At 43.0% G+C, this 110,428-nt stretch overlaps 2 protein-coding genes and 1 long non-coding RNA gene across 9 annotated transcripts; 1 reads left to right on the forward strand and 2 right to left on the reverse strand.

Moving 5' to 3' along the window:
- Window positions 1-5,694: 5,694 nt before the first annotated feature.
- LOC119863090 lies at window positions 5,695-30,224 on the reverse strand. Of its 3 annotated transcripts, XR_006274702.1 has the most exons (9): window positions 30,074-30,224; window positions 24,520-24,873; window positions 21,591-22,013; window positions 13,739-13,843; window positions 13,628-13,652; window positions 13,486-13,520; window positions 12,180-12,366; window positions 9,527-11,378; window positions 5,695-7,521 (listed from the first exon to the last, which is right to left on the reverse strand). XR_006274702.1 is itself a non-coding variant. In XM_043493689.1 (7 exons), exons 1-7 carry the CDS (start codon window positions 30,114-30,116, stop codon window positions 12,188-12,190), a joined length of 1,164 nt encoding a protein of 387 aa, XP_043349624.1. In that variant the 5' UTR covers window positions 30,117-30,224; the 3' UTR covers window positions 11,899-12,187. The 3 variants fall into 3 exon arrangements, 2 of the variants coding, with proteins under 2 accessions (XP_043349624.1, XP_043349625.1); XM_043493689.1 differs by lacking the exons at window positions 5,695-7,521; window positions 9,527-11,378 and having other exon boundaries at window positions 11,899-12,366; XM_043493690.1 differs by lacking the exons at window positions 5,695-7,521; window positions 9,527-11,378; window positions 24,520-24,873 and having other exon boundaries at window positions 11,899-12,366; window positions 30,074-30,223.
- A 109-nt stretch (window positions 30,225-30,333) lies between these two features.
- Window positions 30,334-38,391, forward strand: LOC119862856. Of its 2 annotated transcripts, XR_005295407.2 has the most exons (6): window positions 30,334-30,774; window positions 30,961-31,445; window positions 33,963-34,119; window positions 34,365-34,599; window positions 35,250-35,337; window positions 38,212-38,391. It is a non-coding gene; the product is annotated as an uncharacterized LOC119862856 (long non-coding RNA). The 2 variants fall into 2 exon arrangements; XR_006274704.1 differs by having other exon boundaries at window positions 30,334-31,445.
- Window positions 35,008-83,618, reverse strand: FAM81A (family with sequence similarity 81 member A). 4 transcript variants are annotated; one of them, XM_043493691.1, is made up of 10 exons: window positions 83,604-83,618; window positions 83,118-83,436; window positions 69,518-69,585; window positions 67,047-67,320; window positions 66,176-66,294; window positions 41,451-41,580; window positions 39,388-39,494; window positions 38,220-38,355; window positions 37,571-37,766; window positions 35,008-36,991 (listed from the first exon to the last, which is right to left on the reverse strand). In XM_043493691.1, exons 3-10 carry the CDS (start codon window positions 69,562-69,564, stop codon window positions 36,870-36,872), a joined length of 1,131 nt encoding a protein of 376 aa, XP_043349626.1. In that variant the 5' UTR covers window positions 69,565-69,585; window positions 83,118-83,436; window positions 83,604-83,618; the 3' UTR covers window positions 35,008-36,869. The 4 variants fall into 4 exon arrangements, with proteins under 4 accessions (XP_043349626.1, XP_038275353.1, XP_043349627.1 ...); XM_038419425.2 differs by lacking the exon at window positions 83,604-83,618 and having other exon boundaries at window positions 83,118-83,537; XM_043493692.1 differs by lacking the exons at window positions 83,118-83,436; window positions 83,604-83,618 and adding an exon at window positions 79,566-79,590.
- Between the last annotated feature and the right edge of the window lie 26,810 nt (window positions 83,619-110,428).

The following is a 110,428-nucleotide window of genomic DNA, read 5'->3' on the forward strand; positions in this document are numbered from 1 at the left end:
CCCAGGAACCTATCCTTGCAACAAAGCCCGTTGCCAATTCTGTTCACATATCTATGCAGCGGACACCATCATAGGGCCTAATCACATCAGCCACACTATCAGAGGCTCGTTCACCTGCGCATCTACCAAAGTGATATATGCCATCATGTGCTAGCAATGCCCCTCTGCCATGTACATTGGACAGTCTCTATGTAAAAGAATAAATGGACACAAATCAGATGTCAAGAATTATAACATTCAAAAACCAGTTGGAGAACACTTCAATCTCTCCGGTCACACAATTACAGACCTGAGAGTGGCTATCCTTCACCAAAAAACTTCAAAAATAAACTCCAAGGAGAGACTGCTGAATTGGAATTAATTTGCAAACTGGATACAATTAACTTAGGCTTGAATAGAGACTGGGAGTGGATGGGTCATTACACAAAGTAAAACTATTTCCCCATGTTATTTCTCCCTCCACCCCACCCCCCACTGTTCCTCAGACATTCTTGTCAACTGCTGGAAATGGCCCACCTTGATTATCACCACAAAAGGTTTTCCTCCTCCCCCTCTCCTGCTGGTAATAGCTCATCTTAAGTGATCACTCTCCTTACAGTGTATATGATAAAACCCACTGTTTCATGTTCTCTGTGTGTATATAAATTTCCCCACTGTATTTTGCACCGAATGCATCCAATGAAGTGAACTGTAGCTCACGAAAGCTTATGCTCATATAAATTCGTTAGTCTCTAAGGTGCCACAAGTACTCCTTTTCTTTTTTGCAAATACAGACTAACACGGCTGCTACTCTGCAACCCAGGCAGATACCCTTTTGCAAAACAGCTGTCCTGACCTCTTGCCCTCAATGGAGTCTGAGTCCAGCAACAGGGAACCTACTGAGCATGCTCAAAACTACCACACCCAATGCCAGAAATTTCTGGGTGTGGAGTGCTAAATCTGTATCTGCTTAGCAACAATGATCCAGACAACTCATTCCTCCCCTCTCTCTCTAGATGTCTTAAAGAGAAATCTCCCTGTTACAAATCTGGTTACATTTATAGATGATATTCAGGGACTTACAACATGAACTGAGAATGAATCCCTGAACAGGCCTTCAACACCTTTCAGGCACTAATTATTTGGTCAGTGACTTACACTCTCATTCAATCAAACCCATTACACATAAAAAAGGAGTGTCACATACAGGTTTAAGCATCAAACCCAAATACAAGAAGAATATATGGAAGTTTCAAGGCTTACCATTGCCACCACTGGGAGTCTGGCCACAAAGACCCCTGCAAACCAGGACTTTTGCATTGATTCTTTGGAACATTTTCAGTAGCTGCTCTGAGGATCACTACAGCAACGGAAATTGGCATAATTGTTTGTGGTTCTCCCTGGTAATATTATTCATCGGCCAGTCAATGAACACTATCATGCCATTTTATATCTTCCTTCTTATAACTCAACTCCTAAAACACCTTTTTTGAAGTAAATCCTGCAATTTCATCTTTGACATCTTAATACTCCATCATTCTTGGCAGATTTGTATAAAAGCATACTATCTTAATATAATATAGATTAATTCACATGTTCTCTGTTTATATTCTGCCTTTAATTCCTCAGTGGATACTTATCAGCTTGCTAAGGACTTTTTCTATGCCATATGTCCAGTAGTTAAGTCTTACAGCATGTGCTGAGAGGCTCTCCAGTATGTGACATTTATCTTGCCTTTTCAGTCTAGTTATTTCTTTTATTTCTCATTTGCAAAGCCAGAGCTCAGCATTAGCTCAGTTCTGTGTTCATCAATGGGCAGAGGCCAAAGAATTTTAGAGCTGTAGAAAGTATGTATGTTTTGGCTTCTATGGCTCTGTATATATATTTTCATGTGTCCAGTCACTCCCAATGGATCAGCGTCTGACTTTGGTTCTCACAGCCTAGTCAAATCCACAGTCTTCAGCATTTTTGGCATAGCCAAAAATTTATCCCTTACTTCTGTAATCAAACATACATCCTAATCCATATCTTTTTCTTTGTTACCTCTGCTTCCTAGATATTAATAGAAGAAATGTAAATAGCAATCTTTGCAACTAATATAAAAGATTCAGGGCAAGCTTCTCACCTAGTGTAAATCAGCATAGTTCTATTGAAGTTAATGGAGCTTCACTGATTTACATCATCTGAGGATTACACTTGCTCCTACTGTCTACATTCCAGTGTTTTATGCCATTCCACTATAATGTTTCACCTAATCAGTGCTCTATATGGCCTGAGAGCAGCCTTTCCTTCTAAAACTAGGGATACAGTTGACATATTAGAGGGTAAACATTTTGGGTTTTGCTGGGACTTTATTGGGATGTGATGGTGGGGAGGGAAAGGTCTGTACATCATCAGCACCTCCTGGAAGCATTTAAAGACATTAGCAATCAGCTGTATGTTATTCCTTTACACCTTTGCTTTGTTTTAGAACTTGTCATTTAGGAAGCTGCTTTGCTAACTTTACTATTTCTACTGTTTTTACCTTGTTTTGTTATATTTTATAGTGACCCTGTCTCCACTGGTGGTGAGGGCAAAGGAAGGTTTGGTGCCAATTCAGTGAGTCAGGCATACACATAATTCCCATTTACTTCAGTGGCAGTTCTATGCACATACGTCATGCAGGAGTAAGCCAAACCCAGCAGGCCTTATGCAGATACAAGAAGAATTTTCCTTGAGTGAGAATCTCCAAGTTTGACTCTTGTTGATTTAATAACTGGTGTCTCTGGAGCATCATCATTTGATTTTGTAAGATAACTTCCATGATTTGCCTGAGCATGTGTTACCAGCCTAAACAATTTCCAGAGTTGTATCAGCTCTGTCTTAGCAAAGATGTCATATATGTAATTTAACTTTCTTTCATTTGTCTAGGGCAGCAGTGACATCTGGTGGTCACTTTCATTCAGCAGGACTAGTACAGTATTTCTCTATCTCTCCTCTTTCAAACTCTAGTCCAGGGGTGGGCAAACTTTTTGGCCCAAGGGCCATATCAGGGTTGCAAAACGGTACAGAGGGCTGGGGAGGGAAGGCTGTGCCTCCGCAAACAGCCTGGCCTCTGCCCCTCCCACTTCCCGCCCCCGACTGCCCCCCTTAGAACAGCTGACCCATCCAACCCCACCACTCCCTGTCCCCCCCTCCCGGAACCCACCCCCTATCCAACCGCTCCGTCTCCTGACCGCCTCCCCCCAACCTCCGCCACATCCAACCACTCCCTGTCCCCTGATTGCCCCCCGGGATCTCCTGCTCCTTATCCAACCCCCCCCCCCGCTATCCCCTCTCCCTTACCAGGCCGCTCAGAGTGGCAGGACAGGCTTATTAGAAATCCTGGGAGGTGGGCAGGCACAAGCTGCGATGCCTGCATGGCAGCATAACTGTGGGGGAGGGGGACAGCAGAGGAAGGGGAGGGGGCTAGCCTCCCCGGCTGGGAGCTCAGGGACCGGGCAGGACGGTCGTGTGGGCCGGGTGTGGCCCATGGGCCGTAGTTTGCCCACCTCTGCTCTAGTCATTTGAATTTAAGCCACCTTTCAATCATATGTCTATCACAAAGTATCCATTGCTGACAGAACATTCTGCCCTTTCTACCCTGGAGAGAGAGGGAGATGCTGCCCCAACAACAAAGAGAGGTGAATAATGAATGATTCCTAATATGATGCCTGCATAATTGAACTCTGTAAAGGGAATGGCCTCCCTTATGCCAATTGTCCTGCAACACTCCCCCCTATTCTCATCCATGGAGGGGGAAAGGGGTCTGTGCAGTGCAACCTCCTTGCCTGAAGAGGTTGTGAAGCCTCGGACTATAACAGGGTTTAAAAGAGAACTGGATAAATTCATGGAGGTTAAGTCCATTAATGGCTATTAGCCAGGATGGGTATGGAATGGTGTCCCTAGCCTCTGTTTGTCAGAGGGTGGAGATGGATGGCAGGCGAGAGATCACAAAATTATTACCTGTTAGGTTAACTCCCTCTAGGGGAACCTGGCATTAGCCACTGTCGGTAGACAGGATACTGGGCTGGATGGACGTTTGGTCTGACCCAGTATGGCAATTCTTATGTTCTTAATATTGCATTTTTGCATGGCAAAGTCTATCACTGCACATCTGTGGAAGGGATATGGCTGTCATGAGGGTTTTACCATGGATTGTGATGGAGCCAGAATGGAGTCATCTGGGGAGGGAATGGTATTTTGATGAGGAATACCGAAGGGCCCCCACCTACAGAGAAAATGACCGTATTCTGAATTAATTTCCAGCAATGGATCTTAAAAAGTAGCTTCAAAGGAAGGGCAAAGGAAGGTTTGGGCCCAATTCAGTGAGTCACCCATACACATAATTCCTGCTGGACCAGCCAGATAAGGTGCAGTTCAATGCAAAATGTCTTCAAATTCTGTTGAAAAGAAGTTTCATCCTATTCTCGTCTCTGTGGAGTGAGTCAGACCCCAGATGAGTCATTGAAAAAAATGAGAACTGTTTCAAAACCAGCAGGAAGCAGCCAGTTACTAACACTTCAGCATGTTCTAGAACCTCAGCCCGTCACTAGAGCTCAAAACAGTTTAATACAGGGAGCCAAGCATTAGCTTCATGTTCAGACAGGAAAACCAAGACATGGAGGGAATTGATTTATAAAACCAAACTGTGCATTAGCAGCAAAGCCACAAGGAGAACCCAGTTGTTCTAACTCACAGGCCTCTGCACAACCACATTGCTTTTGATTCTTCCATTTCTCTGAATCCATTAATCTGTGAGGTGACCTGGGATTTCAGAGGGGGCTGGTTGGGCAGCCCATCCAGACATACTCATCACAGGAGAAGTTGCAACAGGGCTGTCACATCACCAACTCATGGCCAGTTGCTGCTAGCAGACCCCATAATATATTGGCCCCAGAAAACAGCAGAGCAAGATGATGCTGGGGAAGCCAGTGTTTATTCAAGAACCAGACAGACCATGGAGTATCATGCAATGTGGACTGTCCAAGGGGGATTGAACAGGGAGAAAGACATGAGCATAGGGGTCATGCACTGAGGAGAACTTGTGGATAGTCAATTTCACTGTTTCTCTGGCATAGCCAGTATCATCCTGTTTGTGTGGGTCTGTCCACCAGCCAAAGGAAAGAAACGTAAAAATAAGAAAGTAATTGTAACACCAGGACAGGGGAAGTTAATTTCACTTTTTAAGGTGAAGAGTGAAAGTGCCTCACAATGGTTTGTCAGAATGCTTCTTAAGAGCCTATGAACTCGTCGGTTTGCTAGCACCATACTGCAGAGCATTGTGACCTTACCTAATGACATGAGAGTTTGCTCATATACTTCAAGAGAACTTCAGGGTACGCAGTACTTTATAGGATTAGGATCAGAATTATGGGCAACACATTTCTTCTTGTTTGTATGTCATTTAATTCAGGTATAATTTTTCATTTTCACAGAGCTATGACCATATTTCTTGTAAAATGCCAAGATTTACTTTAGAGAGACAAGGTGAGTAAGTAAGGTAATATCTATCATTGGACCAACTTCTGGTCCAATGAAAGACATTACTTCACCCATCTTGTCTCTCTAATATCCTAGGACCAACCCAGCTACAACACCACTGCATACAAGATTTACTTTATAGGCCAAATTAAACATTTGATTTTTCTTTTGTGTTTTTATGCTTTTTCCTTTTATAAATATAGGACATTTTCATTGGCATTAAATCAAATTTGCTTTAATTTTCTGAACAGATAATATTCCTTACAATTACTATATGATTTTAAAATTCTGTACACCATGTATAACATACTTTGTATAACATATTTATTGCCTACCTTGCCATAACCTCTAGCCACCGGTAAACATGATACATATTTTCTGGTGATGAGATAAATCTACTTCAGGCTTTCAAAGAAATACGAGCTGTTAAAAATATTTAACAAAAAAATTCTTAATCTCTTCCAGGTGGCACATCATTATTAAGAGCTTGGAGTAAAGAGAAAGAAATAGGACCAGATACCCAGTTCTGATATCTGGCCTATTATAACCACAACAATTTGCCTACAGCTAATAATTATTTGACTGTTCCAATAGTTAGATATTTTTACTACGTACTCTGGAAATCCTCCTATCTTTGTTCAATTCTACTACATACATAGATGATATCAATTTTGTTTGTTGAATATGTTCATAATGTAGTTTTAGTCTAGGCATTTCAGATTACTTGATGTTGCTTTCGCTTTAGGACTTTGTCAGAAGATCACCACAAATTATTTGGAAATGCAAAATGAAATTCTGTTACCCAGAAGAGTTCATCCAGATTATTGGACTTAAACACTTCAATCAATGTAGAATATGTCCTCTACTGTAAGCACAGTGTGTTTTTATTAGTGAGGTTATAAAATTGATCTTGTGCCATTAGGCCAGGGTACATAGTTATTTTAGTAACTAAGTACAAAAATTGTTACATTGCCTTAATGTTGTAACCAAAAACAGCAAGGACATTTGACTAGAATATGTCAATTTGCCCTTCACTTATTATGCCAAAGTATGCAAAGGTCTGAAGTACCAGTGGGCGATTTTACAAAAGCTGTAGGTGAAATCCTAGCTCCACTGATGGCAAAACTTCTTTGGCAAAACAAGTAAATTCAGTTGACCCAAGAATTCACTCTCTGGCAGCTGCACAATATGTGAGCACAGAGAAGTTCAAGGATGATGCTTCAGTCTTAACTTTGAATTTTCATTCATATGAAAATCATAATTCTAAAAAATATTTGAGAGTGAAGAATTGGTTCCTTTGGTCTATTGAGAAATTCCACCTCATAACACTGTAGCAGCAGGAATAGCTGAAAGAATGAAGCAGGACCATGCTTTCTAAAACTCCAAACAAACTTTAACGCAGCTAGAGCCCTCACATTGCATCTACTGCCTGCCTGGAGCTGACAAGAGGCAGCCCCTCCCCCCCCCAAAACCACTTTGTTTAAATTACCAATCTACCAGCTTTTCTCAAACCACACCCACCTGCCACCCAGCCAGCCAGAGAGAGGAAGTCCATTACAATATATGACTGAAATAAGCACATTTGGAAATTCTCTCCCACTCTTCCATGGACATGGACAGCCCAGGATGCCATGTAACTGGTGGGGCTATGCTTCTTGTGAGGTCTTGTAGGGCCCTACATTCCCTTTTATTTTACATTATAATAACCTTGCACCTACATAAGCCCCGATCCTGTGAACACTTAAGAATATGCTGAATTTCACACCTTATAAATAGTCCCTTTCCCTTGAATGAAGCTAACTTGCTTAAAGTTAAGCATGTGCTTAAGTATAAGCAGGATTGGGGCTATAGACCTGGGGTCTCAAAGTCCCGGCCCATGGATCATCTGTAGCCCGAGAACCTCCCCACTGCGGCCCGGGGAAACTTTTAAAAAGTTCTTTCAGCTGGCCCTTGTGGCTGCCAGGGGAGGGAGGAGAGCGGGCATGAGAGATTCACATGCCCCTCCCCCCAACATTGCTCCATCCTGCTGCTCCCAGGATCCTCCCAGGGGTTGCACTCTGCAAAATGTCATTCACCTTGGGCAGCTCGGCTCCCTGCAGGCGGTTCCCTATCCCTGCTGTTGCTGGTGGAGCCATGGAGGAGAGGCCCATGCTGCCAGCTGTCTGCTACAGGTGCCGCCCACCACAGCTCCCATTGGCTGGGGGAGAGGGACAGAGATAAATTTGTTAGTCTCTAAAGTGCCACAAGTACTCCTTTTCTTTTTGCGAATACAGACTAACAGCTGCTACTCTGAAACCATCACTAGTTGCTGGGCAGACTCATGCATGTGGGTAGCATCATTAGTTGCCAGGCAGAGTCAGCCAGGGCAGCATGAGGCCAAGGGAATAAGGGAAAGGGGTGGGAAACAGTCTAGGAGGTGGTGTGACCACCATCTTCAATAACATTATTGGCCTTCTGGGAGGACTGGCACTGGCCCTAAGGTAAATTGAGTTTGAGACCCTGCTATAGACTTTACATATCCAAAGCCCAGTAAGATGATGAATTGATTAACTCTCACAGGCCCTTTGTGAAGTGAATGAATATTAATATTGTCCACAATAACATGTACCTGGATTCACTTAACATTTACTTGCCAGCAACTTGAAACACATTAACATCAATACTTTTAAGCTAGTTTATTTGCAATTTTTTCAAAGCTTTATCTGTAATATTACATATTACCATCGTTCCATGGCTTTTATAAGCCCACTTGCAATTCGCTGATATCGCATATACGAAGGCTAAAATAAACAAGAAAAAAAATGGTACAATATGGAAATTAAAATCAGAGGCATAAAAATGCGTATCATGTTCTATTCTACTTAACGTATTGAGTCTATTGTATTATTCCTAATGGATGTAGCAAAAATCCCAATGCCAGCCAGCAAAATGAATGCCTATCTTGTAGCTATGATACCATCAGAAAGCTTTATTGCAAGACTGTGACATCAAATCAATACAATCCGTCTTCATTTAGGGTCTGATCCAGTTCTCATTACAGTCAAAGGAGGTCTTTTACTGACTTCAGTGACAGTTGGATATGATTCTTTGAACACAAGAAAAATGCCAGTCACCTTTTATGGCAGTGGTGGGCAACCTGCGGTCCATCAGGGCAATCTACTGGAGGGCCATTAGTGTTTACATTGACTGTCTGCAGGCATGGCCGCCCGCAGCTCCGAGTGGCCGTGGTTCGCTGTTCCTGGCTAATGGGAGCTGCGGAAAGCAGCAAACAGCAAGTCCCTGCGGCCCACACCCCTTCCTGAAGCTCTCATTGGCCAGAAACGACAAACTGCAGCCACTGGGAGTTGCAGGCGGCCATGCCCGAGGATGGTCAATGTAAACACTGTCTCTCAGCCCACCAGCAGATTATACTGATGGACCACAGGTTTCCCACCACTGTTTTATAGTATTAACCATTTGGATTTGGACTAATTTCAGTCTATGATGTTTGACCAATTTACCGTGTCACCAAATACAAACTATTAACAGTTGTTTCAAAAGCAAACTGGAAGTTAGAAAAACCACGTAAAGTTTTCCTCTGGTTTACTTTTCTTTCTTTCAGAATTTTTTTTATAAAATTGCAGAAGGGAAGATATTTTATATATGATTTTTTTAGAAAAAGCCATGATATTCATGTTAATATCCTTCATCTAGGTAAGAAGCACAAGACAGGAAGTTGGTGAATAAAGCTAAAAATTACATACACACTTCTGGGTTCTTATCACAGCATAAGCTACTCAGCCTTCCCTCATGTGGTTAGCACAATATCATTAGAGTCCCTTGGTGTGTATAGCTTTTATAGCTCAGTAGCCTGTGTAGTGCCCTTTATGTAAAGGAAAACAAAGGTAAGATACAAAGAAATACTAGTTTTCACAAACATGGTATGTAGAATAATCCAGCTCACATTGGTAGTGACAAAATCATTACAAATCCAAAGCCTGTTTAAAGTCTAACATGAGACTTGTGAGTCACAGCCTATTTTATTCCAGAATGCACCATCAAAGACATCTGGGTGAGCTTGTAGCCATGCAATGCACCATGTCCAAGTTCAGGCCCCAAGTTCTCTATACCTAGGGTGACCAGACATCCTGATATTCGGGGATTTTTCTTATACAGGCAACTATACGCCCCCCTTCCCAAAAAAGTGTCCCAATTTTTCCCACTTGCTATCAGGTCACCCTACCTGGACCTGGAACACTGGAACTAGGGGTATGCCACACCAACTGGCTTGAAGTAGTTTCCGTTATATACAGGGTTTACAGTTTGGTTAAATGGCTCTCAGCCCCTCTACTATATAAGTTGTTCCAGCACCCCTGCAAAGACATCATACTCAACCCCTTGGAGTGATCCCATTTGAGCATCCAGAATGGAGCCAACAGACTCTTGAAAGAGGATCACTTCACTCAGTGTCAAGCTTGTAAGGTGGGCGGGGAAAGTAAATGGAGAATATGGAAATTCCAGTGGACTGAATATTTAAATTTGCACAGAGATATAACTATTCTCACATCCTAGCAGAGGTTCCTCTTATCTTTGTGATGGCTAAAAAGGCTTACGTGAGGATACTGGCACTGCCATGGTGTCAGTGGCCAGGACATGGGCAATCACGCCAAGTGGTTGATCCAGGCACCAGAGCCCAGGGTCAGAGCCACAGTCAGAGGCTAGGTGCCAGAACTGAAATTAGGAATCAGATCCGAGGGTCAGAAACAGGTTACCTGAAGTGGGGCAAGGCTAGAACAAGCACACATAGGAGCTAGCTCAGCCATGAGTAAATGCTTTGAAGAGACACTGAACTGCTGCTGGGCTTAAGTGCTGGGCTGCTGACTCTTCAAACCAATTAGGCAGTACAGTCAATCAGGCAGCCAACTACAAGCCAGCTGTTTTTGTTAGGTTACTAGGAGAGTGGCTCTGCTGCAGGTCCTGATTCCTGGAACATGGTTTGTGCTGTACCTTTTCTGGGAATACATAAAGGGCCCCATTATATCCAATGTGGCTGTTTTAAAGAAGAAAAACTTATGTAGGGGCTAACAGTGTCCTTAATTGATTCTGCCTGCTCTAGTAATCACACCTGAGTGTCTCAGGGCTTGGCTACATTTACATTTTATAGCGCTCTAACTTGCTGGCTCAGGGGTGTACACAGAAAGTCAGAGCGCTTTAAAGCACTAGTGTAAACAGGCTGCTCCCAGTGCTCGGAGCTAGTCCCCTCGTGGAGTTGGATTACCAGTAGAGCTCCCGCGACAGCGCTTTGAAGTTTCCAGTGTAGCCATGCCCTAAGCTTCTGATCCTCTGCTCACTTACACCAATGTAAAGCAGGAGTATCTCCAGTGGAGCCAACAGAATTACACCAATGTAAAACTGGAGGAAAATAAAGATCTTTGTTCCTAAAGCAATCATTCATTTATAAAGGTTTTCATACACAAAGGATAACGTTACATTAGATAGGATAAGATGTATGAGGGCTATAAAACACTCTTACTTCAGAGCATAGCCAACCTCTAGCTGATAGGTGTTGAGAAGAAACTTCCCCTGTGAGCAAGTTGTGCCACAACTGTCCATTATGGGGATTCATGCATCTACTTCTGACACATCTGGTGAAGGCCACTGCTGGAGACAGGATTCTGAATTAAATGAACCAATGGTCTGAGTGTGACAATTCCTATGTTCGTCTGGTGCAAACTGTCATAGCTTCGTAATGGAGCTATGAGAATTTATATCAGCAGAGGATCTGCCCCATTATATTTTGTAAGATAGCTCACTGAATAGTCAAAATTGGGTAGTCAAGGCTAAAATGCTGGATTTTTTCCCCAAAAATCAGCCAAAAGTTGATAGTCATTTTCAAACCAACTTCCGTTCTCCAGCTCCTTTAAAAGAAAAACAATTTCATGGTCAGTAGAGAACTTTTAAATATGGTTTTAGAGAAAGTCATATTTCAGCATTTATTATACCTTCTGAATAACAATCTCTCACTAATTTTCCTCTCAGGTGTCAGTTACACACAACAAGTCTCAGGACGGAGGGAGCTTGCAGACAGCAGCTACTGTCTCAACTTGCTGATCGACTTAAAAAGGCAGTGTACTTAGAGTGGGGTCAGCATACTTAAAGGGGCAGTGCGCATCTCTCTCTCTCTCCCTCACACACACACACACACACACGGTGTCTGTCTCTGTATCTCTCTTCCATGCTGCGTCTCCTCCCTCCATTCGTGCTGCCTTGTAGAGTGTGAGGGCTCAGCCGAGTGCTAGTTCATCATTTAGCAGTAAGGCATTCCTTAGGAAATATCCCACCCTCTTCTACCCTCTGACTCCACCACCTCAACCAAGCTTCACAATCATCATTGCTGTGTTCAGTATTAAATTGTTTGTTTAAAACTTATACGGGGGGGGAAGAGAGTGAGTGAGTGAGTGAGTGTCTCTTGTCTGGTGAAAAAAGATTCCCTGGAACTTAACCCCACCCCCATTTACATTAATTCTTCTGGGGAAATTGGATTCGCTTAACATTTTTTCACTTAAAGTAACATGTTTCAGGAACATAACTACAATGTTAAGTGAGGAGTTACTGTACTCATATAGCCTCCTATTAGTTATACTAGTATGACTAATCTGGGTGGTAGTATTTGCAATGTCATTTGTCAAAAACAACACTTCCTCTTACAAGTCACTTACAGGAACAGCTATTGTTGCACCACTGCATAAACTGTATGTATTTCATCTCCTGACCCCTTGCCAGATGCTGCAGTGTTATCCACCGTACAATTGGCTGCATTTGGGTCCTTATATGGGCTTGTTGCAAGTGAATACAACACTTCATTTCTTTGCGAGTCTTTGCTGCTGCTCATTGCATATGGGGAACCTGTAAAACAAGTACTCTGCATCAAAGAGTTTATGAATCTCACAGAATTAAAATACATCAACTAAAATAAATCAACTAAATTAAGTAATAATTATCTCCCTTTGAAAATGATGTTAAATAAATTCTTCTCTCTTACCTCCAAATAATGGAATTTGACTCCATTCTATTCAGCCCAGAATTAAGACCTGTGTTGTTTACTGTCTACTGTACCCCACCTCAAGTAGCTAGGAAAATGATTCCGAATCACTTAGCTGCTAGATTCTTCTATGGACCCAGCACTATTTTGTCACAACATACAAACACTGAGAACACATGACTCCATCTTTGCACCCCAGAAAGAGCAAGAAGAATTGTTATATTCATTTTACTGAGGAGAAACTGAAGCATTGAGAGATTCTGTAACTTGCCCAAGGTCATAGGGACAGGATGTATGTGAGAGATCCAAGAATTTAACTCAGATGACCCATATCCTATTCCAGTGCCTTAACTGCAAGACCATCCTCCCTAAAGAACAACTGTCTACTTAACCAAAACTAATTTGATTAACAAAAAGTTACTTGTCAAAAAAAGCATTGGCATTATTTGAAGTTTAAAAATGTAAAACTGTGCCCAGATAGTCTAAGACAGGGGTGGCCAAACTTTGGCTCCGGAGCCACGTGTGGCTCTTCGGAAGTTAATATGTGGCGCCTTGTATAGGCACTGACTCCGTGGCTGGAGCTACAGGCGCCAACTTTCCAATGTGCCGGGGGGTGCTCACTGCTCAACCCCTGGCTCTGCCACAGGCCCTGCCTCCACTCCACCCCTGAGCCTGCCATGCCCTCGCTCCTCCCCCTTTCCCCCGAACCTCCTGCACACCACGAAACAGCTGATCGGGGTGTGGGGAGAGAGTGGGAGGCACTGATCAGCAGGGCTGCTGGTGGGTGGGAGGCGCTGGGAGCGGGGGTTGGGGGGCTGCTGACATATTACTGTGGCTCTTTGGCAATGTACATTGGTAAATTCTGGCTCCTTCTCAGGTTCAGGTTGGCCACCCCTGCTCTAAGAAATCTATAGTACACAATTCTCAAAATGTGCTAAGTAGACAATCACTTCAAAAAGGTTTATCAAAAACTTAATGCTCACATTCATCTCCTGGAATTTCAAGAGGAGCCTGAGCTCTAAAATAAGAAGATAAGGGAAGAATCTATTTAGTCATTATCGTTTGGAAAAAACACTTAACTAATGAAATATTAGTATCATTTTTAATGTCCATTCAAGGCCGTACCTGGGAAGTTGTGCAGATGGCTTTCCTGTAACAGATAAATAAAACACACTGTAAAGTTTCAATGGTTAAAATATTCCTGCAGATCTTACTTACTAATTTTACTTTTCCTACCTTTTGATTTGGTTTTCTTTTTATAGATCAACCATGCTATCCCACTGATGATGATAATCCCTACGATCAATCCAGTGGTGGCATACAACAGCACGGAAGCAAAGGCTAAAGAGAGGACCAGGGTTAATCTTGAAAAATTTAACTAGATAGTAGGAAAAACACTTTACCATCACCTCCATTATACGGATAGTGCTTTTCAAGTGATCAAAAAACGTTTAACTACTATGTGGATAATACACATTCAGCAACCCATTAATGTGGATGGTTCCACAATACAGTATGCTAGGATTGGTAATAAAAACAGCAGATAAATTAGTTTACAGAAATCAAGTTTTCTTATGAGAAACTATTGCAATATACTACTGTAATGATGCAACACAATATGTTACAGTAGCAATACTGCAGTGTCTTGTGACATTACTGAAGAATACTGTAGTATTTTAATGGGTTAATGCAGCACAACTGTAAAGCACAAATATTGAGGTTCACATTTTTAAAGGGGCTTAAAACTGTCCTCCATTTTTGTGTCCACAGGCATTTGCAGGTACAAATGTTGGACTCAACTGTGTTTTGCCATGAGCCCTGAAAAAGCCACAGTCTGCCTCCAGGTCTTCCCCCACCCCTGCACTTAGTGTACACCTGGTGCAGTGTATTTCTTACAGTTCAATGTCTAATATAGCTAGCCAATGTATTGGGGAGGCAAAGCCAAGAATCTGTCCATTCTCTGCCCATTTTCATTCACCTGCTTATGGAGAGGCAACCAGGGGCAGGGGCGGGGTGAGTATAGATGCTCCACAGAGCCTTCTGTCGTCCCCACACTGCAATCCATGGTATTCCTTACATCTCTTTACTGCTGTGCAAACCTGACCTTGATTTTGCCCTATAGCAATTAGGGGTGACATCCTATCTCCATTGAAGTCAATGGGATGTTTACCGTTAACTTAACGGGGCTAAGATTTCATGATCTCTGGCTATGTGTTATGCTGGCACAAGCCGGTGGTAAGACCTTGAAATACTGTCATTTGTTCCTACAGTTAATCAGATTAATCCCTCAAACCAAGTTATTTATAACTTTTATAGCGGCACAGGAGCTAGCAAACAGAGCTCTAAACAGGGGAGTTTGAGTGGGAGTTTGCAAGGGGAGTTTGGATTGTGGTGCTTGTTTGGGGTTTGCTTTTGCTGGGGCGGGGTGTGGTCTTTTTGGTGTGGCTTGTGTTTCCCAGATTAACAGGATTTAGGTGGGAAGGAGATGACAGATACAGAGGCAGCTGTGGGAGTGACTCCGGTAGTGAAAGACACATTGAGGATGACTGGATGTGGAAGCTGTGGTATGTACATGATCCTGGAGGGGGGAACCGGTAAGAGTTTTTTCTGCATGAAATGTCGTCTGATAGAGCTGATGGAGGAAAAGATCCGAGGTTTGGAGATGCAGGTGGAAAGTCTGGTTGAGTTTAGGAAGGGGTTTGAGCAGATGATGGAGCAAAGATATGAGGTATCTGAAGGGAAAAGCACAGACTCACAGATGGAAGCAGGGCTGGGGAATTTTGAGGAGAGACTGGATGAGGAAAGTGGTCAGTGGAAACATGAGACTCAAAGAACCAGGCAGAGAAAAAGACGGGCTAGTGAAGGAGAAATAGAGCTTAGGAACAGGTTTGCAGAGTTGGAAAATGAAGAAGGGGCTCAGCAGGTACTTGTTGAAGGTGGAAGGGTAAGGAAGAAGAGAAGAGAGGCTAGTCCTATAGAAAAAGGGGAAGAGTCAAGGGAGACTACACCAAATATGAGCCCCAGGAGGATACAGGATGGGTTGAAGAAGATTGTAAGGGAAAATAGGAATGGAAAGAACTTGCAGCCAGAGGGAACAGGGGAGAGACTGGAGAATAGCACTGTCACCAGGAAAAGGCAGGTCTATGTGATCGGGGACTCTTTATTGAGAAGAATAGACAGGCCTGTAACTAGAGCTGATCCTGAGAATAGAAGGGTGTGCTGTCTTCCGGGTGCTAAGGTATGGGATGTAGACCTGAGGTTGAAAAGGATCCTAAAGGGAGCGGGAAAGAATCCCCTAATTATCCTTCATGTGGGAACAAATGATACGGCTAGATTCTCGCTGGAAAGTATTAAGGGAGACTATGCTAGGCTGGGGAAGACGCTTAAGGAAATTGAGGCTCAGGTGATCTTTAGCGGGATCCTTCCTGTTCCTAGAGAAGGGCAACAAAGGTCTGACAAGATTATGACTGTCAACAGATGGCTTAGGCAGTGGTGCTATAAGGAGGGCTTTGGGATGTATGGCCACTGGGAGGCATTCACGGACAGAGGTCAGTTCTCTCGGGATGGACTTCATCTGAATAGGGAAGGAAATAGACTTCTAGGATCGAGGCTGGCACAACTGATAAAGAGAGCTTTAAACTAGGAATTGGGGGGAGATGGATGGGAGATGTCCAGAAAATCTCCACGCCAGATTTTAGCATTGAGAGGGAAGAAGATGAAGTAAGAAAGGATACAGCCGTGGGTAGGAGAATGTATATAAGGAGCGAGGGCGGTGTGGATACTAGTCTAATAGGTTATACTGGCTGTAGAATGACTGTGCCTAATAGGGTACAAAATGTGAGTGAGTCCAAACAGCAAAAATTAAGATGTTTGTACACCAATGCGAGGAGTCTAGGTAACAAAATGGAGGAACTAGAGCTACTGGTGCAGGAAGTGAAACCAGATATTATAGGGATAACAGAAACATGGTGGAATAGTAGTCATGACTGGACTACAGGTATTGAAGGGTATGTGCTCTTTAGGAAAGACAGAAACAAAGGTAAAGGGGGTGGAGTAGCATTGTATATCAATGATGAGGTAGAATGTAAAGAAATAAGAAGCGATGCAATGGATAAGACAGAGTCCGTCTGGGCAAAAATTACATTGGGGAAGAAAACTAGTAAAGCCTCTCCTACGATAGTGCTTGGGGTGTGCTATAGACCTCCGGGATCTAATTTGGATATGGATAGATCCCTTTTTAATGTCTTTAATAAAGTAAATACTAATGGAAACTGCATGATCATGGGAGACTTTAACTTCCCAGATATAGACTGGAGGACCAGTGCTAGTAATAATAATAGGGCTCAGATTTTCCTAGATGCGATAGCTGATGGATTCCTTCATCAAGTAGTTGCTGAACCGACTAGAGGGGATGCCATTTTAGATTTAATTTTGGTGAGTAGCGAGGACCTCATAGAAGAAATGGTTGTAGGGGACAATCTTGGCTCAAGTGATCATGAGCTAATTCAGTTCAAACTAAATGGAAGGATTAACAAAAATAAATCTGCAACTAGGGATTTTGATTTCAAAAGGGCTGACTTTCAAAAATTAAGGAAATTAATTAGGGAAGTGGATTGGACTGAAGAATTTATGGATCTAAAGGTAGAGGAGGCCTGGGATTACTTTAAATCAAAACTGCAGAAGCTATCGGAAGCCTGTATCCCAAGAAAGGGGAAAAAATTCATAGGAAGGAGTTGTAGACCAAGCTGGATGAGCAAGCATCTTAGAGAGGTGATTAAGAAGAAGCAGAAAGAATACAGGGAGTGGAAGATGGGAGGGATCAGGAAGGAAAGCTAACTAATTGAGGTCAGAACATGTAGGGATAAAGTGAGACGGGCTAAAAGTCGAGTCAAGTTGGACCTTGCAAAGGGAATTAAAACCAATAGTAAAAGGTTCTATAGCCATATAAATAAGAAGAAAACTAAGAAGGAAGAAGTGGGGCCGCTTAACACTGAGGATGGAGTGGAGGTTAAAGATAATCTAGGCATGGCCCAATATCTAAACAAATACTTTGCCTCAGTCTTTAATAAGGCTAAAGAGGATCTTGGGGATAATGGTAACATGACAAATGGGAAGGAGGATATAGAGGTAGATATTACCATATCAGAGGTAGAAGCGAAACTGAAACAGCTTAATGGGACTAAATCGGGGGGCCCAGATAATCTTCATCCAAGAATATTAAAGGAATTGGCACCTGAAATTGCAAGCCCATTAGCAAGAATTTTTAATGAATCTGTAAACTCAGGAATAGTACCGAATGATTGGAGAATTGCTAATATAGTTCCTATTTTTAAGAAAGGAAAAAAAAGTGATCCGGGTAACTACAGGCCAGTTAGTTTGACATCTGTAGTATGCAAGGTCCTGGAAAAAATTTTGAAGGAAAAATTAGTTAAGGACATTGAAGTCAATGGTAAATGGGACAAAATACAACATGGTTTTACAAAAGGTAGATCGTTCCAAACCAACCTAATCTCCTTTTTTGAAAAAGTAACAGACTTTTTAGATAAAGGAAATGCAGTGGATCTAATTTACCTAGATTTCAGTAAGGCATTTGATACCGTGCCACATGGGGAATTATTAGTTAAATTGGAGAAGATGGGGATCAATATGAACATCAAAAGGTGGATAAGGAATTGGTTAAAGGGGAGACTGCAACGGGTCCTACTGAAAGGCGAACTGTCAGGTTGGAGGGAGGTTACCAGTGGAGTTCCTCAGGGATCGGTTTTGGGACCAATCTTATTTAATCTTTTTATTACTGACCTTGGCACAAAAAGTGGGAGTGTGCTAATAAAGTTTGCAGATGATACAAAGCTGGGAAGTATTGCCAATTCGGAGAAGGATCGGGATATTATACAGGAGGATCTGGATTACCTTGTAAACTGGAGTAATAGTAATAGGATGAAATTTAATAGTGAGAAGTGTAAGGTTATGCATTTAGGGATTAATAACAAGAATTTTAGCTATAAGTTGGGGACGCATCAATTAGAAGTAACGGAAGAGGAGAAGGACCTTGGAGTATTGGTTGATCATAGGATGACTATGAGCTGCCAATGTGATATGGCTGTGAAAAAAGCTAATGCGGTTTTGGGATGCATCAGGAGAGGCATTTCCAGTAGGGATAAGGAGGTTTTAGTACCGTTATACAAGGCACTGGTGAGACCTCCCCTAGAATACTGTGTGCAGTTCTGGTCTCCCATGTTTAAAAAGGATGAATTCAAACTGGAGCAGGTACAGAGAAGGGCTACTAGGATGATCCGAGGAATGGAAAACTTGTCTTATGAAAGGAGACTTAAGGAGCTTGGCTTGTTTAGCCTAACTAAAAGAAGGTTGAGGGGAGATATGATTGCTCTCTATAAATATATCAGCGGGATAAATATAGGAGAGGGAGAGGAATTATTTAAGATCAGCACCAATGTGGACACAAGAACAAATGGGTATAAACTGGCCACCAGGAAGTTTAGACTTGAAATCAGACGAAGGTTTTTAATCATCAGAGGAGTGAAGTTTTGGAATAACCTTCCAAGGGAAGCAGTGGGGGCAAAAGATCTATCTGGTTTTAAGATTCTACTCGATAAGTTTAGGGAGGAGATGGTATGATGGGATCATGGGATTTTGGTAAGTAATTGATCTTTAAATATTCAGGGTAAATAGGCCAAATCCCCTGAGATGGGATATTAGATGGATGGGATCTGAGTTACTATAGAAAATTCTTTCCTGGGTATCTGGCTGGTGAATCTTGCCCATATGCTCAGGGTTTAGCTGATTGCCATATTTGGGGTCGGGAAGGAATTTTCCTCCAGGGCAGATTGGAGAGGCCCTGGAGGTTTTTTGCCTTCCTCTGTAGCATGGGGCATGGTTGACTTGAGGGAGGCTTCTCTGCTCCTTGAAGTCTTTGAACCATGATTTAAGGACTTCAATAGCTCAGACATGGGTGAGGTTTTTCATAGGAGTGCGTGGGTGAGATTCTGTGGCCTGCGCTGTGCAGGAGGTCGGACTAGATGATCAGAATGGTCCCTTCTGACCTTAGTATCTATGAATCTATGAATCTATTTAAAAAAATGAAACCTAGACTGTAAACTCCTTTGGACAAATGGGGAACTGAGGTCAGAGAGATTAGGGTCTAAAAATCCACTAATTTTCCATCTCCCATTTGAGATGCCTAGGACCTGCTATTTCATAGAATTTAGCCTTCTATAGCATTTTATATATTCACTCTCACTGACTGAAGCTGCAGCTGCTAGTGCTCAGCACTTCTGCAAATCAGATCCCAGGGTCTCAAGTCAGCAACCTTAGTACTGGCATCTCCCAACTTTGGAGTGCTTGGTTTGCAACCTTAATGCTCTTTTAATGTGTGTGGGGTCAGGGGGTAATTTACTGCTTTCTTAAGAAAGCAAACTGAAAAAACAGAAATTCTATTATTTGACATAATATTGATACCCACTGGGTCATCGACAGGTTGGGACATTTAGATCCACCACAAAGACCTATGCCATGTAAGCTAACTTTGTCACCGATAACAGTAGGTAGTAGTAGTAGTAGTAGGTTGTCATGTGGATCAGCGCTAGAGGGGGACATGACACTTTCCCTGTGAATTTCACAGATATTTGCTAACAGCAGAGGAATGGTGAGACTCGGGAATCTTGATTTCCATGCCAGGCTCTGTAGGGGATGGCTCTAGAAGGCATGGACTCTTCTGACCAGTTCCCTCCCAGCATGACCCCTTTTGCCCCATCCTCTCAAACCTGTCCTTGTCCCAGTCCTGTCTCTTCCCCATCCCAGCCCTGTTCTCCTTGCCTCCCCTAATTGCAGTCACCACTCCCCAGACTTCTCATCCCCATCCCAATCTCCTTGTCTCACCCCCTCCAAACTTCCAATCCCAGCCCCAATCTCCCCTTCACTCCCAGGTCCAGCCTTTTTGCCAAGCAATTCCCTTTTCTTCCCTCTTCCAGCTTCTCATCCAACCTGTCTCTCTTCCCAATGCTTCCCTCCAGTCTCCCCCTCCCGCACTCATCTTCTCCGTCCCCACTGGTTCCCAGTCCCATTCTCCCTCTCTGGGCTCCTTGTCTAATCGCAGCACTTTCCCCACCCCATCCGAGCTCCTTAACCCACTATTTTTTGCTCAGCCATTCCCACTTCTCCCCCACACACACACACACATCCTGGCTCATCAGATCTCTGCCCCTCCCCTTTCCTCCTCCTCCATCTCACTGCTTCTCAGTCCAGGCACTTTGCCCAGCCAATCCCAGTCTCTTCCCAGTTCCTCATCTGATCTCAGTCTCCCCTCACCTACTGGCTTCTAGTGTCCTTCTCCCCCAACCACACACACACACACATTTCTGTCTCCAGCTCTCAGTCCCAGTCTCCCACACCCCAGCTCCTAGTCCCAGTTTCCCTCTTCTGCTGCCCCATCCACTAGTCTCCTGCATTCAGTCTCCCCCACCAAACTCCTTCTCACACTCTGATCTTTCCACCCTCCCGCAACTGGCTGTCTAGCTTCTATCTTCTCTTCATTCCTTCTACTCCATTGAAGCCTGGGCCCAGCAGGGATGTCACTGACAGCACAGAAGTTCAGTCTCAGTTCAATTGCTTGGAACTGGATACAGCATGGCTCACAGCAGCCCAGACCTGCAATTGCAGGGAAAGTCCCACTCAGCACTGGGCTGGAGCATTGGGGAATTTAGTGGCTGAAATCTAAGAAGTCTTTACTGAGTATCTGTGCACTGTGATTTTTAGAGGCTTATAACTTGGCCAAATTTGGGCAGACTTTCATGAGGATGGTAAAAGGTACACTGCTAACATGAAGGCTGCTCTCCTGCCAAATGTCAAGTCCCTATTCCAAAGCATGGGGCACTAGATCTTTCAAAGAAAATGTCACCAGAATTTTAAACTTGGGCAAAACAGCACATTTTTCCATGGGTTGTTCTCAAAAATGGCTGAACCATTTTCGCTGAATTTTCCCAGCATGGAAAATTTTATCCCAAATAGCAAAAGTTTGGCAAAATTATAAGCAACTCTGGTACCAACCCCAACTATAAAACTTATAACTTACATGGAATGGCTTGAGTCCTCACTTCTATAGAAAGGTTATTTGCAATCTTCCACACATGTTTACCATTTGACCAGGCATTTACAACACATAAATAAGTTCCACTGTCAGAGTAAACAACATTCAAGATGGTAATATTATGGACTACACGTATCTTGTTTGTATCTAAGCTTGTATAGTTCAATAGTCGTCCTTTGATCATCTCATCAATACAGCAAAGTGTATTATACGAGAAATTAGAAGTAACTTGCTCTCTCTGAACAGAAGACAGGCATTTGCTTGTTTCTGTATATTTGATCCAATATATAACAAATGGTTGTCCTGAGCGCTTCATTTTAAATTCACAAGACAGAGTGATGTTACTTTCTTCTTCTGCTAAACGATTATCGTGTGATTTTGCATGAATGTTCTCAAAAGTCTCATTATCTGCAATACAGAATGAAACAAACACAAAAGATGTGACAAACATGCACTGCAACCTGTTATAACATGCTTTGCCTTTGAAAAGGAGGTGGGGGAGGGTGTTTTATTTTAATGAACACTTTACAGGGAATTTTTACATTAACAGGCGCAAATACCTACTGTACTATGGCTAGAAGTCAGCTATTTTAAATAGCTACTTGGGGCCCGATCCTGTGAGGTCTGACTACCTTCTGCAAAGTTGCCAGTACCTGCACATTCCACTGAAGATGAAGGTGCTCAGCTTTGCACAGAAGGTTATCAGCATGTTCAGTCCATCGGTGGTTATCAAAATAATAATTCATCGGCTGGACCAGTTGTCTACTGGCACCAAAAAAGTGGGGCATGTTCTTAGAGGTACTAACTATGCTACTCCTCCTACAGATATATGTCCAGTTTCACTGAGAAAACCTCTGAGACTTAGGAACACATGAAGTTATTCTTCCACTCTATTCTGCACTGATAAGGCATCAACTGAAATATTGTGTCCAGTTCTGGGTGCCACATTTCAGGAAAGATATGGACAAATTGGAGAAAGTCCAGAGAAGAGTAACAAAATGATTAAAGGTCTAGAAAACATGATCTATGAGGGAAGATTGAAAAAATTGGGTTTGTTTATTCTGAAGAAGAGAAGACTAAGAGGGGACATAACTGTTTTCAAGTACATAAAAGGTTATTACAAGGAGGAGGCTGAAAAGTTTTTCTCCTTAACCTCTGAGGATAACACAAGAAGCAAGGGTGGTTTAGGTTGGACATTAGGAAAAACTTCTTAATTGTCTGGATAGTTAAGCACTGGAACAAATTGTCAAGGGAGGCTGTGGTATCTCCATCTTTGGAGGTTTTTAAGAACAGGCTAGACGAACACCTGTCAGGAATGGTCTAGTTATTCTTAGTTGTGTCTTGAGAGCAGAGGACTGAACTAGATGATCTATTGAGGGCCCTTCAGTCCAACACATCTATAATTTTATGATAACATCTGGGAAAACACATTCTCATGCTGCAATAAACATATGTTGTCACTTCTGCTGCCTGGTTCAGGGTCTTCCCTGGCCTAAGTGCTGATAGTATCACAAGATATATTATTAGACAAATGGCTGAAAAAATGTGAAACTGTGAAACAGCTAATAAAGATTAAATATTAAACAGGACATTCAGAGAACAGTGGTTTTTAATATGAACATATTTAAAAACAACAATGGGCTGTAGAGTGAGATTCTGCAGCATTTACAAGGTCAAATTTTCAACTACCCTTAAACCAGATTCCAAATTGCAGACACAACATTTAGCATATACCTGTTATGGGTGCTCGACAAATATTTGCATACACAAATTTGGTTCTTAGGTGCCTTCTCTGCATAAATAGTTGTTTGTATGTGCAAAATAGGAACAAAACCAATTTTGTGAGTACGATCAATTGAAAGCTTAAAACACTAGAGGTAAGATTCTGTGCTGTGTCTCTAGACACCCAGAACAAAATTCACAACCCAGGCAGAGGGGGGCTAAGTTGGCTTTAAGCAGCACCCAGTACAATTTAGGCAGTCCTGTGGAACAAATGCCCTGAATTTAATCAGTGCTGCATTCTGCAGCCTGCCCCCAAGCCCATACCTGCTATGTCAGGATTTGCAAGAGTGTTGCTGAAAGGACAGTCTGCTGCTGTCTTCCTTAGTTTCTGTGCCAAGGGGGAATTCTACCCAGACCAGATGCTCATTTTAGAGACTGTTAGCCACTTTACCCAGCCAGAGCATGGTTGAGAATCTCACTCTAGGGGCAGAAATTCAAAGAGCAAGGCAGAAACCTGGGCATTAATGTTTTATAATTTGTGAGCCAGATCCTCAGCTTGCATGAATCAGTGTAGTCCCACAACCTTCCATGTACAAGGATCCCTTCCCCTACCAACTTTAAAGTAGAAAGGTGGCAGGTAAACTATACCAGATACACTACGAAAAGTGTGTTTCTAAGGGGAAGTGAAGAGCAACTTATTCTGCTAAAATCAGTAGGGATTTACCCAAAAAAGGGATGAGCAAAAACTGAATAAAGACATCATGAGTAGGCCTTTGAATTGGAATGCATCTAAACAACAGGGTAAGTAGACTTAGTATGGCAAAAAGTGCGGATTTTCAATGATCACTCGCCAGATATTTGTTTTAATTTATTTTCTTTTTTAACAATCTCCACTTTTGTTCACCACTTTACTCAGCCTAGTTCAGCTGCCTAATTCATTCAAAGCCAAATTCAGTCACCCTCACTCATAACACCTCCTCCATAAGTATTCCTTATTTAAGTCAAGAGAACACTGGTGGGGAATTGTATTATTCACTCTAAGTAAAAGGGGCAGAATCTGGTTCTCAGTCCTGAATTCTCTAAATAAGCTCCTTTTAAACTCATTAACTCTCTTTTTGACCTCTCAGCTCTAGAATGTATTGATAAAAATAAACCCTTCCCTCCTCCCTCCTCCCCAAAGAAATGCACTCACCTGCAGTCATGTTTATTATCACCACAATAAAAAAGTTATAATGTCTGCAGTGAGTCACATTGGTAAAAAGTGGGTAAGTCTGTGATGTGCCAGTATTTGTAAATTGTTCACATGCAAATACCCCACCACCTTTGGAAGCAGAATTTGGTAATTGGTTTATACACTTTGTGTTACCACAGCCTTTTCTTGGCATGTTCATTACTTCTGCCCATTGATTACTGCAGTTGATTTCTTTGAATTGTTCCAGAGTTTCTCCAGTATTGTACCAAACTGTTTCCTTCTTCCCATTAGCCACTGTTTCATTGCATATGAGTGTGAAATTTCCGTTTTCATAATGATGAAAGAAAGTCTCACCTGTTAAAAATGATGCAAAATGATTCAGAAATTATTTTACAAATAACCTGCAGCACTTTCTTTACAGTATTATATGCATCATTAAGAGCCCAATCCTGCGAGCTTGTGTGCTTCTGGGATGCTGCTGTGTTCCTCGTGGGTCATGCTGAATGTTAGGATATAGATATTCTGACCTGTCTGTAAAGGCCTATACTCTAAGAATTTCGGTGTATTCTTATCACTTGGCTAGTTAGAGGTATAAAAGAAAGAATCAAAATCACTGTCTGCCAGTGTAAGGTCCTTCTCTTACTGTGACAGTCTGATGCCCTGTTCTTAGGCTAAGGCTTTTGGCTAAGCAACAGAGGCAGCCATAAGCTGGGAAGCAACCGGTCACCTCCTCACATTCCAAACTAGTCACATTGAAATAAGGTGCTATTGGGCTGTTAGGAATACAATCCTGCCCTGATAGTGCCTCCAGAGAAAGGGAAGTGCCTAGAAGATGTAAAAGGAAACTTAATTTGATAGCATCCTATCTGGCAAGAACTCACTTATCAATAGCTGGGATGTGAAATCCTCACTTCTGTATTGTTTTGTAATTATAGTTCCCATTTTGCCATTGTTTGTCTGTATAATCTCTGTCTGGTTCTGTGATTGTTTCTGTCTGCTGTATAATTAATTTTGTTGGGTGTAAACTAATTAAGGTGGTGGGATATAATTGGTTAAATAATCATGTTATGATATGTTAGGATTGGTTAGTTAAATTTCAGTAAAATGATTGGTTAAGGTATAGCTAAGCAGAACTCAAGTTTTACTATGACAGGTTTCAGAGTAGCAGCCATGTTAGTCTGTATTCGCAAAAAGAAAAGGAGTACTTGTGGCACCTTAGAGAATAACAAATTTATTAGAGCATAAGCTTTCGTGAGAATGAATGGACACAAATCAGATGTCAAGAATTATAACTTTCAAAAACCAGTTGGAGAACACTTTAATCTCTCTGGTCACTCGATTACAGACCTAAGAGTGGCTATCCTTCAACTAAAAAGCTTCAAAAACAGACTCCAACGAGAGACTGCTGAATTGGAATTAATTTGCAAACTGGATACAATTAACTTAGGCTTGAATAGAGACTGGGAATGGATGAGTCATTACACAAAGTAAAACTAAAATGCATCCGATGAAGTGAGCTGTAGCTCACGAAAGCTTATGCTCTAATAAATTTGTTAGTCTCTAAGGTGCCACAAGTACTCCTTTTCTATTTCCCCATGTTATTTCTCCCCCCCCCCACCCCACCCCCCACTGTTCCTCAGATATTCTTGTTAACTGCTGGAAATAGCCTACCTTGTTTGTCACCATGAAAGGTTTTCCTCCTTTCCCCCCCCTGCTGCTGGTGATGGCTTATCTTAAGTGATCACTCTCCTTACAGTGTGTATGATAAACCCATTGTTTCATGTTCTCTGTGTGTGTATATCAATCTCCCCTCTGTTTTTTCCACCAAATGCATCCGATGAAGTGAGCTGTAGCTCACGGAAAGCTTATGCTCTAATAAATTTGTTAGTCTCTAAGGTGCCACAAGTACTCCTTTTCTTTTTGCAAGTTTTACTATATAGTCTGCAGTCAATCAGGAAGTGGGTGGGTGTGTCGGTAAGGGGAAATGGGAACAGGGAATGGGGGTGGGGAAATTGGAATCATGTTTGGCTAAGGACAGGAATGGGAACAGGGACAGAGGTGTAAGGCTCTGTGGTGTCAGAGCTGGGAAGGGGGACACTAAGGAAGGAAACTGGAATCATGCTTGCTGGAAGTTCACCCCAATAAACATCCAATTGTTTGCACCTTTGGACTTCGGGTATTGTTGCTCTCTGTTCATGTGAGAAAGACCGGGGAAGTAACTGGGTGAAGGAATAAGGCCCCGACACTGAACATCCTCCCTTTGCCATTAGCAGAAGCTCAGTGCTCTGAGTACTTCCTATGACACCCACAGAACTTTGTAGGATCTAGCACTAAGAACACAGATCTGGAATTTTATACTTGGACCTTGGGGAATGAGCAGAATATTGCACAGATCATAGTAAATGCAGATCAAATTACATAGCTTAAGACTTGACATTGGCTTTGTTTTAAAGGGTGTTTTTGTGGCCATTTCTAACCATGAGAATGACACCAAAGAGAGTTCAAAAGAAGAAAAAAGAGGATACAAATATGTATTTTTGTACTAATGATTGCCATATTTATTTATTCCCTTGGCCAATGGCCAATCACAAGCAGCCATGGCACAAAACTGCAGTTTTCACTTGGAAAATCTGGCCCTTGTTAGTTAATTTTTACTAAACTACATAAAGATTAAGTCCCTGATCCTGAGAACGTTTGTGCACATGAACAGTTCCAAAATTCAATGGGACTATTCACATGCATAAAGTTACTCACATGCCATTACTGATTACAGAATTGGGACCTACATGTGAATTACAAAGGCTTTATGAGGCATGTGTCTAAGAGACATTGTCATCACGATTATGCCTCCAATCCTCTTTCCTAAATTTTAGAGTTATTATAAAATATAGCTATTTTGGTGAAATGCAACAAAAAACAGTGTATGAGCTCCTCCAGCTGGTCTGCTGCAAAAAAATTAAACATACTTAGAACTATTAAAATAAGCATAGATGATGGTAAGTAAATAGACAAAACATTTTAGCTTTTTTATTTTCACAGCTTTTTAAATACAGTACTGAATAAATTGGGGTTAATACCAGAGCTGGTTGAAAGATAGGGAAATATATTCCACTTTTTTTCATTGAAATTTCATGTTTTGATTAGAATGTTGTGAAAATATTCATAACATTTTATTTCCAGTTTATCCATTGAAATTCAAAATTTTGATGTAAAATTTTATCAGATTTTGAATTTTATCAAATTTTGACCAGCGAAGTTGAGGACGTTTTGCCAGCCATGGAATCTAGAAGTATCAATACTTGTCCAAACTACAAAAGCTGCAACAGGCCCTGCATCCCTCTGTCTCCCCAGAATCCTTCAGCCATGAGCAGACTCTGTGACAGACTCTGCCTTCAATAGACCATGAGCCTTCCAACCTGTTCTATTGTGCTCTTTCTGAACAGAGTGAAGGGCAGATGGACTTTTCAGGGTCTATTCTCTGCCTCCCACAACAGGATGGTGCCCCAATGGGACTTTTCCCCCCTTATAAAGCAGTTCCCTTTCATAGGAGAGTCCTTGCCACAAAGATCTAAGAAAATTACTTAAAATAGCTTCTGTTGGATCTTCTGGGGTAGATTTAGCCAATCGGGGTATGATTGATTTGATCCTGCCCTATGATATTTTATTGATGCTGTATCTTGAACTGGTTATTGGGGTGTTTATTGTATGAAAGTATTCATTTAGCTTAATAAGGGCGCAGTTAGGAAACATACTCAATAAGAAGAGAACAATGGCTCAAGACAGCCACGTGCATGCAATCGCTTGAGAACTGTTAAGGGACAAGACCAGAGCTGTTTGCTTTGATGATTCTACCTCCACCTTAGGACAATCTACAAAACTGGTTCTGACTAGAAACTTTTCCAACATTACACGGTTTTACTATCAGCTGTGTACACATGATATATAATATATCCCATGTATACTTTCAAAAGCAAAATTAGAGGTGGACAGTTAATATATCTTTTTTCTCCTGATCAGCTGTGTTTGAAGCTCAGTTATGCACATACAGCTGGAGGGAATTTTTTTTTTTATTTTTGGGTACAAAAAGGAACCACTAGTCACAGTCACATTCAGAACTTCTGTGTACATTTTTAAGACCCAGTCCTGCTCCCTTGGAAGTCTATGGGACTCTTTGATTTCACCAGTAGCAGGTTTGAGCCCATATTAAATTAAATTAAATAAATAAATAAATAAATAAATAAAGAGAGAGCTGAATGCAACTTCTAACTCTCTCTTTGAAAATTTCCTTAGCAAAACGGAAATTGGTGACGTGTAATATGTTAGCACTATGAGAGCTCACTGAGGGCCAGACTCAGTGACCCTTATTCCTGGGAGTAGCAAGTAAATTGCTACTCCTTCTGAGTAAGGGAGGCAAGATCTGACCCCAAATATAGAGAAAATGGCTTCCCTAACAAGTGACTCAGTTTCGCTTAGTGCAATATTCTATGAAGTACTACACCAGTAAAAATTCCCCACTCCCAGTTAACTTTGCCACCAGCTATGTGCACTTTTGAAACATTCCCATAACCCTCCCCTCTGTATTTCACACAAATGCACTTTCCAGACATCTCTAATGCCTCTCTCCACTTCCTAGTCCATTTATTGGTTGAGAAAATAACCTTTTAAAACATTTTTAAATATAGCTTGCAATCAGGAATAATTCTTGATTTATAATATTAGAAATAATTAATATTAATATGGGAGACCACCAGACACTAATTTAACCATAAATTCCTTTTCCTTCAAATCCAAAGGCCAAAGAGTATTTTAACCTGCCTCTCAACATGCCTGTCAGCCTTAAAATAAACAGTCACTACACCCAATACAGTAACAAAGTATTCATAACCATGCGACCAGTATATTTTCAAATAGGCCAGACCTAAGGAAAACCATCTAGTCCTGGTGTTCACAAGCATGAAAGAAACCTCAAATTCATAACTCTTTTTATACCCTTCAAAAAACAAATGATGCCATAGCCAGTTATCACATTAGCTAATGGCTAATTTGAGATAGTTCACCCTTATTTTCAGTTTTAATCCAGATAAGATTTATAATCTGCTTTCTCCCAAGATCTTTGCTCCTTATCTTTTCTTCTCCACCCTACTGTCCAACAGCTTTTTCATTGCACTTGAGTTCACACATACTTTACTTTTAAGATCATACTGTATGTGGGGTGGAAAGGTCCAGGCTGACTTCTTTTAAAACAGATTCTCTTTGCCTTATTTAAAATCATCCGCAGTCAACCCTGTCAGAGGCATCCTCCCTACTCCATTCCTTCAGGCCTTATTATTTCCTTATGTTCTACTTGCTAGTCAGTGATTTTCTTCATAATACAATATATTCTTAGCCAAACTTAAACCAACTCTAATTCTTAAAATTTCATATTTATGCTACACTTCAGTATGTGTTCAGATTAAACATCCCAGAAAATGAACTTGATACAAAATACTCTTAAGAATTAAGAAAGTGAGATATGCATAGAAATGAGCAATTTTTTTCTTAATAGGAAACATACCAGTAATTTGTCCTAGAAAAAACAGGATTACCAAAAAATACATTCTTCTGGGAGGAAGGGTTGCAAAGGTTTCCTCTTGGTTTTGTCTCTAATTCTAAAAAAATTTCTTGTGAAGAGAGAGGAAAGCGGAAGTTCAGTGAGCACAAGCAAAAGTAACAGGAAACTGAAAACTGCCCAGCTGCAAGATATGTTTATTTTAGAGTCTGAGACATTTCCATCACAAACAAGTCTACTGTCATTCAGTGATGACAGAGGTAATTTATATCTTGGGAAATAAAGTCCAAAGACTAGAGGCTCTTAGGCAGTAGGAGAAAGTCTTCCCTAGAAAAGACAGTCCGAGGTGCCCACAGTAATTTGCTATCCCCTGCCCATATCAGTTGTGTGACTCCTGCAGTGTAACAGGATAGTGTAGTCCTCACTCAATGGGCAAATGTCTAGTGAAATGGAAGCTATTTTAGCCTCCCACTTATCAGGGATTCTTTTGGGCCTGAGCCATCGTCTGAAAAGCAGCCCCATAAGGTATCTGGATCAAAGATGCAGCAGTCACTGAGTCACTAGCTGGTTCTTTTTCCGTGCCCCAAGGAAGACATCCAGACAGAAAACACCATTTGGGGAACAGAGACCACGTGAGGGAAGAAAGACTCCTTATTAAGCCTCCACTACTTCCACAAGGGTACTGAGTGTGAAAATCAGAAGAAGAGGTGAGTAGGGCCTGTGAACAGGTGGTCTATGCACTCCAGCTTATTTTGCACAAACTGCTGCTTTGGTCCTTTCACATTTAAGGGGCAAAGTGATACCACCAGTTTGTGAGAAGTAACATGACTTTATTCCCCTCCAATAAATGGAATGATCTTTTCTAATCAAAAATCTGTTTGTCTTGTCTTCAGAAATGCTAGCTCTTCGGGGGAGCTAGAAAAAACAGTTTGACCAAGTTGTGCTGAGGGTAGGAGGACATCACGAGTAGTTCCCTAATCCACTGTCAGTGAGTATGGCAGCTTGTCTGGGCAGTAGGGATGGCTGGGAAGTCTTGACAAGGTCCCCTGGAGTTCTGTTGGGGGTTGTCATAGACATGGGATTTTTTTTGAGATTGAAGCCTCCAGAAGCAGCCAAGAAGCAGCAGGCTGAAGCCGAAGAATGGAAGCTGCTTGAAAAGAAGACTGGAACATCCTGGAAAGCAGCTACCTGAAAAAGCAGCAGCAGCAGAATTCCGAGGTTGGCTTGGCAACGAGCAGCTTGCCAGCAGCAACAGAAGAGCAGTAACCGCCACTGCATCCACGGCAGAAGAGCAACAGTGCAGCTATAAGCCACACTCTGGGGATCAGACAGGACAGAAGGTGAACAGATGAATCGGAGGAAAATTTAAATAAGGAGTGTAAGTCTGATCTTCTTTTTTATCTATTATTTAAGAGTGTATGGGTTTGTCTGTGAATAAATCTGGATGCCTGCTTCTTCAATGAGATCTCCGCTACCCATCCCGCAACTGGCTGATCACCCCTCATGAGATGTTAAATGTCAGGTGTTAAATGTTAAAATTTCAATGTCAAGTATTAAGTATTCATGTTGATGTTAAGTAAATGTTTTAATCTGTGAATGCAATAATGGTTTCTCATATGTGTATATAGGGGCTGCGTACACTGCATTGTGTTAAGTCTGAAGTTAAATTATATCATTAAGATTAAAAGCCTTTATGGATACAGAAACTCTATATGCTGGTTACATTGAAACCACTCTATTTCTTGTATGTGTTAAGATATCTTATGTAATCTGTGTCTTTTATTTTATTGCACTGCTTTAAGTCTTTAATGTAATTCTATTGCATTTTGCTATGGTCTATGTATCCTTTCTTGCTTCATTTACTATATCGTAACCACTTATTTTCTTTAAATAAATAATTCTTCTGTTTTCGAAGAGTTACTGCTTGTGTATCCATCCTTGAGCGGAAGGCTGTATCCCTGTCCTTTCAGAAATCAGCAAGACTAGCTTGCTCTGCGGAACCCTCTGCAGGTCAGAGTCAAGCCCCCTGGTAACACTATGGAAATTCCTTTAGGGCGAGCCACAATCTTGTTTATCCCTTTTCTTAAAATTAGACAATCTTTAGGTAACTTAATTAGCGTCTAAAGTTTTGGGTAACAAAGCCTCCCCATGCTGCCGGAAGTCCTGTAGTGCTATGAAAACCTTCCCATACTGCCAGAAGCCATCGTAGTGCTATGGAAGCTTTCCCAGACCCCCACAGGCCATCACAGTGATAGGAAAACCGCCCTATGCCACCAGAAGCCATCACAGCACTGTGAAAGCCTCCCACATTCCAGAAGCCATCATAATGCTATGATAGCCTTCCCCTACTGCCACAAACCATCGTAGCACTATGAAAGCCTCACTGGACCACCACAAGCCATCGTAGTGCTATGAAAGCCTCCCCATACCACCAAAAGCCATTGTAGCACTGTGAGAACCTCCCTGTACTGCCAGAAGCCCTCTTAGGGCTACAAAAGCCTCCCTATACTGCCATAAGCCATCATAGCAGCATGAAACACAAACTCAAACATTAAAAAGGACCACTCCTAAGGGAGAACATTTGTGGTCATGGCCATCATAGGCGTTTCTGTAAATTCGTCAGGAAGGGTGAACCTGTTTGGAAAAGTTACAAAAAACTCCCACCTCCCAACCTTTGCCCATCTCTCAGCTTATTCTGGACCAAACTATTTCCAAAGTTAGAAAATATCTGGTTCCTACAGGCCGTGAGATGGTACGTATACTTCCACTTAATCTCTCCCCCCAATTCACCTGCTCTGGATGCTATTCTAAGGCCTGTGAGCTTCCTTCAGGGGACATAACGATGGGCCTACTCATACCTCAAAACCCTACACCGGTATCTGAAGTCAACATCATCAGGATTTAGTAAGTTCTCTCTCTCTGCTGCTCTCTCTCTTTATGGGTAAAAAGTATTCTTGATTTTGCAGCTCACATAGTCCTAAGAAATGCCAGTTTCCTCTTTTCCAAACTCTTCCCATTCATGCAAAATTAGTGGCCAGAAAAAAAATTCTTCTTAATAATCCCATGGGCCTTACAATTCACTAACTGTGTCACTCATCCCAGTGCAGAAGGCCTCATATATGCCCTCTGCACCCGTTAATCCTCACATTAAAAGCCAAATCCTGAAGTCCTAATTCAGGTTAACTCAGTCAAAACTGTACTGATTTCTGTAGGACCAGGATCACGGTCTATGGGGAAAACCCATTTTCCAGCCTAAGATACTCAGGCTGGTTGCTGGGGAGATCCATGGCAGAGGGAAAGCTGGGGAGGAATCTTCCTTGGAAGGTCATAGAGTTGAGCCACTGTGGAAACTATGCTCTGGAAACCCTCCAGTTCAACCCTAACCCATCCCACTGCCTGTTCCATTCCTAACTCCAAAAACCCTGAAGGGGTTTTGTGCCATACAGAAGAAATAGTCCCTGCCTCCTAAAACCTGCACTCACCAGAGAAACCACACTATTTCAACTGTCAGAACCTCTCTCCACTACAGAAAGTGATTTCCCCCCCCCATTGAGCAAAATGAAGAGACCATGGCAGCATGACACTAAAAACCAGAAGGGGGCGCTCCATTGTATAACAACTGAAGACTCTTCCTCTTGGTTTTACAGAGACTTTGTAAAGTCAATTTAGAAGCAAATTTTAGTTTTGCAAAAGCAAACTTTTAGAAAACCTAGCAACATCAATAGAAATATCCCTGTGTCTGTGTGTTTATTTCAAAGGAGACAGGTTGTTGAGATTTCAGAGACGTGGATTTCACCACACATCTGCAGTTGAAATGAAAACAAAATGTGCATCCCAAATACACTGCTTTGACAATCTCAAACATTAATTTGAAAGGATTAATATTCCCCTGCAGAGTTTTCAAACAAGCCGCCCAGCACCTGCTTGTGCAGGAGAACCAGAAAGGGAAACTGACTGGAGAAAAAGCGAAAGCAACTCCTCTACTTCTCTTGTTCAAGCAGCGTGAAATACAGAGAACAAACAAGGAGTATAAATGATGACAAGTAAACTAGGTGTGTATGTTTTTCTCTGTGTTAGCAATCCAACCCCGTAGCTCCCAGCTTTATTTTGTTCAAACCCCTGTTGTGATGCTTCAGCAGGTCCCCTTCCATGAGTCCTCCCACCATGCCCCAAAACTGTTGACATTGTATGTCCTTACTTATATCCATTGTCTCCTTCTCTGCTGTCCTTTCAGCCAGTTCCTCCCCCCCTGCTCTCAGTCTTGGTTTTTCCCCCTTTTGCTTTCTCTTTTTTGCAGGCTCTTCCTCTCCACTCCCACACTAACCATAGGCCACATCTTGGGGCTTGAAAAGGATATCCATTAGTGGTCTTGTGAGACTGAACTGCACATATTGTTATGTGAGTTGAGTATCACAGCAGCAGGCAGGAGAAACATGGATCAGTGGACTACTGTCTGAACCTGTAACCCTGTACACATCTGCTGCTCCCAGAACTGGTTGCCGTACGGGCCACTATAGAAGAAAGAAGGAAAGGTGAGAGCGAGAGAGTTTTACCTACATGTTTACAGAAAGCAATGTAGATCCAGGTCAGGTAGCTTTCCCTCTCCGCCCACAGGGCTCTTGTTCTCTCACTCACATCTGCCTGGCACCCACCCCTGCAGTTTGGAGACACTGGTGTAGTGCTGTTATTTAGTAACCTGGATATGGATATTATTTTAGAAAGAGATCATTTTGACCTGACAATGTCCCTTTATTCACCTTTAGGGAAAAAACTGTTTTCAAAAGCAAAAACCAAGTAATCAGCTAGCATTTCCTGTGTTGTTTTATATATGGGCTGGATCACACAAGGTTTTACAAGAGAAACATTTTTATTAAAATCATATATAAATTGTTTCTCGGACTTACTGTATGCTTGTTCATTTCCTGTAAGATTCACTTTGTTACAGATTTGCTATTGTAGGAGAAAAATACCTTCTGCAGGGAGGCGGGGGGGAAGAGGGTTACAAAACGCCAATGAGTTCTTCTCCACCGCACATGGCTAAATATTGACTAGATAGGTATACAGACATCAAGAAAAGGAATTTTAAAAACAACTTTTAAGAAATACCTGTAAATGTTTTAACCATCTCCTTCCAGTGAACAGGAATCTTATCTTTAGCTGCCATTTTAATTATATTTCACAGCAGGTGGCCAACTGGGTGACACAAAGTGGGACGAAAAGAGTTTTTTGCCATTAGAGAGCATTGGAAATCAAAGTTGTAAAGTTTTAAGGTAAGTTCTGTAATATGTTAAACACACTTTTGGCTATATGGGCAGCAAATGCTACTTTAGCCCTTGATCCAGCAAAGACTTGCGCATTTGTTTAATGTTACACACTGTGCATTGTCCTACTGAAATCAATGGGTTTTAAAACCTTGCAGGATTGGGGCCTTAACTGTTGCACTACTTGTTCCACATCTTTGGCCCATAGAAGTCATTGGGAGTTTGCCACTGACAGTTCAATGGCACCAGCATTTGGCAATATGGGCCTGGGCAAAAGCCTACTGAAGCCATTGCAGACTCCTATTGACTTCAATGGATTTTGGATCAGGCCATGTATTCTGAGTGACACTTGACGATAATGGGAGCAGAATTAGGCCCTTAATGTTTTCCCATCTAGATTACTACACAGTGTTGGTGCTAATTTTCATTGTGTAATCTATTATGGAAATTGAAATAAGCACCAGTGTAATATAAAGTACATTAAGAGATTAAAATATTCTTTGGAAATTTTGTAAATACAATACTAATTCAAATCTACTTATCCATGCTAAATTATTAAAACCTACTTAAATAAATTAAATTTGAAGAGTCAGTTGTCTTACATCAGCAATACAAATTTCTAGTAGATCATAAAACATTTTAAGATACATCAAAATGCATCTTATTTTTACATCATGTTCTCCAGAATTATTTGAATTATCACTTTCTCCACTCACAGCAAAACCCTCAAAGTTTACACTGACATAATGAAACAATGCACAAGAACACAACTGATATTAAAACTTACAATAAAATACTGTATACGTTATCCTTCACCCCATCTCAGCTCTACCTGGATATTAATTAGAAAGTTCACAATACCTAAGGACTTCAAACGACGACATGTTAAGTTGCTCGTGTTCCTCAGATGGATTATTCTTAGCCTACAACTACAAAATATAATACTATATAGTTAACACGCATGTGCGCACACAATATTTTTTTTAATGAAGCAAAGGCATCATTCTCTGATGGTATTTGGATTTTTAAAACTGGTCTATTAGAAGCCAGTTCTGCCCCCAGTAAAGTTAATGGGAACATTTCCAGTGACTTCAATGGGAGAAAGATCTGGCAAGGTGGTGAATTGCAAAGTGATATTAACCTGTTAAGGCTTGACTTTTAAACAGAGCAATTAACTGTGGGTACAAGTGCTAATATTTCAAAACCCACAAAAGTGGAGGCAGCACTGAGGCTCCTTTAACAAATTTGGCATCACATTCACCAGTGTGTTGCTCCACTTTTAAACAGCTATAACTCCACCGAAATCAACTGGAGTAAAACACTGGTGAGCTAGGGCTTTGCCCCCTAAAAACTATTTATCGGCTTAGCTATTAAAAGTTTGCATTTACTGCTTACAGTAAACATACACACCTGTGGAACAGAAGCATGTTATTTAGTACATGCACTTAATTACAAATTGGAATGAGGTTATAGCCTATTTAGACACATAAATGCTCTTCTCTCTGAATAAATCTTGTGATCAGTCATGATCTTGACTCTCCCTATGTCGGAACTTCCTGCTTCATTTGGTGAATCTGCTTCTGTAGCTCATCCCTGTCAAGTTTCATTTTGGCTTCTAGAACTTCCCGTAGGGACCCAATGCTCTCATAGATAGCCGCAAACCCTAATTACAGATAGAAATTGAATTAGTTTTATTATTAAAACTAAAGAACATTAGAAAGCAAAATTCAAGATTACAACATATAACAGTGCATTTTTCATTATCAGTAGAGAAAATGTCCCTAATAAACACAGACACTGGGCCAAATTCTCTGCTGGTGTAGATGTGTGAAACTCCATTGAAGTCAATGGAGCTATGCCCATATATACATTATGGCAGCCAAGAGCTGTTGGCAAGCACAAGTCCACACTCTCTTGCCTGGCTACTCCCCCAATAAACCACTGAATTCTTCTGTTTTCTAAAGACAAAGAAAATGACAACAAGAAATCTAAAGCTAATTCAGTTTCGCTCTGTGCTTTGTAAGAATCTCACCCACTGTGCAGATACCTGTGCATGCAACAGGTACATGCACAGTTTTGTAGGTACATCCATTATGCACCCAGTTGAAAAATCGGTCCTAAAGTTGGTAAAGAGCTTTGAGATCCTCAGATAAAAGATACATTAATGCAAATTAGTATTATTATCATAGTTAAATTATGGTAGCAGAATTCAGAGTACAAAGCTTGACAGTAGTGGTCCTACCAGCATTAACTTCAGCTTTCATTTCTTTTATATCTTCATTACTCTCCATCTGAAGCTTGCTGATTCGAATATTTATCTTCTCTTCAGCCTGTTTTGTTCCATGTTCTTCCATGGTTATTTTTTGAATTTCTTCTATTTTATCAAGTTTCTCTGACATCTGGCTGAATCTCATCTCTATGGCCCTTTCACTCATTTCCTGAGATCAGTGAAAATAATTATATTTGGTTATTCTTTGGGTAATAAATGACCAAATTCTTTGGGTAATAAACTGTTCATTCCCTAGATATGCAACAAGCATCAATGCTTACTTATAATTTTCTATACAAGATGTAAACGTTTAAGCAGTTATAAAATATAGTTAATAAAAATTCTCAAATTGGCTGGGTCACTGTAAGCTGCTTCTTCATTTTATTTTTAAAATAGACTATTTGTAAACTTAAAAGTAATGTTCAGATTTATCTATCATTATAAGATGGGTTTCAAAAGCTCCCAATCAATGGGAATTTTATCATTGCGTCAACAGCAGTGGACTTATGCCCATATTGAGCACTTCTGAAAATCCCACCAAATGCCAACTCAGTAACATTTGCTTGTATACATCTCTAGAAGTATTTTCAAAACAGTTTATTCTTTTATTACAGAAACCTACAGTCTTTTCTGTAAGGGCCAAGGAAATCTGATCAATTTTCTGTAAAAGCTCTTTTTCAATCCGTTCATGTTCCTGTTCCAACCAGCTGCGGGTAGACAATATCTGGCTGCTGAGTTCTTCTACTGCACCTTTTAATCTAAGAGAATAAAATAAATGAGCATGTTTGCAAATATACAAGAGCATCTCAGGTTCTTTGATCATTGGGCTGTGGAGTTTTTATGACAATCAGCATAAAAATCCCCTTTTTCCTCCATAGCATGTTTGACAGCATATTCATGCAATGTTTTGAAATTTCACACTCCTTGGCTTGGTTTATGTTAATTGTTTCAGATAATCAAGGATGAGAGAATGTAATAGAACAGCAACTAGTTGCACAAAATTTGGTTGCAGTATTTTGAGGCATATATGATGCAGACCCTTCAAGAAATAGTATGTCATAGCCTAGAAACAAGTGTGGCATCCCATTCATTTTACAGTCTTTGAAGCCCATGAGAGTTGGGACTGGAAAGAACTGAGTAAAGATTTTAGGATTTGGATCTACATGTATAAATTGAAATGTGCTGTAGTATTTGAAGTCCTATGCATTTGCCTCTCTCATTTTGGCGTGGTGCTGAGATAGTTGCAGTAACTCTGTGTGCCCATATATATTTGATGTCAGTTTGAAAATGTTACACCTATTGAATTCCGTGTCTGGCTGTCTGCACATGTATATACAGTATACATTCTTTTCCCGGTCTTAATACTCACATCTGGCACACAATGTTTTACAAATTTAGTTCAAAGTGGTTTGTGACCAGATTTACAGAAATATTTAGGTGCCTAAAAATACAGAAAGGTGCATAGTGGGGTTTACAAAAGCATCTACACAGGTTAGGAGCTGAACTCCCACTGGAAGTCAGAGTGAGATGCTGAACTTACTTAGCTGCTTTTGTAAAATCCACTAGGTGCCTCTCTGCATTTCCAGGTGCCTATTATCTCTGCAAATCTGGCTCTTACTGAGTACTATTACATCAGTGAGCAAATGTACAAATTAATGTATCTTCATTTGGATCCCAGTCCTTCAACACCTCACTCATGCAAAGATCCTTTCATAAGGATTCCTCCAGGTTTGCAAGACTAGCCCCTTGATTTATAAATAGCATGATTTTCCAATAAGGTGAGTACTCACTTAACATCCAGAAGGTGGAGCTGTTGGTTGCTCTCTTTGTAGGCAATCTTCAGTTTTGCTTCTTGTTGCATTATTGACTGCTCTACTCTGCTCAGAAGGTAAGAAATCTGAAACAGAATTCTGAATTTACTATTTTTCTCCTCAAACTCATCACACATTGTATTTGGAACATAAATACTTATATTATGAGTGAAGATTTTAAAGGGACGCTGCTCTAATTGATGGGCCCAAACTTTAACCTACTTGCAAATTTTCCTTTTAGTTTTTTAAACTGTCCTCATCATGCAAAATGTACTAACCCACACAACTGGAGTGGCAGCATTACTAAGATCACAATTTCTCAGCCAACAACAACCGGGGGGAAGCTGTGTTTCCTTGCAGTAAACGCATCTGCCTGGACCTGTTTTTCTGAGTAGGTGAGGAATATCACCTAGCCGCACCCCACCTCCAAAACCTCCCTGTGTGAGGTAGCTCTCAGGAGTACTGTCCATGGTACACACCTCTTGGGCAGGCCCTCATTCTTCCTTCCATTACCTTCTGGACTTTCCAAACCCATTGAGAGAGTATGGGGGAGGGGGGAGAATAGGATTTGTCCCAAATGCACACATCAGTTCCTATTATTGTCCATGTGCACACATCAGGTCATGTTACAACCTCATTCCAATGCTGAATTCTCATTGACAACAATGGTATTTACGCACAGAGACTGAAGGTAAAATGTGGCCCATCAAGAAAACAGGCCCTGTGCCAGCAGTCAGTGTGCTGGCAATCTCTGTAAAATTATAATTTTAAAAGTTACTGCTTAAGAACTCTATACCTCACTACCTGGGAAACCTGAGTTACTCAACACATGGGAAATTGGAGTTTATAAATTAAGGAATATTTTAATTATATAAGTGTAGAAAATGCATCTTAAACCAATGCATTTCTATAAATCAGCTTCTATATTTGAGGCATTCATTAAAACAGAACAGATTGTTTTAAAAGCTAGTAAGAAAAAAAGTGAATTATCAGACTGCTCTTGTGTGCCAAGCTTTAGATTAATGTGAAATTTTTATGGCATACAATGGAAATGCTAATGTTCAACTACAGTATCATGAAGAATGAGACTGTAGTTAGTAGGTTATGGAATATAGATTTTTTCCATGTTTTAAAAAATTGTAAATGTAACCTACTTGAATCATGGAAAATGTCTTTGTTGAGCTTTTTTCTGATCAGGGTTTAAATATAGAAGTTGGAAGTGTCATGGGATTGATTTTCCTCTCTGACTAATATACCTACAGTACCACAGGCTAACTCAATGAGATTACTTGATATATTTGACAGAATTATTACTGCACAGATATAGGTCTAGATTGTGAGTGGCCCCTGTGAGGCCATGCTAGTGCACAGGAACAAGCAAGAAGCTTGTCCCTCACCTGCATGTCTGCTGTAAAACTGATAGAGACAGGAAAAGCCCTGGCATCACCCCCTCCATACTCATCCAGGGAATCAGGCGGGTGCATCTTGGTATTCTGTATAATTGTTTTCTTATATGCAGCATTTTGTATAACCCAAATGGCTTGTGAAAAATGCACAAGGAGCAGCACTCGTGGAAACTGTGCCTGCATGGTACAAAGTGTTCCTGGTGCTCTTGCAGGGGCTCTGCATCACTCCTGGTTTGTGGCTGAATGCCACAGACTAACCCAGAGGAAACCCCTACTGAAATGCAGCCATTACTGGGGTTGCTCACAGAAGGCATTAGAACAATACGAGCAACCACTAAACAACATTTTAGGGACAGGAAATTATGAATACTTTAACCAGTTAGAGCAATTGAAGAATGTAAGTAGGTGAAATGTACGTACCAATTCAGATTTGGTCTGGATTCCAGAGCAGACAAATGTGCATTTACATTTGCACAGAGTGTCATGGGATCTTTAATGAGTAAAAATGGTCAGGACCTTGATTATGTTTCTTCTGAAAGCCAGCAACTCCAGTGGCATTAGCTTAACAATATGGTGTTTTTCTTCATGAAGTTAAACTCTCCCTCCTATGAGGATCACTTGTTTTATACAACATACCTGTATTTCTGCCTCTTTGATTTTAGATTCCAAGATCATTTTAGAAGCTTGTTGGTCTTTGCTTAGGCTTTGAAGTCTTTCATACGTAATTTTGTGCTCTGCAGACAATCTGGCTAAACCGGCATCGCACCTGTTGAGATAAATAAATACCAAAGCAATGGATGACTGTTGCTGAACATAATGTATAGGCCAAACTTTTTTAAATAGATCTATTTTAGAATGGACATTTCTATGAAGGTATCAGTCTCTCCTGCAAAACATTTCTTTTCTATGAGATTCAAAGAAATATTGATGTCTCTAACATCCACCTAATTGCCCCATAACTGGTATAAGTCTCCATACTGTAGTAGGTGCAATCCTGCGGTAGATCTCAGCTCTGAAATCATATGGACAAAAGATGTGCTTAGGAAATCACATTACAAATTCAAGGATGTACAATTTCAATACCTTACGCTATTGCTTATGATCCATCAGACATCTCTTAAGGTGTGTGTAATTGGCCATTAGTCTGCTACACAGGCAGCTACTCACACAGTTTACTTATTAGATGCAATTAGAAAGTAATTATAAAGAGCATATTTAAATTATTGCATTTAAGCTGCTTTGGGTTTTACATGCTTATTTATACTTCTATTCACAAAATAATAGCATGCAACCATATTAACTACTTCAGGGCCAAATTCTGCAGTCATTAGTTTGAGGTTTTTTTCTCTCCAGGTAAGTTCCCATTAAAAGCAATGGAAGTTTTGCCTCATGAACTGGCAGAACTGCACCATAAGATTTACCATTTATCTTCTGCACATTGGAATACTTCTGTAATTCCACCACATTTTCAAGACAAATGGTGTGTTCTAGTATATGCCTGTGTTTTTTCTCCCACTTTTCAGAAATATTTTTGACTGATATATTTTATCTATAATAATACAATAAGTGCATTAATGAGTTGTAAGAATATAGGTACTGTAGGTTCAGGAGTAAGACCTCTCAAAAGTATGAGTAATGTGTATTTTTGTTAAGTGAAATATGTAACTGTCATTGTTACATAATCTAATATACGGAACTGATTAAGATCAGATAGCAGTTAAGGTTTTGGAGGGAGCAGGCATAGAATGTGACAAGCAATAGCAAGTTAAATCATTATCCAAATTAATCTCACATTTTAACCATTTTCGATATCATTTCAATTGGAAAGCATTCGCTCTGGGATGCACTTTCATCATCTGAATTATAACAAGTATCTTTTTTACCTTTCAAGCACAAAGGGAAAGTAACAACTCAAATGGCAAACAGAAGGGAAGACACTTAGCAATATGGTAGAACTACAATATGAAAATAATAAGAGGAGCAAAGTAACAGAGAAGTGAGAACACATTAGAAAATCATCATTTAGCAATTCAGTGTACTGGAGGAAACGTGATACGGGCAGCAAGAACAACTTAAATTGGATGTTTTTCTAGAAGATATGATCTAAGAATTATTTTGCAGAAGCGCTGGCTGGTGTTATACAGGGGGTCAGACTCGATAATCACAGTGGTCCCTTCTGGCCTTGGAATCTATGAAAAAAGTCAACATAGGACTAAAGATGTACCACCAGACCTCCAGACTAGGGTATCTGTGGAGTGTTTGGAGAAAGAACAGAGGCTAAATTTCTCTATGTAGTTACCATTAGTGGAAACCAGAGACACGAAATTATCCTGTGTCTATTCAACAATAGCACATGGACTCCAAGAAGTGGTTAGTCTCGTATCTGAGTTCTCATAGAAAAGCATAAAAAGCAATTGCTTTGAAACGACTGTAGCAAATGTACACAAAAGGCATCCATAATTTTTATGGCACATTGTTATTTTTGGCTCATATGATCATAGTGGATCTTTGTTGTTTGTGAAATTGAGTACATTGGAAAGGGGGCAGCTGGTTGTATGGTATAGAACATAAGTGATTTTCAAAGTATCCCAGATTCTGATCTCAGTTACACTGATGTTTATCTGGAATAAACTGAACATATTGGTTTATATTTCTCCAGATATATTTTGGTTGGTACCATATGACAAACTGTGGAGGCATAAACTCAAAGTATTAAGACATCAGCATGCTCTTAATGTTCATTTTACTAGGATTTTCTTTAAATTTTATTCAGTACTCTGTACAGTATAGTCAAAAGAGAGACTATCTCTGTGCTGTACATTCAAGCATGTGGCTGGTATCTTCCCAGAAGAAAGTACAGATATGCTGCAGCTATGGGGCCAGATTCTGACCTCCATTACACTAGTGTAAATCTGTAGTTAAAGGTTTGTAATGATAAAAGAATGTTTAATGAATGTCTCTACTGGTTTTCAAATGGTACCAACCAAAAAATAAGATAGCATGATTTACAATTTGAACAATACCTGTTTCTTAAAATAACTCTGGTTCAGGTTTAAAGACAAACTAACAATCTCAAGAGACTTCACCTCTGTTGGGCCAAAAGCTCATTACAGTGACCACTGTAAAGAAAGTACTCCTTTTCTTTTTGCAATACAGACTAACACGGCTGCTACTCTGAAACCTTCCAAATCTCAGTAAGCAAAAGGAGTATTTAGTTTCATGAATCACTGAAAAGTGTTTTTGTTGCTAAGAAATCATTGGACAAATATGAGGAGAGTCTGCTGTTCTATTACTTCAGAGGTTATGCCTACAGTTGGAGTGGGTGTGCTACCCCGCTCGCATAGACATACTCACACTCGCTCTCATTGAGCTAGCATGCTAAAAACAGTAATGTAGCCAGGGTAACAGTTAGCAGCAACATAGAGTAGTTGTGTGGCGTATGTACTCATAAGTTTCAGTCAGGTTTGTACTTTGCTAGCTTGTTCACTCACTGCTGCCGTGGCACCCCAGCTACACTTCTATTTTTAGTGCGCTACCTCAATGAGACCTAGTGCAAGTATGTCTATGCAAGCTGGGAATCACACAAACAGCTCCAAGTGTAGACATACCCTGACTGTCGCTAGTGGCAATATGCATATGGGCACCAAACCAAGTACTATTCTGCAGGAGGTACATACAAGTACAAAAATGGTTTACTTAAGACTAAATCCTATACAACGCTCATGTGACTTGTAGTAGCATGATGTATATTCAAATGTGCAAGCAAGCTACTCAAGGTAGCAGTGGTTACACATTATGCACTGTTCTGCCTCACAAGCAAAGGGTGTATTAGCGATGGGACGGTTGTGTGTCAGGAACAGTCAGTATGTGTCAGTCCCTGCCCCTCCCCATTCTGCCTGCTCAGGGGAAAGGGGAGTAAGAAAGCACACAATGCTTGTTTACTCCCATGTGTCTGGAACCAAAAATTTAACAGTATATCAGAATCTATAAGCACAGTAACATTTCAATGAGTTTTCTTATTGCAAATGCCATAGGCATCAGCATGCTTTTATTTATTTATTTTGGTGCCTTTATGGGAACTGAGCTCTTTTAGAAATCTGGCCCCAATTCCTGGTTCTGAGCCCTTCTAAAAATTCTGTCCATAATGACATGGAAAGTTAAAAGAGACTGGTCAAGGCAGAAGCAAGAGGGAAGCTCCAACTGCATTTCCAAGTATGAGATCAAAAGAAGACTAAGATTTTTTAAAACTTCAAAATAGTTTTAAAGAATAATCTTCCACCTGCTAGATGCAAGATACAACCTCCACTCTGTAAAGCATGCTGCAGTTCTGGGCTTTTGCATTCCTTTGTGTCTTATGATACAAATCTCAAGATGTTGTTGGAATTACACCCACAATTCACCAAGGAGCAAACATTGTAGGGACAAAAGAACAATATTCAAGAGCAGCTAGTTGTAATAAGGATAAAAAGCATTCCAGTCCACCCAGGATAGCTTATCAGTTTTTTTTTAAAAAGTATTTCATGATTTTTATGCTTTTGTGAAAAAACATAATGAATATAATTCACCGAGCACAGAAGTTTGAACAGCTGTTCCATTCATAAGCAAGGAAATGCACCCCAGTGCAGAGGGGCCAATGCAAGGCAAAACTTAAACATTTATGCATTTATGCATAACTTAAAACCATTGAAGCCCATAACAGTGGGCTTCACTGGTGTGTGGGACCTTGGCTGGACCATCTGAACATGTGTGCTACAGTATATCAGTTTACCGCTAAGACACTTTGAAAAGATCATCCAGTGTTGTAATAACAAAGTGTACCTATTGGGTTCCGGGAAGTGGGCGGGTGGGAGCCCACCCACTGCTTAAGGACACCCCCCCCCAGCCTAAGGGAAGGATCTACAGGACCTGGAAACCAAATAATTCCGGGGGACAACTAATGAAATAACAGAGACAGGAGTGCAGTCAAAGGGTCAAAAGAAGGGAGCCTGATGGGGACACCAAGCAGAGAACCCCGGACAGCGCCCACTGCTCCTCAAAGGCGTCAAGAGAGCCAGTGGACGCCGCCCAGAGGAACTCTGCCCGGATACGTGAACGGATAGAGGATCGGAAACAGGCCCCACAGTCACAGGAGCCTCCATTGGCCAACCTCCTCTCCCTGGTTTTATAGATGGCTGTTTTAGCCAGGGCCAGGAGGAGGTTGACCAGGAGATCCCATAACTTTGTGGGGCCAAGGATAGGGAGTGCATAGAGAAGGAGATGAGGGGAAAAGTGCAGCCAGAAACGTAACAGGATATTTGTGAGGAGCTGGAATAGGGGCTGCAACCTGGCACACTCCAAGTAAACATGTGCCAGAGTCTCCCTCACGCCCTCATGTTCAGGTGTCTGGGATAGGGGTAAATCACGCCAAATACACGCCGTGCTCACGGCCCCATGAAAGAGCCGCCAGCTGATATCCCCAGCGGGCCTTGGGACCAGAGTGGAGTATAGGCTGGCCCACCGGGGTTTCTCACCCTCTAAAGGTGGCAGGCGGTCCTGCCACTTTGTGTCAGGGTGGGACGCGAGGGTGAGGAAGTAAGTGGAGCATGAGCGTGTAAAGATGTTTCCTTGGCGCGGTCTGGAAACTAACCGGCTGCAAGTCATGCAGCCGGCTCACAGAGAAGGGGCGGGGGGACCAGTTGGGTCCACGGAGCAGGGGCCTGATGAAAAGGTCCAGAGGGCCTGGGGTGGCGGGTGGGTGGGGCGTGCCCTCGTGCAGGACCTGGTCAAGGTAAACCCGAGCAGTGGGCGTCAAAGCGGCCCTCACCTCCTAAGTACGTGCCGGGGGGTACAAGGCCTGGAGAGCCCTATATGCTGAGCGAGCATCAGGGAATCCAGCCAGTCTCCCCGGTCGTAATCCAGGAGGTCTCCAACTCTGATGACTTCTGCCAGGACCAACCTCTGGCGCACCAAGAGGGACTCCGCCACCTGCACACGGAGCTGGGGATTGTGTAGCAGGAGCTCCACGAGGAGATCTGCCCCCTCGGTGGCCGCCACGGACCTGGTCACCGAGAATAGTTTCCAGGTCCAGAGGAGGTCCTGGTAGAAGACTGACAGCCGGGAGAGGTCTCACGGAAGATCTCTCGGCTCGAGATAAAGGAGCTGCCAGTCATATCGGAGCCCTCGGAGGCGGCGCAGGAAGGCATGCACCAGTACTCTACATGCCGGACTACCTGCACCATAAAGGAGCCTCTGCAGGGTCTGGAGGCGGAAGACATGGACCTGAGTGCATAGGTACTTCAGACCCTGCCCTCCCTCCTCCAGGGGCAGATGGAGGACTCCTGCAGAGACCCAGTGCAGTTTTGGCCAAAGGAACTCCAGAATCGCTGCCTGGAGGTTGGCCAGGAAGCCCGGGGCCGGGACCAGGGTGTTGAGCCGATACCAGAGCATGGACAGGACTAGTTGATTGAGTACTAGTGCCCTCCCTCGAAGGGAGAGGCACCTGAGTAGTCCTGTCAAGCTCCAGAGCCGCTCCGTCACCCTGCTCTGCAAACTGCGCCAGTTCTCCGGCAGAGACAGATGCGTGGCAGAAAGGTAAACGCCGAGATAGAGCAGCGGACCCGCGCTCAACCGGATGGCCTGAGGCGCGGGTGGGAGGGAGCTCGCCTGCCACCCGTCCCCGACCACCAGGCCAGAGCTCTTGACCCAATTGACCCGGCCGGAGGAGGCCACCGAGTACACAGTCTGGCAAGCTTCCACCCGCCCCAAGTCACCCGGGTCCTGGACCACGAGGAGCACATCATCGGCGTACGCCGACAGGACCAGCCGCAGCTCCGGCTCTCGAAGCACCAACCCCGTCAACCTCCTGTGGAGGAGACAGAGGAAGGGCTCGATCGCCAGAGCATACAGCTGGCCCGAGAGGGGCAACCCCTGCTGTACTCCCCACCCGAAGCTGACCGGCTCGGTCAGGGTCCAGTTGAGCCTGACCAGACACTCTGTGGAAGCATACAGCCCCTGGAGAAAACCCACAAACTGGGATCTGAAACCTAACGCTCGCAGAGTGCCCAGGAGATACCCATGGTCCACCCTGTCGAACGCCTTTTCCTGATCCAGGGACAGGAGGGTGAACGACAGACCATCCCTACACCCAAGCTCCAAGAGATCCCAGACCAGATATAGCTTATCAAAGATGGCACGGCCCGGGACGATGTTGGTCTGGTCTGGTTGGATCACGTCCTCCAGCACGGACCCCAGCCACAGCAAGATGGCCTTCGCTACGATTTTGTAGTCCGTGCTGAGGAGCGAGACGGGACGTCCATAAGTCGTGGAGGTCCCCCTTCTTCGGCAATAAGGTGAGCACAGCTCGCCTGCACAAGAGAGGGAGGACCCCGCTTTGTAATGACTCGGCCCAGACGGTGACTAGGTCTGGGCCGAGGACATCCCAGAACACGTGGTAGAACTCCACAGTCAGCCCATCCATGCCCGGAGATTTGTTGGTGGGCATGCGGTGGAGGGCTTCCGAGAACTTGGCCAGAGAGAGAGGCAGCTCTAGTCGGTCCCGGTCGCCTGCGCTGTCTGTCGGGAGTCCATCCCAGAGCACTCTGCAAGCGGTAGGATTGGTCGGATCCAGGGAGAAAAGATGTGCGTAGAAGGTTCTGGACCTCTCGCACATCTCCTCCAGATCCAGAAGGGGGGTGCCGTCCTTCACTAGAAGGCAGGTAGCGTGTTTCTTGGCCCCCTCTTTTTCTCCAGGGTGTAGAAGAAGCAGAAGCTGCAATCCATCTCCCAAAGATCATGCGGGATCGAACAAAAACACCCTGGGCCCAATGGTTGTCGAGGTTCTGGAGCTCCTCCCGCTTCTCCCGGCATGCTCCGCAAAGGGATGGATCCTCAGGGCTAGTGGCCAGACGCCTCTCTAGTTCGAAGATCTCCCGTTCCAACTGCTCTATTGCCGTTCCCTCTGTCGGCTGGCACCCCGGGTGTAGTCACGGCAGAAAAGCCAGGCGTGCACCTTCCCCAGGTCCCACCACCGCTGCGCCGAGGGAAAGGCACACTGCTGCCCTCGCCAGGCCAGCCAGAACCCCTAGAGGGACGCCAGGAAGCCCACCTCTGTTGTTAAAATGCCAATAGGCCAGCCCCAGCCTCTCCACATGGAGAGAGGCCGTCACGGTGGCCAGATGGTGATCCAAAAAAGGGGCCGGCCAGATGGTGGAGGAGTGGGTCCATGAAAGATGGAAGTGTGACAAGTAGAAGCGGTCCAACCAGGAGTGGCACGACTGATGGACATCCACCCCGACATAGGTAAACGTCAAGACATTGTCCGGGTGGTGGTTGTGCCAGACGTCCACCAGGGAGTGATGTTTGACAATCTCCCGGAGGACATCTGTGGCGGCCAGGCTCTGCTCGGTCCCCAAGCGGTCCCGCTCCTCGAGGGTGGTGTTAAAGTCCCCGCCCAGGACCAGGCACTCATGAGGATACAAGGAGCCGAGGAAGGCAGACGCCTGCTGATAAAAATGCATCTGCTCCGGGCCTGATGTCTGGGCATAGATGTTAACGAGGTTAACTACAAGCCCTTCCATCCGGACCTGGAGATGCAGCAGGTGGCCTGGCACCACCTCAGTGATACCCAGCACCTCAGGCCGTAGGTCGGGGGAGAACAGGGTCGCCACTCCAGCCGTAGGAACTGTGAGATGGCTAAAATAGACCCTGTCCCCCCCACTCCACCTGCCAGCTGTCTTCGGCGGCCAGATCCGTATGGGTCTCCTGCAGAAAAACCACAGAGTACCCCCCCTCCTGAAGGAAGGAGAGCATCTGGCACCTGCAGAGACCCATCCTACAGCCCCAGGTGTTCAGTGTTGGAAAGGTGATAGGTGCCATGAGGAGGGCTGTGGGGGATACTCGCCGGGAGGGATGCTCATGGCCCCAAGTGGGCCGCGCAGCAAACCGTGACCTACCCCGAAGGTGGGCAAGGATTCACGGAAGCCGTGGGCCCGATGGTAAGCTGTGGCACCCTGCTTCCTGGTCCTCTTACCCTCCCCCTTGAGGGCCCTCACAGCCCGGAGGATTTGGTGAAAATCCCCTCATCGCTGGAGAGCGAGCTGCACCTTATGCGGGAGCCACGGATGTCTTCTAGAAACTCCCGCAGCTCCTCTTGCAGCCGATGGAGGGTGAGGTCACTGCCCCCGATTAACCTCCGGTGGGGCCCCTGGCACAGCCCCATGGCCCACCGAGACGGGCAGACAAGGGGCAGACCCTCGACATGGCGCCCGATGGACCGGTGCCACCTGACCCGCCTCAGGCCCCGGCTCAATGGGGGGCGGCGGAGGGAAGATAGCAGCCCCTAGTGAGTCGGGACAGGGAAACACAAAGGCCGCTCCCTGGGGATCATCCTCCGGGAACGGGAAGGAGACGGCCCCAGGGGTGGCAGTGGCATTGTGGGAGGTGAAGGGAATAGGGACGGGCTTAGGAGTACGGTCGGGGAGAGGGACAGAGGCAGAATCCTGGGCCCCAGTAACTGGGCTGCTGAGAGATGGCTCCCCTCGGTCTGACTCAGAGGTCTGAGAATGGGGAGGGGGTCCCCAGTGCTGCCATTGAGCCTGAGCCCGGCATGTGTGACAGCCACGGCACCAGGAGGTGGGCAATTTTCAGTGGGGCCCCCGCACGGGAAGGAAGTCGGTTGCCCCACGCCAACGGGAGATACCCCTGGTAACTCGGGTCCTGGCCGTGAGGCACTAACCGTCACTTCAGCAGGCTCGGTGGCCGTCAGCAGAGTGCCACCTGTGGCCGGCAGGTCGAAGAGTCCAGGGAACCCTCAAAGGCGGGAGCAGAAGCAGTGGTTATGGGAAAGGGGCACGGGGAAGGGAGGGCCGGGGTGAGGTCGCTCAGGTCAAGGCCCACTGGCAGAGGGTCATCCTCCCCCTGGGTGACCGGGGTCAGACCCAGGGCCTCCATCTCTTCATAGATGGAGGGGAGATCACCTCCCATCACCCCGAGGCCCTCCCCGCCAGCGCACAGAGCGATGCTCGCTTCAGGACTCGCTGAGGCTTTGGATGTTAAGGTGGCAGGAGGGGCTCTATTGGAGATCACCATAAGGAGGGACCCCAACGGCGGGGCGGTGCTCCTCTCCGGTGCTGCCACATCTTCCTCAGCCAGCACCGGTGGTTGGAACTCGGCCGTGGGCAGGGCGGAAGGCTTGGTAGCGGTGCCCCCCTTCCTGGTTTTCCAGGGGGCCTCTGCATCAGATGGCAGGAGTGGAGTTCGAACCTTCCGCTTTCTCCGTACTAGTGTCCAGCCCTCCATAGCATCATCTGCGGGCTGAGTAACAGGGGTTGGGTCAGGGGGCAAGGATGATGACTCGGGGACTCGTGCTGCCCCACTGTTGCCTTCCCAAGGGGGGGGCAGATTTCTGGGACAGACCCTCTCCCACTCCCGGTGATACCCCCACCACACCCTCCTCTATGGGCCCTGCCAGAATGCATGCAGCAGAGGCAGGGCTCTCCCGCTCATCTGGGCACACTGGGGAAAGTACCCCTTGGGCCCGAGTGGGAGAAGTGGTGGGCTGAGGAGGAGGAGGGGCGGCTCTGGGTGCCGGGCAGCCAGGGGTGCCGGCGATGATGGGGCTGGCGCCCTGTTGGGGCTCGGTGGTCTCAGGTGCTCCTCCGTGCTGGGCCAAGGGGCAGTCCCTCTGGACATGCCCCATCGCCCAGCAGAGGTAGCACCGGGCCTCTCCCATGAAATAATGCAAAACCTGGTAATGGGCCCCCTGGTAGGTGACCAGGAAAGACCCCTCGAGCGCCTCTCCGCCACGCACTGCCAGCGGCAGTTGAAGCTGCACCTGCCGGTGGAACGAGTGGATGTGACAGAGAGCGGGGTCTTTGCAGCCCAGCGGGAGAGGGCTGATGACAGAGATTGGATTCCCCAGGGTAGAGAGGGCAGGCAGCAGGGCAGCATTGGGGAGGAAAGGAGGAATAGAGGTCAGGACTACACGGGCACCCAGGTCCTCCAGCGGCTCCAGGGGGATGAATACGCCCCCCATCGCCAGGTCCTTCGCCACCGCCTCCTGGGCGGCGGCCTCCAGGGCAAGGAAGAAGACGACCTTGCCATACATTCTGGAGGCCGCCACAATGGCCCTGGGCTCCACCACCCTCGCCAACGCCCACACGTAGGTCTCCGTGTGGGACGAGGCAGGTACCAGGAGGCAATGGACGCCGTGCGTCCTGGTCAAGGTGGGGAACGGGCCTCGGCCGGTAGGGATGGTAACTATGGTGACATAGTAGTTGGCGGGGGGTCGCCGCCACCTGGGCATACGCTCTGGGGGGCTGGAGGGGGTGGCACCCATGGTGTTGGTGGAGGGAACAGCGGGGAGGGACGCTGTGGCTGATAGCAGGGCCGCAGCAGTGGGGGCAGCCCTTGCCATGGAGGGCCTAGTCTTTTTAGCAGGGCTCTTTCCTCTTTTTTTGCCCCGGCCCTTCCTGCCGGCTGGGGGAGCTCCCCCAGAGTTGGAGGGGGCAAGAGACGTGGCAGAAGCGGAGGTCACCCCATTGCCCGCTGCTGATGGTGCCCCAGTGGGGGCGAAAGCTGGTGATTCGGCAGCGGCGGTTGAAGTAGAGGCTATGGGGGGGCGGGGTCTGCCCCAGGGATCCCACCCGTCATGTCTCCCCCCATGATGAGCTGTGAAGGAGGGGAAAAAACACCAGAGAAAGGGGTTGAGAGGGGAAGTAGCTCAACCACTCCTCTCTGCTAGGCTGCAGGCAGGCAGGAAGAGTGCCCAAAATGGGGGGGTGTAGATTCGGGGGCTATCAAGGACTTGTGGGGGGGTCAGTCACCGACCTAGGATGGAAGTGCGGCTCCTCTAGCTGCACTAGGGGAGGGAAGGTCCCAATAACATCAGGGGGGTGCAGTGATCAACCAAAACGGGGGGACACAAGCACATGAGAGGGGAGCATGGGCACACAAGGGGGGGCTGCAAAGGAAAGGGAGCAGACAGGCTGGGAGTGGCAGGGGAACTCAGGGGCTAGCTGTAGGGCCAGGGCAGGACAAACAAACCAAACCGTGGAGGGGAAAGGGCAGACAAACAAACTGGGCTCGCAAAGGGCTTAGGCAAAAAAGCTGGGGGGCAAAGGGCTGTAATCGAAGGGGGGCAGTCCAAAAAAGGAGGGGGGCACATGCACCCACGTGTGCTTGTGAAAAGTCACTTTTGTCTGGCTGCTGCTGCAGGCCCAAATGGTGAAAACAGGTGTGGCAGGCCAGGCAAGCAGCTGAGTCCTAGAGGCAGGAGCTTGAGGCAGATGCTATGTAGCCAGTGGAGGGGGCAATGGTGGTGGTGGGGGTTGAGGACACAGATGGACCCGGGGCAGGCTGCACGTCACATCCCCTACATCCCCACAAACACAGTCAGGATCCCCACCATGAAAGCGCAGTTCAATAATCGCTCAGTCCTCAATGGTCCCCTCCACAGTGGTCTCCAGGGTTTGTGCACTCCCCCAGCTACCGATGGTCCTGTTAGTTAGTCCTCTTCCTGCTCCAGGCTCCAGCAGCTCCCCAGAACAAACGCAGCAGCAGCAGCAGTTCCAGCAGCCCTGGTGGCCAGGCAGGAAGGACCCTCACAGGTGGCAGTAGTGGGGTCCTGGCTTCTCCCTCCAGAGGTGGAGCAAGGCCCCCCACACACATACTCAGCAGCAGCAGCAGCAGCAGCCGCCACCGCCGCCTTCCAGGGAAGGAGAGAGCTCTAGCCAGCAGGGCAGCCTGAGCAGATTGATCCTCTGTCCTAGAGCGGGGTGGTTACCCGCTCCAGCCCTGACAGAGCTGAGCTTGGCCTGGGGAGAGGCCTGGGGCTGTGGACAAAAGCCCAGCCGTATTAAGGGAGCAGCTGCAGCCAGCTCAATCATGCCCAGCTGGCCCCTATAAGAAGCTGTGAGCCAGGAGCCCACTCAGTTTCCCTCTGCCTGGAGAGGGAGAAGGGCCTGGCTACAAGGTGCTGAGCAGGACACCCAGGTTGGAGCAGGGCTAGAGGAGCTGGGAGCTCCAGCCTGGAAAGCTGCAGGCCTGACTAGAGGCTGAATAGGTGCAGGGTTGCAGAGGGGCAGCCCACAGGTAGTTGGAGGCAGCAGGTCCAAAACCCCCCTGCCTGTGATGAATGGTGGTATATGCTGCAGTCTGCCCCGATACAATGAGCTAAGTGGGGACTGGCAGTAGCCCAGACTGAGGTGAGTTGGTGTTAGAGGGTGGGGGTTCCCCTGGGTGGGGAGATCCAGAACCTGAGTGTGGGGGTAGTACCAGGGGGGCAGCACTCCAGAGAAAGGGGCACTGGGTCATGGGAGGGACATGGGTGCTGGTGGGAAGGTGGATCACTGGTCTGCAGAGGGCACTCCAGGGCTGGATGAGTTAATTCCCAATGACTACCAGCAGGAGAGGCTGCAGCGGTAAATCCAAACCTTTACACAAAGATTTTAAAAAAAAGAAGAAATATAATCTCTCATTCTTCAGGGCATAAATCAACCTCTCATGACTGCAGATAAAGAAGAAACTTTCCCTGTTGGCATGTTGTTCCCTTTTACCTGCCTTCTGAAGAGTTTCTTTTAACTTGCTTTGACAGTAGATAGGACTGGCTACTTCAGAGACAAAATGCTGGATTAGATGGAGAACTAATCTGATCTAGTATAGCAATTCTCATGTTCCTAAATCTTTCATAAAAGTTTGTTAGCTTAATGATGCTGATTATTTATTATTGCAATTAATAATTTATGGTGGACTTATACAGCATTTTTCATGTTGAACAATTTCAAAGCATTTTACAAAATGATTGGCAAATAAACGTAAGTAGAGATGGGCACGAGGCACAAACTGGAATCTGAACTTAAACTTTCCCAGAGTTTGGAGGGTATTCAGCTGTAGGGATTTAGGCTCATCCCTTTATAGAGATGAAAACAGCTCTGAAGTTCAGATTCAGGTCTGAACTTCTCCAGAATTTGGGGGAGTTTGGATTTGTGGTGTTCTTCAAGAGCATCTGCCTACAAGGATAACACTACACTCACCGAGAAATGCATCTACCTGGAAGAAGAAATTGAATAGCTGTTCAACACTATACAGATGAGATTCACTACAGAATGGTTTATGATGGTCAGGAAATAATACCATATCCATTTGAAATTGCAAGGGGAATTTAGATCAGCAGAATGTAATCACCCATGTTGATATTTGGCCAGAACCCTGGATTAACACTCAAATTCTTACAGAAGCTGGTCAAAGAAGTTAACTCCTAGATCTAGCCTGAGAGCCACCAGCCAAACTCACTCTCCTGGTGGAACAGTTTGGGTGAAATTATACAAGTGAGTTAATTTCAAATTTATTGATGAAATAACTAAGCAATTTAGAACTGTCTCCCACTATGTATTTGTATAGCATCTAGCAGAATGAGATAGCAGTCTCAGCTGGGGTCTTTAGGCACTACTGTATGATGATGGAAATGGAAATGATGATCAATTGTAGTCAGGAGTTACGGGAATCTTTACAGCAAAATGTGCTTGTAACTGAAGGCACTTCATTCACTCTCACAGAACAATGTCCTAATTGAATTCAGCATTTTACAAGTAAAAAAAGTTTTCTTTCCCTCATGGAGAAGATTTTAACAAAATGCCTGATGGGGAAGCACGAAACAGCAAACAAGAGAAAATAAACTGGTTCTGTCTCAATAATAAACAGGAATTTCCAGCCTGAGGTACTCTGACCTTGAGCATTGCATTTTGTGTAATCTGTCATGTAGTTATAATTATCAGGGGAAAAGCATGAACTCCCCCAAGTAAACATATCAAGAAGAAATAATGGTCTAAGTGCTGATAGCCCACTATCATCCCCCATTTTAAGCACTTAGCCATTTAGGGCCACATTTTGACAAGTTCTCATTCATGTGAGTAATCTCATTGAATTCAATGGCACTACTTGCATGAATGAGCACTCACCAATGTGAATAAAGGCTGCACAAGCTGGCACTAGTTGTGTTGCTCCAAACATAGGATCTTGTAGAATCTCACCTTGAATCCTTTATATGAAAAAAGAAAATGAGTACTTGTGGCACCTTAGAGACTAACAAATTTATTTGTTAGTCTCTTAGGTGCCACAAGTACTCATTTTCTTTTTGCGAATACAGACTAACACGGCTGCTACTCTGAAACTCTTATATGAAAGAACTTGTTGGATCATATTAAAGAAGTTCTGTATTAAAATCACAAATGAGTTTGATTCCCCATAGTTTAAATTCCAGGGTATTTAAGAGGTCTCTTGGTTTTTGGTACTGTTTCTCTCCCCCTCTGTGTGAAACTTGCAAGCTGCTAATTGTGTTTAGTACATTCTAAGACAGTCTGTTCTCAAAGCAATTCTTTGTAACAACAACTACTCGCACAGAGAGACTCAAAGCAATATTCTAACACCCAGAGACTCCCCGCCCTTTTGTTGTATTCATCTCACTTTGTTAACAATTGAGATTAAAATAGAGATAAAGGATGTATGTGGATGAATGCTTGATGTGGATAATAATTGAATGATCACGGAGGTGCCAGCCTAAGAATCCAGTGTCCATCGGCTGAAGAAGGCATCAAGTGGAAATAACCAGAGGACCCCGGAGGGCAGATTGGAATCCACCCAACAGCCTCAAGAATAGGAGAACCAAAGAACAAGATAACATCTGGCAGCATGGAGCCATCAGGAATGTGCCATCTGCTGATTGATTCAGCAACAGCATGAAGCAATTCCCACAGACTGGCATAGGAATAAATTCCTATAAAAATGGACTCTAGAAAGTGAAAACTTTGGGGTCTGATTCTGGGAGTGTCAGATGTGCATCTGACAAGGCCCTGCTCCCTCATGTCCAGGCCACCTAGCCAGTGGCTTGGCATGAGCAACTCTAAGGCTGGTAACTATGATAACAACCTTGCAGAACTTGTGTGTATATGAATGAATGTGTGAATAAATGAGATTGAATGGAATGTTATAGCTATAACTGCTTACTATGATTCTTTCTGTATTTACAATAAATGTGGTATTTTGCCTTTTCCCCTTTAAGATCCTGCTGGTTTTTATTTTATTGGTATAACACTTTGGTGGAGAATTGCAAAAGGGGGAATACTGGTAAAAAGCCTCAGTTATTGTAAATATTGGTGTGCACACCTCCAGCTCTATTGAGCTAGGCATTTCTATTGGATTAACCAGACTTGCTGGCCTCCGGGAAGGTAGCAGAGGACCTGCTGGCCTCCAAGAAGGTAGCAAGGGAAAAAAGTATAGATTAAGCTAAAAGAAAAGAGTACTTGTGGTACTCAGTACTTAGGAGTACTTAGTACTCAGACTAACAAATTTATTTGAGCATAAGCTTTCGTGAGCTACAGCTCACTTCATTGGATGCATTCGGTGGAACCAGACTAACACGGCTGCTACTCTGAAACCTGTCAGAGTAAGCTACGATTACTAAACCTACCTCCTATTGCTTACTGAAGTATCAGGGCAGCAAGAAGACCTAAGGGCCAGGCTAAGCTACTCGCTGGAATAAGGAGTAGCAGGTTCAGAGAATCTAGGCTGTCACTTGCTGACCTGTGCCAGGTGTGACGAGGAAATTTGATAAGCTATAACTTCAGAATCTAGGCTGTGTCACTTGCTAAGTAATACCAGGAGTGACAAAGATTGAAATATCCGTGTTAAGATGTTTAAAAGAAAACAGGAAAAAAGAAAAGGAGTACGTGTGGCACCTTAGAGATTAACAAATTTATTTGAGCTCAAATTTTTTAATCTCTAAGGTGCCACATGTACTCCTTTTCTTTTTGCGAATACAGACTAACACGGCTGCTACTCTAAAAGAAAACAGGGTAAGCCAGTACCAGAGGGAGGAATGGTGTCAGAAGAAACTCCAACCTCACCTTTTGTGGGTTTTTTTAAATTTACACCTTTTTAAACAAATCCTTCAAAAATGTGGGCACAGTCCTTGGACTAAACAAGCCCTACCTGATGTCTGCACTATTTCAGACCTAGAGGATAGATTGGCTTAGTATATCCTCATATACAAACCTTCTAGTGCTGCCAAAAGAGATGCAGCAGCAATGTGGTTGTTGTGGGAGGCATGTAAGGATTCTTACCTCCGCTCCTCTTCATGTAAAGAGGAAAAGGCACAAACGGAAAAGGGAGTAGACAATTGGAAGGAGCTGGCTACAAATACCCAAAGTCAGCTGAAAATAGTGAAAGATGCAAAAAGAGAGATTCCTGGCAGACCAAGCTAACCTCTGAGAAAACTGAAAGAGAATCATGTGCTCCAAGGTATGGTAAAGAAATTAACCTTGAAGCAGGGCAGAGCACATGCAAATCATAGTCATTGTGAATCACTAAGAGTCTGAGACAAAAATTGGGCATTGCCTCTAAACAGGTAGCAGCCATTACAGCAGGTAAAGGGGGAGAAGGTCTTACCTATGGCACCCCCAGGCATAATTACAAAGAGAAAAGAGTGAAAAAGTTCCCTCTGCAGAGGCTGGAGGGAATTAAGCAGCTAAACTTTGTGAAAATGTTAAAAAGGAAAAGTGTTAGAGCATTCTTGGTTTCTTTGCAGCCATTCTGAAGGAAAAATGGGCCCTTTTCCCAAAGGAATGTCTGTAAATTAGCCAGGCAAAAATAAACCATCTGATTAAAATAACTTGACTGGACAATTTAGTCAAATTTGCTAAAAACATAAGAGGGTTCCATTGGAATTTAACTGCCTCAAATGTATAAAGGGAATGTAAGATGTAAAAAAACAGAGCAGTGTGGAAGGGATGTTAAGGAAAAGAAAGTGTGTGTGTGTGTGTGTGTGTGTAAATATGTAAAGTTCTAAGGACCAATTTGTTTTGTTTTTGTTTTAAATAATGCCACTAAAATCCATTTGACTTTAATTCAAAGTTGCAAAACTGACAGACCTTTTTGCTAGACATAGGTAATTAGTGTTTGGCTTTGGGATTTGGCATTTAACCCTTAAAAGGTAACTCAATGCTTTACAAAAATTTAAAATGTTTAAGTTGTGGCTGCAGCAGGGCAGTCAAAATCAGGAGAATATGGGGGAAAAAATTCTGGATTTTTTTTTTGTTTTTTTGTAACAAAAAAAATGAGAGCTGTAGTAAATAAGAAATTAAAAAAGACAGTACCCCTCTGAAGCAACAGCAGGGGTGAGGTGCACAAAACAAAAAGAAGCAATGTTAGAAACACTGAGCCTTAAAATGGCTCTGAGTAATCAGACTGTCACTTTAATAAAGGTACATGAAAACTCTGTAAGCAAAAAAAGAAATAATTACACCTTATGTAAAAATCGATATGGATAATGTTATAGAAGTTAAACTATGGAAGGAATGTGCATTTGCCCCAGAACACGTGCAGGGTATATTGTAGAAGTGGCAAAAGAAATGCAAACATACCACGCTACTTAATTAAAATGCTATTAGGGCTCCAAAGGGAGCCATAATAGGTTGGATTTTCTTTTTTCAGATTGCTGTGTGTTTTGGAAGCAGAAGTTTTAAAATCAAAACTCTGGTGAAAGTTGATAGTCTCTGAGCTGCTGATGACTTAAATCCAAAAGCAGGAAGCATCTGTGAAAATGCAAATTACCTAAATGATAAAGGAAGGAAAGAACTAGTAGCACAAAAGAGCTGCAGATAAAGGACATACCTGGTCAGCAAACAAATTGTCTAAATAAAAGGCATGGTATAACAAGATAATTTTAATTTAATAAGTACTCCTGTAACAATGTATAGTGTGATTTTTTGGAAAAATCTTTTAAGGTCATATGGCAATGATGCTTCTCAGCTATTACCTGTAAATACACTTAAAGCTTAACACAGCAAGGAAAAATGTTATAAACTTGATCCGCTGTATAAGAAGGAAAACTGAGGTACCCCACCTCATGGATTTAATGACTTAACAGGGGGATAATTTCCCCATAACCCTTAAAAGATAGAAGCCATTGAAACCTGGCCTGCCTATAGAACAAAAACAGGAAAATATGGGGGTAATTCCTCTGTTTTGCCTGCAATCAGCAAGGGTATTTGTAAAAAAATATTTTAAGCAATCTGCCACCCCAAAAGGGGTAGAAACATGTTCTTTTTGTCTTTCAGAAAATCAGGAAAAGCTGATGCCAGCTGAAGAGCAACCCAATACCATGAACCTACTGTCACAATAGCAATTGTGTTTTGTATTCTGTTTTGTCTTGTTGCTAGCACTGTTGTGTGTTTTTTTTTTTTTTTTTTTTTTTTAAAAAATACTGCAGACTCCGAGCTACTCCTTTTTCTTTTTGTGAATACAGACTAACAGGGCTGCTACTCTGAAACCATACAAAAACAAGTACATGCCAATGTAGACTTGGTCCGGGTAATCTAAAAGCCCGATGGAATCTTTGGCAATGGCTTAATACTACCACATGGCTTTTGAATAAGAAAAAATTTAGAAATAGGAAACTACACAGCAACAGCTATGAGATGCACTGAAATGCAGATACTTACCCTAACTACTTTGGAACACAAAATGTTCTGGGTCATATTGGGAAATATTAAGAGTTTGATGCATTTGTTAAAACAAAGAAAGAGATCATTGTTTGACACTTATCAATATGACTGGATGCAATACGTTTCCAGTATTGTAAAACCAGACTTGTTAATGGGAGAAATTGTTGTCAAAATTGCACACAACCAGTCCCTGGAGGCAAAGGTATTGAAGGTTAGCCCACTCCCCATATTACACATGGGATCCTTCTGGCTACCCTGGACCCCGAGCCAGTGGGCTGGGGAGGGAGGGAAGCTATTGGACATTAGAGTTGAACCGAAGGGACTCCTCAAAAGTGGGTGTGCCTCACCTGGCCTGATGCCCCGGAACCTTGTAGTAAAGATACATCACTAGGATCACGTATGTGGCATGAACTGGAATCACAAACTCAAATTGCCTCACAATACCTTCTCTTGAATAGGCTACATAGAAAGTGACACTGATTATAAATCTTAGTGTCAAAAGGGGGATTATGTTGGATCATATTAAAGAAGTTCTGTATTAAAATCACAAATGAGTCTGACTCCCCATAGTTTAAATTCCAGGGTATTACTAATTAAAAGGTCTCTTGGTTTCTGGTACTGTTTCTCTCCCTGTGTGAAACTTGCAAGCTGCTAATTGTGTTAGTACATTCTAAGACAGTCTATTCTCAAAGCAATACTTTGTAACAACTACTCACACAGAGAGAGACTCAAAGCTATACTCTGTAACAACAGAAACAACACCCAGAGACTCCCTGCCCTTTTGTTGTATTCATCTCGCTTTAACAATTGTGATTAAAATAAAGATAGAGGATGTATGTGGATGGATGCTTGGTGTGGATAATAACTGAATGATCAGGGAGGTGCCAGCCTAAGAATCCAGTGTCCATTGGCTGAAGAAGGCGTCAAGTGGAAATAACCAGAGGACCCCGGAGGGCAGACTGGAATCCACCCAACAGCCTCAAGAATGGGAGAACCAAAGAACAAGATAACATCTGGCAGCACGGAGCCATCAGGAATATGCCATCTGCTGACTGATTCAGCAACAGCATGATGAAGCAATTCCCACAGACTGGCACAGGAATAAATTCCTATAAAAATGGACTCTAGAAAGTGAGAACTTTGGGGTCTGATTCTGCAAACCAACTTCCAGGAGCATCAGATGTGCATCTGACAAGGTCCTGCTCCCTCCTCGTGTCCAGGCCACCGGGCCAGTGGCTTGGCATGAGCAACTCTAAGGCTGATAACTATGATAACAACCTTGCAGAATCTGTGTGTGAATGAATGAATGTGTGAATAAATATGAGATGGAATGGAATGTAATAGCTATAACTAACTGCTTACTATGATTCTTTCTGTATTCACAATAAATGTGGTATTTAGCCTTTTCACCTTTAATAAGATCCTGCTGGTTTTTATTTTATTGGTATAACAAGCTATACAGGAAGACTCATGCAGATGAATTTGACAGTGACCCTTCAGTGATAAATATTGTTCAATGGTTTGTCTGACTTGACAACAAATCAAGAGCTGGTTTTGTTTTCCTGTTGTACTTGAAAGAACTGACTGAATGTCTGTCTGTCTGAAAAAATCAGTCCTCTATAATCGGTGCTTTAAACCCTGTTTAAACCACTCCTTGGAAATTGGGCTAAAAAGTCAACATGGAAACTATATGCTGCCCAATATAGACACCAGGAAATCTTACAAAAACTTAACCTTTCACCTCCCTCAGCTGAGGTGTTTTTTTTTCTGACCTTTTGCAGGTATCAGTAAATCATTTCAGATGAACTGCAGTCAACTAACAAAACTGGTCCAGCAAAAAAGAATAGAATGTCTTCAGAAATCCAGATAATTGGACAAATTCATCCCTGATGTAATTCGGCAGAAGCCATCAATCATAAAGATTCTGTATGCGAAATTAAGTCCTCATCTACATGCGTGCAACCCCACTAGCTTCCGATTGTGTCTTCTTTGTCATCGGTGCCAGCTGTAAGTAGGTTTGCCCAGATGTCATTGAGAGTATAATCTAAAAACAAAGTCTTGTCTACACTTAAAATGCTGCAGCACTGCAACCGATGCCGCTGCAACACTGCAGCATTTCAGCGAAGAGGCTACCTTCACTGACAGGACAGCTTCTCCTGGCAGGATGGTTAATCCACCTTTCCGAGAGGTGGTAGCGACATCAACAGGAGAAGCCCTCCCATCAACATAGCCCTGTCTACACCAGGAGTTAGGTCCACACCCCTGAGCGACATAGTTATACCAACATAAGTTGCTAGTGTAGACAGGCCTATATGAGGGCTTAACTTGGCCTGTAGAATCTCTATCACTCTATGCTTTCCTCCACTCCACTTTACTTTAAACTCTGGGAATAACATGCAGTTTATCTAATGTTTAATAAGAGCATTATAGCAATATAGCATTGTATATCAATGATGAGGTAGAATGTAAAGAAATAAGAAGCGATGCAATGGATAAGACAGAGTCCATCTGGGCAAAAATTACAGTGGGGAAGAAAACTAGTAAAGCCTCTCCTACGATAGTGCTTGGGGTGTGCTATAGACCTCCGGGATCTAATTTGGATATGGATAGAGCCCTTTTTAATGTCTTTAATAAAGTAAATACTAATGGAAACTGCATGATCATGGGAGACTTTAACTTCCCAGATATAGACTGGAGGACCAGTGCTAGTAATAATAATAGGGCTCAGATTTTCCTAGATGCGATAGCTGATGGATTCCTTCATCAAGTAGTTGCTGAACCGACTAGAGGGGATGCCATTTTAGATTTAATTTTGGTGAGTAGCGAGGACCTCATAGAAGAAATGGTTGTAGGGGACAATCTTGGCTCAAGTGATCATGAGCTAATTCAGTTCAAACTGAATGGAAGGATTAACAAAAATAAATCTGCAACTAGAGTTTTTGATATCAAAACGGCTGACTTTCAAAAATTAAGGAAATTAGTTAGGGAAGTGGATTGGACTGAAGAACTTATGGATCTAAAGGTAGAGGAGGCCTGGGATTACTTTAAATCAAAGCTGCAGAAGCTATCGGAAGCCTGTATCCCAAGAAAGGGGAAAAAATTCATAGGCAGGAGTTGTAGACCAAGCTGGATGAGCAAGCATCTTAGAGAGGTGTTTAAGAAGAAGCAGAAAGCATACAGGGAGTGGAAGATGGAAGGGATCAGCAAGGAAAGCTACCTAACTGAGGTCAGAACATGTAGGGATAAAGTGAGACAGGCTAAAAGTCAAGTAGAGTTGGACCTTGCAAAGGGAATTAAAACCAATAGTAAAAGGTTCTATAGCCATATAAATAAGAAGAAAACTAAGAAAGAAGAAGTGGGGCTGCTTAACACTGAGGATGGAGTGGAGGTTAAAGATAATCTAGGCATGGCCCAATATCTAAACAAATACTTTGCCTCAGTCTTTAATAAGGCTAAAGAGGATCTTGGGGATAATGGTAGCATGACAAATGGGAATGAGGATATGGAGATAGATATTACCATATCTGAAGTAGAAGCGAAACTGAAACAGCTTAATGGGACTAAATCGGGGGGGCCCAGATAATCTTCATCCAAGAATATTAAAGGAATTGGCACCTGAAATTGCAAGCCCATTAGCAAGAATTTTTAATGAATCTGTAAACTCAGGAGTAGTACCGAATGATTGGAGAATTGCTAATATAGTTCCTATTTTTAAGAAAGGAAAAAAAAGTGATCCGGGTAACTACAGGCCAGTTAGTTTGACATCTGTAGTATGCAAGGTCCTGGAAAAAATTTTGAAGGAGAAATTAGTTAAGGACATTGAAGTCAATGGTAAATGGGACAAAATACAACATGGTTTTACAAAAGGTAGATCGTGCCAAACCAACCTAATCTCCTTTTTTGAAAAAGTAACAGACTTTTTAGATAAAGGAAATGCAGTGGATATAATTTACCTAGATTTCAGTAAGGCATTTGATACCGTGCCACATGGGGAATTATTAGTTAAATTGGAGAAGATGGGGATCAATATGAACATCAAAAGGTGGATAAGGAATTGGTTAAAGGGGAGACTGCAACGGGTCCTACTGAAAGGCGAACTGTCAGGTTGGAGGGAGGTTACTAGTGGAGTTCCTCAGGGATCGGTTTTGGGACCAATCTTATTTAATCTTTTTATTACTGACCTTGGCACAAAAAGTGGGAGTGTGCTAATAAAGTTTGCAGATGATACAAAGCTGGGAAGTATTGCCAATTCGGAGAAGGATCGGGATATTATACAGGAGGATCTGGATGACCTTGTAAACTGGAGTAATAGTAATAGGATGAAATTTTATAGTGAGAAGTGTAAGGTTATGCATTTAGGGATTAATAACAAGAATTTAAGTTATAAGTTGGGGACGCATCAATTAGATGTAATGGAAGAGGAGAAGGACCTTGGAGTATTGGTTGATCATAGGATGACTATGAGCTGCCAATGTGATATGGCTGTGAAAAAAGCTAATGCGGTTTTGGGATGCATCAGGAGAGGCATTTCTAGTAGGGATAAGGAGGTTTTAGTACCATTATACAAGGCACTGGTGAGACCTCACCTAGAATACTGTGTGCAGTTCTGGTCTCCCATGTTTAAAAAGGATGAATTCAAACTGGAGCAGGTACAGAGAAGGGCTACTAAGATGATCCGAGGAATGGAAAACTTGTCTTATGAAAGGAGACTCAAGGAGCTTGCCTTGTTTAGCCTAACTAAAAGAAGGTTGAGGGGAGATATGATTGCTCTCTATAAATATATCAGAGGGATAAATACAGGAGTGGGAGAGGAATTATTTAAGCTCAGCACCAATGTGGACACAAGAACAAATGGGTATAAACTGGCCACCAGGAAGTTTAGACTTGAAATCAGACGAACGTTTTTAACCATCAAAGAGGAGTGAAGTTTTGGAATAGCCTTCCAAGGGAAGCAGTGGGGGCAAAAGATTTATCTGGTTTTAAGATTCTACTTGATAAGTTTATGGAGGAGACGGTATGATGGGATAATGGGATTTTGGTAAGTAATTGATCTTTAAATATTCAGGGTAAATGGGCCAAATCCCCTGAGATGGGATATTAGATGGATGGGATCTGAGTTACCCAGGAAAGAATTTTCTGTAGTATCTGGCTGGTGAATTTTGCCCATATGTTCAGGGTTTAGCTGATTGCCATATTTGGGGTCGGGAAGGAATTTTCCTCCAGGGCAGATTGGAGAGGCCCTGGAGGTTTTTCGCCTTCCTCTGTAGCATGGGGCATGGTTAACTTGAGGGAGGCTTCTCTACTCCTTGAAATCTTTAAACCATGATTTAAGGACTTCAATAGCTCAGACATGGGTGAGGTTTTTCATAGGAGTGGGTGGGTGAGATTCTGTGGCCTGCACTGTGCAGGAGGTCGGACTAGATGATCAGAATGGTCCCTTCTGACCTTAGTATCTATGAATCTATCTATAAGAGGAACGAGTTTGTTTCTACTTCTTCAAATACATTCAAAAGCAATATATAATGTTATATTGCTCCCTGGGAACACAAACTGTTCCATGGTATCTTTATTACAGGTGAGCTAAAGAGTTAGTACCCAGCCTGAACCTCAGTCCTTTCTAAAACTGAACCAAACTGAAGCATTTTTAGAATTCAAGCCCATTATCTAAAATCTAATTTCAAGAATTAAGTCATGTAACTAGTTTTAATATTTGATACTGGAAGGCAGCAGATTATTGTGCATTGCCATGAAAACATTGAGCCAAATTCATTCTGGGAGTTAAGCCAAGGTTAAATTTGACCCACTGTCATTCAATGTAAAAGGCATACTTCAAGATTAATAGAAAATCAGCTGATTGTAAAAAATACCCCCAAAACTGACACTTACCTTGCAACTCTCCCCCGAAGATCTCCCAAACCAGACAACTGCCGCATTTCCAGGCTCTTTAAGGTAGAATTAGTTCCATAACTGAGGTTATCCCTGACACGTATCTGTTCCTGCAGCGTCTATAATGCATTAATATGTAAACGGGAGTTCAGTAAGTCAATTATACATTCAATAGGCCACTTATTATATTTTGCTAAATCCAAATATAAAATCTATTTTTTAATTTAATAACTGTTTTTATAGGCATGCAGAAAGTGGTGCATTATACTCATTTATGGCTTCTCCTGATTTTCAGGGCCCAATCTACACAACACAACTCTCACTGAAGTCACACTGGAAGCAGAATTGGGCACTCAAATACAAGCCTATATTTGTCCATCTACCACTACCCAGCTAATTTCTGCAGAGGTCAGCATTAAGGTTGCATATTTGACTGTGATTGGATCACCTGGATGTGTGCATTGTGGGTGGTGTATATGGAAAGTGAAAGGGAGTTTTTCTTGCAGGGGTGAGGAGTGTGAGTATGTTTAGGTGGTAGGGCCTTTAAACTGAGGTTGAAATGCATGTTAGTGCTGCATTAACTGATGATTTCTTACATTTTCTAGTTTTGTGTTGAAAGGAAATAGATTAACACCACAAAACTGTTTGTGTAGAATTTATATTTAAACTCCTGCCATCCTGTATTGGTTCTTTTTATAGCCATGAAAAGAACTACATACTCTGCATGCACTTTGTAAGGATGTACACACAGTTCATAAACTCTTTTCAGATCTTATACTTGCATCACATATTAAATCTTACTAAATTCTCTTATTACTCTTGGAGTCAATAGCAGAGATGATGTCAGCCCCAGGAAAGAATCAGAACATACCTCAATATCCCGGTTAAGTTGCCTCACTATTGCGGTTATGTTTCGGATGTGTTCTTCTAAGAGTTGCCTAGCCAACCGATCTCCTCCCCCTTTGTTCTGCATTCTATGCAAAGTGGAAACAATGTCCTCCTTAATGCGAAAAGCGTGTTCCACAAGGGCAGCAGTTGTTTTCTCATGGCTTAGAATTCTGTCTTCTAGCTGATCCACTAGACTTGCAGATGCTAATGGGACCGCGGTCAAAGCTTGGCTGTGTAGGGGTATATTTCGAACCCGTCTAAGAAAAGAAATATATTCAAACAAATGAATTTTTAATGCATTGCCAGATACTGAGGACCTTACTCAAAACTCTATTCAGGGGACACCATCATAGGGCCTAATCATATCAGCCACACTATCAGAGGCTCATTCACCTGCGCATCTACCAATGTGATAGATGCCATCATGTGCCAGCAATGCCCTTCTGCCATGTACATTGGCCAAACTGGACAGTCTCTACGTAAAAGAATAAATGGACACAAATCAGACGTCAAGAATTATAACATTCAAAAACCAGTTGGAGAACACTTCAATCTCTCTGGTCACTCGATTACAGACCTAAGAGTGGCTATCCTTCAACAAAAAAGCTTCAAAAACAGACTCCAACGAGAGACTGCTGAATTGGAATTAATTTGCAAATTGGATACAATTAACTTAGGCTTGAATAGAGACTGGGAATGGATGAGTCATTACACAAAGTAAAATTATTTCTCCATGTTATTTCTCCCCCCCACCCCACCCCACCCCCCACTGTTCCTCTGATATTCTTGTTAACTGCTGGAAATAGCCTGCCTTGCTTGTCACCATGAAAGGTTTTCCTCCTTCCCCCCTCCCCCGCTGCTGGTGATGGCTTATCTTAAGTGATCACTCTCCTTACAGTGTGTATGATAAACCCATTGTTTCATGTTCTCTGTGTATGTATATCAATCTCCCCTCTTTTTTCCACCGAATGCATCCAATGAAGTGAGCTGTAGCTCACGAAAGCTTATGCTCAAATAAATTTGTTAGTCTCTAAGGTGCCACAAGTACTCCTTTTCTTTTTGTGAATACAGACTAACACGGCTGCTTCTCCAAAACTCTATTGTAACTTTTAACCGCAGCCATGTATGTAAGATTGATACCACCTTAGTAGAAGCACTGGGAGGTAGAGTGCCTCCAGAAAGAATACTGCCTCCCAGAAATCCTGAACACTTCCAGGGAGAGGCCCACTACTGTACATAAGCAGGTGCAGCATTTACTGCCATGAGTAGTAGATGTAAAGGGAGATCAGGCCCTCCTCCCCACCTCACTTAGGGTGACTAACCCAGGCACGTGCACTTAACATAAGGATATTAGTGTGTTTTGGGACAAATTAAGACAGACAAAGCAGTTTGGCTGGGAACATGAACTCAGCATGTTTTTGATTAAATTTTGCAAACATTGCTTCACGTGTGCAAACTTTGCAACTGCTTTTTATCCATCTTTGTTCAATGCAATAACTGCAATAAAGTTAAATAAAAATAGACTAAGAAGAAATATCTGCATCCATTCTCTTCTCTCCCAGTAAGGCTCCTCCTGGAGTATGCATCCAAAAACTTCTCTTGGGAGCTGAATAAATGCATGCTAAAGCTTTGTAAATCCAGGAGGGACAAAATCCAAGCTTCTCACAGTCTCTAAGGCAACGTCAGCTCCCATTAGGCACCTAAATAATTGTGCAGATTTTTCAAAAGAGCTCAGCGCTGAGCAGCTTCTACTGAAAGCAATAGTTGCTACTGAGGTGCTGAGACTTTTGAAAATCCGGCCATCAATGAATGCAGTCTTTCACAGAGGTTAAGTTTTGTAATCCTTTGTGGGAAAGATTTTCAAAGGCACAAAGAGAAAAATAGGTATTCAGCTCCCATTGAAAGTCAATGAGCATTGGGTGCCTAATTCCCCTTTGTGCCTTTAAACAGCTCTTAGTTATTTTCTTTAAACACCTTAGTTAGTTTTTTTTCTTGTATACTGTATATGTTACCTGATATTCACAGGGGCCAAATCATGAAGTGAAGGCTAAATTCTGTTCTCACTTCAGTGAAATTACAGCACAATGTAAGTTAATGGAGATGCAACCAGGGTGTAAATGAGCGTAGAATTTGGTCCCAAATTTTTACCTTCATTCCTTACTCATGAAAGACTTCCATTGGGACAAGTGCTGATGTCCTGGGTTTTCACTCTGTCACAGCTGAAGCCAGTAGAAATTTTCCTTGAGAAAGGACTGAATAAAAGCCAAGGGCTTTAGGATTTGACCCATGATTTGGATAAGCAGAGTATATGTCTACCATATTTAATTTAGTTTAGTTGTTGCATTAAGTACAAAAGCTACAATGTTAAGCATGACTGTAAATAGAGAATTAAAGGAGAAGCACAGATACTCCTGCACTCTGTAGATTCTAGATTTCTAACATGCCAGACTGTACCTTTCAGTAGGGGCAAGTGTCGGAAAGATTGGGCTTCGTTGTGCCATTTTCTTTTCAATAATTTATGTCTGTTGAGAAAATACACATTAAATTATTTAACAGTTGTTTATATCTGGCACTGAAATGACTTCGTGTATCTGTTTTAAGTGAACCTTAAGATTATGCTAACAACTCTGACATTGGAAGACATTTGATATATTGCCCATGATTTTGTTTTCAGACTACTTGCATCCAAAATTTGATATAACACAACAAAACAGGGAGGAGAATTAGATGACTAAAAACAACTAAAAAGCTTTTTCAGGTGAATGCAGCATGCATGAAAGCTGCTAGATTGACAAGCCTGTAGGCTGTAGTTGTTTATCCACAGAACTAATAATAATAATTATTATTAATTATTATTATTAATAGTAAAGCCTCTCTCATATAGCATTTTTCATCAGTCGACCTCAAAGCGGTTTAGTGTCTCTAATGTGTTTAGTCTCACAACCCTGTTCTGAAATAGGGAAGCATTATTACCCCAATTTTTTACAGTTGGGGAATTGAGGCACAGAGAGGCTAAATGACTTGTCCAGAGTCACACAGGAGGTTGGTTCTTGGTGGAACAAGGAATTGAATCTGGCTCCCTATGTCTTAAGCCAGTGCCCTCACCACTGGACCATCCTTCCTCCCAGAACAAGATTGGCACAGGCAGAGGCAAAGTGAACTTCCTAACACCAGTCCACAAACAGGACAACCATTAGGGGTGAGAGGATATTATTATGTCAGGGCTTAGGCCAGGTGAAATTTGCCTCGTGAAAGGCCTATACGGAACTCAAGTGGTTCAGAAGTCTAGTGTTTGTCTTCTGCACAGGGATGAATCTGACATTCAGTTCTTGGCCTCTCTCATGAGAGAAGAGTGCCAGTTAGTGCCTCTTGTGGCTTTGTGATGTGGACACAAAAGCTTGTTGGAAATTTTCCAAAGGAACATTTTTGTCAGAAAATGCTGATTCGTTGAAAACTACATCTTTTATGGAAATAAGTTGATTTTGATGGAATTCTCTTTCAGGAGAAAAATGGAACAGAACATCCTGATAAGGCTGAAGTGTTCCATTTTGATCTTTTCAGAATGGAATGTTTTGTTTCCAAACAATTTTTCAGGGTTTTTAAAAATTGTATGTAATTGAAATCAGAATGAAATATTTGTATTTTATTTAATTTTTTAAATTTAATTTCATGGGAAACTTCAAATTTTTTGGTTTTCTTGTGTCTCAGAACAGAAAAAAATTCTAAATTATGAAATTTCCCATAAAACAGAAAATCTGGTTCCCACCCAGGTCTAGCAGATACCTCTCTACTGTGAACTGGACTGAGAATTTTACACAAGTCACCTCAAAGCCACAAGGTAACTTTTAGTCATTATTGACCTAGTGAGCACAGTGGAAATTATCTATACAACTCCTATTTCCCATTCTAAGTATTGATGAATTTGGTGGTATCTCAAATATTACTATACGGTACCCCTGGGTAAATATAAATTGTGTAACAGTGACCACACAGTGATGTGATGTTCAATGGCTTTGCAACTCATTACCAATCCTCCTGGCACTAAGGCTGCATGTCTTTGATATTTTTCAAGTATCTACCAGTATGAGAGAAGAATTTGCAACACAAAGATTGTTTGGTAGTTTGTCTCAATGTCTCAATAATTAATATGGTGCTATTTTAAAATTTTGTTTTAAATTAGTTTAGTGGGAAAAATTTAAATATATTGCAATTAGAGTGACTTCAGCACATGTAGTCACAACCAGGGTAACTTTGTTCTAGCTTGCCCAAATAACAGTATCACTGAAACCAAGGAAGCAGTGTACGGACTAGACACAAGTACATAATCCAGGGTCTGTGCTGCTGAACCTGCTGCTGCAGCTTCACAGCTATCGTTATTCAAACTAGCTCAAGTAGCCATTTGTCTAATTTTAGAAATTATGTACACACCACACTTTGTCAGGATGGTCATTAGGATCTGCTTACACTGGATTCCATGCAGACCACTCCCATTTGGGGAAAACTATACTCAAACTATGCCCTTGCTTTTCATTTCAGATAAAAAGATGGATACGTGAACTGATTTAGATTTTTTTACAAATATATTATTGGGACTATGGGAAGATTTTCAAACAACATAAAGGGCAGGTAGGCATCCAAATCCCACTGACAGGAATGGATGGTAGGCACCTAATTTCCATTTATGCCTTTGAAAATTTTCCCCTTTATTAGTGCTCCCTATTATGAATAGTCCCATTAACTTCAACAGTACATGTTTGCAAGATTGGGCCTGTGGCCTAGCTCAAAGCTATGACAATTTACACCAGCTGAGGATCTGCCCCCATGATTCTAAGGTCTTGTCTATATGAATATTTAGTTCACTGCAAGCCAGGGTGTAAATCTACCTCACTCTAGCCTGCCATGGAATAAGTGTTTGTGTGGACCCTGCTGCCATGCATTAAAATTCCATAATGTGTTTTGATCTATTCCCATTTTCAAGAAATATAATTTAAGTGCACTTCCGAACTTTCAATGTGCAGCAGCAGGGTCTACACAGACATTTTCGTGCACAGCAGGCTAGTGTGGGGTAGATTTACACTCCAGCTTGCCAGGCACTAAGTGTTCATATGGGCAGTCCCTATATATTGACATCTGTGGTCATCTAAATAAACTAGGGTGACCAGACAGCAAATGTGAAAAATTGGAGGACTGGGGGTGGAGAGTAATAGGAGCCTATATAAGAAAAAGACCACAAAATTGGGACTATAAAATCAGGACATCTGGTCACCCTAAAACAAACCCAATACTCACAAGCAGCTACAACTTTCTAAACTGCTATACCTTTCTGATCCAACTCTAAATTGATATACAAAAATAGCATAGAAATAATTCTAAACTGTGATTAAAAAACAAGTAAAAGCAAGAAAATTCAGTGAAAGTTGACACTCCCCTCTCAATTGTGGTTAACTTTTGCATGGATCAATTAATAGTGAGTGTCTGCTTGTTAGCATCTACAGTTGTACCCTGGAATTACCAATCCCCAGAAAATGTTAAAATATCCCAAGATAAGAGACTTATTCACAGATGAAATATTCATTAAAGTCAGTAATTTAAAACCAAAAATCCTTACAAGAAAGATTTATGGTTAGCCAAATGAACCCCACCAACTTCATAGCTAGACTGTGATACTACTCTATAGGAGCAAGAGTACCTCTTGGATGTAATTCATGGTGTAATGTACTATTCAGCATAGGTAAGTGTATCACGTTGTGGCCATTAGTATTCCATTTAAGTAACCCAGCCATTTGAAAGCTTGTTTTGAGAGACAAATAGATTCCACAGCACTGTACTCTGTGGAGCAGACTTAACTATTTTTCCAATATAATAGGCTTTCCAATTTAATAATGGAAATGTTAACCCTAGTGTACTGGGTCAGGAGCCAGCCATATTTTAACCAAGTCCCCTGACTCAGCTGTAGTTGGGTTGAGTAGCCTTGAGAGAGAGGAAACCCCACACAAAAATAAACAAACAGTCTGTTGACTAATTCATCTCCAGCATCAGAAATTGAGAAACCACCAACTAAGGTCAACACTGCTAACCTATGGCACTGATGGGAAACAACAGAATATTCCTAGTAATAGGAAATGTTTTTGCATCAATGATTAATACAAAACCAAAACACAGTCAGGATGATACAGAAGGATGCGTCTGTTGAAGAATGGAACAAATGTTTGAGACAGTACATTATATGGGATAATATGTTATGCAGGTTCAAATATTGGCAGAAGGACTTCTAACTTGTGCCTGTAGAAACAGAGGTCACTGAAAATCTGGTCAAAATTTAGTCTTTTACCCATTTGTTTTCTATTTCAAACAGCCATAATACATATGGTAATAACCACAGATTCTGATATCACTTGCACCCATGTAACTCTAACTTCAGTACAGCAACTCTGGATTTATACAAGTGTAAATGAGATCAGAATTTGGCTCAGTAGGTTATTTGCAAAAAGGAGTGGTAGCCATAACCCAATCCATCTACTCTATGCCATCTAAAAACAAATGTTTTTAACATTGTAGTGAGGTATACAAACCTCACGCTGGGCTTGAAGGGTTAAAGGGCAGTACTGGGCCCAGCTAGCCCCACCCTTCCAACCCTGCAGAGCGTGCTCCATCTAGAGACAGGGCTGAAAAGGAAGCAACCAAGATCCGAAGGGGGAGGTTGCGGAGGAGTGCAGACCAATCCTGAAACAGGGCTGGAGAAGCCTCCCTGAAGGAACAGGATTGTATGCAGAGCCCCATCTGTGCTGGCAGTTGGGTTTCATTTTCCTTTTCTCCTTATCTGGGACCAGAAGCTGAGGGAGTGAAGCAGTGGTAGGAATTGACCCAGGGAAAGTAGCTCAGAGTCCTGCCCTGTAGGCAAATGGTGCTGACCCTCCTTGGGCCCTGGGTCAGAGCCCAGTGGAGTGGGTGAGTGCAGGCTACCCTACCACTGCACCATGAATGAGTGGACACTAACCACTAGGCCCTTCAGCCCACCGAGGATCCTATTACATATGTAGCAATGATCACTCCTTTTTCACATTAGGCCTGATCCTGAATTCCATGTGAACTCAGAATAGCTACAGAATACGAAGAGATCTATGAAAACAGTTTTGCAATTGCTGATGAAACTTGGTGCAATATGGTGAACAGATGGAAGAAGAAAACAGATTATTTTAATACAAGTGTCAACTTTTGAAGTTCAAAAAACCTGTGAGGGATATCCTGAAAAAGTATCAAAATACACCTCATGTTCATGCATTAGAACATGTTTCAAGGCACTGCTTCGAAAACAGAGAGCATTTTTGTAGCAATGTGTGTGTTCCACTTACAGTATAGCATTCCATGAATAAGATTTATTTTTTTAAAGATAGCCCCATTTTAATGAGAAACACTGTAGTAAATGGCCAGGACACTGAATGGGACTGAGACGACCTGATTTCAATTCCCTGCTCTGCTTTTGCTTTGCTGGGTGCTCCTGGGCAATGCTCCTCTGTGCCTCAGTTTCTCCATCTGTAAAATGGGGATAATAATACTGACCTTCTTTGTAAAGTGCTTGGAGATCTATGATGAAAAGCATTATAATGGAGATGGGTATTATTATTTACACATTTTTACACTGTACAGATACTAAGGGCCAAATCCTACAAACCATTCCTCACAAAAGTAGTTTCCACTAAGGCCTGGTCTACACTAGGAGTTGAGATCGAATTTAGCAGTGTTAAATCGATGTAACCCTGCACCCGTGCACACAACGAAGCCCTTTTTTTTTTTACTTAAAGGGCTCTTAAAATCGATTTCTTTACTCCACCCCCGACAAGGGGATTAGCACTGAAATCGGCCTTGCCAGGTCAAATTTGGGGTAGTGTGGACACAATTTGATGGTATTGGCCTCCAGGAGCTATCCCAGAGTGCTCCATTGTGACCACTCTGGACAGCTCTCTCAACTCAGATGCACTGGCCAGGTAGACAGGAAAAGGCCCGTGAACTTTTGAATCTCATTTCCTGTTTGGCCAGAGTGGCAAGCTGCAGGTGAGTGCAGAGCTCATCAGCAGAGGTGACCATGCAGAGCTCATCAGCAGAGGTAACCATGATGGAGTCCCAGAATCGCAAAAGAGCTCCAGCATGAACCGAATGGGAGGTACAGGATCTGATCTCGGTATGGGGAGATGAATCAGTGCTATCAGAACTCCGTTCCAGTTTTCGAAATGCCAAAACATTTGTCAAAATCTCCCAGGACACGAAGCAGTGTTGCGTGAAACTTAAGGAGCTGAGGCAAACCTACCAGAAAACCAGAGAGGCAAACAGCTGCTCCGGGTCAGAGACCCAAACATACCGCTTCTATGATGAGCTGCAGTGCCATTTTAGGGGGTTCAGCCACCACTACCCCAACCCTGTGCTTTGACTCAGTCAATCGAGTGGGAGGAAACATGGAATCAGGTTTTGGGGACGAGGAATATGATAGCTCACAGAAAGCAAGCAGAGAAACCGGTTTTCCTGACAGCTAGGAACCATTTCTCAACCTGGACCTGGAGCCAGAATCCTCCGAACCCACCCAAGGCTGCCTCCCGGACCCGCCAGGAAGAGAAGGGACTTCTGGTGAGTGTACCTTTTTAAATAGTATACATGGTTTAAAAGCAAGCATGTTTAATGATTGATTTGCCCTGTCATTCGCAGCCAGCACAGCTACTGGAAAAGTCTGTTAACGTTTCTGGGGATGGAGCTGAAATCCTCTAGGGACATCTCCATAAAGCTCTCCTGTATGTACTCCCAAAGCCTTTGCAAAAGGTTTCTGTGGAGGGCAGCCTTATTCCGTCCACCGTGGTAGGACACTTTACCACGCCAGACCAGTAGTACGTAGTCGGGAATCATTGCAGAACAAAGCATTGCAGCGTATGTTTGCTGGCGTTCAAACACCATCCGTTCCTTATCTCTCTGTTTTCCTCAGAAGAGTGATATCATTCATGGTCACCTGGTTGAAATAGGGTGCTTTTCTAAATGGAACATTCAGAGGTGCCCGTTTCTGCTGGGTTGTTTGTCTGTGGCTGAACAGAAATGTTCCCCACGCGGTGGGGGGAAGCAAAATGCGACCTCGTAACGAAAGCACATGTGCTATGTATGTAATGTTAACAGCAAGGTATACCATGAAAGAGTGTACCCATTGTTCTATAAAATGTATCTTTAAATACCACTGTTCCCTTTTTCCCCCTCCTACTGTGTTTCAAGGATCACAGTATCTTCTCCTTTCCAGAGGCTAGCGAAGATTAGAAGGTGAAAAAAAGTGCAGTTGCGATGAAATGTTCTCTGACCTCATGCTGTCCTCCCACGCTGACAGAGCACAGACCAATGCATGGAGGCAGACAATGTCAGAGTGCAGGAAAGCACAACATGAACACGAGGAGAGGTGGTGGGCTGAAGATGATAGGTGGCGGCAGCGTGATGACAGGAGGCAGGATTCAATGCTGAGGCTGCTGAAGAATCAAACTAATATGCTCCAGCATAAGGTTGAGCTGCAGGAAAGGCAGCTGACGCACAGACAACCGCTACAGCCCCTGTGTAACCAACCACCCTCCTCCCCAAGTTCCACAGCCTCCTCACCAAGATGCCCAAGAACACAGTGGAGGGCCTCCGGCCACCCAGCCACTCCACCCCAGAGGATTGCCCAAGTAACAGAAGGCTGTCATTCAATAAGTTTTAAAGTGTTGTGTGGCCTTCTCCTTCCCTCCTTCACCACCACTCCTGGGCTACTTTGGCAGTTATCCTCTTATTTGTGTGATGAATTAATAAAGAATGCATGAATGTGAAGCAACAATGACTATTTCCTCTGCAAGCAGTGATCGAAGGTGGGAGGGGAGGGTGGTTAACTTACAGGGAAGTAGAGTGAACCCAATGGGGTGGGGGTTTCATCAAGGAGAAATAAACAGAACTTTCACACTGTAGCCTGGCCAGTCATGAAACTGGTTTTCAAAGCTTCTCTGATGTGCAGCGCGCCCTCCTGTGTTCTTCTAACTGCCCTGGTGTCTGGCTGCGCATAACCAGTGGCCAGGCGATTTGCCTCAAACTCCCACCCCATCATAAATGTCTCCCCCTTACTCTCACAGATATTGTGGAGAGCACAGCAAGCAGTAATAACAATGGGAATATTGGTTTCGCTCAGGTCTAAGTGAGTCAGTAAATTCCACCAGCGCACTTTTAAATGTCCAAATGCACATTCTACCACCATTCTGCACTTGCTCAGCCTGTAGTTGAACAGCTCCTGACTACTGTCCAGGCTGCCTGTGTATGGCTTCATGAGCCATGGAATTAAGGAGTAGGCTGGGTCCCCAAGGATAACTATAGGCATTTCAACATCCCCAACTGTTATTTTCTGGTCTGGGAAGAAAGTCCCTTCCTGCAGCTTTTGAAACAGACCAGAGTTCCTGAAGATGTGAGCGTCATGTACCTTTCCCGGCCATCCCATGCAGATGTTGGTGACACGTCCCTTGTGATCCACCAGTGCTTGCAGCACTATTGAAAAGTACCCCTTGCAGTTTATATACTCGCTGGCTTGGTGTTCCGATGCCAAGATAGGGATATGGGTTCCATCTATTGCCCACCACAGTTAGGGAATCCTATTGCAGCAAAGCCATCCACTATGACCTGCACATTTCCCAGGGTCACTACCCTTGATATCAGCAGATCTTTGATTGCGTTGGCTACGTGCATCACAGCAGCCCCCACAGTAGATTTGCCCACTCCAAATTGATTCCTGACTGACTGGTAGCTGTCTGGCGTTGCAAGCTTCCACAGGGCTATTGCCACTCGCTTCTCAACTGTGAGGGCTGCTCTCATCTTGGTATTCTGACGCTTCAGGGCAGGGGAAAGCAAGTCAAAGTTCCATGAAAGTGCCCTTATGCATGCGAAAGTCTCGCAGCCACTGGGAATTGTCCCAGACCTGCAACACTATGCAGTCCCACCAGTCTATGCTTGTTTTCCGGGCCCAGAATCGGCGTTCCATGGCATGAACCTGCCCCATTAGCACCATGATGCCCACATTGCCAGGGCACGTGATTTGGGAGAAGTTTGTGTTCATGTCCTCATCACTCTCGTCACCGCGCTGATGTTGCCTACTCACCCGGTTTCGCTTTGCCAGGTTCTGCATATACTGCTGGATAATGCGCGTGGTGTTTAATGTGCTCCTGATTGATTGGCAAAGTGATCTGAACAGGCTCCATGCTTGCCATGGTATGGCGTCTGCACAGAAAAAAGGCGCGGAACGATTGTCTGCCGTTGCTCTGATGGAGGGAGGGGCGACTGACAACATGGCTTACAGGGAATTAAAATCAAAGGGGGTTGCTTTACATCAAGGAGAAACAAAAACAACTGTCACACAGAAAGGTCCCCTCAAGGACTGAACTCAAAACCCTGGGTTTAGCAGGCTAATGCTCAACCCACTGAGCTATCCCTCCTCCTACTATTCCAGACAGGACTGAACTTCTATTAAATTTTTCAAGGTGTGCCTGACAGACCTCACCGAAACGATTGTTGGCCCTTGATTTCATGGAGGGAGAGAGGGAGGGAGGAGCAAATTAACACAAAACAAATCTGGTCTATTTTTTGTTTTGATCCACTCCATCTATCTTTTACATCTTAGGCTGGCAGCAGACGGTGCAGTATGGCTGCTAGCCATCCTCCTCTCCTGGCTGCTCGGCAGAAGACGGTGCAATACGACTGCCGGCAGGACTAAAGAGAATGACCTGGTCGAGTCACTCCTATTTATGTCCCTGTGCCATTGTCTGACCTCACCGAGGCGGCCAAGAGCACCTAGGACATGATGATGATGGTTATCAGGCCTATTGCACTGTCTGCTGCCACAAGGCAATGAGCTGCTGCTGTGTAGCAATGCAGTACCGCATCTGCCAGCACCCAGGAGACGGTGACAGTGAGCTGAGGGGGTTCCATGTTTGCCGTGATATGGCATCTGCACAGGTAACCCAGGAAGAAAGGCATGAAAAGATAGTCTGCCGTTGCTTTCACGGAGGGAGTGAGGGAGGGCAGGCGGGCCTGACGACATGTACCCAGAACCACCTGCAACAATGTTTTTGCCCCATTAGGCATTGGGATCTTAACCCAGAATTCCAATGGGCGGTGGAGACTGCAGGAACTGGGGATAGCTACCCACAATGCAATGCTCCAGAAATCGACGTTAGCCTTGGTACTGTGGAAGCACTCCGCCAAGTTAATGCACTTAGAACATTTTGTGTGGGGACACACAATCGACTATATAAAAACGATTTCTAAAAAACCGACATCTATAAATTCGACCTAATTTTGTAGTGCAGACATACCCTAAGACTATGTCTACATTACTGTGGTAAATCAACCTATGCTACGCAACTCCAGCTACGTGAATACCATAGCTGAAGTCAACGTACCTTAGGTCAAGTTACCGTGGGGTTTACACCATAGGGGGTCGACGGGAAAAAATCTCCAGTCGACTTACCTTACTCTTCTCGTCAGAGGGTAGAGTACAGGGGTTGACTGGGGAGCGATCTGCTGTCGATTCGGTGGGTCTTTACTAGACCCGCTAAATTGACTGCCGGTGGATCGATCTCAGAGTGTCGATCCCTGCGGTAGTGTAGACCTGCCCTAAGTGTCATTAAGACAATGGATTATTCATCTGAGGGCTATCCTCACAACAGTCTGTGAGGTAGGTTTGGTTAACACTATTATCACAATTTTACAATTGGGGAAATTTAGTCAGTGAGGTTAAATGACTTTCCCAAAGAGGTCATACAGTGAATCAGTGGCAGAGCCTGAATCTGTGCTCATTCCACTAGGTCATACTGCATGTTAATGACCCTGATGCAGCAAACCATTTAAGCACAGCTTAATTTTAAATATGTGAACAGTCTCATTGACTTCAGTGGAACTATACTGATTTATATCACTAAAGACCTGGATATTATCCCAAAAAAAACAAGACAAAATATTAAACTATTTTAAAACATATAATTGACAGTATATCTTAAATGTGGTTTGTTTTTTTACCTCAGCTCACAATGGCTTCATCCTGCCATACTTTTGCATCTGTAACTCCCACTGAAGTCAGTGTCTAGGTGCAGAAAGACTGCAGGATTAGTCACAGATGTACTTTCAAATACAAATTGTCCTAAAAGCCACCAAAGACACTGATTCATCTGAAATAATATTTCCAAATATGAAATATTCAGTTATTTGTCATTTTTAATTTAAACACATCACTCCGTAGACCAGTGCTTGTGCTAGGCCATTGCCGGCCCTAAGCAGAAATATTTCTTCCCCCCAAACACACACAACACATACTAATAATTAATAGGGGGCTCCCTTAAGCTGCTCGGGGTCCTAACCAATTGCTTATTCTGCTTATACCTAGTGCTACCTCTGCAGTACATGCTCAGATCTCTCTGATGTTGAGACCTCACACAACTACAATGATATTTGAGTTAGTTATCTCATCCTGAATGATACTGGTGCATGTCTACATTGCCCCGCAGTTCGGACTAGGAGTCTGAATGGTAGTGCACACCAAAATGCTGCGTGGTAACTCCTCTGTGTGGATGCTGCAGGTGTGAATTTAAAAAGGTCTCCAGAGGGAACAGACTTATTAGATCTGGCACGTAACTATTATTGTTTACAGAGAACTCATGACCAGTACGTTCTTACCTGCAGCACCCACAAGGGGGAGTTACAGCACAGCATTTTGGTGCCCAGAGCTATGCACACTCCCTTAGTCCGAACTGTGGGGCAATATAGACATGCCCTTTGAGTTCTCACCACCTTCTTCGCTGCCAGGCTTGCAATGGTTTAAATATGTTGTCAGCTTTAAGCTCCGTGATATGATTTGTTTACTATCTCTTCACTGTGGGCCAAGTTCTAACAGCCTTCCCCAGACCAGAGCCCATGACAAAGCATTAGGGGGTATGTCTACACTGCAGTTAAACACCCACGGCTGGCCCATGTCAGTTGACACAGGGTCATGGGGCTCAGGCTACAGAGCTGAGAAATTGCTGTGTGGACATTCTCAGGACCCCATGAGAGAAGGAGGGTCCCAGACCCCAGGTTTCAGCCTGAACCTGAACATCTAGACCACAATGTTAGAATACCGCAGCCTGAGCCAGCTGACACAGGCCAGCCATGGATGTTTAATTCCATTATAGACATACCCCGTGATTTTGCTCTACTACATATTGAATACGCACTGGATAAGGATCCCAGGATTGGGCTCTGTGTGTCTAATGGGCAAGCCTCAGTAAAGGCCTGATCCAAAGCCCATTCAAGTCAATGGAAATACTCCCACTAACTTGATCAAGCCCTAAATTCAGCACTTTTTCAGGAACCAAGTCTCCTGCATCTTTTCCACACAGCTCTCTGCAGTTCTGGAAGTGTATGTATGTCCTGTAAATAATAATAGCTACATGTCAGAACTAATAGTTATATTCCCTCTCTATGTATGTGTGTAATACCCATTAATGTTAACAGGTGTGCAGTAAAAGAAAAATGTAACTCTCAGGGTCAGATCCTGAGCTGGTGTAAATTGGCATAGTTCCACTGAACCTAATAGAGGTCCAGGCCCCAAATGTTTAACCTTTTAAGTCAGTAGTTATTTTAAATTAATTTTACTGTTTGATATGATATTAACTTAAAGCACAAGACAGTAATCAATATTTTCAGATTTATGAGATTATTTCATGAGTTCTTTTCTGAATATTCTACATTTATCAAATTGCAGATACATGGATATCTCACAGCTATAAGTTCCATACCTGATTGCAAAAATACCTACTCACTTGAGGCCTACAACTTCTGTCTCATATGAACCTGGAGTACCTCACTGTTATTCCTGTAGATCATTGACATCAGAAACGCAAAACTTGAAACTAAAGATAAAACTACATGCAAGAGTAAAGAAACAGACGTACATAAATTCAGGTTTGATCCTGTTTTGTTGTGGCATACCTCTCCCTCTGCCACACACTGAAAGCACCCATTGCCTTGCACATTTGATTTCTGGGGGATGAGAAGAAGGATGTTCTAATGATTTAGGCACTAGCTTAGGACTTGGGAGACTGAACTCAGTTCCCTGCTCTACGATAGTTTTCCTGTGTGACCTTGAACAAGAACACTCTTAGTTGTCTGTACTTCAGATACCCATCTGTAAAATGGGTACAATAGCACTGCTCTACCTCACTGAGGTGTTGTGAGGATAAATAGATTACAGATTTTGAGGTGCTCAGATTCTATGACAATGAGGACCAGACAAGTACCATACATAGTCGCAATGGTAGCAGTTCTGTTCTATAGCTTTCATAACATTGAAATCTACCTAAGATACATACAATAGGATCTGAGCACCTCACAGTCTGTAATGGATTTATCTTCACAACACCCTTGTGAGGTAGGGAAGTGCTATTATCCCCATTTTAGAGTCAGGGAATTCAGGCACAGAGAAGCTAAGTGATTTGTCTTAAATCCACACAAGAAGTTGATGGCAGAGCAGGACTTGAAGGGCTTCCCAAGTCCTAGGCTAATGCCCAAACCACTGGATCATCCTTCCTGTCTCAAAACAGTCCAGGAATATCTTTGGAGGCGACAACGTTGTGACAAGGAGCCCTTTTGGAGGGTGTGGCAGGGACAAACTCAGGAATCACAATGTTGCACTGGAGCATTGCAACATACCAGGATGGTGTTTTGGAGTGAGCAGAAATGTTAGTGTCATGACTCAGTGTGAGGATGGGTCAAAAAACAAAAAGCCCATCACTTTGCTACATCAAACAAGTCCCTACACTACATACACTGCATTGCCACATTATGAAGTTTTACAGGTCCCCTAAAATGACTGCAGCACACCTCCATGAGGGATCGTCTGAGAATATGGGGATGATTGTGGAAATGCTATGATGGGGAGGAAATTGACATAACAGCACAACACAAACATCACCATATTGTCATGCGACAGAGAGGGGCAAAGTTCAGACAGACTCTTAGTCGTATTAAAGCTGCTGTATTCACTCACCAGTGTTGGATTAGGGCAGGACATGGCTGCCCATCCTTCCCTTGCATTCTAGCAACCTCTCTGCTGGGTGTCTCTGCTCGGCTTTTAATATATTTTTACTTCTGGGATAGCTGTATGCAAAGATTCACAGAGCGCAGCTAGACAGCCTGGATGTCCATCCGTCCCTTCCTGCTGCTAGTGGCAGCCAGGTCCTCTCCCTCTCCGCGGGGCCTGTTGCCACTAGGCCTGGTAGATGGGAAGAAAACGGCTGCTGAGAGTTGTTGCCAGGACGCTGTCTCCATAGAAACCTGCAGCTCAATCAGAGGGAGCCAGGGTTCTTCTAATAAACAGAGAGAGAGAGAGAGACTTATTTATAGGAGGCAAATATTCACACACCGTCCAACAACCAGAACAAATCCCTTCTTATCACTGTTTCCTCACAATCTATTTCATAGCAGTGTCAACGCCTTGCAGAACAGGGAGGGGAAAGACCCAGCAAATAAAAACCTTATTCCATATGTTACAGTATGAATGACTAACGCTGACAGATTCTAGCACAGTATTGGGCCAAGTATAAATGCAATGGCTGTGGATAGCTTGCATTCTGTTCAATACAGTCTGCTGAAGCCCCTGCTCTAGTCAATCTCTTGCTTGAGAAAGGGGATCGATTTAACTGGAGTTACTCCAAATTCCTAATGGTATCAACGAGATGAGAATCTGGACTATAAGGGATTTTTCCCCAAAGTATATGGAAAATCCTGGTAGAATACAGGGCTGTCAAACTGTGACAATTTGAATCAGTGAGAAGTTAAAAACAATTACTTACATTTTCTGTTGGTCTCAAAGCCCATGTATTATTTTGTGCCTGTAAAAAGTAAGAGAGTGTGTGTGTATGTTTGTGTGTGTGTTAGAGCCCATGAAGTGTACATTGACCAACATTTGCATACACAAATCAAATATATAAGCTAGGGGAAAGAGTAGCTAACAAAAATGGTGAACATTGGGTCTGCTTCTGCTCTCATGCTGGTGTGAGTCTGTTGACTTCATTAGAGTTACAGTGGTACAAATCAAAAGTAAGTAAAATCAGTTCTGTTGCAGCAATCCCAAAAGTACAGCCTAAGCTACATTTGCCTTTGGCTGAAATAGATATCAAATCCCACTACTTCTGCCAACACAAATCATTACAGTGCTAACCATCTGGTATGTCTGAAGGTTAAATAGCATCCTGACATGCACATACTTTAAAATAAAAGCAACTAAGGGTTTGAACCTATAGGGCATTGATTGTCCTCTGTTTATATTAAAGTCAACTGCACCTCAGAGAATCAAGTCTGAAATGAAACAGTAACTCATTTCTGACAGTCATTGGACCTAATTACAAATGTATTCCCTGATCCTGACACAATAGATCATGCTTACTTTATGCATCTGAGTAGTCCATAGCTCAGTGGTTTGAGCATTGGCTTGCCAAAACCAGGATTGTGAATTCAATCCTTGAGGGGCCCATTTAGGGATCTGGGGCAGAATTGGGGATTGGTCCTGCTTTGAGCAGGGGGTTGGACTAGATGACCTCCTGAGGTCCCTTCCAACCCTGGTATTCTATGATTCTATGATTTCAAAAGGACTACTCAGGTACCTAAAGTTACTCGTGTATATCATTATTTCCAGGATTGGGTTTAAGGGTGTCAAACATACAAGTAAAATTGACTTGTTTGCTTCTTCTTTTTCCAAAGAGTATGTGAGTGAGTGAGTGCCTGTGAATGTGAACAAAAATAAGGGTCAAATATTGCATCTGTTGTGCAACTCAAATTCCCATTTATTTGATGACCACTAATTTTCACGAAATTCTGGTATGCAAATAATGCAGAGCACTATAGTTATAGCAATACATACATGGTATCTCTATTAGTCTTCTCAAGCCTCTATCAACCTGGCCATCTCTGGTTCTACTACCATCCAGAGCCAAAGGGTCTCTGTACTTTGTGTTAGACCAACAGCTCCACCATCCCTTTTGATTATGGTATGATTTTGCTCATGAGGCTGGTCAAGCATGACTGCAGAGAAAACATGTTGTGTCTTACAAACTGATGTTTCCTTTTAGGAACTCTCTAGCTGTGTCTGGATACACTGTGTGAAGGCTTATCTTATCTTGGAGGTGAACAGGCACCCAACAAACATAATTATTATGATCTAACACAAAGAACCAGGGTGAGAGCTTTCCAAGGCACTCATTGTAGAGAGCAAAGTTTGCGTGGCAGATTTACAGAACATAGGTCAATACAAGAAGATCCAAATTAAGTGTGGTATGCCAGAAGTGGAACACAGGGTTTTCTAATTTTCACTTGTCACACCATTTATACCTCATGAGGGCCTCATCTTCCCTGAGACATTGGGTAAACAGTATGTGTGCATTTTGGAGCAAGATGCACAGACTTTTGGCAATTACTCGATGGGCATGCCTAGTATGTATGACATGAGACACTTTGAACAAGTCAGCCATTTCTAGGGAGGCCACTTTAGCCTGAACAAAGGCTCCTATTCATTCACTATCTTCTAGCCAATCTCCAGTTAAACTTGCCATTTCCAGATGACCACATAATGACAGATTTGTCCTCACTATACCCAGCAAGCCAGGTCCACTGTATCTGTTTGGGTATGGTGAGAAGGGTTAGTCCTCAGTGATCACTGTCACTTGGCATGGATTTAGGTGGAGTACAGCATTCCTTATCACATCCATGACATGATGAATCATTGCCACAGACTTCGAGTCATCTGGAAAGACGGGAAGAAGTGCATTGATGACTGGAGCGAAGTCTGGCACTGGATGCTTGCTGGCATAGTAAATTGCCCAGGAAATGTCTTCATCTCCATTGAAGGTATCCAGACTTGCTGCTTGCTTAACTTGTTCAAGCCACCTGCATTCTTCTTGCAGGGCTTGGGTAATCAGTAGGCAGTCAGTTTTGATTTCAACATTTGCGGCAGGGATGGGAGTATTCATTTTCTTAAGATCATTGGAGGGACAATTATGTAAGACTCAGAAAGTGATGATAAAATCTTCTTCACTGATACTACAGTCTCACAGTCAAGGATGGGAATTCCATGGACATCTCCCTCCACTTAAGTACTGGGAGGCTGAAAAAAGTGGTATCCTAGTTCTGTGGAAGGAGCCTGTTGCTGTGATGGGGCTGGGATTGTGGTCTGTGATGTCTACAGCCACAGTAGTGAACAATACATCACAAAGCTTTAGAGGACAGACTACATTCTCCGCCTCGAAGTGTTGGCATGCACTGTTTGCTGGTAGAGATGGCCAACACTCTGCCAATCCAAACATAAAGGTATCTGGTAGCTCACTTTTTCATGTCTGTGCATGAAGTGTCAAACCAACATAGATAGGTAAATGCATTTCTCATACTTTGTTGTGGTACAAACTTTCTGTTCCTTCATGGTAACAGATATTTCTGTTGTACTGCAACAGCTGTCCCAAAGTAAAGGTAGCTGGATGAATGGAAACTTGCTCTGAGTGAGTTTTAATGTTTGGACTATCCAATATCATGGACATCAATGCCAACAATGACTTGGGAACAGATTTTTCTTGGCATCCTGGGTCAAATGATCCATGAAATTCTGTTTTCATTTGAAATATGTCCCTTTGAGTCATTGTTGCTGTTTGGGATAGGTGAAGAGCTTCTTCCTCACAGCCTTCCTCACATGCTTTTTGGAGTGCATATCCAATATCCTGGTTGAAGGCAAGAAGCACGTGCTTGGAGATCTGGAGTAGTGAAATGATATGGGATTTTAATTCAGTGCTGTGAATGCGCCCTGCCAGTGTCATCCTCAGCTGTTCTAGTCTAGCAATATAGACCTTGTGCGGTCTGCTAGTTTAAAGAATGGAGCCACGTCTTCATTCAGTCTTGTCTCTTCAATGTATGCTATCAGTTCAGCAAAAGCAATGCCACGTGACATCTTCTCTATGTTGTTTTGCTCAGTTTTCTTCTCCCTGGCTTTGTTGTAGAGACACCAATCATCCTTCATGATACTTTGCCTCTTGGACCTCTAAATCCCCTCTACTTAGTTTTGCAACCAAGGGCTGGTTTTGCAGATGAAATGCACCCTTGTGGACTCTACTATCAATGCTGAGGGTAGAAGTTTCATGGAGGTCTTCTGATGGTAAGCTCATTTCACAAATAAAGCACACTTCTTTTTCTGGAGGGCCTTTGTGTTCATCACTTAAACATGTGTATTTCCTCTGCAGTTCGCCAAGGTGATCCACAGCTTCCTCAGTTCTTTTTTTTTTCCTCCTCAGTCCTTTTAAATTTGGTCCTGTTAAACTTGATGTAGCCAGATTTGTGCTGTCCATTGTTCTTATTCAAACTCTTTTTAATACCACCACCACCATCTAGTTTGCATATGTTTATGAATATGGGAAGTGCATTCACTTTATGGAAATGTCTGCTATTTTCTGTTAGAGTTTGATAGCCAGATCCAACATGCTCTCTTTAAAGTTCTGCTGGATTAACTAACTCTGCACCTGTGTCTTCCTGACAAAGTACACACTTCAGTCAGTAGAGGAATGGGATGTCTGTGTTGATGGACCTGGATCTCGAACAAGTTTGTGTCTTTTTGAGATGGGTGAAACACTAGTAGTAGCCAATGGTAATCTAATATTTTTTGCTTTGTGTACAGCTAATATTACTCAATCAACAAGCAGCTTTCACACAACCAAAGTAGCATCTGAAAGAAAAAGAGAAGAACACACTGGCCATCAAAATTAGTACAAAATGTTTCCTTACAGCAATTTTAAGATCATGCTGAAGCACAACCAAGAATACATCCGTTGTATGTCCAACCTTAAAACAACGTAATTTGCCAATAATGACAATGATGTTAAAATGGCTGTCATAGCCAACATGGCATGAGCTGGTGATATCTCCATATCTGAACATCTTTATTAGGTCATGCGCTAAGACAAATTTCATGCTTTTACATAAAATGCACAATTCCAATCTTTTTTTTTTTTGGCCACAGATTTGATCAGCTAAATATATAGGGGCAAAATTCAACCTTTGGAGGGCCCCACATGCCCCAGAAGCCCTATAGTAGCCTTCCACAAGGGTCACAGGAGTAGCCATCCTCCCCAACACCCACTTGTTTGCTTTATTATTCAGGCTTGGTGCAGGGAGAAGCATATTTAAAACTAAATGTATATTCAAGGCATTTTTAGTTTAAAAGAAAATTCTTCTTAATTTTTGTACTCTTTTCTTAGAATCATGACTTACCATTAAAATTTATTTCCACATTGGTTTTCTTGTGTTCTTTCTGACACACAATGTTCCCCCCAATCTTTGTAACAGAATTTAAACTTAACATGGTTATTGAATTCACTTCTTCTTTAGTGCACCAACATCTTCAAAGCACTTGGTGTTTGTCAATTAACTGCTGCTGCAGAGGGAGCACCAGAGGACAAACTGTTTTTGTGAAAGACCAATTAAAATGTTGCATATTTTTATTGTGTATTTATTTATTTATTTATTTATACTACTTCCTACCGATAAGGTTCATGGTCCTGCCGTCCTGACTTAGGTGAATATCTAATTCAGTTCAGTCAAGAGTTTCCCCTAAATAACAGGCCCAACGTAGTAGTTTGTGGGGACTTAGTTTGTTTATTTAAGAGGGAAAATGAAGAGGACGTTCTCCACCATCTTAGAATAATCTTAACCTAGGTCAGAGTTGGAGCATACACAATATTGCTTTTAAAAAGGTGTCTAAATAAATGCAAAGCAATTGACCACATTTAAAGATCATTTTCAAGTACAGGTTGAACCTCTCTAGTCCGGCTCCCTTGGGACCTGACTGGTGCCGAACCAAAAAATTTGCCAAACCACGGGAAGTCAATATTGTAGCAAGCAGGGTCTCTTTTTATTTTTATCTCACTGAGGCGAATAAATGGAACATTTGCAACACCACCCAGTCAAGGTTTACCAGCTCTCTTCATAACAAAGAGTTAGTGTTGTTACACAATTTTACTGTATTGGCACAAGGAAATAAGTAGGTAAAGTATAAAAAAAAAAATCATGTCAGACCACGGATGTTGTTGGACCAGAGAGTGCTGGACTAGAGAGGTTCAACGTGTAATTGTTTAGGGCTTTTTATTTTTTGTTGGTCATATCATATTAGAAATTAGAAAGACAATTGTTTTCCTTTGACATTGTGAAAATATTGATTTTTTTGTCTGAGTGGAAATTAGCTCATTAAACAACTCCACCTTATAAAGAATGCTACCTTGTCAAACATCATTGTTGTTGTACCTGTAACCATATTTGTTGATGTTGTCAACAGAGACCATGAAATTATGTGCTCCCACAATATTTTTATTTTCTGATAATGAAGAGATAGATTGCATTCTTAAAAGATACATTTAGCAACTTTCCCCGTTCAGATCAACAACAAACAATAATAACCATTAATGAAACGGTACTGACCAAACATTTCAGTCAGAAGCAAAGACTCATTTTAAATAGTGGCAATATAGGTACAATTTTTTGCTTAAAAACTTTGAATTGATATTCATGAATGTTTCCACTGAGGACAAAAGGGCAAATTGTATTCTTATTTACTTTGGAGTGACTCAGGTTCACACCAGGGAAATCAATGGAGTTGCTTGAGTTTTATACCCGTGTAAGTGAAATCAAAATTTCTGTAAATGGAATTCTGCAACAAATTTCAATGGGAGCAGGAAAGAGCTCTCTGGGCCTAAGTTTAAGATATCCCTTAATCAAGTCCAAAGTCTCTGTAAGTGGAGATCCATGTTATTATGCTCTCAGTTATACCGTGTATAGCCAGAGGAACTTAATTGACTTTGTTATTATTATTACTACTTATTGTTCCAGTAACACCCAAAGGCCCTATTTTGCTAGGCATAAATGCATAGATAGGAATGTTAAAGCTAAGCATGTGTTTAAGCATGCTTCCTGAATAGGTGTGCTTTCCTTCAAGGCCAATAGTAGGGAGTAGGGGATGAAGGTGTCAGATTCAGAGGATGACAGTAATAAGGTCACATGGTTACATTGACTTACAATGTGGAAAACCTGATTGTTCCAATCATTTACATGTTTTTTAAATGTACTACATTTACATCTACACTACATTTATTGCTATGTAACTGAAAGTAGAATTTAGCCATCTGTTTTTTAGCAAAACAAGTTTAAGGGTATTATAGTATATAATTATTCTTTGAAAAGCAAAATCAAGCAAAAAATATCGTCTGAAGTTTGCTGAATTTATACCATCTTTTTCTCTATGATATAATATATACATCTAAGAAATACCTAAGTGTGTGGTTTACAAACTGAAAATCTTACATTTTCGTTAGTGATTCTAAGCCCTATTTTAGCAGTTTTCAAGCATTTGAATATTAACAAAATGAGTCTAATTAATAAAACACAAAGCTGTGGTCTGCATAGTGGAAAATTTTTTCTAAATATATTTCAGGAACTTCTAACAAAAAAGCAGCAGTGCATTATTTTTTTTTACTGTCAGCTTTTACCAATTAAAAAGCAGACAGAGGAGTGCCTATTTCATGAAAACTTTAAATCTTTTCCAGATTCACAGAGTTCCTATAAGAATGTTATCCTTTGAAACTTCAGTACATTTTTAGATTGAAGGTAAAGTGAAAGTTGTATTCTGTATTTTCAAACATTTAGAAATATTTTCTTGGCAAAAACAGTTAAAGCCCTAGATATTTCAGGCTCAATCCTGTTAGGTATTTACCATCCTTGCACTTTTCCAGAAAAGCAGTTAAACATGTGCCTAACATTAGGTCAATGAGACTACTCATGCATTTAAAGTTAAGCTCATGCTTAAGTGTTTTGTTGGATCAGGGCAACCGCACTTAGCACCTGGCAGGTACCAACCCCACAGTGTTTAAGTCAAGAAAATGTCTCTTGTATAGTCAGATCACATTATTTCATGGGGGATATCTGAAATACAGATTTGTATGATAATGTATAGGGATGTAAATTCATTTTTGAATCCTGCTTTCACACATTCATTTGGATAGGAAAACACTCCTTTCCTCCATGGTGTTATGGTCAGTTCTGTAAAGACACAATCAACTACGTTTTGTTTTATTCATTGATCAACATTTTTAAAAAAATCAAATGTGACAGAGCACCTTTAAAGTAGTATGTCCTGTATTATTTGTTTTAAATTTCCTTATAAACCTCTATAAAGGGTTTTATGCTGTCCTGGTGATAGTTCTGAAGGTTTTATAGACACCAGTTGACCCATGCTCTGAAACTCGCTGCTGCAGTTTTCTTTTTTTGCAATGCAAACCCAGGGTTAGTGGGACTCAAATCAGTGGATCCTGGGTTTGTAAGCCCATAGTTTGAGCATCCACACACATTTGATCTTAGCCAAAAGGCCGAGAAGAGTCACCAGTTTCTGGACCTGAGCACCAAACCTGGGTTCCAGCGTCCACACTGCAGTATGCAGACCCGAGTGAAACCCTCATATCCCAGGCTTCCTAGGACCCCCGTCACCTGTCACCACTCTGGTTCATTGTGCTGTTTAAGAAAACTTGACTGTCACCCCCATGTTACAGACAGTTGTTGCAGTCTCCCAATTCATCCTGCCGAGGCATCTTTTAGGTCTGTATGCTCCCAGCATCCAGAGCCAGCAACATGGAGGAGTGACCGTGACATTCTATACCTTGGGAGAGCGTACTGTAACCCCCATATTCCTCATTTTCATATAATCGTGATCTTACATATAAAGCATGCCTTGTAAAGTATGGTTATGATCTGCTGAAAGTCATTTCTCTATCCATAGATGTGTATCATTAATGCATATGCAGTTATGAGAATTGTGTTGAATGGTGGTCACTAAAACATGCTGTAAGTTGCAAGATCATGTAAGGACAGGATTTTATAATTGTACTATAAAAAATAATGTAAACTTTGAATTAATTCTGCCAGCCACCCTTTTTGAACAACAGAAAGGAATGACCGTCTGAGACTGCGATCTTGTTTCCTATATGCATTATAAACTTCCCTCTAGTCATTTATTTGGTTTAAGGTTTAGTGACTAAAACACAGGATCTTGTATTGTGTCTATGTTAATTAGATTAAAGGAATTTAGTCCTGAGCCAAAATGTAAACTGTTTTGACCACAAGATTTAGTGAAGTTTAATTTACAGTGTATTCTGAATATAAAATACTGCTATCGTCTCTGTGAGAGATTGTTTGTGTGAATGAGGAATGCATGTAGGAAAAGATAAGGTGTGAAAGCCATCACAAATGTCCAGATGGTCAAGAAAAAGTGAGAGACTTGGAAACACCAGGAGACAATCAGAAAACATCCATTGTACCGATGCTAAACATGTTAGCAGCATTGACGGCCTCAGAGGTGAGGCAACCACCCCCAAAAGGCAAGACAACAAATAGGAGATAACGATGGGAAGCCCGACAATAACCATCAAATGATAACAGCGGAAAACCCCAAGATTACCATCATTTAAGGACTAATGGTTACAGGATGATGTTGCAAAATGCATGGACTCAAATAGGAATTTACAACTATAAAGCCAGGGTGTTTTGCCATGAAACTCTGGGTTCAGTCCTGCAAAGCCTTGGATCATGACCAACAGAGTCCAGCTCCTTACTCGTGCTTAGTCTAACTGGCCATTAGATTGTCTTGAGCTACAACAGACTGGTAACTATAAAGACCATCTGCAGGAAGTGTGTGTATGTGTGTGTGTGTCTGAAAAGCATATGCTAACTGTTGTATTCGCAATAAATATGGAGTATTTGCCTTCTCTCTTATAAAAGATCCCGCGTGCTTTGTATAGCATACCAATCAGCCAGATATTATCTCCCCAGAGGCAACAGCAAGATAACCAACATTCAGGCAGGGTGTCAAACAACCCATCAACAGCCATTGTCCAGCAAGGGAGCTACAATGCAATGACTCACCTGCATAAGGCCACACCCGGGGAATTGCTCAACCTTGCTTGGAGAGACTCAGCAATGCCCCCAGACATGCCTGGACTTGTGCTCAATCCAAGCACATGGATTGAGAGTTTAAAGCCGGCAGAGTGGACACATATTTGACCATTCTCCTGCCCCAACCTTTGCTGCAAGCAACTAAGACACTGAGAAGAAGACAAGACTCCAACAGAGGAGATTGACCAAGGTTTAAGGAACAAACCTGTATATTAAGGACTGCAATATCCAGTGGGGAGGAAAAACTGCTTAATCTAGATGTTGGCCTGTCTAATAGGGTTGAGAGTTTAGACTGCATGCTTATATATATTTTATTTTATTGTGGTAACCACTCTGACTTTCTGCATATCACTTAAAAAAAATCTATCTTTGTCGTTAATAAATTTGTTTGTTCTACCTGAAGCAGTGCATTTGGTTTGAAGCATGTCACAGACTCCCCTTGGGATAACAAGCCTGGTACATATCAATTTCTTTGGTAAATTGACGATCTCATATAAGCTTGCAGCATCCTGCGGGCATAACTGGACTCTGCAAGATGGAGGTTCCTAAGGTTGTGTCTGGGACCAGAGATATTGGCTAGTGTCATTCAGTTGCACAATCCCAGGAGCAGCTTACATGCCAGAGGCTGTGCGTGAACAGCCCAGGAGTGGGGGTTCTCTCAGCAGAGTAGGGTAAGGCTGGCTTCCAGAGTCAGGGATTGGAGTGGCCTAGCAGATCACCAGTCCGGATAACATCAGGGGAATGTCACAGTGACCATTTGAAGAATTTCTCTTGCTTAGGCTTTCATGAAACAGGCAGAGCATCCATGAGATGCTGGTGGACATTCCAGCAGCATTTTCTGACATACTATAGACCTACTTGTGACGTTCCCCTCTGGTGTTGTCTGGACCAGTGATTTGCTACAGTGGGTCATATTGAAAGGAGAACTGTCAGGCTGGAAGGAGGTTACTAGTGGAATTCCTTAGGGATTGGTTTTGGGACCAATCTTATTTAATATTTTTATTACTCACCTTGGCACAAAAAGTGGGAATGTGTTAATAAAGTTTGTGGAGCACACGAAGCTGGGAGGTACTGCCAATACATAGAGGGACCGGGATATCATACAGGAAGATCTGGATGACCTTGTAAACTTGAGTAATAGTAATAGGATGAAATTTAATAGTGAAAAGTGCAAGGTCATGCATTTAGGGATTAACAACAAGAATTTTTGTTATAAACTGGGGACGCATCACTTGGAAGTAACAGAGGAGTAGAAGGACCTCGGAGTATTGGTTGATCACAGGATGACTAAGAGCCGCCAATGTGATATGGCCGTGAAAAAACTAATGTGGTCTTGGGATGCATAGGTGAGGTATTTCCAGTAGAGATAAGGAGGTGTTAGTACTGTTATACAAGGCACTGGTGAGACCTCATCTGGAATATTGTGTGCAGGTTCTGGTCTCCCATCTTTAAGAAGGATGAATTCAAACTGGAACAGGTACAGAGACAGCTACTAGGATGATCCGAGGAATGGAAAACCTGTCTTATGAAAGGAGACTCAAAGAGCTTGGCTTGTTTAGCCTAACAAAAAGAAGGCTGAGGGGAGATATAATTGCTCTCTATAAATATATCAAAGGGATAAATACCAGGGAGGGAGAGGAATTATTTAAGCTCAGTACCAATGTGGACACAAGAACAAATGGATATAAACTGGCCATCAGGAAGTTTAGACTTGAAATTAGACAAAGGTTTCTAACCATCAGAGGAGTGAAGTTCTAGAATAGGCTTTGAAGGGGAGCAGTGGAGGCAAAAGACATATCTGGCTTCAAGGCTATGCTTGATAAGTTTATGGAGGGGATGGATCACATAATCATAAGGACCTGGTATGACCAGCAGTGGGTCCAGAATTGTCACATGAAGAAAGCTACATTTCTGAAGCTTTGAGAGCAACTTTCAATCAGAAAGTATGCCTATCGCAGCTGGGGCAGAATGCACCCAGGGAACACAAATCAGGGTGCTCTGTGCTCCCACATTATGGACTTGCACGGGCCAATCGAAGTTGGATAATAGTATTGTGACATTATTGACATGAACTGTGACCATATAGCTCATTGTTGCAACCAGACTCCTATGGTTGCACCAGGTCTCGTACAGAGGAGGTCATGTGGCGTGTCTATGGAAAGGTTGTAGTTTGCAGGTTATGATTATGCTGTCTGTATGTGTGCATCATTTTTACCCTGTATAAACTTTATACAGAGTAAAACAAATTTATTCTGGGTTTAGGCTCCCAGAAAGACCGAATACTGGGAGCTGGGAAAGTCCCTGTTAACTAAGAAGCCCCTGAGCTGAGTGGAACTCAGTTTCAGTGAACTGCAGAGAGATGTCGCCCAACCCCTGGATATGTGCTGAAGTGGACTGAAGTGTCTAACTCAGCAAGACAGGAGTGAAGGGAAGCCTCTTCTGGCAGGGGGGTTTGTTCTCACTGGTATCCCAGCACATCTAGGAGGAGTTTCTGCAACCCAACCTGTCACAGTGGCGTAGTCGGCAGGATCTATGCACAGCTGATTGCTTTGAGACACTGGTAATGATTTTAAGTGAGTTTTGGGTGTGGTGGCTGGAGAACAGAAAGAGTGGTTACTGCTTTGTTATTTTCTGTTTGTTTATGTTGGGTGAGGGAAATAAGCACAAGAAAGCAGGAAAATGACTAGCAGTGAGGCAGCTACAAACTAGAGCTGGCCAGACTGGAAGCAGAAGAGAAGGCAAAGGACCGCGAGTTTCAAATGAGGCTCAAAGAAGCAGAGGCAGCCAGGGAGGAAGCTGCTCACAAAACAGCCATGGAAGCCCAGATGTTAGCCCAACAAGCTCCTCAAGAAGAGAGGCAGCTAGCCCTGGAGTTAAGAGAAGAGAAATACAGGCCCAGATTGAGTCCCAAAAGCATGAACTGACTGTAAAGGAGTGGAAGAGACAGAACCCTTCAGCAGCTGGCTCCACTTCCCCCAAAATCCATAAATGGGAACGGTTATGTCCACAGTATGATGAATCCAGTGATATGGCTGAATATTTCATTGTCTTTGAGAGACTGTGCACCCTCCTGAATTCCTGAATTCCTGAAGATCAAAAGATGACCACATTGGTAGCAAAATTGACAGGGAGAACTCTAGACACATTCAATAAGATGCCAGTTGATGATGCTCCAAACTATGGTAAATTTAAGAAACTGGTTTTGAAACAGTTTCAGATTACACCTGAAACCTACAGGGTTAAATTCAGGAGTCTTTAGAGGGGATCTGGATTGAGTAATGTGGCTTATGTAAATTAAATGAGAGATTTGTTAGATAAGTGGGTGAGGGGAAAAGGCATTACAAGCTGGGAAGAAATGTGTGATTTGGTTACTCAGGAACAATTCCTGCATGTGCGCAGTGATGATGTAAAACAGTATTTGTAGGACCAAAAGGTGAATGCAATGGGAAAATTAGCTGAGTTTGCAGACTCTTATGAGTAGTCACCAACTGCAATTAAACATAAACCAGAGGGGTGCAGGGTGGGCGGAAAGCAGAATCACCTTTTTACCCCTGGGTAAAAGGAGGCTGGGTGTTCACCTCCCCATTCTCCTGTTACTCGTCCCAAATCTCCTGTACAAGCAGAGGAGCCCAAAAGGTGCTACCCTTTTAAATCCACTGAGCACCTGAGAAATAAATGTCTCTGGCTGAGTGGGAACAGGCAGCAGGTAACACATGAAGCTACTGTGTCTTTCCACACAGGATTTGTAAAGGTTGCTTCTACACAACCAAGCAGTGAGCATACTGCTGTTAAACTTAATGGCAAAGTGCTCCAAGGATGGAGAGACACTGGTGCAGAAATCTCTGTGGTCAGGAGGGACCTGATCCATGAGAAGGATTTGTTACCAGGGAAAATGGCAGAATTAGAATTGGTGGAAGACTACAACATCCTTGCACCTTTAGCTAAGGTACACATGGAAACTGGTGATTTGCAGGCTGAGCTCACTGTTGCAACAGTGGCACACAATTTTGCTCCATTTCTACTGGAAAATGATTTCTTTAGTATGGCAGAATCTGTCCAGGGTTTGTTAGCAGCAAGAGGGAATCTTGGGCTGAAAGCCCCAGAGGGGAGGGTAAAGTCACAAGTGCTGCTGGGGAAATAGGAGAGTGTCTCTAATTCCTCAGTAGTAGCAGGGATGTTCATAACTAGATCCTGTAGCCCCAGGGCTCAAGGCAAATCCCTGTGGGAGGAGCTGGATAGAGCCAGCTCCTGTCCTGTTATCTCCCTGGGGGAGGGGAATGTTCCACCTGGTAACAAGGAGGCCTTCCCAGCTGCTGACTGCCAGGACGTTGAAGGTCAGCAGGGGACAGGTCCTGCCCTGGAGTGCACAGAGACATGTATCCCGGAGATGGAAGTTGTGTGGGAACAGACCCCAAGGACTCTGTAGCTGGAAGCAAGCCCAACCTGAGTTAAAGGGGGGCAGATTTTGCTGGCCAGCGAAGGGCTGTCATAGCTGGTAGCTGTGAGCCTACAGCTGGATCAGGGTCACCTTCTCTTTTGGGGGACACAGGAGTGTCTGCCTCAGAGGGGAGCTCAGAGAGGGAAGTCCAGACAGAAGGTAAGGGTGGACCGGAGGGTCTGCCTACCTTTTGTAGGGAGGCTTTTCCCCAGAAGGAGGGTGAAGAATCTGCGTCTGAAATGCCAGTCCCCTCACCTGTGAATCAGGTTTTAAGGGAAGACTGGGAGTCAGATCTCCTGGAGGGGAATGTACACCCAGATGACCTGTTGGGAACAGTGTGAGGTGACAGAGGAGATCTTACCAATTCAAAGCACTCCATTAAAGAATGTTATTCCTGCTACCTTTGTAAAAGCTAACACTGTTTCTTCAAGGCTGGGGAAAGAAAAACTTTGCATTTAGGAAGCTTCACAAAGGGGTGAGGTCCAACCCAAAGAAATTCCAGAGGGAGGGGCCAAGGGCAGGCATGGTTGCAGTGCACCCTTTCCTTGCTAAAGTCTCAAACACATGCCTGAATTGAAAGTCTTCTCCAAAGAGTCAGAAAATTCTGTATCAAAGCACCTACCATGGTACACAAAGGGACTGGAAAATGGAATAGACACTGACCAAGTCCGACTGTGTGAACAAAATCTGTCCATCATAAATTGGCTGTTAATCCTGTGTCTTTTGCTACTCCACTATGGGTCAAGACAAAGGAGTTAATGCTAATGGTAAACGCTTTAAAGATGTGTGACATACCTGATTTGTGGAAAAAACTTTTGTACATGCTAGGGATGGTGACAAAACAGTCCCACAAATGTGTTGCTTTTCAGCTTATACCTGTAAACAGGCTGGAAGCTTGGCATAGCAGCAAAAGCATAACAGGCCTACACTGCTGTGTGGACGGGGGAACTGAGGCACACCGCCTCCTGGCATTGGTGGCTAAATGCCAAGACACCTACACTTTAACAGATATTGCTACCTGCATACTGTTAGCAATACTGCATCTCAACATGTTTTCAGGCACTCAGAGACCAGGAACCCAGAACTTTGCTAGGACACCTATGAATGACATCATAGGGTTTAAAGGTATTGGGATGGTGTGTGACCAGAAACAAACAGGGATTTTACATGTACTGCCTCCACCATGGACAGTGTCCAAGACTCTGGCAGTAAGTTCAGGAGGAGGGTGTGACATTATTGACATGAACTGTGACCATATAACAGGTTTCAGAGTAGCAGCCGTGTTAGTCTGTATTCGCAAAAAGAAAAGGAGTACTTGTGGCACCTTAGAGACTAACAAATTTATTAGAGCATAAGCTTTCGTGAGCTACAGCTCACTTCATCGGATGCATTTGGTGGAAAAACCATATAGATCACTATTGCAACCAGGGTTCTATGGTTGCACAAGGTCTTGTACAGAGGTCAAGTGGGGTATCTATGGAAAGGTTGTAGTTTGCTAGTTATGATTATGCTGTCTGTATATGTGTATCATTTTTGTATTTGAAGTTATGAATATTGGCTATGTACTTGTATCTCAGTGTGTTTGATTCTAAGTTGCCTCAGTGAAGCATTTGATCAGCTTCTTGAGAAAGGACTATCCTCAGTAAGTGCCCAATCAAGAAACACTTAACTGACAATGGACTTTGGGAGATGCTAATCCACATCTGAGCTTTCCTGGGAACATTCAAACTAACATGTAAACAATGGCATTGGCCTGCAAAAAGCTGAATCACTCATGGACAAGTGACTTGCCCAGGTGACTACAAACTCCATCTTGTTGCTGAGCTGTCTGTCCCCCCATACTGACAGTCTTGAGGGAGTTTCTGTGACCCAACCCGTCACAAGTATGTTTATAAACGTGTTTGTACAATGATTACAGTAAATGAGCTATTATCACATCATGCAGTGAAATGGGGGGATTGATCGCCATGCATTGTACTTATGGGTGACATGACTGATTATGAACTGCAGGAGGACTGATTGCTGTTCATTATACTTATGGGTGCAGTGACGGATTATAAACTGGGGAGAAGAGTGTCTGGCACAAACTGTGGATTTATAATGTGGACTGATGTAGGAAAATAATTGACGAATTGCGTTAATACAACTTCCCAGTTGTCCCTTAGGTGTTTATCTTTATTATTTGAACTACACATTATATGATGTGATGCAGTGATGGTAACAAACCGATGTTCTTAATAAAAGCCTTTTTTGTGAACATGGCTGTAATAAAATAAATTATTAAACCATTGCCAGGCAGGGCAATTACCTAATAGCACACCAGCAATAAACCAACAACAAATTCAACACTTTTCAAATTAAACAAAGTGCATAAACCAAACATTGAACAGCACAAACAGCAAACAAATAAATAGGGCCAACAAATAAATTCCCTAAATTTGCGTGTCCTCTGGCCCCTCCATTCTCCTTTCCCTTTCTTCCATATTTAGCATGCATTTGATGCCACTGTATGGGGGCAGAGGCCTTCACAGGGGTGGGACTCTGGAGAGGCAGGGGTCATCACATAGGTGAAAGCTTGCAGGGGTGAGGGTGTCATCACAGGAGTGGACATATGCAGCACGATAGGGACCTTTATTGGGAGTGGAGAACTGCATGAGGTAGATTTGCCCTGATCAGCTGCTGTTAAGTCCTGGTTGCACGGGCAACCCAAGCACTGTTCCTGGTCTGCAGAACATGGTACTGTGGAGGGGACTCAGGATGTGCTGGGGATGCAGCAGTAGCCTGTAATCTGGTGGTCATAAGCGTAAGCAGCCTCTAGAACAGTTCTTTCTGCTGAACTCTATCTTCTCCCCTCAGCCAGGTTTCAGAGTAGCAGCTGTGTTAGTCTGTATTCGCAAAAAGAAAAGGAGTACTTGTGGCACCTTAGAGACTAACAAATTTATTTGAGCATAAGCTTTCGTGAGCTACAGCTAACTTCATCGGATGCATTCATTGGATCCACTGAATGCATCCGATGAAGTGAGCCGTAGCTCACAAAAGCTTATGCTCAAATAAATTTGTTAGTCTCTGAGCCCTGGTCTACACTAGGCATTGAGGTCGAATTTAGCAGCATTAAATTGATTTAACCCTGCACCCGTCCACATGACGAAGCCCTTTTTTCAACGTAAAGGGTTCTTAAAATCAATTTCCTTACTCCACCCCCGACAAGGGGATTAGCGCTGAAATTGGTTTTGCTGGGTCGAATTTGGGGTACTGTGGATGCAATTAGACGGTATTGGTCTCCGGGAGCTATCCCAGAGTGCTCCATTGTGACCGCTCTGGACAGCACTCTCAACTCAGATGCACTGACCAGTTAGACAGGCAGAGGCCTGCAAACTTTTGAATTTCAGTTTCCTGTTTGGCGAGTGTGGCAAGCTGCAGGTGACCATGCAGAGCTCATCAGCAGAGGTGACCATGATGGAGTCCCAGAATCGCAAAAGAGCTCCAGCATGAACCAAACGGGAGGTATGTGATCTGATCGCTGTATGGGGAGAGGAGTCCGTGCTATCAGAACTACGTTGCAGTTTTCGAAATGCCAAAACATTTGTGAAAATCTCCCAGGACATGAAGGACAGCGGCCATAACAGGGACCCGAAGCAGTGCCGCGTGAAACTTAAGGAGCTGAGGCAAGCCTACCAGAAAACCAGAGAGGCGAACCGCCGCTCCGGGTCAGAGCCCCAAACATGCCACTTCTATGATGAGCTGCAGTGCCATTTTAGGGGGTTCAGCCACCACTACCCTAGCCGTGTTGTTTGACTCCTTCAATGGAGATGGAGGCAACACGGAAGCAGGTTTTGGGGACAAGGAAGACGATGATGATGAGGTTGTAGATAGCTCACAGCAAACAAGCAGAGAAACCGGTTTTCCCGACAGCCAGGAACTCTTTCTCACCCTGGACCTGGAGCCAGTACCCCCCAAACCCACCCAAGGCTGCCTCCTGGACCTGCCAGGCGGAGATGGGACCTCTGGTAAGTGTACCTTTAAAAATACTATACAAGGTTTAAAAGCCAGCATGTTTAATGATTAATTTGCCCTTGCATTCATGGCTCTCCTGGATATACTCCCAAAGCCTTTGCAAAAGGTTTCTGGGGAGGGCAGCCTTATTCTATCCACCATGATAGGACACTTTACTACTCCAGGTACTCGGGAATCATTGTAGAACAAAGCATTGCAGTGTATGTTTGCGGGCGTTCAAACAACATCTGTTCTTTATCTCTCTGTGTTATCCTCAGGAGAGTGATATCATTCATGGTCATCTGGTTGAAATAGGGTGCTTTTCTTAAGGGGACATTCAGAGGTGCCCGTTCCTGCTGGGCTGTTTGCCTATGGCTGAACAAAAATGTTCCTCGCTGTTAGCCAGGTGGTGGGGGGAGGCAAAATACAACCTTGTAACGAAAGCACATGTGCTATGTATGTAATGTTAACAGCAAGGTTTACCGTGAAAGAGTGTACCCATTGTTCTATAAAATGTGTCTTTTTAAATACCACTGTACCTTTTTTTTTCTCCACCAGCTGCATGTATTTCAAGGATCACAGGATCTTCTCCTTCCCAGAGGCTAGTGAAGATTAGAAGGCGAAAAAAACGCACTCGCGATGAAATGTTCTCTGAGCTCATGCTGTCCTCCCACACTGACAGAGCATAGACGAATGCGTGGAGGCAGACAATGTCAGAGTGCAGGAAAGCACAAAATGACCGGGAGGAGAGGTGGCGGGCTGAAGAGAGTAAGTGGTGAGCTGAAGAGAGGGCTGAAGCTGAAAGGTGGTGGCAGCGTGATGAGAGGAGGCAGGATTCAATGCTGAGGCTGCTGGAGAATCAAACTAATATGCTCCAGCGTATGGTTGAGCTGCAGGAAAGGCAGCAGGAGCACTGCTACAGCCCCTGTGTAAACAACTGCCCTCCTCCCCAAGTTCCAGAGCCTCCTCACCCAGACGCCCAAGAACGCGGTGGAGGGCCTCTGGCCACCCAGCCACTCCACCCCAGAGGATTGCCCAAGTAACAGAAGGCTAGCATTCAATAAGTTTTAAACATTTAAAGTGCTGTGTGGCCTTGTCCTTCCCTCCTCCACCACCCCTCCTGGGCTACCCTGGTAATTATCCCCCTATTTGTGTGATGAATTAATAAAGAATGCATGAATGTGAAGCAACAATGACTTTATTGCCTCTGCAAGCAGTGATCAAAGGGAGGTGGGGAGGGTGGTTCGCTTACAGGGAAGTAGAGTGAACCAAGGGGCGGGGGGTTTCATCCAGGAGAAACAAACAGAACTTTCACACCGTAGCCTGGCCAGTCATGAAACTGGTTTTCAAAGCTTCTCTGATGTGCACCGCACCCTCCTGTGCTCTTCTAACCGCCCTGGTGTCTGGCTGTGCATAACCAGCAGCCAGGCGATTTGCCTCAACCTCCCACTCCATCATAAATGTCTCCCCTTTACTCTCACAGATATTGTGGAGGGCAGAGCAAGCAGTAATAACAGTGGGAATATTTTTTTCATAGATACTAAGGTCAGAAGGGACCATTCTGATCATCTAGTCCGACCTCCTGCACAGCGCAGGCCACAGAATCTCACCCACCCACTTCTATGAAAAACCTCACCCATATTCACCCATATGAATATTGGTTTCACTGAGGTCTAACTGAGTCAGTAAACTGCGCCAGCGTGCTTTTAAATGTCCAAATGCACATTCTACCACCATTTTGCACTTGTTCAGCCTGTAGTTGAACAGCTCCTAACTACTCTCCAGGCTGCCTATGTATGGCTTCATGAGCCATGGCATTAAGGGGTAGGCTGGGTCCCCAAGGATAACTATAGGCATTTCAACATCCCCAACGGTTATTTTCTGGTCTGGGAAGAAAGTCCCTTCCTGCAGCTTTTGAAACAGACCAGAGTTCTTGAAGATGCGAGCGTCATGTACTTTTTCCAGCCATCCCACGTAGATGTTGGTGAAACGTCCCTTGTGATCCACCAGTGCTTGCAGCACTATTGAAAAGTACCCCTTGCGGTTTATGTACTCACTGGCTTGGTGCTCCGGTGCCAAGATAGGGATATGGGTTCCATCTATGGCCCCACCACAGTTAGGGAATCCCATTGCAGCAAAGCCATCCACTATGACCTGCACATTTCCCAGGGTCACTATCATTGATATCAGCAGATCTTTGATTGCACTGGCTACTTGCATCACAGTAGCCCCCACAGTAGATTTGCCCACTCCAAATTGATTCCCAACTGACCGGTAACTGTCTGGCGTTGCAGGCTTCCACAGGGCTATTGACACTCGCTTCTCAACTGTGAGGGCTGCTCTCATCTTGATATTCTTGCGCCTCAGGGCAGGGGAAAGCAAGTCACAAAGTTCCATGAAAGTGCCCTTATGCATGCGAAAGTTTCGCAGCCACTGGGAATCGTTCCAGACCTGCAACACTATGCGGTCCCACCAGTCTGTGCTTGTTTCCCGGGCCCAGAATCAGCGTTCCACCACATGAGCCTGCCCCATTAGCACCATGATGCTCACATTGCCAGGGCACGTGCTTTGAGAGAAGTCTGTGTCCATGTCCTCATCACACTTGTAACCATGCTGACGTCGCCTACTTGCCTGGTTTCACTTTGCCAGGTTCTGGTGCTGCATATACTGCTGGATAATGCGTGTAGTGTTTAATGTGCTCCTAATTGCAAAAGTGATCTGAGCGGGCTCCATGCTTGCTGTGGTATGGCGTCTGCACAGAAAAAAGGAGCGGAACGATTGTCTGCTGTTGCCCTGATGGAGGGAGGGGCGACTGACGACATGGCTTACAGGGTTGGCTTACAGGGAATTAAAATCAACAAAGGGGGTGGCTTTGCGAGAAACTGAATGGCCGCCTCAAGGACAGAACTCAAAACCTCAAGGATAGAACTCAAAACTGGGTTTAGCAGTTGATTTCACAGAGGGAGGGAGGGAGGGAGGGAGGGAGGAGAAAATGAATACCAAACAAATCTGGTCTATTTCTTGTTTTGAGCCACTTCATCTATTTTTATACATCTTGCTGGCAGCAGACTGTGCAGTATGACCGCTAGCCATTGTCACCTCCTGGGTGCTCGGCAGAAGACGGTGCAGTATGACTGCTGGCCATCATCTTCTGCTGGCTGCAGATTAAAGGACAGTGCACTGCTGGTAGGACTCAATCGCCATGAGACGAAACAAGGGAAATGACCTGGCTGAGTCACTCCCATGTTTGCCCAGGCGCCCAGTTAAAAGAGCACCCAGGACTACGTCGACGATGGCTACCAGTCATACTGCACTGTCTGCTGCCAAAAGGCAATAAACTGCTGCAGTGTAGCAATGCAGTACCACGTCTGCCAGCACCCAGGAGACATACGGTGACGGTTAGCTGAGCGGGCTCCATGCTTGCCGCGGTATGGCGTCTGCACAGGTAACTCATGAAAAAAAGGCACAAAACGCTTGTCTGCCCTTGCTTTTATGGAGGGAGGGAGGGAGGGAGGGAACAGGGGCCTGACGATATGTACCCAGAACCACCCGCGACAATGTTTTAGCCCCATCAGGCACTGGGATTTCTACCCAGAATTCAAATGGGCGGTGGAGACTACAGGAACTGTGGGATAGCTACCCACAGTGCAAAGCTCCAGAAGTCAACGGTTGCCTTGGTACTGTGGACACACTCTGCCAACTACATGCACTTAGAGCATTTGTGTGGGGGACACACACACTCGACGGTATAAAAACGCTTTCTACAAAACCAACTTCTATAAATTCGACCTAATTTCGTAGTGCAGACATATCCTAAGGTGCCACAAGTACTCCTTTTCTTTTTCCCCTCAGCCAGTGTTCCTTCTGCAGAAACTGCACTATAAGAATCTCCTTGCACACCACAATTCGGTCTTCTTGCTCTGTCACCTGTCTGTGCCATTTCACTTGCTGTGAATCCTTCTCCCTCTATTATTGCACCCCTTGGGACTCAGAGTCAACACTCCCATCCCTGCAGGTATCTTGGCCCAGTGGGCTTTCTGGCCCTTGTCAGACAGAACTGTGTAGGCATACCCATAGTTTTCGAATGTATGGTATTCTTTTAAGTATACTCAGATTCCTTTTTATTGTGCTGGAGCTTCACAGACATCTTGCTTTTACCTTATTATTAGACTGAGAATCTCAAGTGATTGCAATTTTCACACACACTGCAGTGAACTGACATTTGAAAGGAAATGCCTTCCTTTGGATCCCAGCACAGTTGCTGAATAAGTATCATTCAGTTAATATGATCAGCTGGTGAATTAGATGTTTATCCTAAATGTAAGTTAAATTAAACCACTGTGTTTAAATGCATGAAAAGGGCTAAACTATGCCTTGTACACATGCCCCACAGCAAATGGCAATGCAGAGCCACCCTGCTCTGACAAAAAGAAAAGGAGTACTTGTGGCACCTTAGAGACTAACAAATTTATTAGAGCATAAGCTTTCGTGAGCTACAGCTCACTTCATCGGATGCATCCGATGAAGTGAGCTGTAGCTCACGAAAGCTTATGCTCTAATAAATTTGTTAGTCTCTAAGGTGCCACAAGTACTCCTTTTCTTTTTGCGAATACAGACTAACACGGCTGCTACTCTGAAACCTGCTCTGACAGAAGATCAGGAGGCATTTAGCCCAGAGGAGGGAAAATTCCTCCCAGAATGATAGGGTGCAAGACACTGAGTATCTGCTATTGTACCCCTTTGTGAGATGCAGCTTGCTGCTCTCTGTACAACTGTCCATTGACTGGTATGTCATTCCACTAGCCAGTGTATTGGTGGGGCCAAAGGCTACTCCTGCTTCCTTCCTATACTGCCCTACTCCCTTCCGGGCTCTGCCTGCACTTCTCTGAACTTCGGAAGGTGCAATTCTGCCTGGCTCTTACATGAGCTAAGTAGTGCGGTACGGGGTACCTAATATAGTTATATAGCTATAACCCACTAAAGAGTGGACATTCTTAGTACAGTACAAGAGTGCCTTTTTCAATTTAGTTTGTGTCACATGGTAAAGGTTTTCAGCTGAAAGAAAAAAAGGCCATTCTTATACAAGAATAAGAATATCCAGATGGGGATTTATGCCTGCATAGTTATAAGTATAGTGATATAACTGGTAAAACTTTGCCATGTAGAAAAATCCATACTGTAAACGAGACTCAGGCCCACTGTGTATAAATAAAATATGCCTAAGCATATTCTAGACAGTGATTTTAAGATATTCCTTCTACTCACGCTACTCAAAGAACTGGATCTCAGAAGATCCATACTTCTCTTGTGCCTCTTATTTTTTGATTAAGTAGTAAGGACAGAAAAAAAAAATATTGTGTGCTGCAAAACACTCCCCCTCCCCAAAGCTGGCTGGTTGTAATTCTCAGAGAAAATATGTTCACAAATTCTAAAGACTATTTACATTTATTGTCAAAAAGTATTTTATTTTTTCCTCAGACACTCTAATTTTGCTCTGCTGATCTCTTTTTCTGACTTGAATTTCTGCAGTAAACCTTGCTGTGGGATTCACTGTTCAATCTGACAGGGTTCAGAGTAGCAGCCGTGTTAGTCTGTATTTGCAAAAAGAAAAGGAGTACTTGTGGCACCTTGTAGCTCACGAAAGCTTATGCTCTAATAAATTTGTTAGTCTCTAAGGTGCCACAAGTACTCCTTTTCTTTTTACTGTTCAATCTATTACATACCTACCTTAGATACAAGACCATCTCACATTTCCTCCATAATGGTTAGAAATATTTTTGACAATGTAACAATCATCTCTTGTAGCACTATAATAAAGCCTTACTTCCTAGAAGTTTTATATACAATAGTTCTCTCAATACCGAAGGCTGTGTCAGCATTTGAATCTTAATAAGACCTTCACCAGAGTTTAGAAATCTGCTGTAAAAATTCCTTCGGTGTTGAAACTCAGTCAGATTTGTTTTACCTATACTGATTTGTTTTCCTTGTACTGCTCAAGATGAAGAGAAAAAAATATAGAAGTCTTGTGGATTCAAAAGCTGTTTTTAACTCAGCCTAAAATAGCTAATTTTATTAAATAACTGACATTATGCATAACATCTATCCACATGGATTTGAGGGCAATATTCCAAACAGAACTACTTCACTTTTTAAAGCAGTTATTAAACTATAATTTTTGTATCTAGGATCCAACGCATTATTACTTGTATTGCACTAGCACCTGGAAGCCTGAATTGGGGATTGAGGCCCTATTGTTCTAGGCACCTTACATGCACGAAGACCCTGCAAAAAAGAGCTCACAATCTAAGGCTCCAATCCTTTCAAAGGCTTATTCATATACCTAACTTCACACACTGAGCCCCACAGTGCATATGTCTAATCACATGTGTAGGTCTTTGCAGGATCAGGGCCTCAATGTATGATGAGAGGCAAGAGATGGATACAACAAGTAACCAGACAGGTGGAGCAAAGTCACAGGAAGATTATTCTAATTAGTGTAATAAGCAATGGTCACAGTTTCTGATGGCTGTCAAATCTGTTTTATAAATGAAAATGAGTTAGTCCACAGCACAGATTAGTGATCTTTACCATGTGCCTGGAATTAAACTAGAAATCAAATCCAGCACCAGAAATCCCACACCTCTCAGTTTCCCTTAGTCTCAGAGTTTAAGTTTTAGAATATTGTAAGCAATTTGGAATTGGGATTGTCTTTGGGTGTATTATGTAATTCCAAGAAGCCTCTAGGCACTTAATTAGAACAGGTGTGTGGCAGCCACATTAGAGTCAAGGCAATAATATTTTATTAGGTCAACAGTATACATTTTAATATTGTATACTCCCTAACTACCAAGAAAAATGATCAATTGGGTCAAGACAGTGGTATACATAGCCTGATACTTGTTTCCAACAGCCAGTACTAAATGATTCAGCAGGTAAAAACAAAAAACCCCCACACAAAACCCCATCACATAAGAGGCAAGTATTTAATTACCTACTCATAGGGGAAGTTTCTTCCTAATTTATATCAATTTGTGGTCGGTTTAGGCCTGGAAGCACGAGGGTGTATAAAGCGGTGGATATTCTTCATCATAATGTAAAAGTCTAATCACTTGAAATCCTATTAAGCACAGCCTCCTTGGTATCTTGTGGCAGGTTAATTATGTACTGCATAAAACAAAAATTTTTTTTATGAGTTTTAAATTTGTTGTTTAATTGAATGACCCTATGTCTTGTATTATGAGAAATGGTAAACAGGAGCATGACTTACTTTCTCTGTACCCATAGGTTTTTTTAAGATATCTTATATATCTTCTCTAAACTAAGTAGCCCTAATCTTTTCACTCACCCCTATATGGAAGTTTCTTCATGCCTTTGATCATCATAAACAAACACCTCCAGACTGTCAGTCAATTCAGTTTTGTAATGGTGTTAAAAACAGTTGGGTCCCATCTACACTGATGATAGTTTGGGCTATCTAGCGTAAGGGACATGTACAGGAAAGGATTGTACCTGAGTTCCTTAGTGGATAGGCAGTCCACATGGAAGGAGAAGTCTGTGTTTCCTCAAGTTCAGGGGAACTTGTGCCTTTCTCCACTATACATTACACAAAGGGGAGAGTCTGGCTTTAGCAATTAAACCATTTTCAACATCATTTCAGGTAAGCCTATTCCTGATAACTACTGTCAGCAATGGGCCAGTTTTCTAGCGTAAATGGAGCCTAGAAGTACTGAAAACAATTGAGCACAACAGGGTTTTCCTATTCTCCTTCCCCAACCCAGTCTCTTCTTTAATATTAATATAAATTACATAAAAAAAGCTTATTTCCTTAATCTTAACACAAACGCCAAGTACAAAGTAGATACAGAAACATGTACATATAAAACCTAGATACATTACCAATATATTTTATTGCTTGCATTCATGAGTATAATATATCCATAACAGGTTCCCTCTCTGGATTCAGAGTAGCAGCCGTGTTAGTCTGTATTCGCAAAAAGAAAAGGAGTACTTGTGGCACCTTAGAGACTAACAAATTTGTTAGTCTCAAAGGTGCCACAAGTACTCCTTTTCCTCTCTGGATTTATTTCTCTTTTTCTCTGTCTTTCAAGGTTTACATAAACTTTTCCAAGTTCAAGTGAAACACTGAGCAAACTATTTTTTCCAGTTACAATAAAACTGCTGCTACTCACCTTCTGCTGGAGAATAAAGCATGAAACTCAGCTCTTACAAAGTCCAGCTCACTTTTAGCACTGTCAGATACGTTTGTGTTAATAGTAGTCTGTGGTTATATTTACTATCCAACTTTTTTCAATTAAACTGTTTTTCCCCAAATCACTATCAAAAAATGCCCAGGCCTCCAATGCAAATCATAAGTTTTACTTGGTCAGTAATCAGAGTAGCAGCCATATTAGTCTGTATCTGCAAAAAGAAAAGGAGTACTTGTGGCACCTTAGAGACTAACAAATTTGAGCATAAACTTTCGTGAGCTACAGCAGTGAGCTCACAGTGTAGCTGTAGCTCACGAAAGCTTATGCTCAAATACATTTGTTAGTCTCTAAGGTGCCACAAGTACTCCTTTTCTTTTTGTCAGTAATGTAAGCAGAGTTGAGCTGAGGAGGCGATGTTTTGATTTTTCAAAACCAAAACCAAGCATGGCTCAGATCCAAGGGAGCTGTTCTATTTTATGCAAACCACTAAAGTTTGTGGGACTAAACGGAAGGCCAGATAAATTGTTTTTGTTCCTTTTCTATAATGAACAAACCAGGGTGGTCTGGATATTGCAATACCTCATCAATCAGGTTTATGTTTGCAAATCACATCAGGTCTGGTTCTTCTGATCCAGTTTGAGAACCAAAGCAGGAGTGGCTCAGACCCACTTTGCAAACCAGCATCCCAATTCTGCC

Source organism: Dermochelys coriacea, chromosome 10, assembly GCF_009764565.3.
Source record: "Dermochelys coriacea isolate rDerCor1 chromosome 10, rDerCor1.pri.v4, whole genome shotgun sequence".
NCBI classification, from domain to species: Eukaryota; Metazoa; Chordata; order Testudines; family Dermochelyidae; genus Dermochelys; species Dermochelys coriacea.

What these genes read in the sequence shown, in the direction of transcription:
- FAM81A (XM_043493691.1), bottom strand. Translation starts at nt 69,564, where the DNA reads ATGGCACAACGAAGCCCAATCTTTCCGACACTTGCCCCTACTGAAAG. An exon ending in CTCCACCTTCTGGATGTTAA is followed by an intron (nt 38,356 to 39,387) that starts GTGAGTACTCAC and finishes TTATTCTCTTAG; the next exon opens with ATTAAAAGGTGCAGTAGAAG. An exon ending in GAAAGCTGAAGTTAATGCTG is followed by an intron (nt 36,992 to 37,570) that starts GTAGGACCACTA and finishes ATCTGTAATTAG; the next exon opens with GGTTTGCGGCTATCTATGAG.
- LOC119863090 (XM_043493689.1), bottom strand. Translation starts at nt 30,116, where the DNA reads ATGTATTTTTTGGTAATCCTGTTTTTTCTAGGACAAATTACTG. An exon ending in CCATCTGCACAACTTCCCAG is followed by an intron (nt 13,521 to 13,627) that starts GTACGGCCTTGA and finishes TTCTTATTTTAG; the next exon opens with AGCTCAGGCTCCTCTTGAAA. An exon ending in TGAAATTCCAGGAGATGAAT is followed by an intron (nt 12,367 to 13,485) that starts GTGAGCATTAAG and finishes CTTGTTTTACAG; the next exon opens with GTTCCCCATATGCAATGAGC.